Raw genomic sequence first — 144,179 nt, 5'->3', positions numbered from 1 at the left:
TTATTTTTAAACAAAATGACTGGGGACATCTACAATTTGACTGGGGACATCTACAAATGACTGGGGACATCTACAAGTAAACAAAATGACTGGGGACATCTACAAATGACTGGGGACATCTACAAATAAACCAAATTTCCCAGGTTTATCACAGAGTATGCAACAATCTTGAAGAAACAGTGTCAGTTAACAGTAAGGAAAGTCAGACCAAGGGGAGAGTTTTGAAAGGAAATATTGTTTTAAAAACTAATTGTGCCCTAGAAGAGACAGTCTCTCTAAAATGCTCTTAGATAATGGTCCCCTGCCATTTCCACTGAATTCTGTCCTCCCTAATTTGAAGTATTATAGTTTGGAAGTATCCAATAATATACCCAACATGGGCTTCAGGCCATGCATTTGATAATGACTTCAACATTCCTCTACTAGGTGCCCAATAATGAGAAGTGGACATTGCCTGTGACAAGTAATGTGCTGGAAAAAAAAAAAAAATGAGGGAGGAGAGAGGAAAAGACCTAAATCTCACAATAAATTCTAGAACATTCTCTAAGCATTTTATTCCAAAGTCTTGAACTCTGTTGCCCCGAGCATCACATGATCACCAGTACTTTGCTAAGGGTGACCTCTCCCGTAGAGAGGTAAAGGATTCAGCAAGACATGAAAATTTTAAAAATTAATAAATAAGTGATTCTCCCCTAGGAAATCAGAGTCTTGATTGGAACATTCCTTTGGCTCAGCACATAAGCACTTATCCTTTTAGCCCTAAAATGAACACCAGTGAAATTAGGAAGTGTCTGAGTTCCACAGCAGACTAAACAGGATAGGAGATTAAAAAAAAAAAATTAAAGAAGAAAACACAGAAAGCCTGAAAAAGGGAAAGAAAAATTGACATGTAATCCCTCAGGTTAGCCTAACACCTCATCATGTGAGCTACAGATAGCCATCCTGACCTTCATATGCTACACGGGACATCGAAATGAGTGAGGCAATCGATTGTGAATTCCTTCATTTTCCTTTTAAAATTATTTTTTTTAATTTTATAAAGCAAATGGAAAATGCATATTTTGATGAGGCACGGTGTTATTTTTTGAAAGTCAGCTGAAGGACGACTGGAGAGCACAGCAAAGTCTGCTAAATGCACTGAGCCCCTAGAATGTGAGTTTTGCTACTTTTTTTTCTGTGTGGGCTTTTTTTTTCGTTGTTTTGGTTTTGGTAGACTTGTTGTTTGGAGGAATGAACATCATTGTTTTATTCTGGAGGGAAGTTCTTGATGGTGTCTGATGATGTGTTTTTCCCCCCAAAAGTGACTTAGATATTAAAATTTGGTGCTTATAAGAAAGAGTTAAAAAAATAATGAATAGCAATGCTTCAATTAAAATTACAAGTGAGAAGAAAAGATTTTTCCTACACCAGTTTCCCAATTTTCCCATTTCTGCCAAGAGGACCAGTATTCTTGCTGTGAGCGAGCTCAAGGATCGACAGCATTAATCTCAACCTCCTTTCTCCCCTGAATATGTGTCCTGCTAATTTTTTTCAACCCCTTGACTGTCTCATCTCCCTTTTTCCACCCTCACGGACCTAATTCTGGACTTCATCAGCTCATGTTGCAATAAACGCAGCGGCCCCTTTACCATCACCCTTGCCTCTCAAGTATTTTCTAAACTCCTCCATCAGGTATACCTCTTATTGCCAGTTAAATCACATCCAATCCCCTCATGAAAGCTGTCCATAATTGTGCAGACACCACCTACTCATCTTGTTTTCACTGCTCTGATACACCCCGTACACTCACTGTCATGTGGTCCATCTGTTATCGGTTACACTCACTGTCATGTGGTCCATCTGTTATCAGTTACACTCACTGTCATGTGGTCCATCTGTTATCAGTTCAAGATGGCTATTGGTTCACATAGCTGGCAAATTTCTGCTCAGCCAGGACCATGGGATGGGCGTCTCTTCGTGACCACAGGCTGTTTGGGCTTCCTCACGGCATGGCAGCTGGGTTCCGAGGGTCAGCGTCCCAAGAGAACCAGGAGGAAGGTGTATCACGTTTCATGACCTAGCTTCAGAAGTCAAATAGTGTCACTTCCACTCTAGTTACGAGGCCACCCAGATTCAAGGGAAGGGAACATCGTCACCACCCCTCAGTGGAAGGAGTGTCAAGTCACACAGTAAAAAACATGCAGAACTGGAGATGCCTTTGTAGTCATTTTCGGCTACGTGCAGCATAGGAATGGGTGATTGGTTTTAGGAGAGCAATCAAGGAACACTTCCTACCCAGTGGAGCAATGCACCATAGAATCACATTCTCAGATCTTGGAGTTTTCCATCTCATCTTAGAACTGAGACAGCTCCGACAAACAAAAATTGTGACTTTCCCAAGTCATGGTTAGTGGCAGATCTGGGATCAGATTTTTATTCAGGAGGTTTCGATGGGGGTTTGAGAATGTATATGTTTAATAAACGTCCAAGATGATTCGTATAAACAGGCAAATTCGTGGAACACTGAGCTGAAACTTGCCTCTCGCTGTGTCTGCAGTTACCGAACGACACATGGGCAGTTGGTTACCAGAAATCCAGGAGGGCGTGGTTACGTAGCCTGAATATTTAAGGTCCTCTCCAAATGGAAGGCATTATTATTTGTCCACAGCCCGGGTGCACACACTAATCTCCCTGGATAATTAGGAGAATGACTCGTCAGGTTCCCATCCTGCCCGGGAGAAACGGGAATCAAGCACCAGCTTGTTGGGGGAAATTGAATCCATGCTGGTGTGCTGGCTTCCTGCCTTCTCCCCTTGGATGATTCAAGAAGAAAGTAGCCTGTTGCCACAAGCAGAGGGTTCAGGTACCAGCTGCGACTGGGAACTGGCAGCGGCAAGAGTGCCCTTCATTATGCAATTATCCATAATTAGGTGCTCATTACTATTTTATCATCGGGGAGCCAGCACCCACCTGTGCAGTGCTGTCGCGGGGACTGGCAAACAAGTGAAACAGAGCCTTGCTTTTTCTCTAAGAACGTGACATCTTAAACCAGCAGTTCCAACCTGCACAGGGGATGAGTTTGCACCGAAACGCAGACAGATGCAGGTGCATGGGGGCCAACTGTTTCAATTATGCAGATGCCATCATCCTTGCGTCGCTTCAGGTTGTGCTTGGGATAGATGGATGATATGGATTGAGGACAGACGGAAGGAGGGATGCTACTTCATCCTCAGTGAATGGAAACTAGTGTCTATTCAGTACGAGCCTCCTCAAGTTAGAAATGAGGGCTTGAGCGGTGAGACTTCTGACATTCAAACTTGCTTACTTTCTCTGTAAAAGAATTCCTCATCTATGAAGTACCTCCTGGACCCATATTCAGAGTGAGGACTCTCTCTGTCTTTATCATCCTTTTACCTCCTGGCACCCAGCACCTGGGAAATGCTGGGCATTCACCATCTATTTCAATAAGTGGGGATGTCGGGATAAACACAAATGTTAGCCACAGAAGACTTACAGGGAGGGCTGAACTTTGTTTTTGTTTTTTGCAGTACACGGGCCTTTCACTGTTGTGGCCTCTCCCGTTGCGGAGCACAGGCTCCGGATGCGCAGGCTCAGCGGCCATGGCTCATGGGCCCAGCCGCTCTGCGGCATGTGGGATCTTCCCGGACCGGGGCACGAACCCGTGTCCCCTGCATCGGCAGGCGGACTGGCAACCACTGTGCCACCAGGGAAGCCCGGGAGGGTTGAACTTTAATTCACAGAGACGATGCTTGTGATGAGCTTGTTAAATAAGAGGCCAGGATGACAAAAGTTGAATGCTTAAGCCAAGTATGGAGGGAGGGGGGCTACTTTTCATGGGTAAATAAACAAGAAAATTATGGACTCTGAATTAATAGAATCTGAATCAGTAAGGGTTTAACAGGCGAAGCGAATCAAGCACCTTCAAAATCTGTTTTCACCAAAGTGAAAACGTTTGGGTACTTGTATCCCAGAAATGACTAATGCTTTGCAGAATAATTCATTCTTCCCTGTCTGCCAGAAAAGAGAACGTATAAGAGTTAATGTACTGATTTATCTATTAAAATGCATTGTAAAGCACCACTAGTCAAAAGATTCTGGTGCTAGCACACCAACAGACACAAGTACTTTTAATTGAATACAAGTTCAGAATTAGCCTCAGCGTATGTCAGGGTTCTGGAATTAGTGATGATGACTGCACAACTGTGAATATACCAAAAAACACTTCATTTTACACTAAATATACACCTAAAATATAAATTTTGAATATGATAAGGGTGCCACTTTTTAAATACTTCAGAGATAGCACTGGTTCAAGTGAATTGATATCGAAGGAAAAGAACAGAGCATCAGTTTACGTACTACACGAAACTGATTGAAAATCTAAATACTGAAAGAAAAAATCCAGAAGTATTTCAGACAACAACCCAGGCAAACTATTTTTTATGATCTTGTTGTGGAAGGGACTTTTAAAGCTTTATAGAAGTGCTCCAAATCAAAATTGAGAAACCTGAAACATAATTTTAAACTTGCATAGTGCATAGCCAAAAACTTTTTAAATATCATGTACAAGGTCAGCGCAAAAATGTAAAGGAAAGAAAAAGTTGTAGCATGTGATGAAGGGCTAGTTTTGGCGACATTCAGAACTCACAGAAATCCATTTCTTTAAATCACCCAATGATCAGAGGTGATGTCTGTGCAGAGGTGGTGATGAAGCGGACCAACGCAGTGGGAACAGAAAAGAGCAAACAGTCCCCGAGGTGGTCAGGCTTTCACACCCCAGAGTGCTCCATTTGCTCTTTGCCATAAAAATGACAGAAGTGGGTGAAGGGTTTGCACCCCTTGTTAGCCATTAGCATTAACAACAAAGATGAAAGACCTCAAAGGCCATTTTCCTCACTGAGATCTGAACTTATCTCCCTTTGCTGAATCTTAAATTAATAGTTAAATGATGGCAAGGCCTGTACCAAGGAGGTCATGTTTCCAGCCAACATTTCCTGAAGCCATGCGATATCAGTGGTTTCCCCCCATAAATTTGGAAGCTGTAGTCTGACAAGTCTAATGGTGCGGGGGGATCCACACTCAGTCACATTATCTTAAGTTTATCTTTTAGCAGCAGATGTAGGCTGCTCGCCTACCTCTTGTAACTCCCCAACGGGATGCAATATAAGAAGAGCCCATATATGGAAGCTTTAGTGGAGAAAATCCTTTTAGTTTTTGATCTTCTCCTTTTCCAGAAATTCTGACAGTTGCTGGAAACCATTATCTACTTACCAGGGTTTAAGTGTTGCTTAGATCTCCTTGATTACTTTTAAGCTAAGATCCAGTTGAAAAGAGAGAACAAAGGAAGTTTGTTTGTTTGTTCCAAAGAAATTGGTTGGAATAGTCCTAAAAGACCCTGTGTATTCCATTTTGGTCAAGGGAAGGCCTTTAATTCCACCTCCTGCTTTTAAGTCTCAGTGTAGATAATACTTTTCTAAATAGCCTGTTTATTATGCTGCCTTTTTAATAGCATAGCAGTAGTTTCCGGAGAGCAATAGGGACTAAGAAAGAATACTAACATTTATTGAGCACCAGTTGTTTACAGGGTGCTGTGCTTTTTCATGTGTGTTGCAATTTAACTCTCTTAATAACCCAGTTTGGCAGAAATTATTCCCATTTTACAGATGAAACTATTGAGTACAAGTGCTGGCACCAGCAGCATCATTATCAACTGATCTGGAGACCCCAACTTGAGAACCATTGATTAAGTAAGACCTTGCTCAAGTCTTTGATAGCTCTGCTTAGTATACGGTCATACCTTCATGCGATCTATTCATTCAAACGTACTTATTGAGTCTCAACTCTATTTTGAGCACTGTGTTAAGTTCCAAATACAGAAGCTATCAAGAGGGCTTCCCTGGTGGCACAGTGGTTAAGAATCCGCCTACCAATGCAGGGGACACGGGTTCGTGCCCTGGTCTGGGAAGATCCCACATGCCATGGAGCAACTAAGCCCCAGCGCCACAACTACTGAGCCTGCGCTCTAGAGCCTGTGAGCCACAACTACTGAGCCTGTGAGCCACAACTACTGAAGCCCATGCATCTAGAGCCCCGTGCTCTGCAACAAGAGAAGCCACCGCAATGAGAAGCCCGCGCACCTCAACAAAGAGTAGCCCCCGCTCGCCACAACTAGAGAAAGCCCGTGTGCAGCAACGAAGACCCAATGCAGACAAAAATAAATAAAATAAAATTTAAAAAAAGTTATCAAGAGATCCATTTCTTGCTTTTACAGAGCATTTCATCTTTGGGGGAGAGACAAATATTAAACATATTTATGTGACTAAATATATCATTTTAGAATTGTTATAAATGCCATGAAGGATTGCAGAGTGCAACAAAACTCAATGAGAGAGTTTTCATCTGGGCCCCCAAGGTTAAGAAGTGGGACATGAAGAGGGATGCTAGAAATGAAAGAGATCTGGAAGAAACAGCATCCATAGAAAGAGCGCCTGTGCTAACAGAGAGGGCCAGCGTGGCTGGAGGTTATCACTAGGCAGATGCCAGGAGGTGAAGCGCGAGAGGTTAGCGGAAGCCAAATCATGGAGCGTGTCGTCGGTCATGGAAACAGTTTTGGACTTGATCCTTAAATCATTCTGGAGCTGTCGGGCATGTTTAGGCAGGGGAGTGACATAATTGCTTTGCATTATTTTAAGATCGCTTGGTTGTTAGAAAATAGAGTGGAGAGGGCCTAGGGAGGATGTAAGGAAACTATTGAGGAAGTTAGGATTGTGGCCTAGGTGAGAGATGAGATGGGGTTGGCGAGAACTCTTTGTGTGTGTGTGTGTGTGTGTGTGTGTGTGTGTGTGTGTGCACGCACGTGCACGCGCGCTCGCACGCACATGCGTTCCCAGGCTTTGGAGAAATGATAATAGAAAATCTTTTGGAGAAGACAATAGAAATCTGGAATCAATGAATCCAGATTTGAGCAGCTGGAAGGATGGGGTGTTATCTACCAAGAGGGAGGAGTCAAGGCAGCAGCAGAGTTAGAAGAGGTTTGGGGGAGGATGAGGTTGAGAGTTCAGTCCTGAGAGTGCAGAGGCAGAGATGCTTCAGTGAAGCAGGTGGCGCGTCGGCAGCCGACTATGTGATTCTGAAGTTCAGAAGACGGGTCTGGACTGGAAATACGAATTTGGGCACTGTATGCACCACTTTACATACATTGTTTCATTTAATACTCACCAGCATGTGAGGAAGGCGTGATTATTGTCATTTTATAGATTATTTAAGACTTAGCTTAAGCACTTTGCCCAGGTTCACACCAACGTAAAGTGGTAGACCTGAGATCCTGACCCACGTAGTCTGATCAGGGTCAGCTCTACTGACTGCCCAGGGGATGGGCCCTCTGTAATGGTCCATGTGGTCACTGCATGTGTCATACAGAGGCAGGTGGTCTCTGCTGTGAGGGAATCTCTGGGAGTCAAAGTCCTTGATATTATATCCTGCACAGCTTTGTTTCCCCAGGCTTGCACCTCACAGATCTTCTACTTCCCATCAGGTTACAACCCAATAAGCCCATATCGTTAAGTCACAAATGCACTGAATTCACCTAACCCACCACACACCACAGCTTAGCCTAGCCTCCCTTCAATGTGCTCAGAACACCTACATTAGCCTACAGTTGGGCAAAATCATCTAACACAAAGCGTGTTTGATAATGAAGTGTTGGATATCTCATGTAATGGATTGAATACTTTACCGAAAGTAAAAAACAGAATGGTTGTCTGGGTCCAGGATGGTTTTAAGTGTCAGTTTTTCATCCTGGTGATGGCAGGGCTGGCTGGGAGCTGTGGCTGCCCCGCCCAGCATCACCAGAGAGGGCTGTACCACGCATCACTAGCCTGGGAAAAGCTCAGAATTCAAAGCATGGCTTTCTACTGAATGAGCATCGCTTTTACACCATCTTAAAGTAGAAAATTGTAAGTTGAACCACTGCAAGTCCGGACTGTCTGTAAACACAGGCACAGGAGCCTACTTCATAGAGACCCTATATTTTTATTTAAACTATCCCTTGTTTATGCAAATCTAGATGTCCCCCCTTTTATCCTACTACTGTTGTTTGCAATGAAGCCTCTAGTAGGAGTGTTTGTAGGAGTGTACAGATCCCATTAGTATGATCAACCCCAATGAGGGAGTTACTGAGTCAAAGGATTTTCACTCAGGGAGCAGCCACACTGCTGTCCAAAAATACATACTCCCGCCAGAATTAAAAGAAAGTATCTGTTTCCCTGCATCTTTGATAACACTGGGAATTATTAAGCTTATACATTTGCACCAATCTGATAGGAAAAGTATGATGGTTCATTGTCCAATATTATTCCACTGAGTGGGCAGTGTTCTACTGATCGCTTTTTTCTATACACTGCTGCTTTTTATATCTTGCCCATTTTTCCAGAGTCATTATTCAGCTTCTGACTCACTTATAAGAGTATTTTATGCATTAAGGAAATTGGTTCTTTATCATGCATCTTTTACTTTCATATGCTTAGAAGTTTCCTGACCCGTGTATGAGGAACTTAACATGAGCTACCAAAATGTAGGGAGAGAAGGTAATTAACTTTTCACTTCTCATCACTGGTACTATAATTTTTAACGTCTGTAACTGTATTGCTGTTGTAATTTAAAAGGCCACGCCCATTTCTCTCTCTCGGGATATTTTAGACAAATGAACTGAAAACATGCATTTTTTAACCAGAGGTACAGGGGTCTCCTCTATTTTTCTTTTTTTTTCCCCATCTCTCTTCTTGTTGCTTTAAGCTCCCAAGTTGCGAGTTGAGAGCTCTTTTGAGTCCGGAGAACCAGAGTAAAATTCTTTTGTGGGCCACGCTGATGTTAATGGGTAACGTTCGGTGCAAACGCCTCCTCCGTTTCCACATCTGCAGCTTTGTACAGGCCTCACCTCCGAGATGCCTGAAAGTGTGAAGCCAGCCAAGGCGTAATGTGTATTAGCAACACAAAGAGTGCACAAGGGGAGACGCGGGGATGAGCTGTAATTTACTAAAGATTTATTAGACCTCATGAAATCTGCCCGAACCACCCATTTTTCTATCTCATCAGCCCACGTCTAAATAGGATGGCTTTGTTAGCGGGCGATGGTCATTTAGAATCATACAGCAACAAATCGCGCTGCTTAAAGAGGCGTACCGACGGGAAGCCGCACGTTGGAGAGAGTTCATGCTCAGAACAGAGAACCCCAAATCTGGAAATGAGGGGATGCTCCAGTCTCTCCAGGGACCTCCCCTTGACTTTTGTTTGTGGTCTAAGTCCTTTGGTGTGGCTTGTTTACTGCAGGATGTGAATAAAGCTCTGGGGAAGGTGAGGTGAGGTGCTTTCACAGAGCTGCCTGGGGTGTGCGAGGGTGGTTTTCAGGGTGCCGCATGTGCCGCGTTTTGGGAAAACGTTGCCCAAACCTTAAGACTCAACGGAGCACATTCGATAGTACTTTAAATCTCAGCTCAGGAGAACAAGCCCTCTCTGGGGCTACACAAACGTCAGAATAGCTTCTCCCTAATGTGAATGAAAGGTAAAAGCTATCGGGGCTTGCTTTTCATTTAGCCTCAGGCTTGCAGCTCATTAACAGATGTTAGAAAACTCTCCTGGATTTTATAACCAGGAACGTCCCTCTGGGCTGCCTTACGCTGCCGGTGCCCCGAGTCTCTGTTTGCCCATCTGTGCGGTGGCTTGATGTTGAAAGCTCAGGACAAAAGTAAGGCGTCAGGGAAAAAGGTGAAGGCTTACTGATTTCTCCCCCTGGAAAATGATCTCACTACCCTCAACTCAGCTTTGGAACTTAAAGGATGAAGGGAGGGCTCTGTCCACCTTCATAACATTCTCATCGTGCTTACTGCTGAGGTAATTTAAAAAAAACCCACATTCTCAAACTTAACAAGAAGAGGGATGAATTGTGCCTTCTGTTGGTCTTAGAAGTAGTTAAGTAGGAGTAATGGGATACAGTCAGATGAGAAAGGCCACAGCGGGAACATCCACGATCGGGCCCCTTGAAATCAACGCCAGGGCAGAAGAGAAATATATGCAGAGTGAATTGCATATCATCCAAAGGGCAATGCATTCTTGGCTTTCGATAAAGAATTTGGAGGAAGCAGGAAGACAGGCAAAACACTCTGCTTTAAGCCATGCCTGGTGGTTCTGGTGAATGTCTAGGGCCAGCAGCGAATAGCTTTACAACCACATTTATGTCCTCATCATCACGTGTTTGACTGTGGGTTATAGATGCACACCGGCCTTCATCTGTCATTGCCAAAATCTCTTCCTACACAACGGGACAGTCCTCCATGAATGCAAATTAAACCACAACTGTCTTGTCTGTAATTGTCTCAACTAGCAAAGTGCCTTCCTTTGGTGAAAAGGGCCCTCCCGAACTCCTCACTTGTCTACCCCTAAGGGCCCAGTACGTGCGCCATGCTTTATCTCCTTCTTGTGGCTTTTATCCACACAACATTAAAGGGACTCTCTCCCCCTTTATGCAGGCAAATAAAAAGTAGATTTAGAGAACAAAGATGAAAAGCACACATTCCACTAATGGCATACTTCAGAATCCAGCGGCCTGGTTGTCAGACGCTGGCCAAGTTAAAAGTTGCACTGGGTCCCCTGACCTCAGAAATTCAGATGAAAAAATGAAATCAAGCGTGTGCCCGTAAGGACTTGTAGTACATTAACATGAAGTTGTGTCACTGGCAGCTCTTGAAAAGGGATTTCCAGGCTTGCCTTTTAGCCTTGGTTAATGGGGGAAGAAGGGCACCAGAGCTACAGGCTTGCCATTTGCCCTCTTCATCTGTTTCCATTTGAAGAGTATTTTCTCTACAGCGAAAAGCAGGTACTAGCGCCTCGGCGGCACCATCACTTCTGAAAGAGGAACTCTCCCCCCACTCCCAGTCCAGCCGTCCTCAGTAGGTGTGTCCCGCAGGAAACTTCAGGGGCTCGTGCAGTTTCTCCCAAGCAAATATAACCATCACAGACAAGTCACAATTAAAATCCACTGAGCTCTCCACGTGAGAAACCTCAGAAGGGAGGGATGGAGTGCTTTCTGGAACAAGCCTAACTTCAGAAGAGTCCAGACGTGCAAGGGAGGTAGTGCGTCTGTTTCGAGGTTCTTCCTGGTGCAAAAGCTTTGCCTGGGGGGGCCCTTTGGGACCTAATCTCTGTCACAGCCTGGACTGCGCAGAAGTGGCTCCTCTGATCGTTATCAGGGAAGCCGACACACCTGGACTCAGGGGCTATGCCAACCGCAGCCTCACGCTAGCGTTACACGCAACTTCACTGCAACCATCTTCCTCATCACTGCCACATACCCTCCTCGTCTCCATAACCACAGGCCCTACATCCCCTTAAAGTGGCCACCGCCTGGCTCAAGCAGAGCCCTCTGGCCTTGGTTCCAACACGTTTACTCTTTTCTGCTCTCCTGCCTGTCACCCCTTTCCTGCCCATCCAACATGAGGCTCATTTCCAAGCCCGTCCACTCACATCATCTCATTTCCTCCCTTCCTATATTCCCTATGAGCTCAAACTACCAGTGGAACTTGACTAGTCTTGGGAGTAAACCCCTATTCAGGCATTTACTAGTCCTGCAAAGCCAAGTCCATTGGCTCTCCTGATGCCTCGTGTCTTTCCTCCAAAGTCCCAGGTGATGTAAACAGAGCCACCTGCCCGGGAGCTCGCTGTGCAGTGGGCATAGCATGGACTTCGGAGAAGAAAGCCCTCAGTTTAAATCCTAGCTCTGTCACTTAGCAGCTTCTGGGCTTTATCTTTCCCATAGGTCACCACAAGGTAGGTGAGAATGAAAAGACATAATGCAGAGGACCTGGCCTATTTCGGTAGCCGTCACCAAGGCGGTCCCCAGTCATCTTCACCACCCGGTACCCACGTGTAACCTTCTCCTGCACTGAATCAGGGCTAGTCTTCTGTGAGAGTTCGAAGGAAGGTGATGGTATGTGACTTCCGAGGGTAGTTAAGAAAGGGCATTGCAGTTTCCGCTCCACACTTTCTGCCAGGCTGCCCACCCAGGGCCCCTTAAATTCCTCCTCCTCTCCTCTCTCCCCGCTGCTCTTTGCAGAGGTCCTGGCTGCCTTGAAGCGGCAATGACACGTCCATCACCGGGAAGCCTCTCCCATCCTGAGCTGGCACCTCCTCCTTTTGTTTGCTTCCGTGCATGTTCAGGATTGATTTGACTGCAGTCCAAACAACGGGCACCGCAGTAAAAGGCAACAGACTCGAGTCACTAAGCATTTGAGCAAGCAGCGCATTATCCAAAGACTGCCCTTCCTATTTTGAGTTCAAGCTTGAAGAGCCACTTAGAAAGAGAATAAGTAGATCTCTTGACACAGTGAATGAAGTCCAAACCAAACAAATTCCTCCCTTGGTGAAGTCTGGACAGTGACACTTTTTCTTTGACTGGGGCAAATTGTGATGGACCCTTGAGACCAGCCCCACAGAAATAGCTGGTTTCCATTTCAAGTGGCCCACCTTCTCCTAAACGACACTTGTTCCATTTTTATTTACAAACTTTTATTCCTTTTGCTCCTAAGTAAAACAAAATAAAAATGCATTACCAAGAGAAAAACTCTGTTAGCACTGCTGGACTTTCATGTGTATGTCTGTCTATAAAACCATGTTTTAAGATGGATTTTGAATTTATCAAGAACCTCTTCTTTGAACATCAAATATTCATCTGCCATAGTTTAATAGCTCCTTGGTATTTATACGGGAGCTCTCTAACCTTTTAAACCAGTTCATACTGTTGGGAATGTAAATGGTTTCCAAATTTTCACCGTGCAAACCACACTACGGTGAACATTCCTAAACTAAATCTATGCTGTGTAGTGACAGTTGCAATTTCCTGAAGTAGAATCACTGGGTCAGGGAAAGGACATTTGAAAGACTTTTGGAATATCTGTCAAACTGCCCTCTGGGTAAGTTGTTGCAATTTTCACCCCACCAGTCATATATGTACTCTTTTCAGTATTACAGCATTTAAATCATTTAAATTATGTGTCAAATGACAGACTCAATGAATCCTCAGTGTTTACACAACTGTCTTTGATGATGAATGAAGAGCAGCATCTTTTCATATCTTGGTTCCCCTGTCTATGCATGCGTGTGTGTTCACTGCTTGTCTACTTATATAGACTCGTGCATTTTTTACTGGGTGATTTTTAAACTCATTTGTAAGGGGTCCTTGCACATTAATGTTAACAATATTAGCTCTACCTCTAATCCTGTTGCAAATGCATTCAATACGTCATTTGTTTTAGTTTTGTTTATGGTTACTTTGTTTAGGTGATCAAATAAATGTCTTTTTTGGTTATGAGTTCTGTCGATTGAGGGCCAAAGCCTCTGTTTCGGAGAAAGTACCAGACGGCCAAGGAAGCGATGGGCCACTTGGGGAGAGTCTCGCCGTTGACATGAGGTCCCATCACCTCTGCTCTCAGGCCTTCAGTGCAGTTGTCTCTGAACATATTGTTCTGCAAAGGGAAGGGGGTCTCTAGACAAAGTTATCCCATCCTCCCACTTTGCGCCTCCAAATTAGAAGGTCTAATTCTAACTTGGCCTCCCACCAGGATTTTCTCTACTTATTTGCCAAGGTGCTAAATTCTTTTGCATGAAGAAGAATGATCATTTGGCTTTTGTGAAGTCATTAAATCTGGTCTTATCTGTACTATGTGTTTACGGCAAACTCCTCAAAGTTTGGGGCGTGAGACATACTTCCCTACTTTCAAGGCCTATTAAGGTTTTGTGCTATTTAGCTTACCTTGGACCATTTCAGACAGGTATTAGTACTTCTGGTGTCTCCATATTTCCAGGAACATTATTTTATTTGTCATGTTACCCATTATAAATGCATTTTCCCATTGCTGTCTCCCTTTTATATGGCTAATATATGGAAGAAGTATGGACATTTTGTTTTTTCACAGGAAATCTCACTCTAACCATTTCCCAGTTGGCCCTTGGATCACCCGGGTATACAATTAAGTCATGTGAAAATAATACTTTTGTCTCCTTTTCCAATATTTATACATTTTTGTTTTCATGTGCTGAGACTGTAAGAACAATATTGAGTAATCCTTATAATAATGAAAATAATGAGACCCAAATTTTAATAGGTATGTTTCAAGTATCTCAGTGCTAAGTGAAATGCTTGTTATACATCCTCTGTGTCAACCTAAGGGAGCTACTGCTGCATTAGCAGATAGCGGGCTTCACTACTGCAATGTATTGAATTATTATCAATGTAAATTTTGCCAAATGTTTTTTAAATCATCAATAGATAATCCTAAGTATTGGGGATTTCCTCTTTTGACTTCTAAAAGATAATGCCAGTAGATCTTCTTATATTGAGCTATCTATCTCAGCATTCTTAGTCACAGTGTACTATTCTTTTAAAACACGACTGCATCTGACCTTTCAGCTGCTTTGTGAATATTTTTCACACTCTGCCACATGACAATTTGGTTATTGCAGTTTTTCATTCATTCCAAAATCGTCACCCTACCTGTAGCATGCATAAGCCTGGACTGAGGTCATCATGTCATTTAAACAAATCTCTCCGATTTTGGCAAACATTAAATTAAAACCTTCAAAACATATCTCATTAATCACAGAAAAAGCATTTGACATAATGTTTTTTTCATGATAAAAATACTAAGCAACTAGGAATAGAAAGCAATTTCTTTAACCTGATAAAGAAAATATATGAAAAACCCAGAGCTATCATCAGACTTAATGGTGAAATACTGAATATTTTCCCCTAAGATATAGAAAGGACAAAAATGTCGACTCTCACCACCTTTATTTAACATTATCCTGGATAAGCCGGCCAAGGCAATTAGGCAATAAAATGAAATAAAGGGCATCCAGATTGGAAAGGAGGAAGTAAAACTTTCTCTGCTTGCAGATGAAATGATCTTATTTATAGAAAACCCTAAGGAATCCACTAAAAACAAAACTATTAGAACTAATAAACAAGCTTAGCAAGGTTTCAAGATACAAGATCAATACATAAAAATCAATTGTATTTCTATACAGTAGCAAAGAAAAAACTTAAAATGAAATTGAGAACATTCAATTTGCAATAGCCTCAAAAAAGAATAAAATGCTTAGGAATAAATTTAACAAAAGAAGTGCAATAATTATTCTGACAACTACAAAAACATTATTGAAAAAATTAAAGACCCAGATAAATAGAAAGACATCCCATGTTCATAGATCAGAGACAATAATATTGTTTAGATGGCAGTACGCCCAAAATTGATCTGCTGATTCAAGGCAACCCCTATCAAAATTCCAGCTGGCTTTGTTGCAGAAACTGGCAAGCTGGTCCTAAAATTCATTTGGAATTCAAGGGTCCCAGAATATCCAAACCATGTTTTTTAAAAAAGCTAGAGTACTCACATTTCCCAACCTCAAAATTTACTAAAAAGATACGGTAATCAAGACAGTGTGGTACTTATGTAATGACATAAATCAATGGCATAGAAGTGAAAGTCCAGAAACACCCTCACACTTATGGTCAATTGATTTTCGACAAGAGTGCCAAGGCAATTCAACAGGAAAAGGATAGTTTTTCAACCACTGCTGCTGGGACAACTGGATAGCCACTCATAAAAGTATGAAGTTGAGGGACTTCCCTGGTGGCGCACTGGTTAGGAATCCACCTGCCAATGGGAAACGGGTTTGATCCCTGGTCCGGGAAGATCCCACATGCTGCAGAGCAGCTAACCCCGTGCACCACAACTACTGAGCCTGCGATCTAGAGCCTGTAAGCCACAACTACTGAGCCTGCGTGCCACAACTACTGAAGCCTGCCTGCATAGAGCCCATGCTCCACAACAAGAGAAGCCACCGCAGTGAGAAGCCCGCGCACCACAACGAAGAGTAGCCCCCACTCGCCGCAACTAGAGAAAGCCTGCGCACAGCAACGAAGACCCAACGCAGCCCAAAATAAATAAATTAATTTATTTTTTTTAAAAAAGTATGAAGTTGGTCCCTAACCTTATACCATATACAAAAATTAACTCAAAATGGATTAAAGACCTATATGTAAGAGCTAAGGCTATAAAACTCTTAAAAGAAACATGCATATCTGTGTGACCTTGAATTCGGCATTAGATAAGAAACTATAAGCAAAAGCAACAGAAGAAAAGTAAATTGGAGATCAAAATTGAACACTTCTGTGCTTCAAAGGACATCATCAAGAAAGTAAAACAGCCAACCCTCTGAATGGGAGAAAATATTTTCAAACCATATATGTGATAAAGAGCTTGTATCTAGAATATATAAAGAACTCCTATGACTCAATGGTAAAAAGACAACCCAGGGACTTCTCTGGTGGTCCAGTGGTTAAGACTTCGTCTTCCAATGCAGGGGGTGCGGGCTCGATCCCTGGTCAGGGAGCTAAGATCCCACATGCCTTGCGGCCAAAAAACCAAAACATAAACCAGAAGCAATATTGTAACAAATTCAATAAAGACTTTAAAAAAATGGTCCACATCAAAAAAAATTGTTTTAAAAAAAAGACAGTCCAATTTAAAAATACGAAAGGATCTGAATAGACATTTCTCCAAAAAAATATACAAATAGCCAACATACACAGGAAACATTGTTCTCTCTCTCTCTCTCTCTCACTTTCTTTGGAATTAACTGTACTGAATTTATATAGATTTTGGTCCAGGCTCTTGACAACTCCTCTAAACTTACAAAATTCTGTGCAGGTTTGACAACTGTTACTGAAATCCAGGGCTGAATATACTAAAAAGGATTGGGATCATTCCAAAGTAAGAAATCTATGAAATAGAAGCTGTAATGATTTGTCCATTTGAGGAAGAATGACTCATAGCTTACGCAATGCACTTTTAAATAATTTCTTCTTCTCTGTCCTACCAACTGGATCCATAAAACTTAGAGGAGAAGGAATAAATAGCTTCAAGTTACGTCCTATGCTGCTTTGAATTGGGGGAAGTTTAAAATTAACTTTATAACTGGAAATATTTGCCCACTCAACCTCTCTAAACATATTTAAATGTCTCCTAGGCTTTAGACGAGGCAAAAAATATTAATGCAATCGACAAAACCTTACCCGACTGAACTCGCCTTTCTTGCCTTGTCTTGATCCATGCTTTTATCCACTCTATCGCTGCAACCCAGCCCAGTGGATTCTTTTACTTGCAAAAACACGACACGTTTCTTCTAAACGTGGGATGTGTACATGCCAGTTCCTCTGCCTGGACCTCCCCGTCCTCCTCCCCAAGCCCTTTCTCTGGTAACTCCTCTTCCTTGAGGTCTGTTGAAGCAGCACTTTGCTTTAGACCAAATGTTTGTGTCCCCATAAAAATTCATACATTAAATCCTAACCCCCAATGGGATGTTAGGAGGTGGGGCCTTTGGAAGGTGATGAGGTCATGAGGGTTGAGCCCTTGTGAATGGGATTAGTGCCCTTATAAGTAGACCCCAGGGACCTCCCTCACCCCTTTCATCATGTGAGGACACAGTGAGAAGACAGTCATCTGTGAATCAGAAAGCAGGTCCTCCCCAGACACCAAATCTTCGGCGCCTTGATCAGAGGGTTCCCAGCCTCCAGCACTGTGAGAAGCAAAGTTCTGTTGTTTATAAAGCATCCAGTCCATGGGATTCTGTTACAGCAGCCTGAACGGACTAAGACATGCATTTGCACGCTGGTCTTCTCCAATGCGCCTGATATTGCCCGCTCTCCACCTTTGTATCCTCACAACATTGCACTGCTCGTGCAGGGAGCTCATCCTGCTGTAATTTATTCATGTGATTGCTGTTTAGTATCAAGATCGTATCTGATTCTGTATCCCCAATACTTAGAAAATTCCTAGGTCACGTGGTACTCAAGTATTTGTTGAAAGAAAGAAAAAAACCAGATCATTTTACAACATAAGAAACAGACTCGATCCTTTGCATTTCAAAATTTGTGGTGTCTGGAACTGTGGAGATAAAACACATTTGACTATTTTCAAATAATTCTGCTGTTCATGGTTTTATTTTGTTCTTATTGCTTTTACCTATATAAAGATAAATATCTGTCATGAGCAATATTTCCTTACATTTACAGATACCTTCATGAATATTTTGCCCATGAATCTTTTACTCATTGACCAGATATTGTGATGTCTTACTGCCCTCAATTATTATTTTTCAAATCTTCATTTGAGTTCCAGAAGGTAATAAAAGCTTCCCAGTTTTCTTTTGACCCTTGGAGTCTCAGAAATTTTTAGTCCTCTTGATTTTGCATCTTTACAAGTGCCTATTTATCCATCAAAAAAGATACACATTACTGTCTTTCATCTCAGAGACAAAACTACCTACTGGTAGAACCCAAAATAAAAGGGAAGGGACATGGAGTTACTCAGAGGAAAGTTCAGATGCAGCTGCAATATCTATAAGCCAAAAGTCAGAATCTTACAGTTGATTCTTGGAAACTCCAGTGTAACATTTAAACCCCACTTAAAATAACTACATGTAGCATTTATTTTTGTTTGGCACTCTGTGGACACTTACAGTTGGGAGTTGTCACAAGATTCTATGAAAAGATAGATAAAGAAGGTCTGTTCCTCTTTGCCAGCTCTACAGTAAGTAATAATATGCCAGCCAAAGCCACCAGACAGGAGAAAACCACACCCCATCACTCCAGGCTCATCTACCATAAATGAGAAAATACATGTGACAGCAAGTGCCTGGTGCTGGCCCAGAGTTGGCTCTCTGGGTTTACTTGTTCACCTCTTCAACTCTGGGGGGTGGGAGTTGAAGCCAATTTACCTCCTTACATAGAGCCACAGCTGGATTCTTTCCCAGGAGTTACATCTGTGCATCCTCACCTCCCCCGTGTTCTGACCCGTGTCTGCAGTCACATCATGACATGCTTTGCTTTCTCCTCATGCCCATTGGATACACTTTGGATACAACAATATCCTCCCATCAATCATCCCTAAATCAAATATTAGCCTTTAGTCTTCAAGAGGCACACTGTCCTAAGATAAACTCTGAGAGAAGGGCTTTTTAAGAGATGTGTCTGCTGAGTCGTCAGCATCAACCTTGACCTGGGTCTCGAGCTGTTCTGGCCAAATGGCAGGCAGGACCTGAGATCTGGCTATTTCAGTTCTCCCATAAAAAAAGGATAATAAAATGAATGTTTGGTGAGAAAAATGCTTTTATGGAAACTTGTGTAATTCAAACTTTTTGCTGGTGGTTTAACATCAGATTTTACAACAGGGTAGTTAAATAGTTGGCTGAATTTCCTAAAGGTCTGGGGAATTTCAAAGCAGAAAGTATACTCTTTGTAGTTTGTCAGTCCGGAGAACGAGGCAGGCAGCGGGGATACCTCCATTTCAGGTTGTCTGCTGCAGGGCTTGTGGGCTTTTTTCTCTGGATAATCCTCCCTTTTGTAATCTACTCACATTAAACAAAAGAGGAGGAACATAGCACATGGTTTGGAGGAGCTGTTGGTTCCCCAGGAGAGGTGTAAGTTAACCCTGAGTTCTCCACACCCTGGCAAGGTCATTTGTAGTCATAAATTTGAGACAAAGTCGTTGTCTGTGAACAGAATGAAGCTCATCTGGAGGCTCACACCCACAATCCTCACTGTTTGATGTAATGACCGACTGAGCTCCCTCCGACAACCGTCCCTTTATGAATGATGCTCAGATGGTCATGTCCTTGGTTCCTGCTAGGACCTCTGAGACAATGGAAAAGAGAGACTTCAAGGACGTTTTAGGCACTGCCCTCAGAAAAGGATGAGCAGAGAGCAATCCAGGTAAAGGTATGCATGAGAAAAAATGTAAAGGCCCCATCCATCCCATGCCCTAGGAAATCATCATTACCCAGAGCATCAATTCTGGATTCAAGAAAAAAATTAACAGACTAATTGTCCTTTTAAAAAATAAGATATTTTATGTATGTTACAGCATTCTACAACCAACACTTTTCATTGTCCTGTCTCTCATCTCAGTAAATTTGTGCAACTGTAGGATTACTGTTTGCAAATTTGTGGACTAGGTGATTCCAGATTAGAACACAGAGAATCGCACACCATTGTTTTTAGAGGTAATTCCACTGTCCACTCTTAGGAAAGTGGGACTTATGCTTTAACTATCTCCAAGTGAAAGGACTGATGCTTCCACATGGACCATGGATAAGCATTTGCGATATGCCTGGTTTGGTTTAGGTGTAAAGCAGGAGCCTAGGGTCCTAGGAAGAGCTGAGAAAAAGGGAAATAAGACATAGACCCCCTGAGCATTTGCATATTGCATCCTAACTGATCAAACACCAACGCTTGTCCTCATTTTTGTGTTTAGGATAGAAATCTCTGGATGAAGAGAAAACTAAGAGGATACCATTCTACTAGCCTTTTCATTTAATTATATATATTTTTTCACATTTGTAATGGCAATGTGGATAAATCACACAATTGTAATTACTACACCAAGCATATGTGCATTTTCAAGTTTTGGGTATATTTCCAAATGGTTGTACAACGATGGTGCAACTTATTCTCATCCCTGGCTGAAAAAAACTGAACTTGCTTCTCTCACCATTATAAACTTGCTTCTCTCACCACCATATATATATATATATATATATATGTATGTATATATATATATATATATGAATTTGCATTTCTTTACTAAGTAGTGAAGTTAAATGTATTAATATATTTCGTACATCTGGCCATTGTAAGTTACCTTTTTTTAATTGAACAGTACCTCCTTTGTTGTTTTATTTTTAGTGGTATAAGAAAATAAATACTTTGCATGTCATAAGAAACACGTATTTTCCCCAGTTGGGTATCAATGCTTTTAATCAGGGAGAAACATTTATGTTTTTATTTAAAAATTTAGAGTGTGAAGAGTTCTGGGTTGCTGAGAAGAGGAAAGGGGGCAGTTCAATATTTTCTGAATGTCTCTGAATACCTACATAAAAACAGGGCAGTCAGATAGCCAAAGCAAAAATCCATGGAAACCATTTCACAAAACTAAGTGACAGGGACTTCCCTGGTGGCGCAGTGGTTAAGAATCCGCCTGCCAATGCAGGGGACATGGGTTCAAGTCCTGGTCCGGGAAGATCCCACATGCCGCAGAGCAACTAAGCCCATGCGCCACAACTACTGAGCCTGCGAGCCACAACTACTGAGCCTGCATGCCACAACTACTGAAACCCGTGCGCCTAGACCCCACGCTCCGCAACAAGAAAAGCCACTGCAATGAGAAGCCCGCGCACCACAACGAAGAGTAGTCCCTGCTCGCTTCAACTAGAGAAAGCCCGCGCGCAGCAACGAAGACCCAACCCAGCCAAAAAAAAAAAACCTAAGTGACAAGTTATCCCCACAAAGACCAAAACCCGTCTAAGTACCAACCATGACAAACCTAAGACTGCACAGTACCTGGGTCCATACACGGAAGAGGAAGCATCAGGGCAGTGTCTGAGGGACTTGGGACAGGAAAGCCTGAAATATCCAAAAGAGACTGTGTGAGTCTCCTAGGGCTGCCTTATCGAAGTACCACCCACCGTGGGGCTTAAACACCAGACATCTATTTTTTCACAATTCTGGACACCAGATGTCTAAGCTGGCAGGGTTGGCTTCTTCTGAGGTCTCTCTCCTGGGCTTGTAGATGGCCATCTTTCTCCCTGTGTCCTCATGTGTTTTTCCCTCTGTGTGTGTCTGTGTCCTAATCTCCTCTTCTTATAAAGACACCAGTCAGATTGGATTGGGGCCCCACCCACATGACCTCATTTTACCTTAATGACTTCTTTAAAGGCTCTATCTCCAAATGCAGTTACATGATGAGTACTGGGGGTTAGGACTTCAACATATGAATTTTGTGGGGACACAATTCAGCCCATAACAGAAACTCCTTGGAAAGCAGGCTGGCCAATCTGAGAGCAGCCGATGAAACTGAGAGGGGCAGGTAATACCCACTACAGCAGCAGGTGAGTTCAAGGGGCCTGAGGTCAGAAGGAGCTGGAGTGGTCAGGTTGTTGTGACCCCTCAGAACCGACCTGCCAGGGCACCCTTCCAGGACAGGGCCCTGTACTGAGAAGAAACGACTAGAATTTGGATCAAAAGTGAGCAGAAAAAAGGGCAAGAGAGAAAAAGGAAAGAGAAGGTAAATAAAAGAGAGGAAGTGGAGGAGAGAGGAGACATTTCATGCCACCATGTTTTTCAACAATTTAATTAATTGTTACACAGAAACAGGAGAAAATGGAGTACTGTAAAGTTAGAAAACCTACTTGGAACCACAAGTCTTTCAAACTTTTAGATGAACTAAGTTCATCTAATGATGAACAAGAGAAAATATTTACATCAAATTCCACAAAAATGTATTCAGCTTTATTGATATGTACTTTACATACAATGAAATTCACATATTTTAAGCACACAGTCTAACCGTGTACATCTTACTGGTTCTATTTCTCTAGAGAACCCTGACTAATACAGATTTGGGTACCAAGAGTGGTTCTAGAGAAACAGAATTTTAAGGATGAGTTTCCTGAATTGTTTCTGGAGTTTCAGGAATTGGAGATCTAATCTGATTAGGTTTAAAGGCACTAACGGCTTGATTTCAAGTACTAAACAAAGCACTGGTATGTTTACAGTTCGTGGCATGATCTGACAATCAACATACATAAAATATCTCCACTGGATGCTCCCTATCAACCACTTATAAAAGGCAAGGAACTGGGTGACTGTGTATATGACACCTTCAAACATTTCTGGAAAACTAATAAATGCAATGAGATTGGCTGGTTATACCTCATGTCACTGGACACAGTGGTGAACAAAAAAAGGATGAGCTCAGGGATTGGAATCCCAGCTCAAGTGCCACATACACGACCTAAAAGCTTCCACGTGTGCCCTAAAGGGGACCCTTATCTCATTCAGCTGTGAGGCTAAGATGGCTGGAAATCAGACACACAGTCTCGACATGCAACTGGATGCATTACAAAGCAGGCTGAACTTCCAGCCTCCCACGGTATCTGCGGTGAAGGTGAGGGCGTTGACCGAGAAAACATGGAGTCCTGTAAGTTGAGATGGGGACGTACTGGAAGAGCCTGATGAGGCTGGGGGTGCTAAGCCCCGAGACGCTGATGAGCCTTTCTGCTTTGCTGGCAGAAGCAGCCTCCTCACCCCCAGTGGAAGCAGCCGCTCCACCTCTGCTGAGCGGGTTCACCCGTATTACCTGACGAAGCCATAATGACCTCCCCTACAACAGCCGCCACTCGAGACAATCCCGGTCCTCCCCAGGACCCACTCCCCCCACCCCACCCTCTTTGCTTCTAGATCCATAAGCAGACTCGAGTCCCAGCGAGCCCCTAAAGGTGAGCTCCAGAGCACAGCCCATCAGGAAGTGCGTCGCGCTCCAAGAGAACCGCTTGAGTTTGCTCATTTATACAGAAGAAATCTGGAGAACACGTGTGGGAAGGACAATGGTGAAAGGAACATCAAGTTGGATCAGGCTGAATCCATTGATACGGGCTCACTGGGCGGAGATTCTACATTTATGGCTGTAACTCCGGGAGCTACAAAAGGCTCTGTTTGGCTAGTTGGCTGAAACATGGACCAAAGCTGGCCCACAGTGACCTAATTGGAAATGCAGGCCGTGCCTTGGCTCAGTGTCGAGGAGGGGCCTCAAGCCTTAGGGAGACTGGAATGGAGAGTGGACCTGTCATTGAAGACCTACTCACCCACACTGAGAAGGTCCAGAAGACATTTTTTTTTTTTTACCAACTTTAGGAAATACATTTGTGGAGGGAGCCCCAGCATCGTCCAGAGCGGGGTGTTCGCTCTTCTCTGTAGGCCAAACCTTAGAGTCATTGCAGTCACTGAACCGGCCTCACTAAAGCCATGGGTGTGCCCTGCCCTAGCATTCTTCCTCTGCCCCAGTAAAGCTGTAGGCATACCTGCCCCCGCACCCAGCAATATTCTCCTGCCTCTCTAAAGCCACCGACGTGCTCCCCACCCCAGTACCCTCTCCCAGCCTCACTATAGCAGCAGGCACGTCCCATCCCCAGGGCTCCTCGCCTGCATCACTGAGTCCACAGGTACGCCCTGCCCTCAGCAATCTCCCGCAACCGCAATAAAGCCAGCGGGCAGGTGCAGGACACATGGGGAATCTAGAGTTAGTCTTATCCTAAAGGTTAGTTTTTATTCTCAAGGCATAGGCTTGGTGGCATTTCAGCTAGATGTCAAGGTATTAATGAATTGTTAAGAAGATCTCTCTGCTCCGTTAGCGCCATAAATCGCATACCCCTCTGGTACTGCTCTTCCCCCAGCGCTCCTTGACCTCTAGTATCTATTCTATCTTAGCCCCCAAAGCAGCTGCTATTTGTTAAGCCCTGGACAGACTCACCGTCCTATGTGCTGTATGTTCCTCAGCAGGACTCACAGGAGATCCTGCGGCACAGTCTTCCAGGGCTGAGTCTCTATAGAGCTCCACCCCCCCTCTTACTCTGTGCCCAGATCCCGTCCATTCAGCTGCTCTGAATTCTGCTGTCTTCTTCCTGAGCTCAGCAAAACTACCAGACTCTGTTCAGAGTCCAGTTCTCTGTGCTCTAGTCAGGAAAGCATCTGAAGGAAAAGAAGCTAGGCAATTAGAGGGCTCATCCTGTGGGTCTCCCTTTTCTCCGCAACTGCCTCAGTTATTTTTAGCAATTTTATAGTTGTTTACTTGTAGGAGGACTGGTCCAGTTCTAGTTACAAAATTCTGTCTGGAAGCAGAAACCATCCCATAAAAATTTATCATAAGATGAAAGATAGCCAGGAGCCTACTAATACCGTTACATCAACAATGAGAGCACGCCAAAAGACATGCCTCAAAACATATCAAAACGGTAATGGCTCATTTAAAAACAAGATAAAAGGCATTAAGTATATCATGCAAGATAAATCAGAATTAGGAATATTCAGAAATGAGGTGCCAAAACTCAGACAAGATTTATAAACCAAAAAATAAAAACTTAAAATAGAACACAGAGAGAATAAACAAACAAAAAGAGTGCCCTAAGGGAAACAGAAGGTGAAAAGAAGGGAAATTTTAATAATTAAAAACTTAATGAAAGAACAGAAATAGTAAATATTCGTAAATATAACAGGCTATTTTTCTTCTCTTGAGTTCTTTAAGATATATTTGACAGCTAATAGTAAAAATTATAACACTGTCAGGTGGAGTTTTTAATAAATGATATAATATATAAGGTGAGGAGAGCAAAGGGACCTACATGGTGGTAAAATTTCTACATGACACTTGAAGTGGTAAAATACTGATTCTAAATAAGCTGTGAAATGTATCTTTTAATCCCTAGAGCAACTGGAAAAAAGGTAGATAGTTAGATAGATAGACAGATAATAGACAGATACAGAGATGACAGATAGATGATACAGAGATATACACACACAAAAACATAAGAGGTTTTTAAAAAAAAATCCTGTAGACACAAATTTGAATTATAAATTTTAATACAAACTTATGAGGTTTTTTATGTTACATGTAATATATACATTTTTTCCCCTACTTTTGTCTACTGAAGAGATCCATGACCAGTCCAGTAAAGAGAGCATCCTTAGTGCCCAGATATGGGACTTGAATTATCATTTCCTACCAAAATAAATGTTCTGTTTTGTTTGTAGAAATGGGTAATTCTACATCTATATTGATTCCCTCTTACTCAGGGTTAATTTGAGAGGTATTTGTGGGGTTTTTCCAAGTGGTTTGAAGTTTAAAAACAAACTTATACATATTTAAAAATGCAACAGGGCTTCCCTGGTGGCACAGTGGTTGAGAGTCCGCCTGCCAATGCACGGGACACGGGTTTGTGCCCTGGTCCGGGGGGATCCCACATGCCACGGAGTGGCTGGGCCCGTGAGCCATGGCCGCTGGGCCTGCGCGTCCGGAGCCTGTGCTCCGCAACGGGAGAGGCCACAACAGTGAGAGGCCCGCGTACCGCCAAAAAAAAAAAAAAAAAAGCAACAAATATGACTTTTGAATTATATTAGACTGTCAGAAAATATGGCCTACACAAATTTCCTTCTTTGCAAATTAATAGATTCATATAGACTCAAATTTCATAACTGCTTCATTAAAAGCTAAAAAGGAACAAGCTGAGTATGGTATAAAGTTCCCTGCAATTAGAAGCTTGGTAATGGGATTTTTAAAAACTTCCAGAATGGCATCCATGTGGGGAAATAATCTGTTTATGAGATTCAAGTGGGTCATACCCCACACACATAAGTCCCCTGTACTCTCCTTTCTACCCCTGCCCAGGGGTGACACAGGCCTAAAGTGAGCCCATCAATCGTGGAACTCTTGCTGGGGGTGCTGGGAGGTACATTCTCTTTCCACGAGGATTACCAAACTGCCAACGTGTCAGCCACAGCTGCCTGTGGTCAACTTCGTGGCCATACTGTGAGGGAATGCAGTCAACACAGAGCAGGGCAGGGAGGTGGTGTAACTTCGTGGCCATACTGTGAGGGAATGCAGTCAACACAGAGCAGGGCAGGGAGGTGGTGTTCTACAGAAGTAGCTGGAGCCCTGGTTGCAGCCTTGCCTGAAGCTTGCTGCACTTCTACAGATCCGTTTCCCTGACCCAATCAATTCCCTTCTCTGCTTAAACAAGCTCGATCTGGATTTTCTCTTCAGCCCAGAAAATCGCGATCGATAGAGAAATGAATTTAGCCTCTCCCCCAAAATGAATAAATTTGTATGCTGATTTGCATGCTGAAGACACAGGTGGTGTACACAGAAGACTAAAGCTCGCCACCGGAGTGTTTCTCTCTTAGCCTGGTGAGGTGGTGCTGCCTAAGGGAGAACTCTTGCTGATTTCGGGTATTGTTAGAACATACATTTTTGACATGGCACATATTTGCAACATGAACCCAATTCACAGCAAAATCAATGGCGCCGGAACTATCATTGTCCCGATACCGCTGGACCTCAGAAATTCCACAGGGGCCCCAGTGCTTTCAGAGTGAAAACATCAATCATCCATGCAGTAACGCAGGATTAATTCCCACGTTCAAAAGCATTTGGTCCTGACAAACCGTGCGCCTTCCGAGGACGACTTCTCATTTGAAGCTCATCCTCCAGCAAGGCTTATTGAGATCAATAAATGTCCCAAAGCACTGAGGACTCACTTGTCTCTTTTATGTTTTCCTTTGCATAATGACAAAAACAAATCTAGGGGCATTTGGAGCAGTTGTCTCTACAAAGAAGCAATCTTTGGGGACCCTGTCAGCCAATGCCTTAAAGAGGTAAGATTTAAATGTCCAAAAGAGGAGATAATTTTCATTTTGAGGATAAGACACTAAAAAAGAAACCAGAGAAAGAAAACTCCATTGATTTAAAAACCCTTAAAAGAAAATTTGGGGAAGAAAGAAAATCTCAGATTATGGAATGGAAGCCCTATAACTTCTAGCAACGGGGCATGAATATATATCATTTTTCTCAAAATAATGCCCTTAAGAATTTTTATTAATATTCAGAATACAAAACCAGTCAAGCTATTTTTTCAAATGACTTCTTCTTTAACTAAGTTGACCGTTTAAGTCAACCAGGTACATACTTATTGTGTGTGTGCGTGCGCGCACGGACATGCACATGGGCACACGCTTCCACATGTTCGTAGAACAACACTCTGAAGATAGTTTGCAAAACCTTAAAAGTTTTGTGAAATCCATTTGAAACATCAAGTAAATCTTTCTTTAATTTTGGAGTCATTTAGGGACATATTTCACTTCATCCACATCAGACTTTTGATTTAACAACTACAGATGGAGAATTTTTCTACCAAAAGAAATAAAATGGATTTTAAAAAATTTTTTGCTTCTTTACTCATGGTAGTTCACCAGGACCAGGAATAAAAATATGTGCTCCTAGAAGTAAGTCTATGTGCAAGGTATTAGAAAAACATTTCCTCTTAACCTTCAGCCTCTATGCCGTCAAGTTAACCCTCTATAACAAAGTTAGAAAGGGGAAAAATTAATGGAAGTCCACAAAAATAACCTACAGCTGCAGGAAAGACTGGGTGTTTGCATAAGTTAAACCGAGTAAACCAGAATTAGATGTGTAGACACACAAATTCCTGTTCAGTTCTGCTAAAATTCTAGAGTCTGTCTATGATGATATGCAGTTAAAGTCTTTACACAGTCTAGATATTAAGCCAATGGTGAGAAGAGGGGAAAAAAGTAGTTGATTCAGACGAACTTCAGTGTTGGGAATGAACTAGTAACTGTATTTAGTCTTTTGAGGATTTACTTTTTTCAAGGACGACTTAGACTCTGAGCTCAAGCCTTTCAATTCTTCAAGGACTATCTTTCTCGCTCAAACTCCACTATTCCATGCCCTTCGTTATACAGAAAGAAGTGTCTGAACTCTTATGTAAGCTACCTTTGATAAGAAAGGACTAGAGAGCTATCACGACTTTCCCTAAATTCAGATAGAACTGGGACTAAAGGAGAGAGTATTTTTTTTGTTTGGTTCGTTGGGGTTTTTTTGCAAGGTGGTGGTGTTGTTGCTTAGGTGTCTCAGTTTTTGGGAATTCCAGACCTCTGCCTGACGCATGACTGGCGGCGAGCCTCAGAAATTTGCTCATTACGCACCATGAATAGCAGCGTCCCCTGGTTATTGCAATCAGTGTGTCCATCAGTTGGAGAACCAAGCAGATATAATGGCTGATGAATTACATTTTATGATGCAAATGGCCCTGGGAGGAATTGTGTTCCGTGTATCCCAGATCCTTTCTCCTTTTAAAAACCTCGTTTTCAATGTCTTGCATGTAACGTTTAAAAAGTTATTTTTATTGTTTTTGTTTCCTTAGAGAAAAGCCTTATTGTCGGAGTAAAGAAGCTTGCAGGACCAAATCACAAAAGAAATTTAGTGCGAAGAAGTAACAAAAGAAAATGAAGGATTTTTTTTTTTTTTTTTACGTTTACCATTGGTTTGGAGGAGAAAAAAAATACAAAAGATTTCATGAAGACTACGTGATCCAAAGAGTCTTCAAAGAGGAAAAAAAGATTCTTTGAATACAGCCCTAGTAACTAAATTAATATTTTAAAAGCATTTAATGTCTATAACCTCCAGCTATTATAAGAAACAACGTACTGTGAGCCTGTCAGGTGTGAAGGAAAACTGATGAAGTGACAATATGGGAAAGATAGAGCAGACTGACTTTCCTTTTCACGTAAAATAACACGAAGAAAAGACTTTTCCATTTTGTCGAATTTTCTCAATGTTATTGATTCTTTGATAAAAAATCTAGCTTGTTTTTTTTTTTTTTTTTCATGACACAAAATGCATGATGGCTGTGTTGTCTTACTCAGGGTCATCTCTATACATCCTCCCAGAAACCGTATACCTCTCACTGCACAATTTAGGGTGAACGCCCTGATGAGCAACAAGCATCATACATTGTCCCCAAATGCACAGATACTCAACAGGTCCTCAAAGAACTCTCTCTCTCTCTCTCTCTCTCTCTCATTCCCAGGGGATGAAAAACAGCTTCTAGAAGGTTTCTTTCTCTACCCCTCATTCTCCTGTCTTTATCATCATCTAGACGTATTTGTAAGCAGCTCCTTGTTATTAAACATCCCTTCCTCAGCCTCCTTTTCTCATTTGATAAACCATCCGTTCACCTGTTTCATGTACCTCCTCTGTCATAGAATAGGTTACACTAAAACAAAAACATATGCCCATTTGTGTTTTTACTAGAAGAGCAGCAGCTTCACCACCTGGCCCCTCTACTTTTCCAGAATTCGCTGTCCTACACTTATTTCTATCGGTTCTCTCCTTTAACCGTAGATAACAGGGTTGCTCTGTGTCGGTTGCATCTGAGATTTTCTGTGTCACTAACACATGCGCTGTCTGCCCCTTAGATTCTCCTGTCCCTCGCCTGACATATGCCTTCAATATCCAGCACCTCCCAGGATGAGCTGCACATTTTCATATCCCCTTTCACATCCTGGACATAAACGACTTAATAGAGAGCTGAGGTTGGATCATGCCAACCGCTTTTATAACTAAAACTCTCTTTCTTGATTTCACTGCCGATACTATGAGCTCATTCAATCCCAGACTCTCCATACCTTGGACTCTGTCGATAGCCTAGCCACAGGGGAACCTGACCACACCCACCCCACTTGTTAGCAAGTGGAGGAGCAACGCATGATATCTAAGAAGCTGTGAAGTCATTTGATGCCAGACGTTCCTCGGTGTCGCCAGGTTGAGGCTTTATGTGCATATCTGACCGAACTTAGAGGGCAGACCTGGCCGCCCTCGCCGGCCACCTTCTGAAGCTCTGGCCTTTCTTCTTCATCACTTTCAGTCAGTGTGCATCCAAGTTATCTTTTTTTTTTTTTTCTTTTAAAGGATTCCATTATTTACATTCTCCTTGAGCAGCTTCCATTCTTTTAGTAAGCAGACCTTACTTTTCTAGTCCTACACGTTTCAAATATTAGATAATCACAATCATGGGGTTGAATCTAAAGTGTTTTCCTCCATAAATATCTCCTCAATGGAGCATACATGTCCCAAAGGGAGATATGAAGTCTTTTACAGCTTTTTATATGCCTTCAGTCCCTAGACAGAGCTTTGTACACAGTAGACAATGACGTGTTGCCTAATTTTCAATCCAGGGCACTAGTTTCTCTTAACTATTGGTGTATTCCACCCTCAGTCCAAAGACCAAGGTCCTATTTTGTCTGAGTAAAAACAGCCACTCCCATTTGGTGAATATTGAGGCAAAACTGGCAGGTATTACTGTGGGTAATAGCGGAAACCTATGTTGTTTTAAATATAAATTGATATGGAGTCATCCTGTAGATGGACAACAGAGAAACTCATCCTGTACATGGCTAAATAATACTGGATACTCTGGATTAGATGCAGCAAAAAGTGGACATAAGTTTGAAGAGCAGAAACAGACAAGAGCAGCACTAAGGTGGGAAAAGAAGCCAAAGAAAGAGTGAGTTTTGTAAAAATCTGAGCCAGGAGGGAAAAGGACAGAAAGAGAAGAGAGGTCGGGATGAGCACTGACCTGGTGGACATCCCTGGGACCAAGGACCGCACAAGGAGAAAAGAGATCCCAGGTGAGAAAACCTGGAAGGTTAAAACAGCCAAAACGGAGCCTCAGATGGCTTCAGAGAATCTGTTTTTAAATTAAATCCAGCCTAAGTCCAGTCATAAAGTTTCCCTTTTTTTCCTCTTAAGGACCAAGAGCTGATGGGAAAAGAATAGCCAATCCAGAGGTAAAGGTATGAAGCAAGTTCTGATTGAGAAATAATCTTAGGTATCGAGTTGAGCAAAGAAAGACTAGGCATGGTACCTATCATTTTTGCACCCGGATGTGAATTATAACTTGAGTTGAGTCTCCCTAGGTATAATAAAACAGTCTCTGCTCTCTAAATGGTGAGTGCAATCAGAAATGGATGAGTAAACAGGTTTTCAAGAGTTTGAAAATCCAGACCATGATTTCACAGTCTTAAAACTCTCTTTTTTATGACTTGGACTGGCCACAAATGCTATGGAGGTCTTGCTGGCCAACATGGATGAGTCGATCATGTTAGCAATTTTTCACTCAAAAACTAATAGCAAGGCACAGGTATATCTTGATGTGTGTTGATCAGGATGGACATGAAAAAGTTAGACACATAAGTGAGCTGAAAATAACAGACCTAGGAGGTGTCCACTGGGGATCAGGCTGAGGATTTGAGGGTAAATCAAGGACACGAAGTTCAGGGGAGGATGACCCCATGAGAAAGTCTCCTGAAGTCACTATCACAAGAACTAGGTGAAATTACGGCTACAAATAAATGGCCTCTCTCCTTGACTTTATTTTGTAAGGACAAGTACTTTTCATCTGTGGCACATTTTTGAGAAGACAAACTCTGATTGTCGCCAAATACGTAGCCAAAGGGAAGTAGAAGGAGATTCACCAAAAGCATTTCTTTAGCAAACAGCATGTCTATTGTATGTGGGTCTTTTAATTGGCTGTGAACTGAATTTCACCTTCGGCATTAAGTAGAAGTGTTTTTTCACTATCCCCATTGCTTTAGTGTTTACATGACATATAACTACTGAGGTGACCTCTATTATGAAACCAGCGAAATAGCAACGTAGATTGATCCAGAGAGAAGCCAATCCCAGTGGGTAGGGGCTACGTGTTTCACAGCCTCATCATAGAGTTATCCGGATCTATGGATGGATGTGAATACGTAAGCGGGACTTCCTGGGGGGGCCTGGGATAATTCTGTTGCACTGATGTCTTCACCGCTGCCCTTGTACCTTCAAGAAGGGATTGCTGGTGTATGTTTCTTTGACTTTTGTCACCAGTATTAGGAAAGGACCACGTGGAAAGTCATATTTATGTACATCCTGTCCAAACAGAATTTCCCGTGATAGAGACTCTTAGAATCTCGGAAGAAAGCCTATTTTGGGAGATGTGAGAACTAATTACTGAAAGCAAAAGGGTTCAGTGCTCTTGAGGAGAACAGAGCTGTCACAAGTGATATAAAGCACCACCAACCCCACCCCCAGAAATGTGAAAGCTACCAAATTCTATAGTTTAAACAAAGAGAACGATTACTGTGAATGCAAGAGCTGTGGGACAGATTTCAGGGAGAGACGGCAATTGGACACATATATTTAATTCCTCCCAAGCTGGATTCTTGCTGAAATGATGAATAAGAATCATTCATGGGCTTCCCTGGTGACGCAGTGGTTGACAGTCCGCCTGCCGATGCAGGGGACGCGGGTTCGTGCCCTGGTCCGGGAAGATTCCACATGCAGCGGAGCGGCTGGGCCCGTGAGCCTCGGCCGCTGAGCCTGCGCGTCCGGAGCCTGTGCTCCGCAACGGGAGAGGCCACAACAGTGAGAGGCCCGCGTACCGCAAAAAAAAAAAAAAAAAAAAAAAAAAAGAACTTTTGTACAACAGAGGACCTTATCAAGAAAGTGAAAGACAACCTACAGAATGAGAGAAATACTTGCAATCAGATGTCTGACAAGAGTCTAGTATCCAGAATTTATATGGAACTCTTACAATTCAAGAACAAAAAGATAAGCAACCCAATTAAATAATGGACAAATGACGTGGAACAGGCATTTCTCCATAGAAAACATACAAATGACCAACAAGCACAAGAAAAGATGCTCAACACCGCTGGTCGCTAGAGAGATGCAAATCAAAACCACAGTGAGGTACCACTTGCAAACACTAGGATGTCTATAACAAAAAACAAAAAAAAACAAGTGTTGGTGAGGACGCAGACAAGTAAGACTCTCTTACAATGCTGACAGAAACATACAATGGTTCAGCCACCGCGGAAAACACGGTGCTTCCTCAAAAAGTTAAACGTAGAATTACCATATGACCTGACAATTCCACTCCTAGGTATACACCCCAAAGAACTGAAAATAGGTACTCAAAAAAATACTTGTGCAGAAATGTTGATAGCATCACTGTTTACGATAGTGAAAAACAATATCCCAAAAGTCAAAACAATCCAACAGTCAAAAGATAGAACCAACCCAAATATCCATTAGCAGATGAATAGATACACAAATTATGGAATATTATTTGGCCAAAAAAATTAATGAAATACTGATACATTCTACAACATGGATGAGTCTTGAAAACATTATGTTAAGTGAAAGAAGCCAGACACTAATGGTCACATATTATATGACTTCATTTATATGAAATATTCGTAATAGATTCATAGAAATAGACAGCAGATTGGAAACTGCCTGTATCCTGGGGTGAGGGCAGACAGTGGGGATTAACTGCGTAACGCACATGGGATTTTATTTGGGGGTGATGATAGAAACATAAAGTGGTTTCTATTTTGGAACTAGATAAGGTGGTGAGGTTAGATAGAGGCTGCACAATATTGAGAATGTACTAAATACCACCGAACTGTTCTCTTTAATCAGTTAAATGTACATTATGTGACTTTCTCCTTGATTAGAACACCTCCTTCAATCTATAATTCATATCTTCCACAAATTCTCTCAACTATCACAAATTCTCACCGTCATTATGTATCTTCAGAGGCGACTCCTACAGTCAAAGGCTGCAGAGGTTAACATGTGAGATTCACGTGAGTCCACTGAGGTTCACATACAAATGCAAATAAAATAATGCATTTGTTGAGCTAATTTTTTCCCCTCAATGGACATGTGGAAAAACACCAACGCACCCTCAGAGCTCTTTATCTGCTTTTCTCGCTCTCAGGGGAACGTTCTCATTACACTGGGTTTGAAGACAGAAAACTCATGACAGAAAGAAAAACAAGAGGCTCACTAGCACAGACTCCTTTTCTGAAATAACTCAATTCATCCCGAATTCTTAGGCCATTTCCATTCCTGTGGGGCGTGAGTGGCAGGGAAGCATTTGATCATGAAAAGATGAGAAGCATAACACAAAATATTTTTTCACAGCCAGTGATGTCATCCTTCCTTGAAATCCTGCCTCAGCAGATCAAAGATAAAAAAACGGGGGGGGGGCAGGACAAGGAGTGGGGAGACACCACGAATAAAATGCCCTCTGGAAAGACAGACGTGTCCTTTCTCCCGCCTTCCAGAGCCTTCCATGTGGAATATAAATGTTTAAGACTTTTGATAATGACGCATGTAAGGAAGAGAAAAGAGCTTTCTTCACAGTGGGGTTTCTTATCTGCGCTGACCTATCAGCTCCTTCGGATGGAGATGTGGGCCCCAATTCTCAGGATTTTAGAAAAGACTGTGTTAAGATGGGGGTGGGTGTGGGCAAGAGGAAGCTGAAATGTGTGCGAATGGTTTAACATGCAAATGCCCGCACTTTCTTTTAGGTGGAGGATCAAGGTTTGGCTATTTTCAACGTCTTTCCACTCCCCTTCTCTTCCCATCCCAGTTTAGCTTCAAGAGGCCTGTAGATGTGACAAGGGCTTTGTGTAGGGAATTCAGGCGCATGAAAGGGCCAAGGAGACCCAGTTGAGGGAACAAACTTTTGGGGGTCAGTGGGGTCAGGGTAGAATAAATGTGTGGCTTTGTTGTCATTAAGGACATGCTCTCAGCAGGGTGTCCTGAGCCGGGCACACAGCGCACAGGCCTGTTTATTCAACACTGAAATACCTACGGACGGGTCTTGGGGAGAAAAAGGAAACTTGAGCAGCAAAGGGCTGCACCTTCCAGGATCGGAACATTCTCCAGAAGCACAAAGACCTGCTTTTTTCTAATTATAGACTCACAAGAGCCTGTGCGTAACCCAAAATTAATTGATTAATTAACCAGTGCATTAAAAGAAGAGCTTCTCCTAGAATATTTTTTTTCCGCCTGTTTTTTTTTTCCTCTCTCTCTCACATTTTTTTCCCTCCACACATGGACAATCCAGGTCATTGAAAGCCTAGGATAGAAACAGTCTCTTAACAGTGTTTGAAAACAGCCTTTGTTTCCATGGAAGTGGCACAGGCCTGCTGTGGTTTCCTTCCAGAAAACATTTACCTACCTCGGAGGGGTTTTTTTGTGAGGATTAAATGGGAGAAAGTGCTTAACACAGTCTGAGCACATAGTTAGAGCTAAATAAATATTAGCTGTTGTTCGTGTGTGTGGCTCTTACGGGGCTCAGTCATGAAGAGGTCGTTGAGGAAGATGGGGAGGGTGCGGCGTCCCAGCTGAGCTGGAAATCAGATGAGCAGCGAGGAAGGGGTGGCGGTGGGCTGAGGTCACGAGGAGAATGGAATCATTTAGGCAGCGGAAAGGTAGACAGGGGGCATTTCCCAAAGCAGAGTTCAGGAGTGGCTCGAAAGATTAAAATAAGGAATAAATTTCCGTACAGAATCTCCCGTTCTGAATTTTTACAAGGTCACGTGCATCTGCCCATATCTGTCTTGGGGCAACGAGACAGATGAAATTTTGAAGAACGCTGAGTGCCAGATTATGTTTTACACGCCGTCAGAGTTTTAGGGCATCAGAGGAGAAGATGGGCCAGTCGACACACAAACACGGTTCCAAGACAAGTAAGAGCAAAGGCAGGCCATGATGTCAACGGGAGTTCCAGGAAAGGAGAAATTAGCATAGGCGACATGGTCAGGAAGTAGCAACTGAGAGAAGCTTCCTGATGGAGGTGCTCAGTGGGCAAGAAGGAGTGGAGCGATGCTGTTGGAGATTTAGCGTTGACTAGGGGTTTGAGAAGGCAAGGTTTCCGGAAGTTGAGGGAAAGAGTATATTACGGTTTGGCAAGTGAAGAGTGTGCAGGAATGAAAGTTCGCTAACCCTCGCATAAGGTGGTTGTGACGGTGGTGGTGTCATGTGTGTCCACGTGTATATGTGTTCGTCAACCAGAGAAATTAGGGTTGTGTTGGAGAAAGGGTAAACCCATGAAATTTCAAGAAAATGTATGACAGCCAAGTGGCTGCCTGGAACTGGGGGTTAGAGAAAAAGGAAGAAACAGGAAAACTCTAAGTTTTCTATCATAGGAAACTGCAGAGTAGCGGCATCATCGGAAGAAAAGTCACATTTGGGGAAAGTTCTTGTTTTGAGGATGAAGAAAATTGCAATTTAACTCATGCGGAATTAGAGGTAATAAATGCTGGATGGCTCGAACTGTGCAGAAGATGAATCTACTAAATCAGAGGAGGGAAAAAATAATCACGTTTTGGGTGATGGGTATAAAATGGACTGTTGGTAAACTTAGGAGCTCAGACTAGGTTATTAACAAGACTTCTTGGAAAAGGAAAATAAAGAGGAAGCTGCAAAACATTTCCTGTCTTGTGGGCATGGGAATACCCAAGAACAGAGTCAGAGTGTGAACACTTGGCCCTACGTCTTCGGCCAAAAGCCCACTATGTGTGTGTCACTCTGGGCTACCTTTCAATGTCCCTTCCTCTCTATGGTGGTGAGAAGAGTCCCATGCAAATGTGATAAAGAGTCATGGGAGCCATCATGGTCCAGCGTGCTGCACCTCAGGGTGGTGGGGGGGGAAGATCTTGGGGGGGATTAGAGGAGAGACTTGCACCACAGACTAAAGATGAGATTCGGAAGGGGAGAATTTGAGTTCTCTACATACAAGGGGATAAACTGGTCCTGCTCGGATATATCTCATATGATGCGCTTTTACTGACCTATTATATTTCCTGTTGACTTCGGCTATGACCACTCTAAATAATAAACTCATACACTTTTTTCTATCCACTTTGTCTCATTGGATGCCATCACTACATGGAAAAACCCCCAGTAAGGAGGGTGAGCTACTCAACCCAAAGGACCAGGCGATGAGTAGCTAGAAGTACCACAAGGAAGCCGAGTCAGAGGTCAGAACGATGTCCCCTGAGGACAGAAACTGAGTCTGATCCAGAGGGTGCTCCACAAGTGAGCCAGTGGAAATTTAAGATTGGGACGCTAGCTCTAAAGTGAGCGATATAAACAGGAAGCATGTTGCCGGGCTGCCACTTGGAGGGTGACGTGTGCAGCTGCACCAGAGGATGGCTTAGGGTATCAAGGAGGCTGAGTCAGAAGCTTGAGTCACAAACAGACTGTTTCCAATCCATAGGAAACCTGTGGGGAGTGGGCTGCATCCATGCCCTTGGCTGGCGGGGGTTGAGGGAGTGTGGGGAAGCTCGGAGGTTTAAGACAAAGGTGAGCTAGGATCTGACCCTGGGTGTGCCCCTTGTAGCCACCTCCGTCACGTATACGGGGTCAAACAAATGAGTTACCGGCATCAAGGAATCAAGAAGTCCCCCATCACCTACGTCTCTTACCTCCAACTCTCCCCCTGTAATTCCCTTGCCTTGGCCTCAATTCATTCAGCTATCTAGCAAACATTAATTGTACTCTTATGGGTCAGGAATGCAGTGCTAGAGATGCGATACAAATGAGATGCAGAACTTTGCCTACTGTCTACACATAAGTAGACAGGCAGTGTACGTGCTCTGAGTTAAAGAACCGTAGGATGCTTACGGGAGCCCCAAGAATAGGCAGCTCTGTCATAACCCACTCTCACATCCTTCCTCTCACCATTTTCATCTCTATTATCTTGGAAGCAGGGTGCTGCTGCCATGGTGGTGATGGCTGTTCTCTCTTCAGTGTGATAGGAGATCCAGGGAGTGACAGATACAGCATGTGTCCTCTTCAGAGGAAAGGTGGAGGAAAAGGACCATGGAGAGAAAAAGCCCTCGCTCTGAACGACCTCCCTCTGCTGAAAACCCACAAAGGAGAAGCAACATCACAATTCGCAGGATAACCTTCTGCTAGCAATATAGCTGCTGGGGCTCAGCAAGTCCCGGCATGGCTGCCCGGCCAAGTCCATGATTAATGATGTCACTGCCAGCAAGGTGAGCCCTCAATTGAATAAGCCTTGGCTTTTAACAAAAGCTTTGCCGAAGCAGTAGAGTGACCAGAGGGATGACCAACTGTGCAGTGTCCCAAACATCGCTAACAGGGAGAGAATCAAAAAAGAGCATCAATCCAGGGTGATGGGCAGAAGCAGAATCTGATGGGGAAGAGAAATGGCACGATCATCTGGGGATGTTACGGTCATTTCCTTCCCTGAACATGGAAAGTACATAGCTGGAGAAACTAAGGCCCAGAGGTTAAGGAACACGCTCTTGGACACAGGTACGTTGGCTGTAGAATCAGGACCGGGTCTAGGGTCATCCCTACTCTGCCACACAATCTTCATAAAACTTGACAAGGTCTTATAACCAGGCCTTTTCTAGGTCTGGAAACTTACCAGAGGTATAGGTAGCTATCCGCTTCTCCGTTCATCATTGGTTGCCGAATTTCATCAAGGAAGATTTGTTATTTTTTCAAGGGGGAGTCAAGTTCTTTCATGCTGGAGGAAGGCTGCTTCTCACCTTTATTCTTGAACCAGCTACTTGGGTATAATATTGTTGAATCATACTTCTTTCTCTTAGATTTGTAGACATTGCTCCATTTTCTTACAGTGTTGAGTGTTATTTGTGGAGAATCCTGACATCAGCCTAATGACTTTCTGATTTGCAGATGGCATAATATTTTTTCCTAGATACATCTTTTTCTAGATTGTTTTTTTCCTTTAGCATCGAGTTCTGTCAGCATAACCTGAATATGTCTACTGTTGGTTGCATATGTCAAATTTTTCCTTAAAGTGATTTCTTCGACTGCAGATTCAATTCTTTATTTCAATAAAACATCCATTTATATTGTTCTTACATATATTTTCCATTCCATTACTTCAGAAACAGCAATTATCCCTTTTCACTCATGTAAGTGGGATAGGTACTTTTCAGTTTTCAAGTACCTTCCCACCTTATCAAGGAGCTCCTTCACAGCGAGTCAAGAATTAAAACGATCTCTCTTAAGAACTCTCCAGAAGCTAGCACAAAGTGCATGGGGTGATTAACTCTGCCTGGAGTAGTCCAGGAAGCAGACTTATATTCTATATAAGAAGCAATAAGCATCAACTAGCAATGAAAGAGGCTGCTTTATCATGTGTAAACCCCTCGTCACAGGAAATAGTCAAGAATAGACAGGCTGACCACCTCTCTATGACCTTGCAGTAAGTAGCTGAACTAAGTGATTGCAATGATCCCCCCGCCCCGAGTTATCTGCAGCGAGGTGGATGGACCTAGTGTCTGTCATACAGAGTGAAGTAAGTCAGAAAGAGAAAAACAAATACCATATGCTAATACATACATATTGAATCTAAAAAAAAAAAAAATGGTTCTGAAGAACCTAGGGGCAGGACAGGAATAAAGACGCAGATGTAGAGAATGGACTTGAGGACACAGGGAGGGGGAAGGGTAAGCTGGGATGAAGTGAGAGAGTGGCATGGACATATATACATGACCAAATGTAAAACAGATAGCTAGTGGGAAGCAGCTATAGCATAGCACAGGGAGATCAGCCTGGTGCTTTGTGACCACCTAGAGGGGTGGGATAGGGAGGGTAGGAGGGAGACGCAAGAGGGAGGGGATATGGGGATATATGTGTACATATAGCTGATTCACTTTGTTATAAAGCAGCAACTAACACACCACTGTGAAGCAATTATACTCCAATAAAGATGTTGAAAAAATAAAATGATACCCCCCCCCAGCTCTGTGGCCCTATGAAGAGTAGTGTCAAGTGGGGGCCTTGTCATCAGAGTCTTTGGTCAAGGGTGGACTTCAGGGCTGGTGGGTAAGTCATCCATCTGCCTTCCTCTCTGTCAAAGGTCCCCCACCCCTGAGGACAACCTTTTATTCTGAATCTGGTGATTGATACCAGAAAAAGTCAGAGAACAGAAGGGCCAGGGCCAATGTGACAGCAGAAGCCATTTTTCAGTTACTTCTGCTAAGGACGAGGTAGTTTTACGGTGAGCCAAAAAAAAAAAAAATAGGCGATGTAAGTATGGAATGTATTCCCTTTATTTATTTCCCTCCAATGAGAATTCTAAACTGTGAGCTCCCTAAGAGCGTGAAACGGTATTGACCTTCTCTACTAATCTACTGGCAGTGTCCAGCATTGGGCTTGACACCCAGCCTAAACACCTAATATTTGCTAAATAAATAAACAAATAAAAGAAGTCATAAACTTGAACTAATGAGTTTTCAAGCTTGAAAATAAGGAAATGCGGTATCTCCTATCACCACAAGGCCTGTATCGCCAACATTTTAAGCAGCATGCAGACTTTAGTCTGGGTGACGCACGTGTTTTTGTTTGTTTAAGTGTGAGAGCAGTAATAACCCCTTAAGATTCTAGGGTTTCACAAAAGTCTATAGAAAAAGGCATTCTGAGGGTTCCACGGCTGGTGGATGAGGACGGAGCATCAGAGTATATGAGGCCCAAGTTTGAATCATGGCTTCGCCACCTCAGAGACATTGGATATGTACCTGAAATTTCTCTGAGGCTCTGTTCTCACCTGCAAAGTGCTAAACTAACACTTCATAGAACTGTTGTGAGAATAACGTAAAACCAGTTACAGGAAGCACTTAGGAGGGCCCCCAGCACAAGTTATTGGTGAACTTAGCATGCCAATTTCTGCAGCCCTCGCCGTACCCAGAGACTCCAGTTTTTTCTCTGCCCCTTGGTATGGAACGGGGAGGGGGGCAGTGATCTTGATGACTAGACATTTATGTGCAGTAGAATTTCTTCCCATTTGGCCCACGCCCGACAGCTCCCTGACACCTAGTTTAGCCACACCTGCTGTCCCATTAAGTATTAGACATGAAGCAGACAGAAAGAAAGTGCTCACTTTTCCAAATGATACAACATTAGGTTTTATTTTAAGAGGGATGAAGGAGATTTATTCAACTTGCCCTCCCAAAGGAGCTCATTTAGATCCCAATTGCATTGGCTTTACCCAGTGGGCAGACCTCATCACATACCTTGGATGCCCCAAGACGGTCCACAGTCCCATGAGACTAATTCATTAAGCTGCCTTTACTCATTCCCTTAAAGCCCGTTTCCAGATCCCAACATTTCTGAACTCTAATGTCCCCATGCATCATCCACAACTTGTCTATGCTCCCCTATGACCCTGCCCAATAGAGAGCCGTATGATGGAGTCAACTTTAATGAGGGAATCGTTGAGTCCTGAGAAAGAGGCAATGAAGGCAAGTCATCCCCAGATGGTCCAGCCCACAGCCATCCAGACCTTAGGGCTGGCGCCGACTGCAGCCTCAAGTTTGCTCAAAGAAAAGAAGCCTCCAAAGACCGTGAGGATATTTAATTCCCTCTGCGAAGAAAGTGGTTCTGGGATGCTGTCTGACAGGCTGGAGGACAGCTTCCTGCACACAACTCTGATTGGCATTTCCCTGCCGTTTCTCTTGAGTGCCTGTCACGGGTCAGAGAGTGTCCAAAAGGCTGGGGATGAAAGAGAGAACATGGCAGACAAGGTCCCTGCCTTCATGGAAAGTGAATTCTAGTGACAGGAGTGGGCGGGAGACAAAAAAAAAAGTGCAAAATTGAGAACTTTACCAAGTGGGTTATAAAGGTGATGCAAGTAATCACCACAAGGTGATGGGTTAAGAGTGGTTAGGCGACTACTTAGATCCACTGGTCCAGGATGGCTTCACGGAGAAAGAGGCGAATTTGGAGGAGAAAGACCCAGCCACGTGAGAAGGGAACTGCAGGCAAAGGGAACGGGTAATGCAACAGCCACGGCAGGGGTGGGTGTGTGGGAGAGTCACACCCAAGAGGTAAAGAGGCAAGGAAGGGGGCAGGGCAGATCGGTTCATCGCTAGTGGCCAGCTCACATAGGATTTGGTGAATCTTGGGAAGAACTGTGAATCTGCCTTTTAAAATCTTGTCTCCTGGAGGTGGCCTGGGGTAGAGAAGAGTAGAAAATGATAACCCAGAAGAAGGACAACGGCACACATGAGAATCCAGAAGGGTCGAATGTCTACGTAAACTGGAGCCAACCTAAACCCCAGGTCTGAATTTACCCCAGGTCTAAGCATGTGAGTCCTACTGTACTTTCTGAAAATCTCCCTAAATTAATCTCGTTGCCCCAGTGGCTCTCTCTTTAAGATCTGGGTTCACTCAGGTACTGGCTACAGGTGAATTTGGGATCAGAAGTGTTAAATGGAAGGTGTTGAGGGGTGCAGTCAGCAGCTGGGTTTCGATACCTGCTCTTCTCTAAACTAACTGGAGGACCACGGCCAAGCCTTTGCCTCTTCAGCATCAGTCTTCTCATCTATACGCTGACTATTGCGCTAAATAATCTTTAAGAATCTCTGCTAACAGTCTGAAGTTATATGATTCCATGGCATCTGGTGTAAGCCCTATAGACATGTTAAAGAAAGTTAAACACAAACACGTTTGATCTTTTCACATACGAGACCTTATAAATAGCTGAGAAAGCCACATGCCAGTGGCTGAATTGTTAGAGATGAACACCAAGCCAAGAGGAACAACATCTTGCATAGAATTCATTCCAGTCCTTGCGATACAGGGAAATAAATCCCTATTTTCCTCTCTCCTGAACCTCTCCCCACCTCCCACCCCGCCCCAGATCCCTGCCACTACTTGTAACTCTGGCAGGGAGGCATTCTCGTTTGCACAATGCAAGACAATTGCGAAATGAAGCGAAAATGGCTTTGCACATTCTGCTACTAATTGGCAGCTCAGAAGTAAAAGGTAATAAAACCCCAAACCCATTAGGAAAGTTTCTGCCACCATTACTGGTGGTCAGGCGCCCTCTGCTGGTGGATTCGACAGCGACCCGCCGGAGGCTGAGGGCTGTTTTCATTCTGGGACGGCTGCTTCCCACAACGACCTAGAATGCAGGTGTTTGTCTTCAGGGATTTCCTAATGCAAAACAATATTAAACTGGGCCATACCTCACTGGAGAGAAATCCTTTCATGCCTTTATAAATCCAGGAAGTTGTCTTAGGAAATCTGTAATAGAAGTGAACACAGAGCACCCCGTGCTCAGAGACAGAAAACACTGTTTTTGAAACTTCCGGATGGAATACAAACATCCATTCAAAATGAAATCTGATTAGAATTCAAGAATATTCGTTTTTCAACATTATGGACTTTGAAGTTGTACGGAAGAAAAGAGGGTTGGCATTCCTGGGATAGAAATGGAAAACGTCTTCGTGACCAAGGAACACATACACGATTAAGGAGTGACCACGTGCTTTGTGACATGGAACTGAGCCCAGAATGTGGTACTGGGTGGTGGGTAGGGTCCAGGATCTAATCAGACCTGGCTTTGAATCCCAGTTCTTCCACTCATTAAAGAAGTTACTGAAAGTCCCTGACTTTCCTTTATATGATATTCTCTTAAGTGTGTTAACACAGTGTACAGTTAAGTCCACTAAAATCAATCTCACTCCATCAGCACCAATGTACTCATTCAATAGAGGCACAGAAGAAATGTAAAAATACTACAGAGTGGATGACAGAGTTCATTCACTCACTCCCTCATTTAGATTTATCATACTGCAGTGAATACTAAAGACAGTGAATCAGACATAGACCCTGCCCTCAAGGGGAAAGAAGTCCAGGAGAAAAGATAAGATGCATAGACAAATAGCTATGGTGAGGCAGAAAGGTCCCCGTGTTGTGAGAGATACACGTGATCAATGGGAATCTCAAAAGATCAATTCTTTCCGGTTCTGAGGAACCCGGAAAGGCTTTCCTTTCAGAATTACATCATTTCTATGACTTCTGAGCTTTCCTGAGCACCAGTCCTTGACCATGTGGAAAGGTAAGACTCAGAGTGTTTTAATCATCTGTTAGCTTCGGAAGAATTAGTAATAAAGATGTATTTTAAAAATAAAGAAATGAAAAAATACGGTAATTAGGAACTTAGAGGGAGAAAACATTGTATAAGAAGAAAATATATGCATAGTACATTACTTGGCTCAGCAATGAATAATACTTACCTTTTTACAATAACATAAGTTCAAACTATGGAATTAACCAAAAAGTACGACTGAACTTTGCTGGGAGTAGACAAAGGACAATATATGTATGTAAGTGTGTAAGAGAATTGAATGATCATTTTCAACAAAAACGTTAATAGATGACGTCTACAATTATGATAGTGTGAAATGTAACGGTATAAATATAATATTTGGAAATACAGAGGTTTAGTCTAGAGGAATCAGTTAAAAGTTGAAAGCTGTTGTCGTGAGGGCAGGGCTCTGGGCAGGGATAGGATTGGGAACGGGCTACTGATTTTTATTATGACCAACACAAGCTATCTAACTTTTTAAAGCACATACATCTGTTTCATTAAGTAAGTTTTCAATGAAAAGGGGGAGGGGATGATGTCGTGGAGACATGTTTTGTCTGTTCATCTTCTTCCCACTTATTCTGGGAAGGTAAACTTTGTTTTGTCAAAACTGTTTATTCCACTTTTAAATACATGGTTCCCATGGAAGATTACATTTTCTCAGTTATCCCTTTTTCCTGGCTGTGATTGATTGGTCCAGATTTGAGAGGGAAAAAGGAGATGAGAGAGAGAGAGAGAGAGAGAGAGAGAGAGAAACAATGGCATCTGAAGACAGAGAAAGAAGACAAAGTTCTAGCAGTGGTAAATCCCTGGTTCCATGTATTTCTCAGGACCAACCTTATCCTTGCTTTTCCAGTAATTTGGTTGTAAATTTTACTTCAACTGGGAAACTTCCTACACCCTATATGAATTTTTTCACAGCTAGTTTGAGATTTCATTTTCTTTTCTACAAAGGACAGTGACCACACTCCTCATCTAAAATGGCATTTGAGCAACAGTCCCTGTGCAGTCTTCCAAAAAGTCTCGGGAGGCAACTATGTTGGCACAGTGGGTGGTTTGGGTTTTTAAATGAAGTCTTTCCCATGACTAGGAAGCAACCTCACGCTTGAGCTGGAAGGAATCCTTGAGTTACAAGGCAGCCATTAGTGGTCCAGGATCAGGGCAAACTTTGAGCAGGGTGGGGGTGGTACACAAGAGGCTCTTTTTGAGGCATCAAGAGTACAGCTGTCCCGGGGCTTCCCTGGTGGCACAGTGGTTAAGAACCCGCCTGCCGACACAGGGGACACGGGTTTGAGCCCTGGTCCGGGAAGATCCCACATGCCGCGGAGCAACTAAGCCCGTGTGCCACAACTACTGAGCCCACGCGCCACAACTACCGAAGCCTACATGCACAACTACCGAAGGCTGTGTGCCGCAACTAGAGAAAGCCTGTGGACAGCAACGAAGACCCTACGCAGCCAAAAAAAAAGAAAAAGAGTACAGCTGTCCCCACACCCAAATAGACATTTCTCCAAAGAAGACATACTGATGGCCAAGAGGCACATGAAAAGATGCTCAACATCACTAATTATTAGAGAAATGCAAATCAAAACTACAATGAGGTATCATCTCACACGGGTCAGAATGGCCTTCATCAAAAAGTCTACAAATAATAAATGCTGGAGAGAGTGTGGAGAAAAGGGAACCCTCCTACACTGTTGGGGGGAATGTAAACTGGTGCAGCCACTATGGAGAACAGTATGGAGGGCCTTAAAAAACTAAACATAGAGCTACCATATGGCCCAGCAATCCCACTCCTGGGCATATATCCAGAGAAAACCATGGTTTGAAAGGATACATGCACCCCAGTGTTCACTGCAGCAGTATTTACAATAGCCAAGATAGGAAAGCAACCTAAATGTCCATCGACAGGTGAATGGATGAAGAAGATGGGGCACATATATATACAGTGGAATATTACTCAGCCATAAAAACGAATGAAATAATGCCATTTGCAGCAACATGGATGGACCTGGAGATTATCATACTAAGTGAAGTAAATCAGAAAAAGACAAATATCATATGATATTGCCTATATGCGGAATCTTTTAAAAAATGATACAAATGAACTTATTTACAAAACAGAAACAGCCTCACAGAGACAGAAAACAAACTTATGGTTACTAAAGGGGAAAGGTGGGGGAAGGGATACATTGGGAGCTTGGGACTGACATATACACACTACTATATTTAAAATAGATAACCCACAAGGACCTACTGTATAGCACAGGGAACTCTGTTCAATATTCTGTAATAACCTAAATGGGAAAAGAATTTGAAAAAGAATAGGTATATGTATATGTATAACTGAATCACTTTGCTGTACACCTGAAACTAACACAACATTATAAATCAACTGTAATCCAATATAAAATAAATTAAAAAAATTTGAAAAGAGTACAGCTGTCCCCTTCCCCGCTTCCTCACCCCCTGTCTTTCTAAAACCTACTTGGACATTAAATCTCCAAAAGCACTGGGCAGAAAATGGTAGGGATGACTGGTTATATGCGATGTATTCTAAGAGGAAGAGTCTAGCTAGGAAAAGGACTGGAGGAGGACACAGAGACGGGAAGAGCCCGGGGCTAGAGTGGCTGCAAATTCTATTTCTTCATGAGGCTCAAAGATCAAGATAGCAGCAGAGGGAAAAGCTGTCAAATTTGTATAGTAGAGCAGAACTGGAAAAAAAGCCTGCTAGAAATTACACTTTGGGGAGTTAAAAAAAAAGGAGACATAATCGATGCTGCAAAAGGAATTAAATCCATGCAGAGGATGTAGAGGGAAGAGTCCAAAAGGAAATGATGAGAAAGGAAGTGACAGATACAGAGGACCACGAGAGACAATCAAAGGGAGAAAAGGCTGGAAGAAATGAAGCACAAGCAATTATCAAAGAAAAAATACAAATCCATCTTTAACACTCTAAAGTTTCAAAAAATCTATATATAGAATGCAAGCTTCTGTCTTGTCCTAAGCAAAACAATATGAAAATGTTCACCTAATTCCAGAGTACCCTCTAAAGTAAAAGGATTCATATACCTTGAAAGTATTTCAACAAAAAGAAAAGGTTATGTATAAAAGGAAAAAAATAACCAGGCTGGCCACTAACTTTTCATCTGCAGCATTAATGCTACAAGACAATGAAGAGGCACCTACAGAGCTCTGGGCGAAAACTATTGAGATGCAAGTTGTCTTTTATAAATGGAGACAATTTCAAGATATTTTTATTAAACAAGAGCTTGAAAAAGATCCACGGAAAACAATTACTTGAAAATTGTTTCCAACTACTGGGGGACACTAAAATATTTCAGGCTCAGAAATGGGGGCGTCATCCCTGTAAATGTGATGTGTTCAGCACTAAAAACTACGGAGAACTCTGGCCCTTTTATACCTAGCTCCCTCCAGGATAAATGTAAATCTAGTCGTAACAATGAATCTAATATCTAAACATCTGTTCCTTTAAAAATAATGTAAAATTCATGATCTCACAGAAAAAAAAAAAAAACCTGTTTAAAACATCAGCTAATATTAACAGAGGCCGAGAAATACGAGGAGAAGGAAGAAGGGAGGGCTGTGTACTCAAGAGCTGGGTACCCTCTGAGAATGTACACTCTGACTCTGAGAATGAGCTCACAGAAGGACAAAGAGGGGTTTTAAATATTAAAAGATAAACATCAAAGAAAGTAAAAAGCAAAGAAAACATGTTCCATAGGGCAAACAGGAGTAACAAATGAAACAGCACAAAACAATATTTTAAAAGTATGAAACTGTATGTCAGCACATGAGAGAGGCCCTTTGTGCCAATAAACGTTGATGTAAAGTGCCTCTCTTGAAAGGCAAAGGCTCTTGGGTTGTTTTTCCAGAATCCAGCCAATCACTGTCTGTGAGAGAATACCCCAGACAAAGGTAGGGGGGATGCTGAAGGTAAAATATTGGACAGAGGTACTCTGGGCAAATTCAAACAAAAGCAAGGAGGGCTACAAGCCGAAATATCAGACACCAACTTTCAGACAAAATCACGGAAGGGAGCAAAATCCCTTCTTTTTGATGACTGGGACCAACATTTACGAGATTAATAAAATAGCAAGACAAATTTAACAAAACTCCTATAAAATGGGCACATAATAATAGCTGGAGATATTAACATGTTTCTCTATTCATGACAGATCAACAAGCAGAAATTAAGTGCATGCACAGAAATAACAAAGTTCATTGAATAAGACACCACTGATGGCTCTTACGAATGAATAATAACAATTAACATTCAGCATTCATAAAACATAGCCTTTAAAAAAAATTAGAACATTTCAGGTCACAAAAAAGTCTCCAATTCTTAAAAAAAAAAAAAAAAAAAAAGTAGTATACAGCGTCCCCTCCTATGCCCTTTTCTGACCAGAATAAAATAAAACTAAAAATGATCAAAGTATTAAGCCATAGAAACAGAACATTTTAAAGTATTTCTCTAAATAACTTATGGGCAAAAAATAATTCATACCACAATTTGAAAATATAAATAATAAAAAGAGACTACTACATATTACCTCTCCAAGATTTTTTTTAGAATATGTCAGTTCTGATGTGTGTGTCTTCTGTAGAAAAAGATTAGCAGGAAAGACCAATGTGTTATGGGTAGTGTTTTTTCATTTGTGTATGTGAATTTGCTTACATGCATGCATTGCTTTTCTACATAGAATGGGTACTTGGTACTTTTCTACATAGAGTGGATACATATGGCCATATGTTTGCATTTTTGAAGCTGAAAAACAGTTCTGGGGGCAGGTGGCAAGCTCTTATCATCTTTAAGGCAGGAGGTAAAAGTTATCTTTAGAGAAGATACACCCTTCTAGCAGTACAGATTTGAAGCAAATACATAACCAATGTTCTCCTGGAATCAGTGAGCTAATTGCACTGAGCAATGTTGAAAGTCCTGTTCAAATAAACAAACTAAATCTTTTTTAGGAACAAGATTAACCTAGAATTGGAAATTTATTTTTCCTAAATTAGATATAAACTGCTCTGTGCCTAAAATGTCTTGTTTGTTCTTGAGAGATGGATGCATGTTCTTATTCAGACTTTTACTGGAAAACCAGGCTATAGCTGGAAGGATCAGGGTTTCTCAACCTCTGTCCTACTGACATTTGGGGCCAGATAATTCCTTACTGGGAGCAGGGATGGTGGTGTCCTATGCAGTGAGGGATGTGTAGCAGGATCCTTGGTCCTCTACCCACTAGATTCCAGATCTCCAGTTGTGACAACCGAAAATGTGCTCAGACATTGCAAATGTCCACCTCAGGGCAGGGGTCGGGGGCAAAACCAGCCCTGGTTGAGAATCACTGTGCCGTGACCTCACAGCAGTTGAACTGAAGTTGATGCTGGGTCACCTCGGTGAATACTGTCCCTGTGGGGCTGACTATACCACACTTTATGAGAACATGTTGAAGACAGAGTTGGAATTCCTTGGGGTCTGGAAACAAGACGACTTCCAGGGGATGAGGAAGGACATTTTCCCAGATATAAACTGAAGTTTGGGTGACAGTCACAGCCTGGTGTGGCTGTGCTCAGAGAGGCCAAGGAGAGCTAGGTCCCTTTCCAAACCCTAAGGAAGGGTCAACAGTGGAGGACAGTGGCCCCCATCAAAGTGGCAATCACATTACAGGCAGCAGCTACATGGGAGCCAGAGGAAGAGGATGGGCAGAGGCAGAGGTGTGAACCACCAGCCACAGGCACCGACAGCAGGTGATGAATGAGCCCACAAAGCAGTAAAGGGAATCTGGGTCGGGCACCAAGAGCGACCACTACAGTCCACCCACCCCTTCCACCACTATAGCTCTATGTGCTTCTGATTCTAAGTTCTCTCCCCCTGGATACAGCTTCTCCGGGATCCTGACTGGTCACAATTTCTGGGGACACTTACAAGAACAGCATGAATTACACCCCTGCAGCTGTAATTGATCTCAGGGCTTTAACTGATCTGATCTTCCTCTTCACTTCTCCCATCTACAGGTATAACCGGGCTGGGGGTACCAAGAGGAACCCCAACGATCACCCCCATGACTGCCTTATTTAGCAGGAATTCTACCTCCTCTTGACGATCAGGCTACACCCCTCTAATGTGTAACTGCCTTCTTTGGCTGCTGACCTACTGGTACAGAGAGCCCCCAGTGGCCATATGGCAGATGTAGCTTTAAGCTTAGTGGGACTTACTGTGTCCTTTGAAGGAAGCACCAGTCTTTCAGGAACCACGACCTTGAGACTCACCGACTCAGGAGAAGGAAGCACAAATTCTTCAGGGTCACTGGGAATAATAGTTGTAGGAGGTACTCCAACTTCCACTGCTTGCTCTTGGACCCATGTGGTCTGTCGACTGGCGACCCAGCGCCAAAGGAAACGCCCCATCCTTAGAGGGTGTCATCTCAAAACAGATGCCTCAGCTGCACTTTGAAGAGGCCATTCTACTGTCCTATCAATCTGGCAGCTTCTGGATGGTAGAGTACGTGGTAAGACCAGTGGATCTCCTGTTCATGTGCCCACTGCCATGCTTCCTCTGCCCACGCTTGGACTGACAAGATGCTATGCAAGAATGCATGCTGGAAGGTCAAGCCCTCTGTGAGCCTTGGGAGGAACAGTGCCGGCTGAGTAATGATGCAGACAGAAAAGGCAAACTGTTACCCAGAATACATGTCAATCCTAGTGAAGATGAACTGTCTTTTCCAAAGTAGAAGGGGTCCAGGGCAAATGATCAGTCAACAGCAGCTGGCTGGCCTTATTGATGGGATGGTACCATAGACTTACTCAGCTTTGGTCTCTTCTACTGGCAGATTGAACGTTCAGCAGTAGAAGTCCAATTGTTAGCGAACGCAAGTCCACGCGCCCAGCGTACAGTGAGGCCAAACAATACCAAACTGTCGGAGTTTCGAGCAGAGAAAGGTTTATTGCGGGGTCCTGCAAGGAGATGGGTGGCTCATGCCTTGAAAACCCCAAACTCTCCGAAAGGTTTCAGCAAAGCCCTTTTCTAGGAAAGGTGAGGGAGGGGCGTGGTTAGTTGCTGCAAATTTCTTGGCGGCAGATCCTTTGTTCTGGTGGTCAGGTCACGGTCTGGTCACAATGTTCTTATAAATCCCCACCAAACAAATGCTAGTCTCTGTTCTGACAAGAAAGGGCAAGGTCCCAAGGCACAACTTTCACTCTCCGAGGTCCAGGCCCCGGCTAAGAGGAGGGGGTCCCTGCGCGGGCCGGTCACCCTGTCTGGGAGTGCTCGTCCGGCACCCAGCCTGGGTCCTGCCGCCAGTGCCCAGGCCCGGCTGAAGAGGCAGCTCTCAGCTGGTGGCGCCCTCGGCCAGGTCCCCAGGCCGTGCCCAGCCGTCATCACCGAGGGAGTCTGGCGCCCAGGACCCAGCCGGCCCGCAGGCTCCTCAGGCCACCCAAACGGGGCCGGGCGGGGTCTGTGGACCGAGACCCAGGGTGACTGCCGCCACCGGTAGGTCGCCGAGGCAGGGATGGGGAGAGGTTCACCGCTGCTTCAAGCCTAGGCCTGGCCTGTGGGCAGCCATGGGAGGGCTCTGGAGCTCTGCAGGACACAGTCCCCAGCCTGTGCCCGGAGCCGGGGCGGGGGGGGGGGAACCCCAGCTCACCCACCCGCTCCAAAGCTGGAGGAGAAGACCTCGATCCACCTCTCTCCCCACACTCCACCGCGAGGACCCCTCTATGACCGACCATTGACGGAACTCCACCTCTATCCGCCTCGCTCCAGGTCTCGCGTTAAAAGGTCTCGCGCGAACAGCTGCGCGCCCGCCCCGCCCCTATTACCCAACCCGGCAAGTCTCGATCTCGGTGACCAGGAGCCAAGGTTGTGGAGTCCGCGCACAGCTTCCGTTTCGGCTGTCATGGCAACCCCATTCCTGAGCTCAGGATCTAAACAACCGAGTGGCCAAAGGCAGGAGTTGCCTGTCTTTAACTGGCTGAGTCAACACAGCCAGCTGAGCGTTTAGTGCCTCTTCCTCGGATGTTTAGTAGTAGAATAAAATAACACAAAAGCATTACACCTGGTGCCCAATCACATACATCCAACCTCATGTCTCTTCCCCAGATCTCCTTGTCTCCTCCTCCAGTCTTGCTTCTTCCAGGCGTTGACCAATCCAGCTAAACTCTTTGCCATTGACCATGCGTCCATATATAGTCCAACCACAGGCCAATGACCTCTCCACGCAGAGAGCCACCTGCAGCTCTGTCCACTGGGAGGATTTCTTCTCATTTCTGGTTTTCAGGGCCACCCCAAGGGGGCTTTAGTGCAGAACTTGAGTTCAAACCTACTGAGCTGACCTCCTTTGTATATTAAGAGCAGGAGTTTTCCTCCTCTGCCAGCTAGACACAGAGAATGATCTGTGAGGCCAAAGGTGAGGGAGAGGCATCAGTATAATAGAGGAAGGTGACAGGGTTCTGCAACCTGGGCCACCTGTGCTGTTTGAACCTGCCCCACCTCAATGCAGAAGTACCACTTCTATCTTGCAATAACCTTCCGAACCTTATGAGCTGGTTGGGTCTGAGAGCATCCCGTTTATTAATTGCAGTTCTGGCTCCACGGACAAACCTAGGTCCCGTGGATAGATGTTCTGTCTCTATCAGGGATCAGTAGCAGATCAGTTGTTGTGTGTGTGCATGTGGTTTTAGTGGTATCTAGTTGCAGACGGCCTGGCTTTGCTCAAGAACACAAGAATTCAGAGAAAACCCTATTAGTTTACTATTGGGGCTTGCTAGAGACACAAGATATTCCCAGAGGCAGGGCTGCTTACACTGCAGCCTGAATCTGCTTTGGACCCCTATCTTGCCCTGGCACCTCTGAGAACTGTCAGCCTTCACACTACTAAATAAATGGGTCAGAGCAGTATTCCCAAGGGTGCGGTATGCTGTGTCTAAAACCCGAAGAGGTTTTAGTAAACCTTCGGCTAAGCCCTGTCTGCTTTCTTCGTAGTAGGAGGTGCACGGAGCAATAATATGCCCTTTACTTTGGAAAGACGACCCAGTTTCCCCAGAACACAGAACCCCTGGATATTGAAGTGATGTATCAGGACTCTAAATCTTTGTAGGGTTTATTTCCCTCCTTCTAAGGTGCATGTATGTGCCTTACTGCTTCTTTCTCATCCGTCCAGCTTACGCGATGTTAGCAAGATGGGCTAATGTGTCTTTTACAGAATGCCCAGATGGCCCAGATCCTTTCAATAATATAGCGACAGAGAGAAAGAGAATTAACATATCTCTGGGGCAAGAGCATGAACGTCCACTGCTATTCATCCCATATGAATGCAAATTGCTTCTGTCCTCCTATTTGATGGGCATTTACCAGATCAATAGCTCCATGCCACTTACCAGAGTCCCTAATAAAGGTACCACTTTCAATACGGCAGCTGCAATTGGTTGTACTATTTGGTAAAGTTTGCAGTCATACACTGTTATTTTCCATGATTCTTTTGGTTTCTGTAGGACCACCACCCCTGCTGCCAAGTCTTTCCAGGTGAAACCCAATTCTGTGCCTGCAAGTGTCGTTCACAAGCCCTAAGGACCCTCAGCAGGGTCTTCAGATGCACTGAGAGGAAGATCCCACATTCCCAGCGATCTCTGATGAAAGGCCAGCAGAACGCTGACCCATTTCAGAGGCATGTACCTGGAGAGGTCTGATCACTCCGTGTGGAAATATTTGGCAGGCTATTTTCTGAAGACCATTGATGTAGAGAGAAATCTTTTCCTTTGCAAACAGAGAAGAACAAATATTGTCTTGGAGAAAGTTCTTTGTAGAGCCCGTGCCCCCTGTGCACAGGCTGAAGGGTACAGCAGAGCACCACGGGGACCGCATCAGCTCTTTCTTGGGCAAACAACTCAAGGTAGGGCTTGTGGCGCCAGTAAACTCCAGGTCCACCACTTGTTAGCTGTGTGACCTTGGGCAAATTATTTAACTTCTCTGTGCTTTAGTTTCATCAGCTGAAAAGTTACGGATGAGAAAAATACCTACTTCATGGGATTGCTGTAAAATTGCATAAACTAACACGTGACACGCTTGCTGGTAAGCTCCCGGTAATGATTAAGCATTTCCAGCACATTATAACCATCACTATTTTTAAGGTCGATTTGGGAGTGAAAGATATTTTCTCTAAGAAGACATGAAAAAAAGGCCTTTCTTCATAATCCTTTGTACATGAGAAGATTCCCAAAGAAGGTAGACAAAGGAGATGGGTCTGTTGGATCCAAATCATCTAGTTCAGCTCGTGACCTCTCTTTGACTTATTCATGTGAAAACCAAGTCCCTAATACTCTCAGATATTTCTGGAAGCTTGGTTATGGAATCTTATAGAAAATGAGTATCTGAGTGCTGACTATGAATTTCGATCATCTTTATTTTTGCTTGAAGTCTAAATTAAAGAAAACGAGCTTCATAGTCTCTGGGACAACGTATCCAGCACGTAAGTGGGAAGGGGATTTTGATAACTCTCACTTCAACATGTCAAGTGTTTCGGAAAGAGTGGATGTGGATACGGGTGGTCGGAAAACCATGGATCAGGAATTTGGGGGGCTCTGGGGTCTAGGCTCCAACTTAGCCACACAGAGGCTGTACGGTGTGTACACTGAATATATTGGGAAAAAAAGGGGGAGAAAACGAAGTTTGAAATACCTGGGGTGGAATCTCAGTCTCCCCACGTTTCAGCTGCACGACTTTGGAAAAGTGTTTAATAATTTTTCTGAGCTTCATGATCCTTATCTTGAAAATGAAGAAGATAAAATAATTCTCAATCTTGCCTATACGGTAGAATCACCAAGTTGTTTTTTTTTTTAATAGACATGCTGGGCCCACCCTAGACCAATTGAAATAGAATCTCTGGAGTAGGATAGAATCCCTGGAGTAGGATCTCTGGATATCAGTACTTTTTAAATTTAGATGCCCAGGGAAGGCTGAGAATCGCTGGCAGGATGATCTCTAAGTGCTGACATTGACTCACTCCAACATGGCAGACAATCCAATCATACTTATGGGGAGTTTGAAATGTATGCTGTGGGCTCCATTGCAAAAACAGGGACAAAAAACGTTCACGTTCTGAATTTGTCTTACGCCTTCAATGGCATGTTTGTGGCCCTAAGCCTTTGCAGCAGAAAGGAAAGAAAGAAAGAAGTCTTTGCAGCAGAATTCCTTTCTGGGCTGGAAGCTGGTGCAGCCAGTGCAACTTTCTTACCATCTTATCCATGGATACTTTATAGAAAGTTGCTTGTTAACATCAAAGCTGAAAATCATACTTAAAATCATATTTCAGGGCTTCCCCGGTGGCGCAGTGGTTTGAGATTCCGCCTGCCGATGCAGGGGACACGGGTTCATGCCCCGGTCCGGGAAAATCCCACATGCCGCGGAGCGGCTGGGCCCGTGAGCCATGGCCGCTGAGCCTGCGCGTCCGGAGCCTGTGCTCCGCAACGGGAGAGGCCGCAACAGGGAGAGGCCCACGTACCGCAAAAAATAAAACAAAACAAAAAAAATCATATTTCAGAATGATGATCAATCACTGCTCGTTCTCCATGATACTGGAATGTCCGGTCTTTATTTTTTTAGTTCTCCGATACCCATTTTCCTCCTAATTACTATCTGTTATTTGTCTGTGTGGCTCTTAAAAAAAACTAGAGCCATATGCTATTTAGACATCATCCTGACTTCCCACCAATCCAGTGTCTGAGTGACAACCAAAAAGACTGGGGTCAGGAGATGCCCGTCTACTCACTGCATATGGAATCGGTGCCCCACCCGGGTTAGCTGAATAGAAGATCAGGGTTTTAAGCCAAAACCACAAGCTATCACAGCCATTTAAGGCAAAGTACTGCTAATAACAGCAGAATTAGAAATCTTCATCAATTCGTTTTCTGGGGATCCTCTACTTTGTGAGTAAACTCTGTGAGTATTTTCATTGAAAAAATAATCTCAAATCACTCTTTTCTTTTTATCAAAATAAAAAGACTATAGGTTAAAAATTCGACTGTGAAGGATCATGATTTGTATGAAAGCCCCGCGGTGGTTCTGTAGTTCCAATATTTTTACTTGGATCAGTCAAGTTGCATAAGTGTTTCGGTCTTGCCTCCAGGTACTGACTTGGCCTCTCTGTACAAAAAGTTTCTTGTAAAGGGCCAAAAGGCAGGCAAAGTGCTTTAGGAAGAGAAAGCATAAGCAGAACAGAAAGTCAAAAATAGCCCAATTTAGTTAATATTTAACACTTTACATTTTCATGCAGCCAGTTGAAAATTTAGGATCCATCAGTGGTCAGGAAAACCAACAATATTTCTTTAATATTTTAGTACCTGAGACCACTTAGCAGTAAGGGAAAGGTGGCCTGTTATGAAATATGTTTAATCATGGAAGATTAGCTTTCCAAAAACGGCCACATTTTCAGTGTTAGGAAAACCAGCCACCCATCTGCTATTCACAGGGACACGAGCCAAGACCACCAGGCTCAGAATTCAGCTCTGAAGCTTACAGGGGTGATGACTCCCCGCTCCCTTTTCTTTCCTGATCTTACTTATCAGTCAAGGAGTGTCCCAGTCCCTAAAGACTGTTCCCTTCTGATGCCTGGATCTCACTCCTGGGCCCTAGTCGCTGCTGATGGAATCTCAGGAGTCCAAGGAGGAGTCCTCACCCTGCAGGTGTAGGTTCTCACCCTGCCACCCGCTCTGAACTCTCTCACACCCACATCTCCCAGCACTGGCACTCGCCCTGCTGCTTCCCAACCTTCCACCTGACGCCAAATTCCACGCCCTTGTGAACTTAGATGCTTCGGTGGATCTGAATTAGTGAGCTCTTGATTCCTCCAAAATGGTAGAGTTTAAGCCAGAAATACCAAGATTCAGAACCCATATTCAAGCTACATTGTGTCTCATCCTGTCTCCCTGGTATGTTGTTCATGAGGATTTACCAGCTGTAATATAAAAAATATATATATATATTCGGTCTTTATCCCTGATTCCTGACACAGAAACCCTTGTGATTTCCTAAGGAAATAGGAGCATCTTTTGCAATTGATAAAAAGCCCCTTTGGACCACACCTGAATTTATGCTAATGAGGTGAGTCAAGGTGGGCTCCTAGATGGCTTCAGAATGGGAGTTGGTCACTAGAGGAACCAACCACACCATTAAAGGATTAGAACTCTCAGGTCATACCTACCTCCAGGGAGGGGAGACGACTGGAGATTGAATTCAATCACCGATGGCCAGTGACTTAATCAATCATGCCTATGTGATGAAACCTCCATTAAAAAAACTGAGAAAGACAAGGTTTAGGGGAGCTTCCAGGTTGGTGAACAGGTCAAAGTGCTGGGACGACGACGTGCCCAGAGAGGGCACCATGTCCCTCCCTATAACTCACCTTTTGCATCTCTCCCATCGGGCTGTTCTTGAGTTGCATCCTTTAGAATAAACTGGTTAATTTAAGTAAAGCACTTTTCTGAGTCTACGAGTCATCCCAGCAAATTGTCGAACCTGAGGGGGGCCTGTAGGAACCCCTGATTTATAGTTGGCTGGACAGAAGTGCAGGTAGCCTGGGGACCACTTTTGTGGCAGGCAGCTGAAGTGGGGGCAGTCTTGTGGGAACCCCCCACCACCACGAGCTTGTGGGGTCCGCACTAACTCAGTGAATTGAATTGAGCTGTAGGCTGCCCAGCTGGTGTTGGAGAATTGGAGAATCCATGGTGGAACAAGGTATTTGAATTGGTTGGGAAAAAACCACACACTAACTGAGAAGGAATCCTTGTCTCTGTCTGAGAAGTCTCAGGGCTGGGAAGGTCTTTCCTACTCACTGTCTTTCGAGTCTATGTCACTGCTCAGTTAGAGAAGAGAGGGATAGGGTTGTGAACTAACAACACAAGCTATTTGGGCATTCTAAGAGAAATCACACTCAAAATTGGTTACTTGGCCAGGTCATTGACTTGGAATATCTACTTTGTGGGAAACCAGTGTAAGTACCAAGTTACTGCCACTCTGCCCACATTCTTGGTTTTTTTTCAAAGAAAAATTAGGCCTTGGAACAATGTTAGAGTGTTTGGGCTGAGGTTAACTGAGGCTTGGTTATGCCTTGGGGGCTCTGTCACTGCTTTGATGCTGTGATTCTTTCATTGATTTTAGTCCATTTGACTATTTATACGCCAGTGTCAAAGTCTTACCCAGCATAACCACAAGAAGCTGCTGACCCTCACCCACAGAGCAGACATGGGGCGGCGGGGGCGAGGGGTGCAAGTCAAGCAAGCCTTGCTAGTGTTTTTATACAGGGGAGGAAAATACAGTGACATATGGAGAATTTATTGGTCTGACCCATACATTGGACGCCCCTTTCACTTAACAATATTCCTTTGAGATTACATCACAGCAGTATATATGGATACATACCGCTTATCCTGCAGAGAGAAGGTGTGTTTGTCTAGGAATGCTGAAAATCCTGTGGTCTACAAAAGCCTACAATGCTTCCTAGTTCTTCTAATTCCCAGGGACTTCCAAACTTATGGTCCTCTTGGCTTTTAGCTCCGGACACATTCTCTGTTTCACTCCTCACCTCCAGACCCAGAATTTAGCCTCATCTTCTTTATGAGACAGAGAGAGAGAGAAAGAAAGAAAAGGAGGGGAGGGTGGGGTAGAGAATAGGGGGAGGAAGAGGAAAGGGAGGCAGGGGCAAGGGGAGAAGCAAAGCCAGTTCAAAAACGTTTTCTCAAGTTTAATATTTTACCAAAAGCATGGTGGTCATGGGAATGGTTACGTCATTGACTATATTCTTCTTCCATCTTTTTGGACCTTTTCTGTCCCCTGACCATTGCCCTCTCCCCTCCGTATTCCTCCCCAGTTGGACCTCGGAGACCATTCATATACACTGCTATGATGTAATCTCAAAGGAATATTGTTAAGTGAAAGAGATTAAAAAAGAGAAACATATGTATATTATTCTACAGTTTATCTTTTTCTTTAAAAAAAAAGGGCATTTACTTATTTTTTAAAAAAAGAACAATGGAAAGACAAGCCACAAAAAAAATTTTGTTAAATGATTACCTGTGGGAGAGGGAGAGAACAGGGTGGAAGAGGTAAGATTTATTTGAATATATCTGGTGTTTTGGATGTGACTCTAGAATAAAGTAAATATTTTACATAATTATAGGACAAAACTAAATTGAAAAGCATTCCCTAGATATCAAGAGTAAAGTGAAATAAACGAGCCTCACTCTGTATACAATTAGTGGCAGAACCACTCAGTGAGAAACTATTCTAAGTGAGTTTGACAGAGAGTAATTTGTGAAATTTTGTGTTAGATAGCCCAAGGACTAAAAGAACTGGAAAAAAAAAACCTTTTTAGGAATCAGTCAGTTGGTGGTAAAGTTAGTACTGCCATGCTGGGGCTGCCACAGTGTGGAATACATCAAATGTATGGTTGTGTTGGTGTCATTGAGAACTGACAGCATCAGTGTGATTGGAAGGATATATAAATGTGAGATTGACAAGGTTAGTAAAAACCCTGTAGTTTTGAGTCTGAATTGGAAGTATGCTTCTGAACTCATGATGTATTTTAACTTAAAGAATACATATTTTCTACCTCTGTCCACTGGAAAGGCCTAGAAACAATGGCCAACCCACAGCAATGAGCACCCAGATTGAGGTCTCTGAATAGCATTTCCACTAAATGATTCTTAGAGAAATGGCTAATTTCAGGACTGAGGCAGGAAAAATACAAGTCAGGAATAGTTGTCATTCCAGAAAGCAAGAAAATTACCCAAGACTGCTAGAGTTTGTATCACAAGGACCCAGGCTGTGGTCTAGGCTCCCAATGGCTAAAAAGAAGAGAACTTGAACATCAAAAAGAGTAATCATAATTAGGATGATCTAAAACACATCAGATATGTTTAAATTCATGAGTTTGTAACAATTCTCAAACAAGACAAAACGAATAAACAAAAATTAGCCCTACCAGGCACCTTTAGAGAATGCTACAAAACAACCTCATTATTTTTTTTAAGTAAAAAAAGGAAAGAATCAAAAAAAAAAAAAAGGAAAGAATCAAATATGTATACTATCTTTCCTATACAGTCTGTCATACCCAACAGTTACAAAGGGACTTTTTAAAAAATAGAAGTATTGTAGCTAATAAGTGAGAAATGAATGACAAATTTTGAATGTCACCAACACCCATGCCCAGTAAATTAATGGATCTAGATCAGGGGTCGGCAAATAGTTTCGGTAAAGAAACAGAAAGTAAATATTTCAGACTTTGTGGGGCATAGGGTCTCTGTCACAACTATTCAACTCTGCTGTTACAGAGCAAAAGCAACCATAGACAATACGTAAACCCATGGGTGTTCCAATAAAACTTTACCTGCAAATACAGGCAGTGGACCAGATTTGCCTCTTGGGTTTGCCAACTCTTGATCTAGTTAATGATTATCATGGCTGCTAACATCACCAAAAGAGGGACAAGACATTACCTACCTCCTGATGAAAGTATACACCACCTCCTATGGGGAGTGGAGGGGGAGCAGAGGGGGAAATCAAACCTGAATCTGACCGGCCTCTAGACCTAATTACAAAGTTACAGGGAATTTGAGTGACCCTCCCATATCACAAGGATGCAATCAGGAAAAATAAGATGGGCAGTTCTGTAGGAAAAGGACCCAGTATCCTCAACACATAACTGCAAGGGAATAAAAAGATACAGAAGAATAATTTATAGCTTAAATGAGACTTAAGGGACATAACAGCCAATTAAAATATCAATAAAGAGAATTGCCCTCAAAATTCCAAATTCTTGCCTAACGCATGTAGAGCAATTTAACTAACTTCACCACTAGTCTTGAGTTCCCACGCCCATCAGGGTTTTCCCACATAAGATTCCATCTTCTGTAGAAAGTAATTGGAAGCAATGTTTTATCCAGTTTCTCCAAGAAGTGAAAATTCTCAAGGACGCAGCAAAGAGGTAATGCCAGGTAAAGAAGGGTCAATCCTGATCCTGTTTTTTCAGTAACAGTCCCCTGTTTGTTTTTTTTAAGGCCGAGTTCTCTATTAGGAAGTACCAAAATTAGCTTTACCGTTAGAGAAAATGTGCATATTTTAACAACCTCACACTGAACTAATGAGAAGCCTGGAAATCATCTGAAGAGGCTTTATTTCGTGTACAGCACTTGGTAAATTGGTCACTTAACTATTACTTTCTCTTTGGCTTTATTTTCTCATAAAATAATCATTGCCACGTAGAATGCATAATCATTTTTATGTAAGATGTGCAATTCAGAGGACTATTAACTCCTTGGGAAGAAAGATGGCTGCTAATAAACACATTTTTTCTTGTTTAGATTTATTTGGCCACCAGAGAACCATAAAGTATCCCAATTAACTATGAATCTTAGTCTGTGGTAAACGGGAATCTCCACAGCTCTCTTCAAGCTTGAAACCTATTTTAACCCTCCGCAGGCTACAGCTAAATTCCTGTGTCGGTAATGAAAATAAATTTGCTAATTCACTCGATCAAATCTGACTGAACTTTGTTCCTGGCAGCATATACCTGAGAGCTTTAAGACGTCTGTTTCTTAGAGCTCATCACCTACAGGCGACTTTCTCCTTTTTTTGTCGGGGAACAATTATTCAGTTTTCTCCTCAAACCTTAACAGGAAGACTTCTTACAGTCCATAGTAAAATGTTGTGATACTAGAATCTAGAATAATTGCTAGAAGCCCCAGTTGGGCAAGATATTGGCTGGACATCACAACTTGATAAGAAGTTAGCAAAATAGGGACTTCCCTGGTGATCCAGTGGTTACAACGCCACGCTTCCACTGCAGGGGGCACGGGTTCGATCCCTGGTCAGGGAACTAAGATCCCACTAGCCGTGCGATGTGACAAAACAAACAAAAACCAAAAACTTAGCAAAATAAAAGAGAAATAGGTTGACATGAACTTATGCGCTTCCCTCTCAATCTATGAGAAATAGAACCAGAAAAAATTGCTGGGCTCTGACCAAACATGAACTACACTCCCCAGCTTGTCACAGATGGTGACAATTCTATCAGTCCCCAACTTTAGTCCCTTTTCCCTAATTGCTCCCTCACCAAATCAAGCTTTTGCTAATTAATTGGGCTTCCAGATATGCGTCTTCTGCAAGCCTGTGTCTGTGTATCTGCTCTTCACCTGGTGCCTCCTCAGTGCCTGTGCAATGGCTTCAAGATTCAAACTCACTAGCTCCCACATTCGGGGCAAAATAGGACCTTGGGCAGGAAGTATTGACGAGAAGACACGCATTAGTCAGTATTTAATCTCCAGTGTTGGTGCTGAGTCTTTTTTTTTTGTTTTTTAATTTTTATTGGAGAATAGCTGATTTACAATGGTGTGTTAGTTTCGGGTGTACGGGTGTGACAGTATGTAAAGTGCTTTCCTGAGTTCTTCAAGTTGTTCTAGAGAATTATCAAAACTGAAAAGGGGGTGTGGAAACCCTCTGAATTTATAGCCAGTTGGTCAGAAGTACCAGTGACAACCTGGGGCCTGTGACTGGAATGTCAAGTGGGGACAGTCTTGCAGGATGGAGCCCTGAACTTGTAGTCACTGATGTTAACTCTGGGTCGATAATGTCAGGATTGAATTGAACTGGAGGACACCCAGCTGCTGGAGGAGAGTTGGAGGAGGTTGTTGGAAAAGACACATGGCATTTGGTGTCATACGTTTTGTGAGTAAAACAAGTTCATTTCCACCCCATAGAGTTATTATGAAAATGCAGTTAGATGATACCCATGAAATGCTTAGAGCAGAGCTTGGGTCTTGGTAATTACTCCATAAGTGGTTATTATTATTATTGCTGTTGCTATTGTTGCTATGATTCTTATTGAATAAGGTGGGCTTTGTACTGTGAAGATCAAAGAACCTGACCTGAACATAGAGGTGGATACTTAGCCCCCCATAGCACTAAGATATTTTTTTAGGGCTTTAGAGTCTTGTTTGACCATTTGTTTATACATATTGGACTCAGACGTTTTCTAAGTCACATGCTTGATTTTTATTAAAAATATTATTAAGCCATGCTCTAAGACAGTGGTCCAAAAAATTAAATAAACTGTTTTTAAGCTGGAACCCCTAGAATTACATTTTTGTTCACAAATCATGAAATGTACCATGTCAACTGCAATAGTAAATAGTACCAATTCCCTTATAAATTATTTAAATGCAAGGTAAAGAGAAGTTCGACTTGTTTTCCTCTCTCATCAAAATGGGTTGCCTGGCATTCCCTCGGAGGGGAGCACACTCCATCTGGACAGCACTACTGGAAGGGCTTGGACCACACAACAGCTCTCCATACAGAGCCGTGGCTGGGGAGGGGCGGCGTCCTGGATGAGCCTGAACTGGGGGTCAGAGGCCAACAGCGATGGATGGTCTGAACACCGACAGCTCTCAGCCGTCGGTTTGAATTGGTTGATTTGATGGGAAGAGGTGATGTGCAAGGAGGAATGTTGCACTTGGTTGCTCGGGAGGAAGAGAGGAAAACAGAGAAGACAGGGTGTGATGTGTGTACCAAGACGACCCCGAGGAGCAGCTCCCGTGCCCACAGAGAGAGGGCCCGCAGTCGGGAACCGAGGGAGGTTTCCATGACAACTTGGGAGGCATAAGACACTGCTGAATGCTGGGGACTTTCTCTGTCTATGAACCTGCTGCTTGGGCATCTCGGAAGAACACAGGGAATTCTCTGGTTGATCAACGTCTGGCAGCTTTGGGAACCTGGGGAGACAGCCCCCAAAGGAGGCTCGGTATTCTTGCCGCGAGCACCAGGTACCCACCAAGGGGCTCCAGGGGAATTTACTTCTACAAATGGGCTGGAACAGGAAGACTGCTTGTGAATAAATTCCCGACATGCCCCTAAAGCATTCCCAAAATAACCTGATTGCGGGGAGGGGGTAGAATTCCCATGTTGAGTAAATGAAACGCAATGAGCCAGTTAGAGTGCCACAGTCACTGGGATCCCAGTATCTCCTTTTTTTTGCCATTTTTTTCTATGCATTTATTATTTTTTTAATTAATTTTTATTGGAGTAGAGTTGATTTACAATGTTGTGTTAGTTTCAGTGTACAGCAAAGTGAATCAGTTATATATATACATACACCCACTCTTTTTATATTCTTTTCCCATATAGCCCATTACAGAGTAGTGAGCAGAGTTCCCTGTGCTATACAGGAGGTTCTTATTAGTTACCTATTTTATATGTAGTAGTATGTATATTTTAACTCAGTATCTCCTTGATGGTCTATCCCTGTTCCCTGGCACGGGTGCTAGGGCCAGGTCCACAGGATGCAGTGGCCAGTTTATGGGCTGGATGAACACGAAGGAAGCATCTGGACACAGAGGGCCATGGAGACAGTAACTACTCTCAAACCCTCTGGTTTGCAAAGGGCAAGTTCAAGTTCCACAAGGCAACACACTCAAAAGTACCACTTCCTCTACTAAGAAAATCATCACAGGGAGTTTTGTATACAGCCACACCGGAGGTCACAAACTGGCCAGAGGTAAGCTGAGTTTGGCCGACATAGCGTTTCAAAAATTTGAACAGGAATATCTTTAACTAGGGAATGTGCTCTGTCCTTCACCACAACCCAAGCCTCTCCTCCTTCTCTCAACGTCAGCCAGTTTCTCTTCGGAAAGAGATTTGCCTGCTTCCCAAAGTCACTAGAACTTTCTGCACCTGCTTCTTCCTAGTTCCCGTTTCACCCTCAGAAGAATGGAAACATCTCGGTCCGAAGGAAGGTCCACGCAACCCAATTAGGGGAAAAAGCAGCAGCCCGAGGATGTGAAGGTGTCCACTTAAAGTGTCAGTCCTCCTTTCTGGAACAAGTCACTCGGAATCTCTGGGTCTCAGTTTATTGAAGCATAGAGTGGGACGATCGGACTAGCCATTTTCTTTTCCCCCCAAAGCTCTCCTTTTTCTCCTAATGTGCTCTGATCTCAGATTTCTTAATGGCAGGTCAGTGGGCTGAAGGGCAAAATGAGAACAGGTTCTACCAGGAACCGGGACCCCCTGGGTTGCAGTTTCTGCTACAATGTGGCCTTGGGAAAAACACTTTGCCTCTTCAAATCATAAGAAAAATTGGGGGGGTGTCCTGTTGATGATCTTCAAAGACCCTTGCCACTCTATTCTTCAGTGATTCCATTTTTCTGCATACGAAGAACACATTCTGCTAGTGAGGATCATTGTGCGTGAAGAGAATTAACTGTTCCATGACTCTGGTCTGGAATTTATTCTGCTTACAGATTTTGAAATGCTTCAGCCGGATTTATGCTCTTTTCTTCTGGCTCAAGGCTCTGTATGAGAAGCAGTTGCCTTCGGGACCTGGCACAATCTATCCAGCATGTCTGGCAAAGTGCTGGCATTCAGGATCCTCCACAAAGTTAGGGTAGGATTCTTCCTTGAACTGGGAGCTGTAATGGCCCAATAAAAAATGGCAACATCATAGGGGGTGTTCTCTAGAGCGAGCAACACAGGCAAACTTTCACCTCTGTCAATGAGCTGTCCCCAGAAAGACCCTGCGACGAGGGGCCGTTAGCCCGCAGGACGCTGACCACCGCACCCTGTGAGACTGCCACCTCAGACCACCCACAGAGAGTACCGATCTCCTTCTCGCCCATCAAAACATCTGGTCCCCAAGGAAGCTCGGTACAATTTCTGAAGCCCTATTATGACAACACAATGTATGAGAGCTATGCCGTACCATGAGCCCGGAACCCTGATCCCACAGTGAAAGTCATAAAAGAGCATACATTTCCCCCTCACACGGGAAATGATGGTTGGATTAGAGGTTTATTGTCGGGACAAAGTGGCTGTTACCAAGGTTATAGCATGGCACCTTCTGACACACACACACAAGCCTCCAACTCTGTTGTCATAAAAGGATGCTGCATCCCCCAAAGCACACTTCCCTGTGTTTTTTGAAGGAGGGAATGTCTGGGGTCCTCTCCCCGGTGTCTCTAATGTAATGGACCCTACCCTCCTTCCCACTTAGCAAGTGCTACACAGAGAAACTCAGGCCATCCAGGAAATAAGACAACGTGTGTCAATGAAGCTTAGGGGATACAATGGTGTGTGTGTGTGTGTGTGTGTGTGTGTGTGTGTGTGACTACCAAGCCTTTTCTGGTAGTTTTCTCCAAGGGAAGACAGTGGGGGAGGGGAGACTTAATTTCCTGCTGCACTGTCTGCACATCACCTACCACTAAATAGTTTAGCAGGCTGCTTCAGGCGTCCTGGGTCAAGGAGGAAGTCTTCAGTTTATGGAGATCTGGGGCTGTAAGTACCAGTTATGCCATAGCTTGATAATCATGGTGGAGGTGGGACGAAGAATAAGAAAATAGGAAAAGAAAAGAGGAATAAGAACAGCAGAGGTGGATTCTGAATTCCCAACCGTCACTGTTAGGCTTTGGGAGACATGTTTAAGGGTGGAAAGAGAGACTTTCCAAAGAGTCAAGGTTGAGGAACAGCCTTCAGGCAGGTGATACAGTTTCTAGGGTCTGGAGTTGTGGCAGGAGGGACCAACATGTGCCGCCCGGGTGATCATTGTATTGTTCAAAACAGAGGGCAAACCCAAGCTCTGGGCAGCATTCAACAGCTATCTGCTGAGCGCGTGCAATGCGCCAGACCCCGCTCTGGACTCTGGGAATGAAGAAGTGAGTGAGATGAGCCATGTCCCTGCTCTCGAGGACTTTGCATTCCACTGGGGAACAGAGACAAATTAGCCCAAGACAAATGAGTGCACAAGATTGTTTCAAACATCAGTGTGTGCTATGAAGACATCAGAATAAAGTAACATGATGGAGAATGACTGTAGGAGACAGAGAGGCTGCTATCCTGAGTAATGATGCCACTTAGCAACGAGGTAACCTTGACAAATTACTTAACTATGTGAGTCTATGTCCCCGTCTGTAAAATTATGTTAATTAATCATATGTGTCTCAAAGGATGGATACAAAAGATTAACTAAGGTAATACACATGCACAGCACAATTGCCTGACCAAGCTTCTTCAGCCTGTGCTCTTGCAGCTGCAGACACGCCTGACAGCAACCATGTGAGTGACCTGAAGCCAGGACTGTCCATCTGAATCCTGCTTAGGTTCCTGACCCACAGAAACCATGAGAGATAATAAGACAATCATTGTTTTAAGCCACTAAGTCTTTACGTAATTTCTTGTGCAGCAATAGGTAATTAGGAGAAATCCTTTTACATAGAAAGAAAGAAGCTTCCTTTCATTATTTTCCCCTAGAAGAGAAAAACTCTTGCAGAAGGGTTTGATGTCAGCAAAGCCTGTTCTAAAATGTAGTGTATTCATAGAAAATGTGAGGTTCAGTAAGGCCAACAGATCAGGAAAACCCTGCCGTTGAAAAGAGGATTTGTTACTCACAGTTTCCAAGAGGAGGGGACCCTCAGGGAGGGCCACACGGCGACGCACCAAAGCTGGTCAGGAGTCGGAGGGAAGAAGGCTGTCGGCACGAGCCTTGATGTGGTTTCTATGGGAACGAACAGCTGAGGCAGGGTAAGCAGATTTTGGACTGGCTAGTTTGAATGGCTTCAATGGACTCTGGGGCACAGGGGCTGTCCCTAGTTGTCTGGTACCTGGCCCTGGGATGATTAGGGTAGAGGAATAGTAGGCTGAATACGAGACCCCTGTAAAGGAGGTGCTTGGCGTGTGGGTCCTGGATTGCTTGGGTTGCATCTGAAAAGCGCGTGAGCCGTTTACTCTCTCTAGTTGTTGGCTAACCCCGGGACAGGCAGCGCTTCCAGGGTCAGCAAGACCCCAGGTGTCAAAGTATCAGAATACAGATAGTGAAAGACGTGGCTAATACAGAGCTTTCTTCCCACTACAGAAGACAATGTCTGAGTCTCACATCCCCGAGCCCCCTTGTGGCTGGCGTGTGGGTTTAGGATCCATTTGTCACCTCTGGGACCGGATAGGAAAATCTGCTAGGAAAAGGAGGGAGCTTTGGTTATGAGAAGGAGTTTTTGCTCTGATAAAAGAGAGAGAGACTTGCTTGTGGAGATGGCCTCCCCCGCCTCCCCACTTTGAACATTGTCCTACCAGGACTCCGGATTTGGAGCTGACACATGTGTGGATGACCAAGAGAGAAGACAGGGAATCACAGAGAAAGCAACCTGGGTTGTTTTGCATCATGACAAAATCACTTGCTTCTAATTCCTAGATGCCCCTTCTAATCGCCATGCTTGGAAGGCAACGTTCGGTTACCTTGCCGAAATAATACAAAGTCGCTTGAGATCTCAGGGTTGAGAACTGCCAATTTGCAAAGCATGAGGTAGAGCTTGGTCACGTGGGGGCTTACCTAAGTAGGGAGAAGAGAGACAGATGAGGCACAAAAGTAAGTACTGGGAGCGCCGAAGACAAGGGTCCGCTTCAAGACGCGAAGGCGGGGCCGCCTGGTGTTCGCTGCGCTGGGACACATGGAAACCGTGAGGAGGTGTTTCATGTGGTCCATGGGTGCATTTCACACAGCTTAGTGGGAACACAGAGGATTCATGTGGGCCTGCTTCAGATGGTTCCGGCAGCATCCGCCAGAGGATTGGGGAGGAGTTGGGGTAACATGAAATAAGAACAAAAAGAAGGAAGATGATTAATGTGTCATTTTAATTGCTGAAATAAGGATGTGGGATGTATGATTTCAGTCTACTGAAAAGAGGTAGGATACATGTTGTCTCAACCCTCTAGGCTTTGCTGAGCGTGTTTTTTTAATAGAACATCTCCAATCACTTGGACGTATTGAAAACTGGTGTTTTATCTTAAGTGAAATATTGTTATCTTAAGTCTGCAATCTGTTGGCCAGTGGGGGGGTGGGGGGGTGGGGGGGGAAGGTCATAAAAGAAGGGAAATAAAAGCAGAATTGGTAAAAATCCAGGGCGCTTAGGATGCCTTTGACTGGATCGTTATCAGAATTCTTCAGAAGTCTGTTGATTATCTTCAGGGGAAGTGGTTGGGTGGTGCGATGTCTCTCCCCCCCATGCTGGAGGGTTCCCTTCCCATCTGTGCTGTTACAGCTGTTTGGTTATTTCACTCATTTCTGTGTCTGTCCCGCTCTCTCTCTCTCTCTCTGTACGTTGGTCTCATGCACCCTTCATTCCACACACTTACTGCTGCTATTGCTGCCCACAGGTGCTGGCGATATAGAAGCAGATAAAACAGGCATTGTCCCCAGCATGAAACTATGTTTTGGGTCCCAAGTGACCAGCTGTTTATCGCTGCTGTGTCGATAAACTCAAAGGCTATCATAATCGCGATCGCCAGTTCTAATTGCTTTGGCAGTGTTCATGCAGCCCCAGCTCCCTACCCCTCTCTCTTCGGTAGGTACCAGATTTTCCATTTCTACTTTGGCTCAGGAGTCCTTGGAACAGAGGGGCTCAGATGAGACTGGAGCTCCATTGTATCCTATACCCATAAAGCAAGCAAATATAATCGAGAGAACACTTTGAATTTAAGTTCCCTCCTCCCATTATACACTGTATTTCCCTGCAGTCATTTTTCCATGTGGCCTAGTAATTGGGGTTGGGTAACTACCAGCTCAAGAATGTGTCATAGACCCCCCATGGAGAGGTAAAGAACGTCCTCGGAAGGAGCAGGGATGGGGACTATAGTAAGGGGGACGAAGATGTGAGATGCCCGTGCTTTTGGTCTCCTTCCGTCCTGGGATGAAACCTGAGGGGAGAGGCAGGAAATGTGGATGAAATAGCCCAATAAGCAGTGTGAGTAAAAGGTACTGAGGGCAGAGCCAGGGGGCAGTCAGAGACCTCCCCCCCCACCCCCGACCCCAGGAGGAACCACACACACTGCTACATGCCACATCCTACAGTGTGGCCAGACAGTGGCTAAAAGGAGGCGAGTGTGGAGCGTAGAAGAGACACAGCCGAGGTGGTACTCACTACATCTCTACAGACCCATCAGGAGTTATCCAGAAGCTCCTCTATGCAGCTGGAGGGGAACAGAATACGCCACCCCAAATTATGCCTCTTTGACATAAGGCTTATTTGGAGCTGATTGTTTTTAAGAAACAGCAGATACAAAAGCAGCTCTGAAAACAGAGTAGAAGTTACCCTTTTGTAAGGGAAATTTACATTTATAAAGGAACTCTCTGTTGGAAAGTGTGTCTCCCTCTCTACTCCAGGAAGAGAAGTTTGACCTAAATCACAAGAAACTCTTATCAATGGAACAGACAAGGCTTCAATCTTTTTAACAAGCTAAGCCTTGTGTCTTCCCTGATAATTCACCCCCATCTAAACACCTACTGCCCCCATGCTCTCCAACATCCTGACCAGAAAACTGCTCAGGAACCCACTTTAGCCCAGCAGCTAGGAAAGAAAATCACTATGATTGCACCTTCAGAACTGAATTGTCTTTGCTCTTACGAAATGTGACGGTTGATTTTACATGTCAACTTGACTGGGCTTAGGGAGACCCACAGAGCTGATAAAATACTATTTCTGTGCGGGTGTTTGCAAAGAGATTAGCATTTGAATCAGTAGACTGAGGAAGGAGGAGGTGCTTATCAATGCAATCGGTATCCTCCAATCCATTAAGGGCTTGAATAGAACAAAAAGGCGGAAGAAGGGCAAACTTGCTCTCGCTTGGGTCGGGGCATCCATGTTCTCCTGCCCTCAGACATCGGTGTTCCTGCTTCTCAGACCTTCAGACTCAAACTGGGACTTACACCATCGGCTCGCTCTGTTCTCAAGTCTCTGGACTCAGACTTAATTAGGCCACCGCTTTCCTGGCCTCCAGCTTTCAGGTGGTACATCCTGGAACTTCTCTGCCTCTGTAATAATCACGTGAGTCAGTTCCTATAGTAAAGCTCTCCTCTTCTGTGTACCTGTCTATTGGTTCTTTTTCTCCGGAGAACCCTGTTACAAAAAGTGTTTTGTGTTCGTTCACTAGCAACTTTCCGACCAAGCACGTTAAACCGAGTGAGGGCGAGGGAGGCTAAGGATGGGAAAATCGCACATTTCATTTGTCTAGACCTGTAATTTGGCATGTCTCTATTTAAACTGAAGAATAACTGAGTCACTTAAAATTAATGAGGAAAGAAGGCCTTTGGGAGCCTGATGATAAAGATGTTCACAGTTTTCTGGATGTCCAGGAAGGAATGGTTTACTCTGGAAGGATTAATTAGGAAAGTCTGTGTTAATTTCAGGCTTCCTTAGAAACCCCAGGGGTGAAGTGCTCCAGTGAGTGAAGTCAGTAGAAAATGAACCCATTGGTGGAGGGAATGAGCGCTACAGAGGAATGCAGTTAACGTTTCCTAAGGGCAACAGAAAGAGAAAATTTCAAACAGGAGGCAATTTGATAGAAGGTGAAGCCAGCTGCAATGGGTGACATTTTTCTCTCTAATATGAATAAACTATTGTGTCCTTGAAGGCAGAAGTTGAGGATTCATTTCAAAGATGATACCCTGATTGTTTAAAAATATACAAAGCATCGAGCGCTGCCCCGGATCTGTCAACGTGGGTCTGCCATCCAAACAAAATAAAATGACTTTCTACATATACGATGGGAAGAATGAGTTAACCATTTAGATGATGGCTTCGATTTTGTGTTGTCACTGAGAGTATGGTTAAATATGAAGGCAATGGAGCCAATTGTTCATCAGTTAACCTGGTCTGATCAATTCAAACAGGTGAAATAACCACGTGGTCATTAGCTACGTGGTTTACTTGTCACCTTAATATCCAGCTGGATCAATGTTTATTAATCCAATTCATTGCTCAGGACTCTACAAATAAATGATGAAATGGGCACCCCATCTCTCTCTGTACTCCAATTTTTTCATCTCCATAAAAGACTGTGAGTCTAACAAAATCCATAGAGTTGTAGTATATATATAAGGCATATTTGGTAAAAATTTTTACCTCATTTGCCAGGATTGTGGTGTCAAGTAATTCACCATAATTGTTAACTTTAGCCCCTAAAAAATATTTTCAAGGTTAGGACTATCCATTAGGCAAAGAAAAAATAATTTATCTAATGAGGCTTTACTTGTGAGAAAGAAAAAAGCTGTCTGTGGCGTCTGGGGTCAGGCTGGACTCTCCAGGTATTGGTGTTGTTAAGAATTGCCCCAGCAACAAGAAAGAACCCAACTAATTTGTCTGCAATATGTTTCTGATGGGTAATTCAGTACTCTCTCCACTGTCATTCAGTTGGTCGACTTTGTTAGGTTATGAGGTCCATTTGATCAGCATTACTGGATATATTGCATAAAGCTAAATTTCAGAGAGTCACATGTTGAGGGGTTTCATTCATATTCTAAACATATGATTTATTCGTTGTTCAACAAAATTTTTGGTTGCCTCCTATATTTTTTTTATTCCCTCCTAAACTTTTTGACCTCCTGTACACTTATTCAAGAAATATTAAAGAGATAGCAGTCTGGAAGGGAGCTCAGATGTGTACATAAAGAATGATGCTAAATAAAAATTTCAAGAATTTAGCCAGTATCTTTAAATGGTACATTCTAAGCAGAGTGGGGGTCGGGGGCAGGTAGGAAAGGAAAGGTTACCTCTAGCTGTGAAAATACGGGAAACCTCAAATGGAAGAGATGGTAAGGGTTTGGATACTAAGAAGAGGAAAGAGTGGTTCAGCTGGGGAAAAACGTGAGTAGATGCACATTGTTCTAAAACACAGTAGTATTGGCTGTCAGTCTATAAACATGTCGGAAACAGGAAATGGTGGAATAGAGTCTGCCATTCACACACCCTGACCCCCTGCCCTCCGTTACCTGGTGAATTTGCAGATATTTTGTTTCACCAAATAATATTCCTAATCAATACATTGCCCTTTCCTAAAATCCTAGGGAATAGTTGAAATACTTACCTCGGGATTGTTATGAATTTTAACTTATGTACAGTGTCAACACCCTTAAGTAATCCAATTATAGAAATACTGAGAATTCAATTACAGAATATTGCCCAACCTCAACCTCAAGAAAAAGGAAAGAAATCCCCACTCACCTCACGTAGGACCCCTTCCCTGGGGGGAATGGAGGACCCTTGAGGACCAGAGGTGCCCTAGTTTCCTTGATGAGTCATCCATCTTTCCCAGAATGATGCGTGAATTCTACACCCTGACGGGGCTCACGTGGGCGCTTCCTCTAAGCCAGGTGCCTCCCCTCTTCCCAGAGTGAACCTACCGGGGGGACAGCCTCGGGCTCTGCCCACCTCAGTGGTCCCCAGCATGCGCCTCTCAGAAGCCTGCCTGCCCGGCCACTTCTTTTCAAGCCCCCCTTTTCACCCAGTTACAAACTGCTGGTTCCTCTTCAGTCTCAGTGAGAGGAACAAGAGTAGCCATTGCCTTCTTGTGTTTCCTGGAACTTGAGGCTGACCTGTTTTCTCCCTGGGGTTACGTCTGCCATAGGTCACGACCATCTTCCTCGGTTGACTTTGATCTTCTAATGCGCCTCTTATCTTGGCCTCAGCTCTCTCTCCATGGCCTTTGCAACAGTCCAGTATGATGATCAATACAAAGCAGCTTTCATTTCTAGTTCTTCTCTGTTTCCTCCTCAATCTTAGCGTTTACACTGGGAGCCCACCAAGCCCCTTCCCCACCTTACAAGGGAAACGTGAAGGGGGAGGGATTTTCTACAGATTGGAAATGTGCAGGGTAGCTCTGCAGGGTCCAGCCCAGCCTCCTTGTTCGGGGATCCTCTGTAAATGTTCATCAGATAAGGTCTCTGCAATGGAGCTTCTCCTTCTGACTCTTTGGTCCATTTTCCCCAACTAGCTGAGCAATTACACGTGAGCCTTCTTACTTTTACAGTTCTGTCCATTTTTTGAAAAATTTATTTTATTGAAGTATAGTTGATATACAGTGTTGTATGAATTCCTGCTATACAGCAAAGTGACTCAGTTATACATATATATACATTCCTTTTCATATTCTTTTCCATTATGGTTTATCACAGGATATTGAATATAGTTCCCTGTGCTCTACAATAGGACCTTGTTGTATACCTCCATTTTATTAAATTAGAAGAAATGTGTGAACTTTTGCACAGATCATAGGCCTGTACCAAATTTAGGGGGGAGGAAAGATTTTAAAACCTTTAGAGGTTCAGAAGCATAATTTTCCACTTAACTGGAGTTGGTCTCTTTGGAGCACAGACAATAAGGAGAGTGGGGAGGAGAGGATTGGGATTATTTCTCCTAAATTGTTTCTAGGTTAGCATCTAGACTTTGCAGACATACATTGAGATTGTTACATCTAGTTCTTTCTTTCCCTTTCTGGTTTTATAAGATAAAGCACATAAGCATTTAAAATAGTGTCTGAGGCAGACGTAGAGAATGGACTTGAGGACACGGGGAGGGGGAAGGGTAAGCTGGGACGAAGTGAGAGAGTGGCATGGGCATATATACACTACCAGATATAAAATAGCTAGTGGGAAGCAGCCGCATAGCACAGGGAGATCAGCCTGGTGCTTTGTGACCACCTAGAGGGGTGGGATAGAGAGGGTGGGAGGGAGACGCAAGAGGGAGGGGATATGGGGATATATGTATACGCATAGCTGATTCACTTTGATATAAAGAAGAAACTAACACACTATTGTAGAGCAATTGTACTCCAATAAAGATGTTAAAAATAAATAAATAAAAATAAAATAAAATAGTGTCTGACATGCACTCAGTGGGCAACAAATGTTAGCTATTAAGGCATTTTGCGATGCTGCTTAGATGGTGAAGCAGGGATGACAAGGCTTAAGAAAGACCCCTTTCTTGTGTTTGCGTTGTCTCTAGAAGAAATTAAACATGGTCCCGAGTCTACTCAGCAAGCAAGAGGGTCATCACCGGGAGGGCAGCGTCTATTGGCTCAGGCTCGGGAAGCCACGAGGTCCCCTCCCCTGGGGTAGGACTCCTCCTTCTCTGAAGTATGAAAGGACCCGTGATTCAGAGCTGCAACACTCCATGGTCAATGGTGAGGAAACTGGGACAAAGACCAGAAATTTTTTTTTTTTTTTCGGTACGCGGGCCTCTCACTGTTGTGGCCTCACCCGTTGCGGACGCGCAGGCTCAGCGGCCATGGTTCACGGGCCCAGCCACTCCGCGGCATGTGGGATCTTCCCAGACCGGGGCACGAACCCGTGTCCCCTGCATCGGCAGGCGGACTCTCAACCACTGCGCCACCAGGGAAGCCCAAGACCAGAAATTTTAATACCAGAGCTTCAAGAGCTGTCGATGCCCATCCTGTGAACTCCTGGCCAGCGGCAGTCTAACCACAAAAGAAAGCGCTCAAAACCCTACTTTTTGGTCTGACACTGCCCATCCTCTGGACAATGGAGAGCTGCCTCATTGAATAATCCAAAGAAAATACTGTTAGCTAATGTTCAGTGTGTTCTTGTCAGCAGGATTATTTGCTCCCATCTTTTATGGAGGAATTGGTCACTTGACTGCATTTCTTTTTGGTTTTTTTTAAATTAACTTTTATTGGAGTATAGTTGATTGATGCATTTCTTATTTTAGAAGCCTCTTGTCCCCATCACCCCATCGTCTCTCTGGCCTTAGTTAGAGGAAAGAGGTACCTGTGGACATGTGTCCCAGAGGCCAGTGAAGCAGGCAGAGGCCATTGGAAGCACTGGGCCAGACACTGGAATTCACATGGCTAAAAATTAAATCAGTGGTAATATACTATCTGTCTAAGATCACACTCATTTCCATTTTCTTTCTTTTTTGCGGCTCTAAAGATGGAGTACCATGCGCTAAAGGCAGTGCAGGTAGATTCTGCTCATTCGCTCTGGTGCAGAATGGCTCTGTGCTCCCAGGGACCCCAGGTAACCCGCTGGATCCTTCCAAGAGTAACCTGTGGTCCCAGACCACGGTGTGCGCACCTCCCAGAAGACAAGAATTTCCCTTAGGTCTCGAGTGTTAACAGGAGAGGCCACAGGAGGCAGGTAGAAGCTTCTTTTCCCATATTCACACCTAAGGGATCCCCAGAAAGAGGACTTAGTGTTCCCTGAAATTCTAGCAACAGCAAACAGGATCAGGGCGAAAGGGTTACGGTCCCTTTTGCCAGGCTCTTTTGGTCCTTGGCCACTGTGAATTTCTAAAATGCTGCATTTCTAGCCGTGGCCCAGAGCATTTTTAGCTCCGTTTCACAATTTCTTTAAAAAAAAAAAATAAAACAAAAACCTACTCTTATGCCCCCACCCCCACCCCTTCCCTTTGGGCTCAAGACTCTTTCCCCACCCCCCCCACCCCCCGTGGAGGCTGTTGCACTGAGATAAGGCTGTGGTATTTTCCCCATCATCCCCCAATCATACATTATCATAAGAAAGTGCCAGGCATCCATCAACCCACAGCCCCTGATTTATGCTCAAAGTTGGGATTATCTCTTCTGCTCCAAATCCCTTCAAACGGCCAACCTGATCAAAGAGAATCACATCCACCAGATAAAATTCGAATATAGCTCCGTGCCATAGAATGACAGGCAGTTATTTTTTTTAAATCTCCAAACGGCTTCAACCTCCTCATTTTGTCAGGAATTGTTCTTTATCCACAGCGCAGAACCCACTGAGCAACCCGATTGTCATTCTTGCATCTTTCCCGCTGGGTTCTGCGTAGGGAGCCATGTATGGAGTTTGCTCCTGGGGGCGGCGTCTTTGTCCTGCAGCAATGGCCTGCCTGCAGCCTGCGGTGACAAACTCTAGCTCAGCCCAGGTAGATGCGAAACATTACAGTCCAAGGGTGAGTCTTCCTTTACAACCAGTGGCTAACTGTGACAGGGTGTCACCAGGAGAAAGTCAAGATTGAAAAGCAGCATCTTCAACACTGGGGGCCGTCTAGGTGACGAAATTCAAGTGAATACCCTCTAAAGCCCATCGTTCAGTTCACTCACTCAGCAAATATTTACTGAATGTCTTATATGCTCAAGGCTCTGGTGAACCAAAGAAATATATCATCAAGGAGCTTAGTATCTAAGAAGAAAAGATGTACCCGAGAATTAAATAAAAACTTAGCAGATGGGACTTCCCTGGTGGCACAGTGGTTAAGAATCTGCCTGCCAATGCAGGGGACACAGATTCCAGCCCTGGTTCCGGGAAGATCCCACCTTCCACGGAGCAACTAAGCCCGTGCGCCACAACTACTGAGCCTGCTTTCTAGAGCCCACGAGCCGCAACTACTGAGCCTGTGTGCCTAGAGCCCGTGCTCCGCAACAAGAGAAGGCACTGCAGTGAGAAGGCCGCGCACCGCAACAAAGAGTAGCCCCCGCTCACCTCAACTAGAGAAAGCCTGCATGCAGCAACGAAGACCCAACACAGCCAAAAATAAATAAATAAATAAACAAACAAATGTTTATTAAAAAAAAAAACTTAGCAGAGATTTCCAGTCCTAGAAGGGAATCTGAGCCCAAAGAATTCAACTACTCCCTCCACCCATTCCCAGTTCCTCTTGAGTTGACCAAAGACTCTAGCCTAGACGTTAGGGAAAAATGCACAGCGCTACTGGAAACTAAGGGAGCATTGTATCCACTGCCAGAAACGTTGTGGAATTTCTGGAAAATATAAAGCAGGTTCATGCTAGTGGAGGTGAGAGCTTATTCACATGTAGATCACCAGCCTCAGAGGGAAAATGCACTAAAAGAGAAGAGGAAACCGCACTATTTTGAAGCAGCAGGAACTGAACGCAAATGTTAGCCGCAGAGAAACTGGCTGGAGGTGTCGAGGAATGCAGGCTCCTCTGACGCCTCTGCAAGCACGCTGCCATCAGATGACTGTGTGGGGCTGGGATCCCAGCTCAGGGATTTGGCTGCTGGAGGCACGGTGGTTTACAAAGTAAAGAAAGGGCACTGGGGAGTCGGGCTCCCTCCCTCCACCCCACCCCCGGCCGCCAGCCGCTACAGCTAATGATGAAGAGGCGGCATTTTCTACTCTGGCTGTTTCCAGAGGCAGCTTCCTGTTTCCTGTTTTCCATCTATAATCTGACGAAGTAAACCTGGAGAAAATCCACTTACCTTACCCCCATTTCTCTGGACTTGGGGATCTGAACAGCAGCCCAAACACACTTCTTCACTTCTTCCATCCCCTGATACGTAAGAGGTCTTGGGTTGCCTGGAGGAAAATTACCAGGTGACAAGAGACACACAGCGGGATGTCAAAAGCTGGGCCTGGTCGTGAGCTGAAGGCGTGGGATCTAGTGCTTCCTTTGAATAGACTTCCTAAAAGAAATCCAGGGCTTCCCTGGTGGCTCAGTGGTTGAGAATCCGCCTGCCAATGCAGGGGACACGGGTTCGAGCCCTGGTCCAGGAAGATCCCACATGCCGCGGAGCAACTAAGTCCGTGCACTACAACTACTGAGCCTGCGCTCTAGAGCCCATGAGCCACAACTACTGAGCCCGTGAGCCACAACTACTGAAGCCCACACACCTAGAGCCTGTGCTCCACAACAAGAGAAGCCACCGCAATGAGAAGCCCACGCACCGCAACAAAGAGTAGCCCCCGCTCACCACAACTAGAGAGAGCCCGCACGCAGCAACAAAGACCCAACGCAGCCAAAAAAGAAAAAAGAAATCCAGTAAAACTTGACAATTAAAAAAAAAAAAGTAAACTCCCGATAGGATTTCAGGAGAAATTATATCTCTGAAAGAGAAGTAAGAGTCCATCTTATCTCATCTCATTCTACATCACATCTTCCATCCTGGAGACAATAGAATGTTACTTATTCTTGACACTGATACAAAAATATAAGTTCGTTGTGTTTGGAAGCTTTTTTTCAAGTGGAGGAGTGATAAGATCTAGGGAGTATTAACTCTCTGGCTTCTGTGCAGGGAATGGGACATTCTGGAGATGATTGACATAGTTCAGGAGAGACTCATGGGCCAGCAGTGGAGGTGGTGAGAGGTCGCCAGATGTGTGATATACTCTTAAGACAAAGCTGACAGAATTTGCCAGTGGGTGGGATGCTGAGTCTATAAGAAGAAAGATGTCAAGGATGCCTCTAAGCTTCGGGGTCTGAGCCGCTGAAAGACTCATGCCGCCATTTTTAAGATCCTGAGGACCAGGAAAGTAATAGGTGGCGTGTATTCAAGTTGCTTTTGGTTTCATTTGAGGAGGAAGAGAGGTAGGCAGAAATCAAAAGCAAAGTTTTAGGCATGTAAAATTTGAGATGTCTATGATTCATCCGAACAGAAATGTCCAAGAGACCACTGGATATGCCAAGTTCAAGTTGAGAGAAGAAGTTAAGATTGAGATATAAATTTAGGAGTTATCAGCCTATAGACGGAAAACCATGGGAATGGGTAAAGGCGCCCAGGAATGGGTGAGATAAGAGAAGAGGTCCAAGGGCAAAGCCCTGGAGAACTACCCCATGTAGATAGGGAAGAGGAGGTGGCACCATAGGAAGAGACCAAAAGGAAGGGTTCCAGGAGCCTCTGGTGTGTGTCCTGGGAGCAAAGTGAAGGAAGGAATGATCTCACAGGAGGGAGTGGATAACTACAGCAAATGCTGCTGATACATTTAGTAAGATGAAGACAGAAAAATGACCGCTGAATTTGGCGACATGAAGGTCATTGGTGACTTGACAAAAGAAATTGTCAGTGAAGTGGTCTGATTGGAGTGGGTCTGAAGAGAGGCTGTGGATACAGCACCTACAGAAAACTCCCCCGGAGTAGTTCTGCTGTAGGGGCTTGTAGAGACACGGGACAGTAACTGAAGAAAGCTACGTGGTCCAGGGAAGCTTTTATAAGAGAGGAGATGTAGCATCGGAGGAAACACTGATGCCTGAGGAAGGAAACATGAAACAGTCATGTTGGAGGTTGGGAGCTAGAACGGGCTAAGGGCACGTAGGGCCATCTACCCACTTGACACTTATGGTTACGCATTAAGATGAAAAGAGTCAGCATTACTCCCCACTCGTCACCATCCTTGCAGGTCTGCGAAGGGACAGGCTTGACATCACGTCATAACCAAGGGGAGAGGTTAACAGGCTTATCCAAGTCCCGCGTGTAGTTGGTAGCAGAACCTGGGTTTTCTAATTCCTATTAGGTTATGCTTTGCATAAATAGTTAAAAGCCATAGCAATGCTGTCCACGTACTCCTTCCATTTTTGTTTCATTTCTTTTACTGCTTTAATCCTACCCAATTTTCTTACCCAGAGAGTAGACTGATGGTTCAGAGTAACAGTCCTCTCTGTACCACAACCACTATTTCCAACTTTCTTTGGGGTTACTCTGTGCAGGGCAACTGTAATATGTAGCACAAGCAAGAAGAGTCTAGGCATCATTTATATCATGACTCTAAATTCCAAGTTCCAAATCACTGGCTTTAAATAAACTGTTGGCATTAAATTGGTGGATAAGGAATCATCTCCATATATGGAAATCCAGTTAAGCCCGAGTGCCCAGTACATCATGGGTCTGGCTCCCAGGGTATCATCTTCATCCATTCCAACTGGTTCGTCTCTTTCCACATCTCCAAATTGTCTAGACTTAGCCTCCGACCCAGACATGCTGTGTAAGATTCTTCTGTATGATTCCTTCAGGAAAAAAAAAAAAAAAAACCCTTACTAACTGGTGCTGAACAGACAATATTCACCCGAAAGTCATTAGTCATATTTGCACTGAACTTTCTTCTTTAGTTTGAAAGAACTTCTCATTTGTTTTTTTTTCCCCCTATGGCTTAAATGCAAAAAAAAAAAAAAAAAAAAAAAAAGACAACAACTGCACATCCCTGTGTGTACCTTTTGCATCATGAAGAATGTCAGTTTAGGTTCTTCTTTATGATGAGGATGCTGTGAAGTACTAGACTTGATCTTTTAGTTATTGCAAAAACATGGGCTTCAGGGTAAACAGACAGGATAAATGACAGGCTTCCAAATAAAAACGTGCAGGATAACTCATAGGCTTTCGGATAAAATGTAGAGGACATCTCACGAATAGGAGTTCACTCCATCCCCCAGGATGTGCCTACGAGTGTTTTCAGAATTTTTCTTTCAGCAGCAAGAGCCCCTATAAAATTAAACTTTACACAGATCCTCAGTATATTAAATAGAGAAAGGCAGTATTTACCATCAGCTATTTGTAAGTTCAAAAGTACACCACAAACTAATGATAAAGGAGGCAATTTTGATAAATAGGAATACCTCAAATCAGAGCTGAGGGTCAAGAGTTGCAGTCAGGTATCAGCTTTAGCAACCGATTTGTTCTCCATGATTTGGTTGGTTGTGCAGAAAACCCAAAATTCCACAAGTAAATCGCTGTAAATGATAGATTTGTTTGTTGTTTGCTTTTGACATCTTGGGTCAACAATCTCAAGACAGTGTTCAGGGAAACTGTCCCCAAGGCTGCATGAGGGGCAGCAGAAAGTTGAATCACTAACAAGATCTAAAATTTTTTTAACTCAGAAAGTTGGATGACAAGCACCCAAAACCTACCCCCAGAAAACCAATCATACGGTTTTATCATCATAGCACCTGTTATCTCACAGTTCATCAGAGCAACGTGATTAAAACAGGCAGGTGTCCCATGCGTGGTGCAGACATGCATTGTCTTTTGCAATCTCGCCTGAGTGGGTACGTGTGGGTTTGACTCGTTTCCAGTTCCAAGACTCGAGGTATTTTATCAAAGACATGACGTATCTTATCAAAGACATATCTATAGCATGTTCACAAGTACGCAGAACAATGGTAGGAGGGGCCTCAGGCAGAGTCACGAGAGACAAAAATAATGCACTGATCTCCATGTTGTTGGATTTGACATAAGATAGTTTTGAGCTGGTGAATGGCTTTTTTCCAATTAATTTGAAATAGTTCAATCATTGAAAAATGAAACTCAAATCATACACTTACACAGGTGCCCTAAAGCCCAGTTGGAAGGACCCTCCGGTAGGAGGGTTTTGGCGGTAGAGTTGACACGCCAAGGCCAGGCTCACCTCAGGTGCTGTCAGGCCAGGTGCTGTCTGGCCTCTGAGTGGCTGCTTTACGTACCTCCCACCTGTGTGCTCTGTCTGAGCTGTGCACCTGTGAATGAGAGCAAATCCAAGTTCACCAGAAACAGGAGGGAGGAGAAACACCCTGGACTTGCCAACTCCGAAGTGTTCCCATTCACAGGAAAATGAGAAGTCTTAGGTCAGACGCACAGAGAAACGTGCATCGAGAATTGAGGTGGCTTTTCCAAAAGGTCTGACTTTCAGGATGGGGCCTTATGTGCATTTGATAGCATTGGCACTGCCCAGTGAGTCACAAGCTTTCCTACAACCAGGAGGAGCGTCTCAGTTCTGACTCCCAATCTAATGCTAACACAATAATTTTGGAGAGGTAGGCTGCCTGGAGTTTGAGTCTGTAACTCTTCCTTTGGCAAATCTAAACACCCTACTGTTTCAGTTAGAGTTTCCCTAAGAGCAAACCCTGAGACAAGGTAGTTTGTATGGGACGTGATCCAGGAAGCAAGAAGAAAGGAGGAAGAAGAGTAACTCAAAGAAGGAGGAAAAAAACTATATAGCACCAGAAAGACATTCTGAGATGCCTACAGGGCGCTTCTAGAATGGCCCACCAACAATGCAATTCTGGAGCCTTTATCCACCAGCTCCAGCCCCCATAGGTGGAGGGTTGCCTCAAGGGTTGTTTGCTTAGGTGCATTGTGGCTGCCCCTGACCAGGCCCACCAGGTTCCCATGCATCAGAGAAGCCTCCAGGGAAGAGAGGGAAAGGCCCTTCCCATCGCACATGAGAGAGGTCAGCCTGAGCTTGCCCAGCATTCCCGATGCTGCAGCTGGGCTGAAATCAGAGCTGAGCCCAGGAGTTGTGCTGGGGGCACCAGACGTGCTTGCTATATCACCCACCTCCACATGGTGCTGGAGACGACCATGAACAGACTAGCTGGGCTCACCCACTGTGTGCCAACCACTCATCACCAAGTCTTTGCTGGTTCTTGACAGAGGCACTCATTCATTCATGCATCCATTCGCTCATGCATCCATTCACTCATGCATCCATTCATTCATTCACGCATCCTTTCATTCATCCATGCATCCATTCATTCATCCATGCATCCATTCACTCATGCATCCATTCGCTCATGCATCCATTCGCTCATGCATCCATTCACTCATGCATCCATTCATTCATTCACGCATCCTTTCATTCATCCATGCATCCATTCACTCATGCATCCATTCGCTCATGCATCCATTCATTCAGTGCCTGGCACTGTTCCAGGCACTAAGGACACAGCTGTGAATGAAACACAAATCCCTGTTGTCATGGAAGAAGACAAAGAAATGAACAAATGAAATATACAGTTTGTCATATAATGATAAGTGCTAGGGAGAGAGATAAAACAAAGAGGGGGTCAGGGCATGCTCAAAGGGTGCCCCGGGAAGGTGGGAAGATGGTATTCCATCAAGCTCTAATCTATTTAAGCTGGTAAATTACCCCCATCTGGCCACCTCTCACAAAACCAATCAACAAGTTTATAGAAAAGTATAACTCTTTCTGGGTTGTCTCATTTAAAGAATGTCTCATATTCAGGCAGATTCTGCCCACGGGAACTGACAACCACCGTGTGACCCTAAGGTACAGATTCTCCAAGGAGAGGCATGAGGGCCGGTGCAGCCCCACATCTTCAGGCACCAGAGCCTTTTCTGCAGTTTTCAAATCAAGGATTTCAGCTTCGCGCATGGTTTTCTGGTGTCAAAGGCCACCCTGCAAAGAATAAAGATGTCACACATTAATCAGTTACCAGTAAACACTGGGCTTTCACGCTGTGCTCAGGCCCAGCCTGGTCACCGGTCTCATGAAAGTCGTGATTCAGTTGGGATTTCAGTCATGACCACCACTCCCAAAACAACAGTAAGTGATGCAAAAGAGAGCACAGTGCTTTTTTTATCTGGCGCCAGTGAAACGTAGGTGCTAAACATTTCGAAGAAAGGCAGATGATATGACTGTTGGCTTGAAACCTCGAGAGCTTCCTGGGTGAAATCCGAGACTGGTCCCTGTACACAAAGGACAAGGAGAGAGAAGAAAGGCAAAGCACACTCCAGGATGGTAGGTGGCAGGATTAATAAGCAGGGGAACTTAGATACCAGGCTTGTGTTTAAATCTGAAAGTTTATACAGAGGCGTTAGCTGGGTTCAGTCACGTACACAGTGCAGATGGTTTTAAGCACACCCTGCTCTCTCAAGGCTGCGTCCTTGAAAACAGCTCCCACCATGGGAACCACGGGCTGAACGCACATTCCGAGGATGGGGGAGGGGTGAGGAGACTCCGATGGCCGGGGTCCAGCCCAAGGCCTACCAGCAGTCACATCCTCTCAGTGACCTCCTCCAGCAATGACAAAGATTCCTCCCTAGAGCTGAGAAGGATCTTAAAGAATAAGTACATTTTAGCCGCGGAGGTTGCTGATGTCGTATTCTGCTGTGCAGAGCAGTGAATTGGGCCTGGCATAGATGGAAGGCAGGGGGATGGCCACCCGATGGAGATGGTTCCTACTGGGGAAAGTGGCATACTCTGGACAGGGTTGTGTTGTGATAGGTCTTGAGAAGACATCCAATATTTGTTCGCCAAACTCGTGCACCACCCGGCGTGCACCAGGCTCTGGGCTGGGACGTGGGGAAATACATGTAGCCAAGGAGTAGGGGCTGAGAGAGGCAGGTAGGTGGAGGACCGAGAGGGCAACCCCCCAGTCTTCTGCCGGGGCCTTCCACTGGCAAATCCACCCAAGGGCCGCCCAAGGAAATTAAGATGATACAGCCAGTGAGGGGAAAGCTCCAGGGTGCAGAACAGGGCAAAGGATGGAGATTAGCACTGAGGGAGCAAACAGAGAATCAGGAATACACCACGCCCCTAGACAAGGTTTTCACGCCTGCCCGCTTCACCTCGAAGCGCCACATGAATGGGACCGTCACTTTGGAAATCAGTTCGGTTTCCTATAAATGTAAACACAAATTTCCCACGTGACCCACTGGTCCTAGTCCCAAGTATTGGGTTGGCCAAATATTTACTCAAGAAAGGTGGCAGGGCTTGCCTGGTGGCACAGTGGTTGAGAGTCTGCCTGCCGATGCAGGGGACGCGGGTTCGTGCCCCGGTCTGGGAAGATCCCACATGCCGCAGAGTGGCTGGGCCCGTGAGCCATGGCCACTGAGCCTGCGCGTCCGGAGCCTGTGCTCCGCAACGGGAGAGGCCACAACAGTGAGAGGCTCGCGTACCACAAAAAAAAAAAAGAAAGGTGGCAACATATGTTCACGCAAAACCTGCATGTGACCATTTAGAGTGACTTTCTTCAGAATCCTGCCAAACTGGTAACTACCCAAATCCAAACAATGGCATTCCACGAGCAGTAAAAAGGAATGAGGTACTGATACATGTAAAATACAGATGAATTTCAAATGCACTGTGTTCAGTGGAAAAAAAGCCGGACTCAAAAAGCTATACACTTGCATGATTCCGTTTTTTTGACATTCTGGAAAAGGCAGAACTCTAAGGACAGAAATCAGATCGCGGATTGGCAGAGTCTGGGGTGGGGAGAGGGGCTGACTACAAAGGGGCCCAAAGGAATTTGGGGGGTGATGGAACTGTGCTATATATCGATTGTGGTGGTGACAATATATGTTTGTCAGAACTTACAGAACTCTATGCTGAAAGGGGTGACTCTTACCATATATAAGTAATATCTCAATAAACCTGACTTGACAACTAGTTATGCCACCTCACTCTTTTTTTTTTAAGTTTTATTGGAGTACAGTTGATGTACAATGTTGTGTTAGTTTCAGGTGTACAGCAAAGTGATTCAGTTATACATATACATATATCCACTCTTTTTTCAGGTTCTTTCCCCATATAGGCCATTACAGAGTATTGAGTAGAGTTCCCTGTGCTATACAGTAGTCCCTATTAGTTATCTATTTTATATATAGTAGTATGTATGTGTCGATCCCAATCTCCCAGTTTATCCCTCCCCACCCCTTATCCCCTGGTAACCATAAGTTTGTTTTCTACATCTGTGACTGTACTTCTGTTTTGTAAATAAGTTCATTTGTACCCTTTTTTTAGATTCCACGTATAAGCCATATCATATAATACTTGTCTTCCTGTGTCTGACTTACTTCGCTCAGTATGACAATCTCTAGGTCCATCCATGTTGCTGCAAAGGGCATTATTTCATTCTTTTAGATGATGGTTTTAACTTGTATATCACTGATAAAACAGAATACACCTTGGGAGAAGTGCTTTCAGGGCTCACCATCGTGTTGTATAAACCCACCTGCATCACTAATTTCATCTCTGTCTTTCCTCCTTGTGTTCAAGGGGAAGAAGTGACTTCCTGTTGCTGAGAGAGGCAAATGCTTCCTCCTCCAGTTAGACCTCCTTGCGCGGCAGCTGAATCTCTCCCCTCTATCAGATCCCTCCATATACAAACACTGCTCTCCCCAGACGCCACAACCCGCTCCAATTTGTGCTCCACCCCTATGTTCTTGCACCACAAACAAGATACTGTAAGTGGTTCTCTACCCAAACTTTCTCTAAACCCTCACTTCTAATCCACCCTTTAAAATAATTCTGAAAAAATTCAAATGTAAAGAAAATGATACATCAGAATAAAATAAACCATGTTTTCAATACCCAGATAGGACACATGTTAACACTTAACTGTATTTGCTCAAGATCTGCATCTTTTCTTTAAGAAAGAAAACATTACCTATATAATTGAATCTCCCTTTGGACTCCACCCCAAGCCTATTATTCCTCATTCCCCAGAGGTGACCTCTATTCTGAATCTGATATGTATCGTTCCCTCTATGGCTTTATATTTTACTGTATCTGCATGTGTCCGTCAATGATACATTGTATTATATAGCGTAGATTTAAATTTTATACAACTGATATCTCACCATATGTGTCTTTGTCATTTATATGTTCAGTTGCTTCTGGCATCCCATTTAGTTCCTTTGTTTTATTTTTTTCATACCGGAATATGTTCTTTCATAATTCTTTCAAAAAGAGTGGGGATAAACTTTCTAACTTCTTGCATGTCATAAAAAAATCTATATCGTCTACACACTTACGTTACAGTCTTTCTGGATACAGCATATATTTTCAAGTTAATTTCCTCAGGTGATTAGATGTATGGCTCAAGTGTCTCTCTACATCTGGTGCAGCCAATGACTCTCATAATCTGATTCAAGTTCCATTAGAATAGGACGCTTCTCTCCTCCCCCACCCATACACAATGGCGTGTTTTGTGTGTTTGTCTCTTTTTCTCAGGTTTAGAGATTTTTCTCTTTGTCCTCGGCGTTCTGAAATTCCCCAGGTACAGGTGAGAGTCCTTATTCATGCTAACCCCTTCTTTAAATTTGAAGACCTGCCTTTCTTTCATTTGGGAAAATTATACCCTATTATTGCTTAAGAATTTCATCCCCTGCATTTTCACTATTTCTTCCTTCTGAAACTCCTGTTAGATTGACATTGGACTTTCTGAATCCATCTTTTTTTTTTTTTTTTTTTACTTGTACTTTTCTCCTAGATATTTCATCTTTTGGCCTTGTATTCTGAGACTATTCTCCCCCTGCCCTTCTCCCTCCCCCCACCCCTTCCTCACCACTATCCTTGTGTCTGTGCCTTACATGTTCCAAGTACCTTACTGGTACCAACTCCTTTAGCTGAGGAAGAAGAGCTGAGAGGATACACCCTGCAGGACATTGAAGCTACATTAAGGACTTTTGTTCTCATCCCAAGAATAAAAGGAAGTCATTAAAGTTATAAATGTTAACAGTAAAATGGCTAGATGTGAAGATTAAAGGAACACTCTGATCCTACTGCCGAGAGTGGGAAGAAGTTGGGTGACAGTAGAAGCAGGTAGACCAGTTACAAGGCTACGTCAAGGCTGAGATCTTTATTCCTGACTTTAATGGAAACACCTAGTGTGACAAAACCAAGTGTCATGGTGGTTGGCTGTTTCAGATAATTCTGCTAATTCTATGAATGCGGGACGCACGTTACTAGATTCCTCAGAGCCCTTTGTTTTTTGTTTTGTTTTGGGGTTTTTTGTTTTTTGTTTTTTTTTCTGGCTGCACCCGCGCAGCATATGGGATCTTCTTAGCTCCCTGACCAGGGATCAAACCCTCACCCCCTGCATTGGAAGCATGGAGTCTTACCCACTGGACCACCAGGGAAGTCCCCAGAGCCCTTTGATTTAAAGTCAAGAATGTAAATTAATTCTATAAAATGTCTTTTGAAATTTATTGAAATGAAATTTTTCTCTTTCAGTGATTTACATGTTAAAATCTATTTCTTGTAAATCTAGAGAAAAACCTACCTGGTCAAGTGGTATATTTTATTTACTGATATGAGAGCATTTTTTTTCTATTCATATTAATAAGAAAGGCTGATAAACAGTTTTCTTTTGAAAGATACTCTCTCTCCAGTTTCACATTTACGGTTATCTTAACTATTTGAAAGCGGATTAGGTAACTTTCCTTTTTTCTCTCTGCCCAGAAGTGATTTAAACAGTAAAGATGTTTTGTAGTCTTGGAAAGAGCTTATCCATAAAACTTCCTAGGCCTAGATACTTTGTGGAGAAATGGTTCTTTGACAACTTTTCAGATTTTTCTCTTCATTATTTATCTAATTTTTCTTAGGGAAGTTTTATATTCTTTGTAAGTTGCCCATTTCATCCAGGTTTTAAAGACTATTAACATGGACTGGAATGTAAACTTCTCTCATTTCTCGGTCTCTGTACATATGTAAATTTCTTCGCCCACCCTTATTTTGTTCTTTTCTTCAGAGAAATGTCCTTCTCATTAGTGTTTTCAAAGAAATCAGTTCTTATTATTATCAACTGTGGGGTTTTTTTTGTCTTGAGTGTAGTAATTTCTGCTTACCTTCCTCTAATTTTCTCATTTATTTTGTTATTTTCTACCTCCTTGAGTTGAATATTTAATTACATTCATTCTCCTTATCTAAATAATTCTTTTAAACTCTGCATTTTCTTCTGATTACAGCCTTGACCACACACACATTTTGATATACAATGTATTTAATAGCCTCTTAAAGTCCAAAAGTGCTTACTGTTTCTTTTGTGGGGTTGTTTTTTTTAATGGTGGAAAATATCAATTTTATGACTGATTTATTTCTTGATTTGTAATCCCCACACTTTTGATACAGACTTAAAATATCATATAAGGCCCTTAGCTTGTCTGCCTTGAGAGTGAAGGAGACAATACCTTTCTTCTTCTTTCCTTCACCTACGTCACATCATGCAGCTCACATCTCAGTGTCCACTTCACAAGGTATTGGTTAGGAATCATCCTACCCTCATCTTCCCAGCTCAGAGGTAAAGCATTCCCTGTAGAATGATACCCAGAAACACACCTTTTTTCTCATCAGTTGCTCTTAAAATGTGCTGAAACCCATGGTTAAAATAGGTACTTTTTTTTTAGGTTTCAATACTCAATATTCTAAGAATGAAGTGACATTAGAGAAGTAATTGCTATAGTGCAAGATGTTGAAAAGGTGAATAATAAAAATCAGATGGATTTCTTGGAAAGGAAACCAGTCTACAGTGCAAACACAAGACCTGGGTGGAGACACAGAACCGGGGGAAGAAATTAAAGCACATGAGAGTTAAGGGTAATGGTCATAACAGCTTCAGAAAATGAGACTGAAGGAGCAAAAGGCATGGGAGTCCAGCAAGGCAGAATGACCCTAAGGACAGAATTTCACATTGTGAGAGGCCCATTAAAAGTCTGAAACTATTAAAAGAATTGGGATGGCACGATGTGTCCAATTAAATATGTTTGTTTTTCGATGTGTTTTCTCATATTTTTATTATCACTTGGAAGCCTTAGGCTTTATTATGCTTCCCTTGCATAATGGATGAACCTGGAATCTATAAAAGTAAAAGTTTCTCAAAAGAACAAGGTAGCGACCAGGTAATGGAATAGGTATCCTTGTCCCTGAGCCAGAGCACACTGTCCCTTGGATGGAACGTCTTTTACTTTGCACCTCTGTGGTAGCTCTCTTCAAGATGCCTCCATCCACCCATCCCATTCCTGTACATGCATGCTGCTTCTTCAATCAAGAGGTGGATTCCAATTCCATTCTCCTTGAAACTTGGTTGGCCTTAGTGACTTGCTTAACGAATAGAATACAGCAGAAGTGACGCTACTTCTATGACTCCCCAGGCTAAGTCATAAGAAGCCTTGCAGTTTCCACTATGTTTTCTCTTTTTGGGGTGGGGGGAGGAAATCTCTTTTTTGGTCCACTTTTGGTCTCTTGGATTGCTCATTCTCAGAATCCATCCACAGTGCTGTAAGACTCCGGTGCGACATGGAAAAGCCACGTGTAGGTGTGTCTCAGCTGAGTTCCCAGCTGGCTTCAACTGTCAGCTTTTGAGTGAGGCTTCTTAGCCACTCAATGCAACTGGACCTTTAGTTGACTGCAGCCTCCTCTGATATCTGTCTGCAGTTATCTGAGTCCCCAAACCCACAAGAACCATGAGAAATAATAACACACTGTTATGCACCACAAAGTTTTGGAGAGGTTTTTTAAACAGCAATAGATAACTAGAATAATCTTCTATGTTTCAATAACCCAAATATATGCCCTTCTGAGGATTACATGCCTACTTTACTATATTTAGATTCCTTTTCCAGGTTAAAGTCAAACCATGCTTACCAGAAGCAAGTATACCTTTGATCCATTATTATGTTATTTCTTGGTCAAAGAGCAATGACATTTCCAGCTTCTTATTGAGACACCTCATTTTTGTCCCCATTAATCACCTAATGGTAATTACGGTAAATCTCCAGACTTTGAACTTAATAATCTGCTAAGTTTATTCAACTCAACAGATATTTATCAACTCCCTTTTATGTATTGTGATAAAGACTGTGGGGGTGACAGAATACATGGGTTTCTGCCGTCAAGAATCCTTTAGTTGAAGAGCTAACTAAAATATAAAGACATCATAACTCAAGGAAGAATGTGATGTTTCCCCCCACAATAATCACAAATAAAGATACACTCGGGTTCAGAAGAAGGTATCATTCAGGAGACAGTGTAGGGCAGGAGAAAGCAGAGGCAGAGCTACTTTGAATGCTGGATCTGCCACTAACACGGACAAGTTACTTAAACTTCTGCCTTTATAATATAAGGATAAACACACTTCATTAACCAACACTTCTGTTAATAAGTAGTTTTTAGCAACTACTTTACAAGATTATGAGAACTGAATAAAATGAGGAAAAGAAACTACTGGTTTATTGATGGTAGCTAGTGTCATTTTCATCATCATCACTGTCATTCATCATTTAATTAGTAGGATCAGAAAAGACTTACTGGAGATAACAGCATTTGAGCTGGGACTTAAGAAAATAATGTTCTTACCCAACACCATGGACAAAAATTAACTTAAAAGGGATCAAAAGCCTAAACATAAGGCTAAAACTATAACTCCTTTAGAAGAAAGCATAGGTGTAAATATTTATGACTTTGGACTTGGCAATGAATTCTTAGATATGACACCGAAAGCACAGGCAACAAAAGGAAAAATAGATACATATATTGAATTTCTTCAAAATTCAAAACTTTTGTGCTTCAAAAGACACTATTAAGAAAGTGGAAATAAAAACCCAAATAATGGGAGAAAATATTTGCAAATCACACCTATGACAATGGACTTGTATCTAGAATATATTTTTAAAAAATTCTTACTACTCAATAATAAAAAGATAAATAAACCAATTAAAAATAGGCAAAGAATCTGAATAGGCAACCCTCCAAAGAAGATATACAAATAATCAACAAGCATGTGAAAAGATAGTCAACGTCATTAGTCTTCAGGGAAATGTAAGTCAAAACCACAGTGCGATACTACTTCAGCCACACCAGGACAACTGTGATCAAAATGTCATATAATAGCAAGTTTTGGTGAGGATGTAAAGAAATTAGAACCCTCAGACTGCTGGTAGGAATGTACAATGTTGCAGACATTTTGGAAAAGAGACTGTCAGGTTCTCAAATGATTAAACAGAGTTACCATATGACTCAACAATCTCACTCTTAGGGATATACCCCCCAAAATTGAAAATCTATTCAAATAGATACTTGTACATGAAGGTTCATAGAGGCACCATTCACAATAGCCAAAAGGTGGAAATAAGGAAAATGTGCATCGACTGATGAATGGATAAGCAAAATTGTATGGATATACAATAATATTGTATGGAAAATTGTATGGATAAGGAAAATTGTATGGATACACAATAATATTCCATCATATATCCATACAACGGAATATTATTCAGTCACCAAAAGGAATGAAGTACTGATACAGGCTAAAATATGGATGAACCTTAAAAACGTTATGCTAAATAAAAGAAGCCAAAGACCACATATTATGTAATTCTTTTCATATGAAACGTCCAGAATAGACACTTCTATAGACACAGATTAGTGGTTGCCTATAACTAGGGGAATGGGAAGTTGGGTGATAACTAAAGAGTACAGGGTTTCTTTTCAAGGTGATTGAAAATGTTCTATAATTGATTATAGAGATGGTTGCACAACTCTGAATATACCTAAAAACACTGAATTTTATACTTTAGATGAGTGAATCATATTGTATGTGATTTACATCTCAATAAGACTGTAACCAAAAAATCGATATTCACTATCTCAACACTCGGGAGTGAAAAGCAGTGAGAGGAGATAGAACCCAGAGGTCCAGGCAGAGAACAGCATGAGTAATGTTGCAGAGGTGGGATGCCACCAAAGCATAAGATGTGTGTAGGTGATAGAGTTGGAGAGTAGCCTCAGGGGAGGCAATATGGTGGAGGCTACGGGGGCCAAACTGTCATTAAAGACTGCGCCTACAATTGGTCCAGCAAAAATAGGCCAGGGACATGAGCTAGTGTAGTGACAATGGAAAGAGGAGACACATCCAAGAAATACTATGGTGGTTGAATTAATGGGACATTAGTTTTGCCCGTTGAATGGGGGCTTAAGTGTACGAGGGACTCAAGTATGACTATAGAGTTTTGAGTCAGAGAATAGAAAAAAGGATGTTTAGCTGCTAGAAATCAAAAGTCAGGGAAAGGAGCTGATTGGGCAGAGCCAGATGGAGAAAGTACAGAGTCATGGGCAAAGGCAGAACCCTGGAAAACACTTACCTTTCCTATCTGTGAAATGGGCCAAATGATGATGACCTCTTTCTAGTAGGGTTTTAGATTTATTGCTGTTATTGGTTTTGTGGGTGGTTTGGGGGTGGATGGGGATGAGAGAGACTGACATTTATTGAGTGTTTACTATGCATCAGTCACTCTGCACAGTTTTTTGAATATATATCATCTTAGTTTCTCACAACAACCCCATAAAGGACATATTACTCTCATTATCTTCAGGGTTTGAAACCAGATCTATCTGGTTAATGATGATGTCTACTTCCCGTAGTCGTAAACCATAAATGAGGCAGCGTGTCTGAGAGCCTAACCCCGGGTCTGGCACTCAGAGGCGATCAACAAATATTCACGGTCTTCCCCCAGACCTGCAGCCACCTGCCCTCCATGGCTGCTGACCACGTCTCAAAGCCAGGATTTGAATTTATGGTCCAGCCTCTCCCTCCCTCACCCAAGTTCTTTGGCATAGTGCAGTTAAAGTTCCATCCCTCTGCCCCGGGTCCCTTCCATATGTGAAATGACTCACTCCCCCTCTACATCTGTATTCCCCCTGCTTCTCTCCTCCAACCCACCCCTCCTCCCGGCCCCCATCCCACCGATATCCCTTCGGGCATTGCTGAACCAGTGGGGCTTGAATAACGATGAACGTGTGTTGGATTTGGGGCTAAGGTTAGATGCTTGTTGGGAATTTGATGGAGGTCACACACCCATCTCATGTATAACTGACGTCACTAGGATCGAGACTGCTGAAAACAAACACCATGCTCCTGCTCTATCCTCTCCAACGAATCTCAATCACAAGAGAAGAAAGTTGCAGAAGGCTCACCTCTGTGAACTCTTCCGGACGCGCAGGCTCAGCGGCCATGGCTCACGGGCCCAGCCGCTCCGCGGCACGTGGGATCTTCCCGGACCGGGGCACGAACCCGTGTCCCCTGCATCGGCAGGCGGACTCCCAACCGCTGCGCCGCCAGGGAAGCCTTCTGTGAACTTTTATAACAGCAAATTGTAGCTCATCAGAGCCAATTCTTCAAGCCATTTGGTTTAATCTAAACCAGAGTTTCTCATCTCTCCTTTTACGATCCCATTTCAGGGCTCTGTGAAGTGGTTGGACAACGTGTCCATATGTTATTATTCTGATGAAGACAATCAGAGCCTAGTGGTTAGGAATGACCTTATCATCCATCCTGGCCTTATCATCCATTAAAGGAAAATCTCATTAACCAAAAGGCCTATGTTTTGTTTCTGAATTCCAGAGATAAAAACCCAAAGGAGCTGAGAGACGTGAACTAAAAAATTCAGTTGCCTTGGAATTTTGAAAACAAATTCTATCTCATCGGTAGCGTCTTTAATTAAGCACTCGTATGGAGTTGGAAGCAAAATATTCAGTCCTAGATGGGTTATCTGAGCATGTTTCTCTCTTTGCGATTGTAATTCTCATGGTTGAACACGAGATTTAGAATTCCCGGAAAACCAGAGTAGCTTTAATCAGCTTTTTAACTAGTGTTCAGAAATCATTAGGCCTCCTAAGTGGTATTCAATGACCACATTTGAATGGGGCTCTCTGAGGAAACCATGACCTAGAACCCTTCATATACCTAATTGTACCCAGTTTAAGGTTGCCCATAAAAGAAAAAAATGTGTAAACAATTTAAAGAACGTGGTTAGACTAGAAGACGGGTAGATGAGTTATAGAATCATTGTAAGGAATTTTGCAACGCTAATTTCCAAGACCGGGACATGAAGACAAGGGATATGGATTTTGCAGCAAGGAAACCTCCTATGTGGAGACAAATTCTCAGAGCAAAGCCACATGCACCATGCACTTCTGTGACCTCTAGTTCTCTCCCAGCTAAAATAAAGAGACATTTGGGCAAAGGAAAGTTACGTGGAAAATCATTTGAGTATCCATCCATTATTTTGTTTTGCTTGTCGTCTTAATGGAGAATGTGTTGGATCTGAATCAGCATTTCTCAAAGGGAGTTCTGCAGAGCATCAGTATAGAGTGGTAATCCACGGAGGAAAGAGTTTGGGGACAACCCACACTCATGCCTATTATATAAGATCCAGACGAAAGAGAGGTGCCGCTGAAAAGGGATGTCAGAGGATCAAGACGGACCACGCTGTCAGCCCCAGGAAGTTCTCTGACCCTGACCCTCAGGGAGGTGGGTACCTGAGTTTTCCGTCCAACGTGCTCTGCAGAGCTGAAGCAAGTGGACACAAGTCAGCAGGACAGCCCGTATCTCAAGGAGGTTCTGCTTTATGAAACTCTCCAGACAGTAAACTCGGTTGTTGGGGGCTGATTGCAGTGCTTTGCTCATCCCGCAAATTAGGCGGCCTGAACTCCTGCCTAAGACCTGGGAATGCTGAAGACCCCTTCCCGGGAGATTTGACTCAGGAATGCTGGGGTGAGACCCAAGAGTCAGCTTTGCCCCATCGGGGAACTGAATATGCCCCCAGGATGGAGCTGTGTCCACACCCCGTGGTCAGCTACGTGGATTCCAGAAGGATGGTCTCTAACCAGCCACCAGTACCTCTTGATAGTATGATCCACGTCTCTCCCTTCAGTGAAAGACTGACCTCAGGTATGGAGGAATTTAATATATTCTGGAAGAACTATAGACTTTGTCTTTTTTGGGTTTTTTGGCTCCGAGTAATTCCTGTAAGTAAGGTATGCAAATATTACATTTTCCTGTGGCTCGCCCTGTACGTTTTAACTCCCAGCATCTCTCGGCAGCCCTCATTTAACATTCGGATGACAATACGTTTCTCAATACTTAGAAATAAGTCGTCTACGGCCATGACATCGATAAATTATAGCTGCTAATAGTGTGCGATGTAGATTTTTCAAGCTCTCAGCAAACATCAGAGTTTTCCGTTGCCAGAAACTGGGTGGAATGAAACGTGAAAAGGAGCCTTCTGATCCAACACGTGATGGAGGACCGGCGAGAGGGTTGGATTTACGAACTGTGAGCCGTCATCCCTGGATGCCTGCGTGGCTACAAGTGAGGTCATCAGGAAGCAGGTGTGTGGCTTCTAACAGGTGTTTCCAAAGGAGTCTTTCAGTCCTGGCTCTGCTGCTCTCTGGGGCACAAGGACGTCAGATGGTGTCAAATCAACACAAATGTTCTCCTGAAGGGAACTGCGAAGTCTGAAAATGATCACCATGTGATTGGAAAAGTTGTTTCAGAAAACTGTCATGAATTTCAGTGCAGGCAAAGTCTGAAGTCTGAGAATTGTATGGAAATCGGGAGCGTTCTTTAGACTCCAAAGATGAAATTCCTAAAATACATGCTTTTGCTGGTCTTGCCTTCTCTAGAATTCAGAGGTGAATGCGGGAAAGGATGGAAAAGCTCAACGGAATGGGTGTGCCACCCAAGAGAGCCACGGCACGCATGTGGCTCTGTCCGCCTGGCCTGTGGCTGACTCACCAGCTCTCTCCCAGTCTCAGTCTGTGGGGCTTATGGGGCGGAGCCTACATTGCAGCTCCAGGCTTGGACATGTACCTGCTACCCAACCAGAATCCCCGAGTCGTCTACAGAGTCCCCAGAGAAGGTGTGCTCTTCTTATCAGGGTGGTGAGCCACTTGGAAGGGAAGCTCTATTTACCTGGGCCTTTTTGGGTACCAGGTGACGAAGGGCAACCTGAGGTCAAAGGCAACACCAAGCACAGTAGAGCTGACAGCAGCCCAGTCCTGAAAGCTCAGTTTGAGTTCCTGGTCCTTGCCATGCCTGAAGATTCAGCCCTGATTTAATTTACATGAGCCCATGTATTCCCTTCTTTCCATATGGCATCGGTTGTGAACACAAGATGCAGACTTCACCAGACAAAAATGTCATGGTAACTCGTTAAAAATAGCACATCCATGGGTTGTAGAAAGAAGCTGGGGAATCTAGGATGGAAACCTGGCTTTTTGACATCTGTGGCACACTTGGAAAATTATATTTTGAATGCATCAGGTTTTCTCATTTATCAAATCAGAGGATGGACCAAGGTCGATTCTCAGTACTTCAACCCCGTTATCTTATTACGAACTCGATGATTTTATAACCCCATTATCTTATTACGAACTCGATGATTTTATAACCTAACACCATCTTTAAATTCATGCAAATGTAATTTCTTTACGTCTAACTGCCTGATTCTATTAGCCACTCTGAATGTCTTCACCTACAGAAGAAGGAATAAAAAATTTGACCTCATAAGTGTTAGCAGGCATCACTTTTTATCTATGATTAATTCTGTTTCCTGATGGTCGATAGGAGAAAGACAAGTATGATTACAATGAAACCCATCACTGGAAATTAGTCATATTGTCAAAAAGCAAGAGGAGGGGCTTCCCTGGTGGCGCAGTGGTTGAGAGTCCGCCTGCCGATGCCGGGGACACGGGTTCGTGTCCCGGTCCGGGAGGGTCCCGCGTGCCGCGGAGCGGCTGGGCCCGTGAGCCATGGCCACTGAGCCTGTGCGTCCGGAGCCTGTGCTCCGCAACGGGAGAGGCCACAGCAGTGAGAGGCCCGTGTACTGCAAAAAAAAAAAAAAGCAAGAGGAGTATATTTGGAGACATTTACTGGGCTTCCTTCCTCTGCACCTACATCTAGATCTTCTCTCTCAGAACCTAGGCTTCCATCTCAGCCTGTCCTTCATGTGCCTTGGAGCCAAGCTGGGACAAGAATTCTCTGCAAATACAATAGTTCTAGGGAACTTTCCTGGCTGCCTCTCACTTGGCTTCTGTGTTCATAGCAGAAAGATACCTTGTCTGCCCACGGTTCTCAAAGGATTAACGTCTGCATGTTTCTCCAACTACTGTCTCAAACCCTAGAATCCTGGAAGTATTACTGGATTAGTTGCAGCTAAAAGTCTCCAAATTAATTCAGTTACCCTAATAGGTTCATATGTAATTTGTGAAACGAAGACGCCCTGACATCAAATCCCTTGTAATCAGACATCCAGAGAGACAGAGCCTGGCTTTTGTTTTGATAGCAATCAGGCTGTGCTCAGTTCCCCTCCACACGCTCAGAGGAGGAACTCGTGGAGCCTGTAGACGAGCCATCCATGTGCACTCACTTTTTTCCACCTATAAATCAGAGATGATGACATTTGCCAAGTCTCTGCTTTAAGCCCCGAAGGAGGTAGAGTTGAGGGTCAGAGAGGAAACTGCTGTACGAATGCAATACATCGACTTGGGAGCCTTTGTTTTGGGGAAGAAAAAGAGGGTTCATTCAATTGTGTACTAAGTGTTTTCTTTCTCCTCCATGTTGGTCGTTGGAAGTGTTGGTAGTTGCTAAGCCAACTTTGGCTGCTCCGAAAAAGGCACTGGGAACCTAAGGTCCGGATGGGGTCATGTCTGATGACCGAATGCAGCAAAGACACTCAAGGTCAGGGTATTTATTCCTCTAGATCCTCCTTGTCAGGCTGTGGTTTGGCAATGGCCATGTGCCTCTACTTATGGCCATGTATCCTATGGACTGGCCCCCTTCCCACTGCAACAGCTCCCCAACTTTTCCCCTTTGAGCCTGGGGGTGTTAATGGCTTTCTGCCCATCAGAGTCCCTGACACATTGCTCTCCTTGGATGGTTCACTGTGCTCACACAGACCCTTCATTAAACTCTTTCTGGACGTTTGGACCCCCACGTGAACACAGTTAATGACACATAATCATTTGCGATACATGCTAAGGTGCAAGAAGTCAAAGAGTTATCAATGGTACTTTCCCTACTATCAAAACAAGTCATGAATGTATCTCTTCTGTATCTGTAGTCAAGGTTATCAAAGATGGTTTTTCTCTACCCCACGTGGTTCCATTCCCAACACATCTGTGAGCACATGTGCACATACCTGCACATTTCTCATTGAGAGCTGATTCTGGGGCTCTGCTCACCTCTTCTGCTCCCAAAACCCCACTAACATCAAAGAGCAAAGGTTCTGTCTACTCCTAATCTTCCCAAACTTTACTTTAGGTATTTCTGAGGACCCACCCAAGGTGCGCCATGCTCCATCCTTTGCTGAAAAGACCAAGCCTAAAGGTCTCAAGACCCAAAGGACCCAAGGCAGCAGACACTGCTGTGCCAGGGAGCATGAAAGTGCAGTGTTGGGACGAGCAGGGAGGAAGCTGAGGCAGGAGCTAGAGATCGGTTAAAATGAGGTCAGTGGCTAGAGGAAGGGGCTCTAGCACTGTTGCCTCTAAGGGTCTTAGAATGGCATCTCGGCGTCTTGGAGCAGACGAAAGGGTGAAGACAGTGACTTAGTATACAATGCAGTGTCCAGGTAGACCTGCTGTTGGAGTTCAGGAAATCAGAAGCCATGGTCTGCAAAGAATAGAATAAGAAGGGGCGAGGGAAAGTGCCTGCAGAGACGTATCAGAATGAGGATACAGGATTTTGCTGCACATTGGAGTCATCCCAGATTTTAAAATACCGATACCTGGGTCTTATCCCTCCTATCCCCAATTTTTAATTTCATTTGTCTAGAAATGTAGCTTTGGGCATCTGGAGTGTTCAAATCTTTCCCCAGACGATTCCAATACGCAGCCAAAGTTGACAATCGCTGCATTAGAAAATGTCAGCCAGAATTCTTTGGACTTGGGGTATTCAGGGTTTCTTAGCCATGTTTGAGTACACGTGAATGAGAACAGATACTACCATTAACCCTGGAGCAGGACATAGTGGCAAAGGGATCAGACTGAGGCTGTACCACAGAGGAGATACAAAAGTAATATCTGAAGAACATCTGGTGATGCTCTATCCAACTGGCCAGATCGTTGGGTTGGGTTTGTTTGTTTGTTTGTTTGTTTGTTTTGAGCAGTGGTCCTCAAACTCTAGCAGCGTCAAAATCATTGGAGTCTAGAGCTCGTTAAAACACAGAATGTTGGTGCCAACCCCAGGAGTTTCTGATTCCGGAGGTTTGGTGGGGCCCTAGAATTTGCATTTCTGACACATTTTTACCAGATGATGCTAATGCCGTTGGTCCAGGGACTGCACTTGGAGAAGCATTGCTCTAGAGAAAGTTCCTCTCCATTCATCTCTTAGTCTCCCTTGTTTTATGCGATAGAGTGGTTTCTTTACAGTCCCACGGGGAGCCTTCCCACTCTGCGACCACACACAGGGAAACATCAATCATCCCAAGCCAGAAAAGGCAGCAAAATGTTACTTATTCCCCACCAGGTGCTTGCAACTTACCCTCATTGGGAACGCAGGTTTTAGCTGCTGTCATGACAAACCTTGGAACCTCTGCAGCAAGGAACGCCCATTTGTCAGCAAGAGCATTTCCTTCTATGATCACAAATGGTTTCCAGTCGTGGAGAAAACCCAGGAGACGTGTGAAAAGAGAACTTGCCAAGTCTATGGCTGTAGTCTCAGTTCATCCCCAAAATCAAATTGAAAAGAAAACGAGAGGAATAATTTGGCTTCTCTCTACCCATGCTTGTACTGCTCTCTTGGGAATAAACAGATTTTTTTCTATATTTCCAATTTTCAATATTTGCAAAGAAATTCTCCCTTGAGACGTAAGTGGGGTCTCCAGAGAGGTTTCAAGCACTTTTATTAATATCTGAGGAGTCCTTTTTTTTCTTCTTTTCTCACAAACACAAACATCTCGTCATTCATTTTTAATTATTGTCTTTTCTTTTTTAGGTTGAAACATATTTTGGAAATGGAAAACTCAGTGTTGCCAAGTTTCTCCAGCCTCAGAGGAAAGAAAACGTAACAGCTGACACAAAGATCTGAACTCTGATGGATTCTTTGAAAGTCACCTCTTTGTGAAGGCTCGGCTGAGGCACTCCGATACCTCAGTCCAGGCGAGGACCAAAGTCTTCTGTCTGTGTGTGTCCCGCATCCACGCTGAAGCTGTGGGACCAGAGGGGTCTGAGTCTCAAAGTTGTGTCTTGCAAATGGCATCCCTGATTCCCTGGATATTCTGATCCCTGCAACATATGCAGACATGCCTAGGCTGCCCAGAGCAGAGATAAGGGACACGGGACCACAGAGGACAGGTCCCTAGCACCACTTAAACTGACACCAGTAGGCATGATGAACTAGCCTGGTGTACCCTGAAATCTACTGCATGGGACACTAATTCCACGAAGTAGTCATGGACGCACAATTTGGGGAAACACTGAGTTAAAGAAAGTCATTCGTATCAATTTCTTTATACCAGGACTTCTGAGAACTCAATATACTATATGCATGGTGAATTTTCAAGAAGAGGTTTTATGGGACCATAGGAAACGTATTAGATCATAGGGAAAACGTAGGGGAGCTTCTCTCGGGACATTCCTGAGGAATGGCTTTGGGAAACGATACTTAGAAAATGTCTAGTCTCTTCTCATATAAATTCTCCCTTCCAAGCCTCAGGTCTCTACTGTGTGGGAATGAGTCTTAACTAACCGACAAGACTCAGAAGTGAGGTTTGGGCTTCCCTGGTGGCACAGCGGTTGAGAGTCCGCCTGCCAATGCAGGGGACACGGGTTCGTGCCCCGGTCCGGGAAGATCCCACATGCCGCGGAGCGGCTGGACCCGTGAGCCATGGCTGCTGAGCCTGTGCGTCCGGAGCCTGTGCTCCGCAATGGGAGAGGTCACAACAGTGAGAGGCCCGCGTACTGCCAAAAAAAAAGAAGTGAGGTTTGAGCCATCCATGCACCTATGACCTAAGAAGCAAACTTCTGTGAAGCCTTTGAATGTTCCTGCGGCTTCCCCTGCATCACCCCTCTGGAGTAAGAAAGCAATTCTGGTGCAAAAGGAAAACCAAGAGAGGACTCTAAAATACTAAGTTTCAACTTTTATAGGCATACTGTAGACATTTTCCTTCACTACTTTACATATAAAATATTTGGGTTCGAATATTCTTGCCAACAGAGGTCTGCTTTGTCTAGAGATCCTTTGAAGAGGCCAAGGCATCTTGGTGGAAATCCCTTTTTCCTAAAGAACACCAGCCATTAAATATTGTAAGTGGAACCTCAAACAGTAAGCCCAGAACCGGAAATGGTGTAACCTCTTCTACCATGTCTCTGTCTTGCTTCTTATGCTACGATACATGATTTACTTTGACATACGACCAAATCCATCAGCATTCAATGTTTTGGCTACGAGGGATGCTGTGTTCTAACACTGTAAATGTTTTAAGTTCCCAATGTATTATATGTTACATTGATTATATATTACCACGTATTGTATGATTTAATTACATCATTTGATAGTCACACTAGTGATATACTGATGAAGTAAACATTGTCAATATTCCCCTTTTATAGGTGAGAAGACCAAATCTGAATGGAGTTAGCTAATTAACCTTGGTCACACAATTAGTTACCACCAGAGCCAAGATTTGAGCCAAAACCTTCTAAAACCAAAGCCTCTGTTCTTCTCCAACACCTCAAGTTACCTTCCATAACTATTGGAATAAGACTGAGGAAGAAGAAAAAGTGAATGTTTAAGATAATTTCTTATAAAAAAAAAAAAAGAACCTCAAAATTCTTGTAAAGTAACGCATGATTAAAAACTGGAAAGGGATGGATTCCCCTAACACCAAAACATGCAGTTGACACAGAAGAACAGATGAAAACGATCTAGAGTTTTCATAATCTGCAAATAATCACATCTCACTGATAATAGATTTTACAGCAAATAAATAGATAGCTCTATAGATAAAAGCTCACAGACCATGGAGGCTACAACTCCTCAAAAATACATTTTTAAAGATGCGCTCCAAACTCTCCAAACCAAGGGACTGCAGAGGCTCTTCAGCGTTGTTTATTTCTGGGCCACCAAATTGATAAAAAAAAAAGAGAGAGAGAGAGAAAGAGAACTTTCCAGTTGGGAAAATGCAGTTAATCTTCAAGTGTGATTTGTAAAACTCAATTATACCAATTAACTTCATTATTCTATTTGGAAGATTTCTCTCTCTCTCTCTCTCTCTCTCTCTCTCTCTCTCTCTATATATATATATATATATATATATTCCAACCTTCTTTTAAGTTTTAAATCTGAGCCATTTTTCCTGCTTTATTTCTTGTTAAGATTGCAATAACTTGTCATTGGTGTGCAGACACTTTCTTAACTATTCCTGTGTTACAAATAAAAGAACCAGTATCGCTCGCAGGTCATCTCTAGGGTCCTGCAAAGCCAAGCACTATAAAATGGTTAGACATTAAGGTGCGGAGAAAACCCCATAAAACGATACATAAAAACGTGTCTTGCTTTGCCATTTATGTGGAAAGATGTTGCAGTTCTTTCAAGCCAAAGACTATTTTAGCATTAAAGTTTCAATCAGAACAGGAATGGGGATAGGTTTCATTCTTTCCTTTTGACCCTCAACTGCCGTAGTAAAAATCATGTGCCGTGTTGGCTTCCCCACTGGCCCTTTGATACGTCTCTCCCTCCTCTCTCTCTCTCACGCACACACACTGCAAGCGAAATCTGCGTCTTCTAGCTCAGAAAAACTTTGCTAAATCAGACCTCTAACTCTTGCAGGAATAACTTTGCTTTGATTGTTTAGGCAGATTTGTAATTGGAGAAAGAAAGCTTGAGAAATGCAGTTCTGTTCATACTCATTGGAAGAGTTGTTCGTTTAACCATGCAAGGGAGTTGATCCTTTTTGAAAGGACTGCTTTTCACAATTCGTGCAATCAGTCTGGCCAGGGGTATGACCTGAGCTCCACAGGGCAGCCATCGGTATGACCACCAAAAGAACAGTAAGCATGGCATAACACGGAGTAAGACATCAAATTCCAGGCATCAGAGTTTTAATCTCACCATCGTTAAGGATAATGGTGTCATAGGAAGTCAGATAGGTCATCCAGGAAAAGCAAAGAACATCAGAGGTGAGCTCTGGTTCGAGGGCAGAGGACGTCTATTTTCTGTCAGAGTTTATACCACATTTCCTCTTGGTTATGGATACAGATGGTGATAACAGCCAGAAAGAGGGCAATGATTTGCTGGTTGCTGTAGCAGATGGTCTCAGTGAACTTCTGCCCGTATTCCCTTAGCTCTTACTATCTCTGCACGCACCAGTCTGACGGCCTCCAGCTATAAACAACTATGACTGTTTGACCGAAGGCTCTCTCTAGGTATCTGAACCTTCCTGGAAAGCTGATGGTTATGGGGAGTTACCATCACTTCCAGGAACCCCCAAACAATAACTAATTGGAGTTAGTAAGGACCTTGGGTGGAATCTTCTACACTGTGTCCCGGAGTTCCCAGTGGGGGTGAGTCTCAGGTGTGCTAGTGGTAACTACTCAGCAGGACACCCTTTATTTTGATTCCTGTTCTTCCTTGCTCATGTCTCTACCTTTCACTGAGGTTTCTTGGAATCACCTCCCAAATAAACTTTTGTACTTGAACCCTGTATCCCCAGAAACCCAGCCAAAGACAGGTGCCCACGCTGATAGAGAAAAGGTAAACATCAGAAATTCTAGATTCATCACAAGAAACTCATGTTGCCCCACTGCCAAAGACCCTATCTTTACGGCCCAAACTTGTCAGGACAGATGCCGTGAAACATATGAAGTTCTGCAGGAACTAAGTTCTATTCTGTGGAATCCCAAGACCAGTTTTCTGAGCCATGGCCCATCCAGGGAATCAGATGGAAAGCAGATCTCTCTGTCCTTTAGGAAAAACCTAAATGACATTAGTCATGGAAGTCAGCCAAGGTGTGGCAAGTGACCAAGATGGCTGGCCAGGAAGACATCATTTATGCCAGGTAAATGTTTTGACTGTGGGATCTGTGAAGGGTCCTACCTGGGGAAGTGTGGAGTGCATTCAAGAATGAAAACTGTCGAGTATTCAGAAGGGGGGGTGTGGCTGGTGGAGCTCTGAGCAGTGATCTCTGTGAGTCCAGATTCAGGAGCCAGAGCTTCTCATCCTACATCTGGTTTGCTTCTCAATCTGAATAAAACCAGCCGTGGGTAGCTCGACAAGATAAGTGCCTAGAAGACTCAGGATCAGGACACGAATCGAGGTCAATAGTTTCAGAGGAAATTCTGTGGAGACCTTCAGAAAGAAAGAAAAAAAAAACAAACATGGTCTAACAGTAAGTGAATGGCTGGGGCTGGGTGGAACACCAGCGAACAGAAACCCATGGGAACAGTGATGTCTTGACACGTGATGGAGGAAGGTGGAGGATGAGATCCCATGGGAACGTCTTGGGGATGTTTACGTGGCTTCAGAAACTTCTTGGAAGTTGGTGAAATCTAAAGAAGAATCGATGTAGCAAGAAAAATGAATGAGGGAGAAATTGGTAAACAAGAGCTCGCAAAGTAAACCAAGAACCAGACCCTTGAAGGACTTGTAAGCCACGGTGAGGAGTTTTGATGTCATCCTACTTGCAATGGGCTGCCCTGGGAGGATTTTAAGTAGGAGGACAATAGGCTCCGATTTGAATTTTAGGAGATCACTTTGGTTGCCAGCAAGAGAATGGGATCATATTTACTGACTACAGTAGAAACTATGCTTTCTCTATGCTTATTTCACACAATCCTCACCACATCTCTATGAAGCAGCTCTTTTTATTATCCCTGTGGCTCAGAGAGGATGTGTTAGCCCCAGGTCACCTCTGGCAGGTGATGGAGGTAGTATTCGAATCCAGCTATAGCTAATCTCAAAGACTGAGCTCTAAATAAACCTCAGCATACACTTGAGAACCTCTATGTAAATTCTCTGTCCCAACTCATTACCCAATGCTTGTTGATGTTCTCTTGGGTCCAGTAATTTGTATCACAGAATCATTACCTGGTCAATGGCCACCCAGTGTGAATTTGGGGTTTTAATGACACGGGGCTTTGTTTGGGAGTCCCTTTTGCCTGGGGTTGCAGGTGTGCCTTCTTCTACCCATGAATCTATTGTACCTGTTTATAAGTTATGCTACATTCTCAGTGTTTTGTGGGCAGGTTGCAGGGACAGCAGGATATCACCTGTGGCCAATGTAACTTGGGGTCCTTGAGTTTCTAGAAGCTCTTTCAGTAGACTCAGGCTGGTGCTGGGTTTTTGACTGGGACCTTATCGATGTCCTTGTAAAACCCTATAAGGGTCTTCAGCGGATACTTGTCTGCACAAATCCTTGTTTGTGTAAACGTGGACGATTAAAGTGCATCTTGGGACGTCTATTCCTGCCCCCTGCAGCTTTGCTTTTTCTCATCTATCACTGACTAGGAGGGATCAACTCTGTCAGATCTCTAGAAGAAGAGAGGTCGCGTGTTTTACATTACAGGAACATAGTCTCATTTTGAATTTACAGAAACATTCCTGTTACCTCGTACCACCTGGAAACAAACCAACCCAGCTCCAAGCTCCGGCCGTTACAAGTCCCTGCAAATCCCCACCGCATCCCAGCTGCCCTCACTCACTGTCTTGTTTACTTAATAATCCCAAATTCTTTGCAAGTTTTCTTATCTGAGGTAATCAAGACAACTTGAGATGGCTTCCTGGCTTACAGGGATTCCCCCACCCCTGTGGTGAATGGCTCTTCCTCCCATGTTCATTCGTCTTCTTGTAAAAGGTAATAAACCCGTGACCCAACCCTGGTCCCCTGCCCCAGTTCAAAGACTGAATGGGTGATTCAAGCCTGGCCAATTAGTGTTCTTCTTAGGACTTTTTTTTCCTAACTAAACTAGAAGAAAAAAAGCTTTTTCCCTTCTCCAGGCATGGAAGTGTTAGGATATGCATCCGGATCTGCTGGGGGCCACCTTACCCACCACGCAGTTGTGTGGCATTCTAACAAAGTAGCCACAGCAGAGGGAAGCAGAGAAGTGAAACTGACAGGTTCCAGATGGTCCCAAGTCCTTGCTCAGAGTGGTTACTACCTCTCTTCTGCGTTTGTTCACATGAGCCACTAAATTTCTCTTCCCTCTTTATTTTTTTTAATTTTTTTTTGCGGTACGCGAGCCTCTCACTGTTGTGGCCTCTCCCGTTGCGGAGCACAGGCTCCGGACGCTCAGGCTCAGCGGCCATGGCTCACGGGCCCAGCCGCTCCGCGGCACGTGGGATCTTCCCGGACCGGGGCACGAACCCGTGTCCCCTGCATCGGCAGGCGGACTCTCAACCGCTGCGCCACCAGGGAAGCCCTCTCTTCCCTCTTTAAACGGCTCTTGATCCAAACTAGAGCCAACCTTTTGTGGAATAACAAAGAAATAAATTAAAGAGCAAGTGGAAAGCAACATCTCTATATGATGAGACAACATAATCATAAGAGTAACAATTTACGATCTGACGCCGAGGGAGAGAACAGGAGAGCTGAAGGGCAGACACACAGTGTGTACTCGACAGGACAGTCCTGGGTGTTTACAACACCCATCCTGAGTCTTGGCCAAAAATTTTATGTTCCATAGACTGTTTAAGTCAAGGATAATCTATCTTAGAAATATTTAAATCCAAATGGAGATTTTTTTTAAGCTCAGTTGTTTGAAGGACTGAACGTGGTTATTAAGAACCACAGGCTGAATTCCAGATAAAGTATCTTGAAAAGGGTCGACCAGATCCAATTTACAATTTCTTCCCACACTGTGAAATTATTTTCTCCAACAGATATCAGCTTCTATTCCACAGGCAAATGCTTGGATGAACGTAGGTTTACCTTCTTTCCTTTCAGGTTTTGTCTTCTTGTTTGATTCCTTTTTGGTGTCATTGTTTGGGCTATCTGTGCCCCACTTGCCCTAGCTTCAGGGCTAGGCTGTATCCCTGTCCCCAGAAAGGAGGGTTTTACAGAAGGCGCTTAGGTTCAAAATGCAGGGACTCTACTTTCTAGCAGTTTCTGTCCTGTACTTTCCCTGGAGCCAAGATCCCAGCTTGTATTAGGAACGGGAGATGCAGATTCGTGAGTTAACAGGCCCTCCTGTGAGTCACGATTCTAACCGACGCTCCATCCTCCTAGGATGGAGGCTGCGCCATGCTCTTGACAGTTTGCCGCAGGGAAGGAGTCCCTTTGGCAAATTCCAGTTCACCAGCCAACTCCATGGCTCTCCACTGATCACCTTCCTCAGATGGTTTCCTCTCCACCTGCCAGACCACCCTAGACAAACTTGCTGGAATCTGCTCATCACGCACCCTCTCCCACTATGCTGAGACCCCTACTCCCGCCTGCCAAGTGTCTTTCCCTATGACCTGCCCCCTCTCCACTCTGCTAACTCCTGTCTAACCCATCTCGGTCCACACCGCAGGTTCCCCCTACAGCAGCTAATATTCCCCTGGCTTTATGTATTTTGTCCTCTCGACCTCATCCTCCGAGTTTTTCAGAACTGTGCCACTATGTACCATCCCCCTGATCCCAAGACAGGTATTTCTAATCTATACCCAGCTTCTTGTCTCCATTTATATTGGGTATTATATACCCTTTTTTAATAGTATAATTTCCTGAGTATATGATTCTCATACACTTTGGCAGGTGAATCTTCAAGGTTTTTTTTCCCCCTAATTCTTCTAAACTTTTTATGGATTTTTCCAATAACTTGTAATTCGTATTGTATTATATCTATCAACCCCTATGTCATCACTTCTTAAGATCTTTTTATAAAGTCTACCCTGTACTTGTGTTTTTTGAGTAATCTCTCTGTATATAACTTTCCTTTTCCCCCCCTTTTAAATGTTCTGATTTTTCAGCATTCTTCCATTCTCGCCACATCGTTCATTTCATAATTCCACCTCCTAGGCAAAGGAGGACTCCTACCCTTCAGCATTTCCTTTTAGGTTGATATCATTTAAATTTTCTGAGAATCTAAAAATGCACTGAAGATCTTGCCCTTTTCTTTCTAATCAAGCCATAATCTAATAAAATACCAAGTAGTTACGCATTTATCATTTATCATTTAAATTTGATATCATTTAAATTTTCTGAGAATTTCATTGATATCATTTAAATATCATTGATATCATTTTAAATTTTCTGAGAATTTAAAAATGCACTGAAGATCTTGCCCTTTTCTTTCTAATCAAGCCATAATCTAATAAAATACCAAGTAGTTACGCATTTATCATTTATAGCTGCCCTAACTCCGGTGGTAGGAATGTGAACTAACTCTCCACTACCAAATCCTTGTTATTTCATAAGATATTAGAAATAGTCTTCACCAGGGAGACCACCTAACTGACATCCAGAAAGGCAGCAGAATTTCTTGACTCAATTTGTCTGATACTTTCAAAATCCTCCATGTATTCATTCTCCCCTCTCTCATTTTAATTTTCCACTTATTTTCACACATATGAAAAGTAAAACCTTTCTGCATATCAGATGCTGCCTGCTCCTGAGTTTCCTGTTATCGTACGTACTCCATCCAGTGACTGGAGACCACGTTCCTTGTCTCTCTGCCCCGCTACCCTACTCAGCCTCACCGTTCCGTCCCGCGGAATCATCCCTAAGGAGTTTCAGTTCACTTTCCAATAACAGTGTCTGTTCTGAAGCACACAGTGCAAGTTTTTAAATTCTAAATACATCTTTGTATTGTATGACTACAAAGAAAAAGTCGTTTTCCTTAAGGGAAACAGGAAAGAAAACAAGTTGAAAAGATGAACGGCAATAGAAAAATCATCAAAGACTGGGAAGCGATCATTGATTTAAAAAATTCCAGTGGACCATAAACGTATGAAAAATGTTCATTCTCAGATTCAAAAATGAAAATTAAAATCACAAGATGCCCCTTGCATCTATTAGATTGGCAAAATTAAATACATTCTCAATCTCAGAATTAAGGAAACTTTCTAGGAAATTGCATTCTCCTTGCTAGAAAAAAAGGTGAATTAAAACACTCTCTCTAGGGCTTCCCTGGTGGCACAGTGGTTGAGAGTCCGCCTGCCGATGCAGGGGACACGGGTTCGTGCCCCGGTCCGCGAAGATCCCATATGCCGCGGAGCGACTGGGCCCGTGAGCCATGGCCGCTGAGCCTGCGCGTCCGGAGCCTGTGGTCCGCAACGGGAGAGGCCACAACAGTGAGAAACACTCTCTCTAGAAGCCAGCCCAACAAATGTACCAAAACTCTTAAATTATGAGTCAAATCTATGCAAAATTTTCTAAAAACTTAATTTCTTTGTTAAAGGAAATAAATAGTAACACGAGTAAATTTTTATCCATCTGTATTGTTATACCAACATTATTTAGAATAGTATAAAAAGGGAAACAGACAAAATATCTATCAACTCGGTATTGGCTATTTCAGTTTTAACACGTCCACGTGATGGAAGCCGTGATGCCATTAGAAATCCCATCTTTACAGTACGTTGCTAAGTGAATAAATCAAGTATGAAAATAATATGGATGGTTTAATTATAATTATTTTTAACCACTTTTAGACAATTGTACCCATGCCTAAGACAGAATACCGAAAGATAACAAAATAAAAAGTGGATATTTCTGGGTGATCAGATTTGGAGAGAATTCATTTTCTCTTATATGGTTTTCTATGTTTTCCAAATTACTTATAATAAATAAACCTAACTCTTTTTTGTACTTTATTTTTGTTTGTTTGTTCTTATATATTTATTATTTTATTGAAGTATATTTGTTTTACAATGTTGTGTTAGTTCCGGGTGTACAGCAGAGTGATTCACTTCCACATATATATATTCTTTACATATTCTTTTCCCTTGTAGGTTATTACAAAATATTGAGTATAGTTCCCTGTGCTGAACAGTAGGCCCTTGTTGTTTATCTGTTTTACATATAGTAGTTTGTATCTGCTAATCCCACACTCCTAATTTATCCCTCCCAAACTTAACCCTTTTAAGATCAATATTTCATTGAAAATATCCTATTATTCAACATCAATACCCATCTGTTTCCTCGTTTCCTCTAATTTCACCTTATTTTAACCGAACAGCAATAACTATGAGGGGAAAAAAAACATACCATTTTTTTGGTTTTGTTGTTAATATTCCACGATGACTGTTTTTTGTTCCATCAGTGATTGAAATAGACTCAGCACCATGCCAGTTACAAGAACCAACAATGACGATAGCAAAGGATCACAAGGGTCTTTACTGGGTTCAAAGGGGTGTGTGTGTGTGTGTGTGTGTGTGTGTGTGTGTGTGTGTGTAATTCTCATACAACAGCTCTATGAACTAAATCTTAATATCATTCTCCCTTCTAGGGACAAGGAAACTGAGAAATTAGGTAACTGACCCAAAGTCACACAGCTAGTGCTTGTCAAGTACAGTTAGTCTGTTCCAGACACTATACCCAAAGCCACCATTTGATACCATTTCTATAGCAAAGAGTATTGTGTGGTTCTTGTTTTCCACTGCTCTCCACTGAAGCACCCAACCGAGGTATGGGTTAAGTAAGAGTTAATCCATAAGCTGGGGCTAGCCTGGGTCCTGAACCGCCATTTGTAATATTATTTCTATGGGAAAAAAAAAGGCCTGGTGCATTCCAAATGACTGACTTACAAATGAAATTTCTGAATCGTCTATTTGCAAGTCGGGGGTTGCCTATCTATCTCACAAGGAAATCATTTCCAGGGGAAAAGACATGTGTTTCCATCCAAAATCAATGTCTGGAAATTATTTGGCCTTTGAATAAACTCAGGCCGTCCATCTCTGGCCAGGAATTTACTGTGAGGTCTCTTCATCAAGTACTTACAATGTGAATACAGAGTTTTCAGAAGGCTGACAGCGAGTCACAGACGTGGTTCTGGAAGCCTTAGCGTTTTCACGTGGGCACACACGTGCTTCTAGAAGAGAGTCCCCCTTGGCTGCCTGGCTCCTTGAAGAAGAGGCAAAAAAGCACGAATGCTGGGCTTCCCTGGTGGTGCAGCGGTTGAGGGTCCGCCTGCCGATGCAGGGGACGCGGGTTCGTGCCCCGGTCCAGGAAGATCCCACATGCCGCGGAGCGGCTGGGCCCATGAGCCATGGCTGCTGAGCCTGCGCGTCCAGAGCCTGTGCTCCGCAACGGGAGAGGCCACAACAGTAAGAGGCCCGCGTACCACAAAAAAAAAAAAAAAAAAAAAAGAATGCCCTTGGTGTCAAGACCCATGGAAGGGAGAAGAAGGAAGCAGGATTGGGCAGAGGGCAGCAATGAGCTGCCAGGAAGACCAAATGACAACTCGGTGTATTCTACGGGCTTCTGGGGAGCTATCGTGTAACCTGAGCGTTGTCCTAGTGACGTTGAGATAACCAGGCCTCTGGACCCCGCATCCATGAGCCATTGGCTGTGAGGCTCCCCAGGAAGGGGCATGTATTTGCGCAAGGAGAGCTTTCTGCAGCTGAGACATCCTGGAGGGGCCAACAGCTGGGGGCTGTGTGCTGACAACCTGCCCAGCAGCTGCAGCCAGGAGTCCTTTATTGACGTGGGATCTGGGAGCACGCGGTGCAGTCACCACTGTGCGTCACACAAGGCATGAGTCTGCATATCTGTTGGTGACTTCAAAGCAGAGAGGGGGCAGGGAGTGAGAAAGGAAGAATGGAGAGAGAGAGGGAGAGAGAATGCGAATAACTGCTGAGTGGAAGAATAGATGGATGGATATACACACATAAGTCATCTTTGCACAGATCCTACTGGGAAAAAATTGAGAAAAAAAAAAAATCTGAAGTTAGCCATGTGGGCAAATTCCAGATCGGCCACTTCCGATGACTTTAACCAAGTCACTAAGCATCTCTGTTACTGCTCTGCCGTCCCCACCTGATTAAAGCAAATGTGCTCCAAGCATGTCTGTCCCTAATATTTGTGTGACCTGGAGAAGGATACAAATGGGGGTCCCCACCCCACGTGTGTGAGTCAGCACCTCAACGCACACAACCAAGTCCTGCCCACACGCCTTCTCCAACTCTCTCATTAGCAGCAGCCCTGTGGACACCCATGGGCCTCGAGGGGAGTCCTGTGGTGTGGGCCACCCTCGGGTGAATAGACCCAGAACAGGGGCCCTGGGTACCAGATCCGTGGAAAAGCTCCCTTCTGGGAGATGCTGGGGCTCCTGAGCTGGCAAAGGGTAAGCTCCTGCCAGGCTCCGCCCCTAGAGACTGTTCCCGCATGATCCTAGATGTGTGTGTGAAATCAGATGCCTGCCCTCAAGCTGATGCTTTTCTATAAGCAGGGGATCCTCCATCACTTTCAGTCTGGGTGCTATCAGCTGCCACTGAGTTGAGCCCTGGGGCGGGTGCGTCTGAGTTGAGGAGACTTCAGGAGCCATTTCTCAGATCCTTACATTCTGATGGGTCTCAGGGTGTGAGCTCCATTGGTTTTCAAAGTTAGATGTTTGGGAGGCTTGTCTCTCGAGTGTACGTCTTAAAGTCGGGATGTCTGACATGGGGTTGGAAGCCTTCGCTGTTCAGGGAGAAGCTCTGGGTTTTGAATTCCCTCTCAGTTGGGGGACGCTGTGCTGTGGGTGGGGTTTAGGGTGAGGTTGTTCCAGCCTCTCCCACCCACTCTGATGAGGTCTTCTTCTTGTTTGCCTGATTTGTCGTCGTCACTCAGCCAGCTCTTAGGTTTTCTGAAGTGGAAATTGTTCCACAGGTGGCTGTAGACTCAGTGTGTCCATGGAAGGGGGTGAGTTCAGCATCTTTCTACATCACCACCTTGCCCAGATACTATGCCTCATGTCACGGCTGCTGCTTCATGTCCAGCCTCAATACCACCCAGGATCCTCTGTGACCAAACCTAACCTTACAGTTCAGTAGAAGGAAGTCTCACGAGGATCCCACCAGGCCAAGATCAAGGTGGCAGCAGGGTCCATTACTTCCTGGAAGCTCTCCTTACCTCTTCCAGCTTTTGGGGACTACCTGCTTCCTCAGCTGGTCCCCTCCCTCCATCCTCAAATCCACGGTGTCAGGACGTGCAAAGCCTCTTCATGCTGCCTTTATGTGAAGGGACTGGACCAGAACACCCATCCTGGTCCTACCGACAGAGAAGTGGGCTTTTGGGGGTCAGTTCTATGCAGCTGTCCATAGCCTGAGCCAGGGAGAGACATGGATAGAAGCCAAAAGAGAGAGATTGAAGAAACAAAACCCTTCCCGTACATCCGGCAGAGGAAAAGCAGCCCCACTTCCTACTTGGACCACCCACCATCCTAGAGAGTTCTACCAGTGAAGATAAAAGATAGTCTCCGTCTGAGGCCCCAGTTGTTTTGTTTCTAATGAGCGTCTAGTGTGAAGAAAAGATACTGTCACCTCCAGCTGTTCGGCAACCGATGGCCTCAGTTAAATGGAAACAGAAAAAAATATTAGAAAAGCATTGGGGAAAGTAAAGAAAAAAGAAATAGCGCTTCTAGTTCAACACCTCACCGAGTCCACAACTCCCTCTGGTGCCTCAAGCTTCAAATCCATGGTTGTGACTATTTACAATAACCAAGACAAGGAAGCAACCTAAATGTCCATCGACAGATGCCTGGATAAAGAGGATGTGGCGCACACACACACACACACACACACACACACACACACACACCATGGAATACTACTCAGCCATAAAAAAGAATGAAATAATGCCATTTGCAGCAACAGGGATGGACCTAGAGATTATCATACTAAGTGAAGTCATTCAGAAAGAGAAAGACAAATACCATAGGCTACCACTTCTATGTGGAATCTAAAATGCGATACAAATGAACTTATTTACAAAACGGAAACAGACTCACAGACATAGAAAACAAACTTACAGTGACCAAAGGGGAAAAGGGGTGGGGGAGGGATAAATTAGTAGCTTGGGATTAATAGATACAAACTACTGTATATAAAATAAACAATAAGGATCTACTGTAGAGCACAGGGAACCATATTGAATATCTTGTAATAACCTATAAGGGAAAAGAATCTGAAACTATATATATATATATATATATATATATATATATATATATAGTAAATCAACTATACTACACATTGCATACTTCATTGTAAATGATTGTAAATTTACGTTTACAATGTAAATAAAACATTGTAAATCAACTATACTTCAATTTTTTTTAAGTTCATTTCTGATTTATTATATTTTTTTCAACAGTTCTTAGCAGGCTAAAAAGAGATTTGATTACTTGACAGACGTAGGTTACAAGTAAAGAATCTCTAACTTACAGAACATGCTATGTTCCTAGAATTCTGAGAAAAGCTTGATTAAAACGGTGGCACAGGAGGGAGCATTTCCACCTAATGGCGCTACCTGCGGACGTTCTGCAGGTCATTTTGACCTCATCGTGTGCAAACTGGAAGTCCCCAGTCTGCCCCCAGTAACTCCCCCCGCCCCACGGCCACTCTCAGGGGGTGACTCAGCGGCCTGAGCCTGCCCCCCAGGAGCAACCCAGACACTCCCCTGCCCCTCGCTGCAGGTGTCACACCCGACAACCCACACGACCCGGAGAGTCAGCCTCGTCGCTGTCTGCCGTCTGCCACCTTTCCCCATCACCGCGGCACCTCCTCGTTCCGGCCACCGTGATGTCTCCCCGGAGAGACTCCAGCCCCCACGCCCGCTCTGGCTCTACCTCCAGCCGGGCCCATTTGCCACTCTGCAGCCGGAGTGATCGTCGCAACCAGAAAATCCAATCATGTTACTTTCCTGCCTAGAAGCTTTTCCAGGGACGTCCCTGGCAGTCCAGGGGTTAAGACTCCGCACTCCCAATGCAGGGGGTGCGGGTTCGAGCCCTGGTCTGGGAACCAGATCCCACCTGCCTCTCGGCACAGCCAAGAAAGAAAAAATAAAGAAAAAAAATTAAAAAATTTTAAAAACCTTTGCTGAGCTCCCCACTGCCCTCAGGATGAAGTTCCAACTCCTCAGCAGGACATAAAAAGACCTTCCATTTTTGCCTCCTATTTACTACTGTGGCTTAAAAAAAAATACATCCCACACACATATTTATTTATATACTATATTCCACATACAAGTATAATATATACATGAGTGTGTATATATACAATGTATAGTCCGCACACATCACGTGTACACATACACACGCATCTGTGTACAGAATATTCCCACATACAGCTACGTACAAAGAAAGTACAAAACAGACACCAGTGCACGATGCCTTAGATTTAACCAACATTACCATTTTGTCCTATTTATTTCTGTAATTTTGGATACTATTTGAAAGAAATAAAATATGGCAAATATACTTGAAAACCCTACACCCCAGCCCCAAATCCTACCCCTTCCTAACCCAGACTTTGCCAGGTAGAATCTAGCTTTACTTTTTCCCACCAGCCAAGTCCATCAGCGCAGCATCCTTCAGTGAATGGTCTGTCCTTTCCACACATATTTGCAGAAATTCTCTTCTGCCTGTCTCTGTCCTGTATCAGCTGATTCTCACCCCTCAATTCTGTAATTCTGATCCACTTGTCTGTCTATCTGTCTCTCTCTCTCTCACACACACAGAGTTTTCATTGCTATCAATTTAAAACATTTTGAGAAAAAAAAATACTTGCCACTTACCGACCCCACGTGCCTGTGTCACGTAGCTCTGAGTGAAAACAAATTCCAGCAAAAAGAGGATGAGAAATAACAGTGCTTCAGGGAAATATGTTGATCTTGTCAAACATAATTTTGGTGTGTCCTCAGCTACATGTCCCCAAAACATTTAAGAAAGCGTCATCTTTGGAAGCGATCCGGTGAAAATGATGAGGAAACCAATATATATCTCCAAATCAGCTTTATTTTCTTTTGATTAGAAGGAAAAAAAAATACATTAAACCTAAGGTCAGCCCTTATTAAGAGGAAAGAAGCAGAAAGCACTAATGGTTAGGTGCAAGTGCCCCAAATATTCTTAACTTTCACAGCCAGGTCCTTTTTCTTAATGTTTTCTCAATTTTTTTGATGTTTCCTCCTGTTGAGGCAGTTTTCTTTTAGTTATTCTTATACAGTAACTTTAAGAAACTGTCTCCATGAGGGTCCCGCTGCCTGTGGCTTTGTTTCCCGGGATGCTATGCCCCTGGCAGCTGCATCCCAAAAGACATCACTGACCCCCCCCCCGCCCCGCCCCTCCCCGGTCTGCCCTGTGTCCCTGTATCCCATAGACTAAATACTCAAATTCTCCTCTGGGGGTAAGTTTTCTTTCATTTTTAATTTTTTCAATCTCTTCATCCATCTGTATTCCTTTTAGCCATCAAGTCAAAGTGAGATTGACAGCTGCTGATCGTTGTTACAGCTGCTGCTGGGCACCGGTTACCTTAGCAATGGAGAGAAAACAAACATGGGAATTCCAAGCAGCCATGCGGACACCCCTCACCTCTAAGCTTCTGAAAATTTGAGGGGTAAAGGAATCGCAAGCCCTCCCCACATCTGTCTGGCTGACATCGTGGCTGCATTAACAAGATGCAGAGGAAGGTAACGGAGACAGTAGCTGGGGTGAAACAGAAGTCGATTGTTACCAACCGTTGAGGGTGGAAAGCTCTGCCCTTCTTTTAAGCACTTTGATTTATAGCTTGTGATCTTATGTGCAAGGGCACCCATAACCCCAAGTGTTTTGTGTCCTGACCTGTGACAATGTCTATTAACCCTAATCAATCTCCCATTACGCAGAGGTGTCTGGAATTTAGCAAGCCAAGGGGTGCCGAGGTCTTGCGGGGCAGGAACTAACCATTGTCTTCCGCCATCAGCAGGGTTTTTGCACAAGCAAAATTATCATTTCAATGAATGCAGTGGGGGAGGGGCTTCCATCCTTTAATGAGAAAATGGAGGATTGTTTTCATTTTTAATTGCTGGGGCTAATTAAGGCCTGGGGCTCTTGTGCGGACCGGGACCCTTGTGGGTGTGCGTTCCCAGACACCTCTGCAGAGCCTCACCCCAGCTATGGGTAAGCCGCCTGCCCCTGCCCTTACAACTTCCTGCTGTAATTAGTAAGGGCTTCTATTCACGTTAAGTACTTTATTACAGAAGCTAATTATGGAGTCTATAGCTGGTTCGCTGTGCCTTAGGAGGGATTTCCTTGTGCTTTGTGAGGGGAATTCTGAGGGTGGCTGTGGTTTCAAACTTCGAAGGAAAAGGTAGGAACTGGCGCATCGCACGGATGGTCAAGTGTTAATCTATCCGTGGAAAATGGAAATATTTTAAATCCACACCAGGAAAACCAAGCGAACAAAGCTCCTTTTCAATTGAGATTTGGATTGGGGGTTAGAGAGGTGACACGCACTATCGTCTACCAGCACCTACAAACTGTTACAGCAAAAGAGCCATCTTGGATCCCCGCACAGAACCCGGGGTGAGGAATCTGGGCTTCGTCTAATATATTAGCCCAGGGTGAAATCACGTGGTAAAAGGGTTTCAGTAGTAACTACATATTTTATCCTGCAATAGTCTGTTCATTCCTGTTTTCTCAGAATCACCAAGGTATTTGGAGAAAAGACAGATAGCGAAGAAGAATGAAACTGGGAAAGATTGGGAATCTGTAATACCGTGTAGTTGTTTTTTATGTCATTCATCTTAAAGCCCTTTTGATAAAGAGAATTAAGAAAAGGCTTGTTCTTTCTTTATTAGATATGTCTTTATAATTCTATATGGATTCCTGATATTTCTAGAGAGATAGAGCTATCTATACAGACATCTATAAAATATAGATAGATGAAAGATAGAGATAGATGGATAGATAGATATTAGGTTTTTGTCTGTTTGTTTGGGTTTTGTGGAATGTGTGTGTGTGTGTATAAGATTTAGGAATTGGAAGATTCCACCCCTTCTCTTTGCAAATGAAGAAATTGAAGTTCAAGGATGGCAAGTCTTGTGATCAAGGGAATTCACTCCAGTGGTGATCAATCCCAAGCTTCCAGCAAGCCTGCTGAGTGCAGCATTGATCAGTTCACTTGAGTTTCATGACTGTTTAAATACCTCAACCGACTCTAAGATTGTGTACAAAACTGTCATGATCCTACAAACCATTTTGCAATTTTAGTTGTAGTCAGGTCCACCCAGCGCAAATCAAACCACTGTCAAGGCTGTCGCTTCTCTTTCCCAGTCTGGGAATTCCATGCTGAGAGGGGTTACCTGCCTGAGGGGTTTGTATCTTCACCTGGCTCAAGGCTCCAACCTCCCATAAATACTCCTGCAAACTAGTTTGCCAGGTTGTATGAGAGAGGACAGTCTTTAAAAATCAAAAATAGAGGTTTCGGTACATCTCTGCAAAATGGGGACAAAGCACTAATCAATAAATCTAGCCTCCCAGCTGACCTGGATATTGGAAATGACACATGCAAACACCTTCACTGAAAAATGGATAAAACTAAGAGAAGTTACTGTCAGATTTAGTGTAGAGTGGGTCTGGTTTAAGGAAGCACATTTCATTGAGTCACCATCCCCACTTCCCATCAAAAACTAGAGTGGCCTTGGAAGTGGAGAAGACCCTGACAAACTTTGCTAACCCTTTCTTCCTTGGAGGGGGAAGGGCAGACAGTGGGACCTCAACACGCAGGGTGCAGGCCGGGCCCCCAACCCCACGCAGCCTAACTCACCCCGGGCACGTGCATTAGTTTCAGCCAGCACAGACAGCGAGATGTCCTCTTGCACGAGGGCGAGTTTCCCAGCTGTGACTCCCTAAACCCCATCTCTCAACATCCACTCACACCCCCAAGCTACCAAATTCCTAATAAAAATGCATACTCATGTCCATTTTCTGTTCTCCCCTCATATAGAACTGCAGAATTTGACCAGGAACCCCCATCTATTTTTGACAGAATATTATCATTTTTATGGTTTAAACAAGCACAGAACTTCCTCTAAAAGAATTGGCCTAAAGGAGAAATAAGTCCCAGCATCTAAAATGATACTGCTATGCAAAGAAAGCACCCCTTCTGAAAAACTAGAGAAAACACCTCTCTATGAAATGCATTTGCCACAAGAAATAACAAGTTTTTAGAAAACGGGTGATCCATGGACTTAAATTTCAAGTGGGTATTGCATTTATTAATCCCATTAAGCAGTTCTGAGAAGAAAATCATCTCTGAGCAAGAGAGATGGGCATTGAAAAACGTAAGTTGCTAAACTTTCGGTTACCGAAGGGGAAAGCAGGGTGGCAGGGAGGGATAAATTAGGAGTTTGGGAGTAACATATGCACACTACTATATATAAAATAGATAACCAACAAAGACCTACTATATAGCACAGGGAATTACACTCAATATTTTGCAATAACCTATAAGGGAAAAGCGTCTGAAAAAAATATTTATATTATATGTATATGTACACACTCACACAACTGAATCACTGCTGTACACTGGAAACTAACACAACATTGTAAATCAACTATACTTCAATTAAAAAAATAAATATATCAAAAAATAAATTTTAAAATACATAAATTGTGAAGCTTAAATGTATGTAAAATCTGTTGAGGAAAAAGAGGTGCGTTCACAAAAAGTCATTTAAAAATCAATATACCTGATTACATTAAAATGTAAACGTTTCTGCCTCAAGAAATGAAAAGGTGCTTTTAGTTAAGAGATTGAGTCACAATATATAAATACACCTTATAGGACACTAAAAAGACATTTATTCTAGTATGAATATAGGCCATGGATGTAAACAAAATTACATAAGAATTAGAAAAGACCGCTAAACAGATGCCAGAAAAAGAAAAAAAAAAAAAGAAAACCCCGAGAGTAAAGAAGGAATGCAAATTGTAAAACAAATTTCCTTTTTCTAATTTTCACATGGCAAAGATTTTTTGTCTTTTGCTCTTGTTGTTGTGTTCACATGATTCCTTGATGAGAGGAAGAGAGAATTCTTTTGCTCATATGCTGCTTGTACAATGGTCAGTAACGTAATTTTTCTGATGTTTAGTTTGGCAAAGTGTGCTTTGAAAGCCTGAAAAATGTTTATATTCTTCAACCCAGTAATAATAATTTTGTATTTTTATAGTGAAGAAATCATCAGAGCTGCACACCAAGATGTGTATGGTTCTTGGTATAATTTATGATACAAAAAATAAGAAAGAATCTACATGTTCCTTAGAAGCTTGGTTAAACACAATTGAATATGTACAGGCATTAAAAAAACATATCTGAAGAATTTTTATGAATTTTTAAGGAATGGGAAAATGCCAAGGATAACTTATGTAAAAGCTTAGCTTATATAGAGCAAGACACAATTGTGTATAGATAAAGGAAAGATGAAACGCATTTACAAAGGGAAGGAAAGGCCAAATGCTACAATGTTAACCATGTGTATCTCTGGGTTGTCATACTATGGAGTATTATTATTATTATCCAAATGTTCTGCAATAAACATTTATTACTAGTGTAATCAGAAAAAAATTCTTTTTAAAAATCCTCGTAAGTCAACTATACTTCAAAATAAAAAAAGGAAAAAATAAAATACAAAACAAAACAAAATAAAATCCTCATTCAACCTCTTCCTTCCACCTGGGAATGATTTGTGATTCTTTCCCTAGTAATACTGGCTTAGAAAAATAAAACATTCACACCTCAATTATTTTGCTATTCCTGTCTCCAGCCAGATCAAACCTGACCTCAAATCGACAATGAACTTGTAGGAATCAAATATCACCAACATCCCTTGCCAGGGGGCCAGAGCTTTTTAAAAGAATTTCTCAGACACTGAAAAAGAAGTCCGTTCCTTTGGGAAGGCTTTGGGGGAGTGTCCAGGTGCAGCAATCACCCCAGGAATGGATGGTTGGTTAGAACAGGTGCACCAAGAGCAACTGATGCTGTGATGGGGATGAGAACGAGGTTATAAAAGATGGCTATGGGCTTCCCTGGTGGTGCAGTGGTTGAGAGTCCGCCAGCCGACGCAGGGGACGCGGGTTCGTGCCCCGGTCCGGGAAGATCCCACATGCCGCAGAGCAGCTGGGCTCGTGAGCCATGGCCGCTGAGCCTGCGCGTCCGGAGCCTGTGCTCCGCGATGGGAGAGGCCACAACAGTGAGAGGCCCGCGTACAGCAAAAAAAAAAAAACAAAAAAAAAAGGTGGCTATGTTTGCCTACAGCCTCCATGTCAATACAGGCAGGACTTTCCAACAGAGGTTAGTATAAGTGAAGGAAAGGAATTACCATCACTCATGGACCGTTTTTTAACAGATAGCCATTTTATACTTTTGAAAACGCAAGTCGTATTTGGACATTTCCTTTCTGAATGGAAGATAACAGAAGGGCAGATGGGTCCAAGTGGATGTTCAAGGACAATGTGTCACAACATAGTCTTCAACCACTTGCTAGGTGTGTTTAGTGACAGGTCCCCCAGCAACAAATCAGGATGAGAAATGGCATCTATTAGTGGACTTGTTGAGCATCCCTGGTCTCTGTGGATGAGAGCCGAGTATCTGCCTTTCGCTGCAAACATTAAATCATTCTCCCCAGAAAGTTACTGGGCAGGCGTCACACAACACTAGAAAAATCTCAACAGTGATTGCTTTATTTTGGAGATGACATTGAGAACACCAGAAGGTCTGGTTAGAAACACATGGAGATATATTTTTGTGAGTTTTAAGCCTCAGGAATGATTTACAGCGCAACTCCTGAGACAAAGTCATAATTCACCATCGACCCATGGGGCTGTGTCTAGGTTCTGAAGCCTTGAGAATACAAGATTCATCTTTTATTATGTCTGTGGTCGTGAAAGTGAATGCTGAAAGTTAGCGATCGGTAGGAACTCTGTCATGCTAACGTATACTCTTGCCGGTTTCAAAATTAATACTCCTTCACCTGTGTGCCCACAGGTTCCTGGATTCACCTATCTTGACTTCTTTGTACCACGCATCACATTGAGTTGAAAACATAATTTTGTACTGGATGAAAAAGACGAATGTGGTCCTTCAGTAATTAACTGAGTGCCACTGATCCTTCTAACAGAGGGAAGCATGTCCCATCGATAAACTAAGCTCACGGGCAATCAGTAACCCACAGAGTTAGTCATGCTGAGATGATATTTGACTACGACTGAGAAATCTCCACTTCAGACAAAGGCAAATGCATTTATCACTCGTCAGTGCTCCGGTCTCCACACCCTTGCTATCTCAGGGCACATGTGTTTACTATTACCTACTAGATCTGTCTCTTAAAGTATGGTTGTGCTGCCTGGCCATTTCATTTATCCAGTAGTCCTTGGATTGATCAGTTTTTCCGGATGAAAAAAATATATGTACCATGTTGGTCACAGAGGTTTCACAAATCTATTTCACAAATATAATCGTCAGATGATGATTTCCTCCAAATCTCTACAAGTTCCCTATCACCCTTATTTCAATAAAGGTGGCACAGGGACCGCATGGCTTGGGCAGTTCCCACCATCCCACCCCCCGGCCCCCACTCCCAGTAATATTCCAGAAGCTATATCCCTTCACTTACAGGTTATCACTGATTTTTTTTTTAAGTGTGCATTTCTAGCTCTGATTGTTGGATTGCATTAGAATCTCGATCCACATAAATGGGAAAAAGCCAACCGGTAATTATGAAAACAGTATTGCCTACAAAGAGCACTGCTATGCTGCATTTTGAGATTACTTGGGTCACATGAAAGAATTCTTTCTCCTACCAAGTCTAGATTTCAAATTTCTTCTCAGATAAGGGCTCTCGCTTTTCTTTTTAACCCTTGATTTTTTTTAACCCTACATTTACAGTTTGAGGTTCCAAATATGCCTGCCCACAGCTCAGAATGGAATCTCTTAGCCCTGGTCCCAGTAGATCTCTGCTTGCATTTTAGGGTTTTAATGCTGGGTTCTCATCCAGTGTCAAAACTGTGTGATCCCCACTGGGCTGAAGAGAGTGGTATATGGAGGTGGTCTTGTCAATGCAGAGGGGAACATCTGGAAGGGTAGGATATAAATCAAACTATTACCAGCAGTGAACACTGAGGAGTGGGGCTGGGAGAGAGTGGTGTGAAAAGAGGAATAAACGCACCTTTTACTCTGTGTTTACTGTGTTCCAATTCGTTCCTAGATCTTTCCAAAGCCCCTTGCCACGTGCTGGGAGAGAATGCAGGGGCACCTGCTCTCGGGGAGCTTACCTTCTAGGGGGAAAGCCTAATTTGTAAACATATAAACAGAGAAATAAATTCAATAAATACACATTGGTAATAGCACAGTGAGGAAAATAAACAGTCCACGGACGTCGGCTTTGGAGACAAGAATGACCTCTCCGGAGCCGACCACATACATCCTCTGGGACACGTAGACAGTTTGAATTGTATTCAGAGAACACGTATCTCCTTTAAAGAAATGCTTTTGAAGCAAACAAAAGCAGAGCAAGCCTGGCAGCCCTCAGCGGGATGTTGGACTTGAAGCCTTGGTATTTGCCCTTCTCTCCCTCAGCAGTGGATTTGGCTGGGCTGGGTCGGGGGGAAGGAGCATTGAGGCTGGACAGGGGCCTCTCGGAAGCAGAAGCAGATCCTTGTCAAAGGCTTAGACCACAAAACAGGAGACAGGGGGCCTCCGTTCATTTTCTGCAATGCAAAGAGAGGCTTCAGCGGGGGATGGTACTGTGACTTCCTCCAGCTCAAGCGGCTGCCAGGGCCATCCATCTGTGCATTCCTGTAACCCTGCTGCTTCTGATGCAGTAGGTGCTTAATAAATGTTGCCTCAAAGAAACGGGAATAGTCGTCGGACTTTCTGACCTATTTAGTGATGTGAAGACGGGGTCCACTGTGTACACCGACCTCAATTGGGAAGGAAAATTCTTTCATCCATTTTTGCACAGAATTCCTGAGCACCTGGGGTTCTATAATCCTCCAACTGCTTATAACCCTCCTCCCCATAAATGTCCTTGAGCCACCAAATATCTGGACCAATTTCCTGTTCATCCATTCGTTGAGTGCAACATAACTAAATGGGGAAACCAAAAGCCAGTCTCATTGGAGGAGACTGGAAGGGCACCGGGGCTGGAATGAGACACTGGCCCCCGGGGGAAAGCTTGGCACTCCAGCTTGGCATGACCTGATTCCCCACTGGGCTCAGAAGACTGGTGCAAACTTAATCATCTCTGCTCCGCAACACCTCCCCCAAGTGAAGGCAGAAGTGCCCCGGCCCCCGGCATCTCCCAAAAGGAACCCTGGGCGGTCAGAGGCAAGCAGAGTGAGAAGGTCTGCATCTCACGCAAGGGAGAGTCTAACCCAGTTGAGACCCACGGAGTCAGCCAGCAGCCGCCACCCATGTGGTGCAATGAATGCGACTGGAAAATAAAGGAAATGTCCCATTCTTTCCACCGAAGTTGACTGTAAAATTCCAAAGGCAAGTCAACTCTTCTAACAAGCGGAAGAGAGTTAGACTTTGCTCCACCGTCCCTGCATGCTCGGCTGGTCTTTATGTTACCGTGTGAAGTTCTGTCCTGTGTGAATTTATGCAAGTTACTAAAACACTTGGAGCACCAGATTCATCCTTGGGAAAACAGAAGAAAAATGGCCCAGCCCTCTCTGTCTCGTTGGGAGAGCCCCAGTCTTCAGGTGACAAATGACAAGTAGGTTCCTAGAATCCGCAGAGTGGGGCTCAACCCAGGTGTATCTCTCAAGCAGAAAAGAGGTCTTGATTTACGTAAAAAGAGAGCAGCAAGGCCTCCCTTGCTCCTTAGGGAATGAGGTCAGCCGCAGGTAGCCCCCCGTTTTGTGCACATGGGAAAAGTACACTGAGTTCACAAATGTTTGTTAGGACCTACTGATCCTGCTTTGGGCCTAGAGATGATCATACTAAGTGAAGTAAGTCAGACAGAGAAAGACAAATACCATACGATATCACTTATATGTGGAATCTACAAAAAAGATACAAATGAGCTCATTCACCAAACAGAAACAGACTCACAGACATAGAAAACAAATTTACGGTTACCAAAGGGGAAGGAGGGGAGATAAATTAGGAATTTGGGAGTAACACACACACGCACTACTATATATAAAATAGATAAACAACAAGGACCTATTGTGTACCATAGGGAACGATACTGAATATTTTGTAATAACCTAGATGGGAAAAGAATCTGAAAAAAATGTATATATGAATCATTTTGCTGTACACGTGAAACTAACACAACACTGTAAATCAACTAGCCTCCAATAAAAAATAAATACATTTTAAGGGGTGAATTGCAATCAGGAAGGGAAAAAAATCCAAAACACGTGAAGGGAACGAGCATCTCCATCTGGTGACAATTTAGAACATAGTAAGAGTCCTGACTGACAGTATAAGAAGGAAGCAAAGGATGTGAGGAAACCCTGAAATGTCAAGCCTGGATGACTCAACGTGGTCACCCCACTGGGCAGCAATTAGGGCAACGCAGAGGGGGAGCCACCTCTGAAATAAGGACATGCCTGCCACCACATCAAAGACAAGGAGGGGACCTTGCATTTCCACGCAGACTGTGAAGTCAGAGGCCATCGCGTGCTAAGCAGTCACTGCGTGTTAAATGGTAGACAGCACGCACGTGCAGACAGTCCCGTCTGATAAGAGAAAGCACAGACTCCGAAAAGAGAGTGATTGCAAAGCATCGTGAAAGCAGGTGCCCCCTGGTGGTCGCATTCTCCACTACAACATAAGCTCCAGGAGGGCAGGACCTGGGTCCCCTCACCGCTGCATCACCGATGCCCGGACCAGTCCTGGCACCAAGACAGTGCTCCATGTGCCACTGCAAGTGGGCTGGACACAGAAGAGCCCGGGGTAACTGGGCAAGGGGAGTGAACGGAGCATGGCTTTCTGGAGGGAAGGGATGGAGGGTCAGCTCATACAGGGAGACATGAAGAGGGACAGGGAGGGAGAAAGGAAGGATAAGCTCCAGGTAAAGCCAATCACCCAGGAGAAGGACCAGAAGATGACAGGGAACAGCAAGAAGAGGAAAGGAAGAGAGGCTGGGGCCCACCTGCCGGGGGCAGACGGACTTACAGGCACCCAAGTCAAGGTCTTTTTCGTAGTATTACTCAGAAAAGCTATCGTCCTTTTGAGGAGGTGTATAATTTAGCTTAAAATCTCCCCAAAGATTCCAGTGCGGAGAGAAAGCCTGTGTTTGCTGAGTGTGAAACGGTTCAGCATCTCATCAAGTGCTCGGTGATCACCCTATGAGCGGACGACTTGCTTTCTCATTGTAATAAACCTTGACTGAGAGAAAGACTCCTGAGATTCAGAGGCGTGAGACCTCAGGAAAGTCCCTTGACCCCTGTTTTCCACCAAAGACCCTTATGCAAAGAGAAGAGAACGTGGGATCAGACCATCCTTAAGGCTCCTTCCAGCGCTGCTCAGGAACCCTAAATGGGAAGATCTAGAATTGCCCTTTGTCCCCTGTTTAGCCGATCCAGCTTCCGTGCTCAAAGCAGAGAGCAAAACCCAGCATCTAGGAGGTCCTGGGAGGAAAAGCTCGGACTGCCGTTCTTCCTCCAGTGTTATGCTTGGCAAAGAAGTTTTGTGAAAATGATACCATTGATTTTCCCTATTTATTTTTTTCTCAAAGACTTTCATATCAAACAGAACAAAAGAAATGAACTCACCACCGTTTGTTAAGGTAGTTCCAATGCAGATTATCTATGGGTGCCTCAACTTTAAGGACCAGATGTAAATACAAGTCTATTGTGTGTAAAAACTAAGTCAGTGACCAGCGCGCGTATCAAAATCCCGTGCCTGTTACACCAATCTGCTTCCAAACACACCTTGAATGTGTGCAGCAGATAGAGGATGAATTTCTTCAGCGTACTGGGAACGGTTGCTATTTTCTAATTCAGACCTAGAAAATGATCCCCCAAGTGCCCCTTTGGGAAGAGACAGAAGATAAACACAAAAACTTCCGTGGAGCCCGGTCATCACAGCCGGAAAGTCAGAAAGGGCTGAGGCATGACCCTGTCCCCAGAAGCCTCATTGTGGATGTGCAGACAGGAGAGCCGAGAATTCCAGTGGGAGGGACCCAAATGGACCTGTGGAGATTGTACGAGGCCATGAAAATGCAGCACAAGGCGAGACTAGATGGTACCAAACACCGGGATAAAACACTGGTGATGCAACCTTTTCAGCGATGGTAACTCATTTCTGCTAACGCAACCAATGAATGGCTACTCTGGTGCCGAAAAAAATGTCACTTAATTGCATGAAAAAAACGGTTCGATTTAAAAAGTGAGGGCAAAGAAATACTGTTTAGCAGCATGTTAAATATTTGCAGATAAATGAGAGGGAGCTGTGGGCAACCTGCATCAAGTCACTGTTATTTCCAATGCTTCTGGCAATGGCTTCACTAGGGTGGCCTTAACGTTCTCTGGTCTCATGGAAAACTTTCCTTTTTAGTCGATCCTTACCGGGATTTCCTGTAATCCTAATACAAGCCCCTAGCAATCCCATTGTACCATTCCTCCTATGGGAGATAGATTTTATTCTTCTTGTGTCTTCTTATCAGTTGCTTCTGATAAGAAAACTGAATCTTAAGAGAAAAAAAAATGCAATTCAGAAGAGCCTGGGAAGTGAGAGTATTACAGAAATCATCTCAACCGGTTTCAAATTGGAGGTGCTTTTGAGCGAAAGCGCTAACTCAGTCAGGAGGTTAGGAGGTGGAAATATGATTCATGTAAGGCTACCGCATAGAATTTAAAGAGAAGAACCTTAAAAGAGAGGCGCTGAGGGGAGCCTTGGAGTGCATTTCTGTGAAATCTGGTGCGATGGAGTTGGGGATATTCAGGAAGAGGTGGGAAGACGATCAATTTATATGCATTTATAAGATGCCATTTAGGGTACAGTTGAGGTGGGAGAAACTGTAGTGTAATAAGGTCAATTCAAACCTGAATACAATTTAAAGGGAAAACAGCCCAAGACGATGACAACTGGGTCTCAAATAAGATTTACATTCAGAGCAGATATGCTTGATAGCCATCTGTTAAGAATGATGAGAAGCTAATGTTTTCTTTCTTTTTGTCCAAGTGACCAAGGTCCGACATGCACTGGTGGAAGCCGATAGCACCCCCAGATGCAGAGCTTACGGGGGAACCCTCTGCAGACACCCCTCTGTTCTTGGAGAGTAGGATTTGGAGGGCGGAGCGCGCCTTAACGATCACTTGCTACCAAGCTCTCTCCTCTGCGAAGGGAGGCCCTTAGCAGGAAGGTCTTGGAATTTGGGGGTTCCCCAGTTCCCCTGACCATGCTGGCACTGAGGGTCTCGCCTTCCTGTGAACTTGACCCTCGTGTTATTAAAACCCTTTCTATTCATTCACTCATCAGCTATGTATTGAATGTCTTACCGTGCTTACAAGGCATTGGAGGTAAAACAAGGCACCGCTCCTGACCTCCTGCCTCTTGGGATCAGTGGGGAAGATGGACATTTGTTAATTCATAAAAATGTAAAGACGCAACTATGATCAAAGTCCCCGAAGTAAAGAACTTGGTGCTGGAATTCGGTCTAAAAGAAGGACCTGCCTCAGTCAGCGGTATCAGGAATTCAGCCGAGTGGTCTGAAAGATGAGTAAGATTAACCAGGTGAAGAGCAGAGGGTTGGACACGCCAGGAAGAAGGAACAGCATGTGCAAAGGCTCAGAGGTAGGAGGAAGCATGCCAAATGGTAAGGACTAAAAAGAAGCCCGTGTGACCAGAAGAGAAAGTAGAAGGGGATTCTGGAAACCTAGGTGGGACCATGGCAGCCTAGAACTAAGGTAGCAAGCAGCAATGGATTTGAAGAAAAGAGGGGAATTGGAGAGAAAATGGAAGGGATTTGATGATAGATTAGTCCGGGCATCGGTTGAGAGAGAAGAAGAGAAATCAAAAATGACTCCTATGTTTTCAAATTGAATCCTTGAGCGGTAACATATATTGATTTGGGAAAGCCGCGTGGCTGTGTGTTGTGTTGGGCGGGGGAGGGTTTTTTCCGGGAGGAGGAAGATCAGGAATATTGCTTTCACCATGCTAAGTTCAGGTGTTCTCTGTGACACCCTAATGAATGAGTCAGGAAGTAGAAGCAGATTTGGACTCAGAAGAAAGGCCTGGGCTTTAGAGGAAGATTTGAGAACAACCAATATGAAGATGGTACTTAAATAGGGAAGAATTGAGATGCTCACCTAAGTTCAACATCTAAGCCTCAAGGAACCTCAACACTTAGAAGTCTGATAAAGAAGGAGAAACAAGCATAAGGGACTTAAAAAAAAAAAAAAAAAAGAACCAGCTCAGAGAAGATCTTTGAATCACAGCAGCCAAGAATACAAATGTTCCAAGAAGGATGTAGCCATCATCAATGCCAAATGCATCTAAGAACATTTTTTGATTTGATTTGTTTGATAAGGACAAAGTGATATCCACTGGTTCAGGAAGCGTGAGGTCCCTGGGGCACTTGGCAAGGTGTTTCAGATGTATGTTAGGGGCAAAATCTCTAATGTGGAGAGTTGAAGGATAAATATGGTGGGGTAGGGGGTGATAGCATAGAGACAGCCTGTGTGAGACAACCCTTTGGGGGATGTTTGGCTGCTACGGGAAGAGAGAGGATTTGGACTCAAGGAAAGTTTGGGGTTTGTTTATTTTTAATGAGTTATACTTACTGTTTGTTTTTATCAGTGGTGTGTTGGTAAATGTTTAACCACTGGCTCTCTGGGGGGAAAGCCCTGATTTATAGCATCAGCCAATCTCTGCAGTGTAAATACTCTCACAGGGGTTGATTTCCAGCTACCGATGTGATATCGCTGGATGTAAAGTTGGAAAGAGATGCTTGGAATTGGTTTTTACAAGCTAGTGACATCTGGTTCCAGCACAGCCCTGCTCTTAAATGTTTGCATTTTTAAAACATCTAGTTCAGAGCAAAGGATTCACAGTGCAGGATATGGAGGCCAAACCAAAGGAACAAAATCCTCGCAAATGAGAGAGAGAAAGGGACTGGAGAACAAGAGGGAAGAGGGAAGCTGGCCTTTGCCAAGAGGAGGAATATTCCTCCAATGTAAAAGGAGTTAAGGAGGAAAAGGGTGTAAATGGAGATGCCGAGGGAATTCTCGTCTGGCCTTTCTCTAGGTACTAGGTGCCAGGAAACTTTAAGTGCTTTACATACATTATCTGATTTAATTCTCACAGTCACCAGAGGACAGAGATTTTATGAGGAGCCCTTTTCACAGATCAGGAGACTGAGGCTTGCAGATGAATGGTAACTTGGTAAAAGTCAGCCAATCAGTAAGATTAGAATCCAGTCGACCCTAGCACAGAACCCATGCTCCTGCCCACAGGGCTGCCTCTCTGCACTGCTTCATAGGCCGGAGCTGCTGCAGCTATTTTGTCACTAGGAGGAGAGAGCCTGCCTGGGAAAAAAAAATCAACCAAGCCAAAGCCAACAAACAAGAAAGAGAAATCAAGTCCTGATCATTTCATTTGAACCTGTAGATCAAACCATGCATCGAGCTAAAACTACCTCTGGCTAAGAGATGTATGCCAGTAAATTCTCTCTCTCTCTCTCTCCTCTCTCTCAGCTTCTGCGAATTTGATCTTCCCATTACTTGCAACAGAAGAAAACAAATACAGTAAAGAAATACAAATATTTCAGACTAGAACTTTAGAAATTCTAAATACAGAATACATTGCAGTGTTAGGAATCAATATCGTATGGATCAATACCAGTGTACAGCTCATCCACGTGTGTGGATTACAGCTGTTACATGTACAACTCATGTGTGTGAGTTTGGTGTTTTCAACATTTTCTAAGTTATGCTAGAATCAACGGACCATTTTTAAAAAGAACAAAAATATTATAAATAGCAATCAACCAGTACAAGCAACCAGTCTGCATCAGTGAAACTTCATTTCCTGTACCCTAGAAGTGCTCCTTTGTTTTGGTAAAGGACATCCCGCAACCTGATATGTGAGGCAGCATGATCCCTTCACGCTTGTAAAGTACAGCAAAGATCACAATTCCTGAATAGAACATAATGCTTCTAAAGAGAGATGACCTCCTGGAAAGAACCCTGAGACGGTAATGCCCTCACAGAAATATGAGAGCCTAGACTTCACTGTTGTTACAAAAAGACTCTTACCTCGACATTATATGGGATCCCTGACTGGGGTACCAAGGCTCTGTTTAGCAAAAGTGAAAACAAAAGAGTAACAAAATGAATCACTGAGACGCAAATCTCTCTCTTGTAAGCCAAGGTCTAGTTTTGCTAGTAATCCAGCTCTTGTTCTGAATTGTTGACTAACCGGTCTCACAGCCTTTCTACCCTCCCCCTATCCGAACCCTCCAGGCTTCGCCCTAACTCGATTGCCCTGAGACCTGAGACGGACGTGAACACTACAGGAGGGACCAGGACAGGCCGCTGGTAAAGAAACCCCAACCCCTGGTCCCATTTGGCCCTGGGTCTTATTGTCCTGCAGAGCCTGAGCGGGGGGTGGGAATTGATGTTCTGGGGCAGGGGAATTATGCCCGCGGGAATGATAGCAATTATGCTAATTGAGGAGACCTCTTTGTTGTGAGATTTCCAGAGCAGGAAGCAGCTTGTGTTAGAGACTGACAGTAGAAGTCCTAAAAATAGCACGCCCCCCAGGTGTGCCCCAGGGGGTGACGACAGAGATAGCTGGGAGGTTAATCTGGGAAGAAAGCAAATATGCTGGAACCAGAGGTGAACAAGCAGTAACAGAAGGTCTAAGATTGTGAACCTCGTGAATCAGAGAGCGGAGCGGGGAGGGTTGTCCCGGGCTGGGGGTGGGGGAGGGAGGCCGTGTTGGAGGCGAGGGGGCGGGGCAAGAAGGCAACACACTGCAAAAAAGCATCCTTTCTGGAAACTTATGCGTTAAAAAAAAGTCAAGCCCATAACTAATTTTAAACAGCAAAGAAAATAAAGACTGCACAGTTGCTGATCAGAAACGAGGTCAGTCAGTCGAGGTGGGCGGTGGTGGGCTGGTGGAGGGGCAGATGCGCATGCGTGCTGCATCTCCAGGCAGGCGTTGGACCCGCAAGGACAAAGGTTTGAGCAGATGCTGCCTCTGGGAGAAGCTGCGGCCCCGGAGGAATGAAGCGCCCCCTCTCAGCGGCAACTCAAAGGCCCCATCCGGGCACCCAGGAAAGTGCCTTTAAACCTGGGAACACAGAGCGTGCTGAAACGTTTCCCCTCACTTAGGCGGAGGGAAGAAAACCACTTATTTCTCTAAACTTTATCCTTTTGCTGCAAAAGATCAACGTAAAACCAGAGGAAAGAGACTACTGGTTTACCCAAATTAACCTTTAGTTGAAAGGACATCTCTTCCTGACCCAGAAAATGAGTAATCACCTTTTTTTTTTTTTTAAATTTCCAAAACCAACCCTTCTCTCTGTGCAGGAACTTCTCCCTCTGTTTCCAAATTTATTTTTTTGTTTTCTGGTTTTTGTTTTTCCCCTAAAAGGAAAACAAACAAAAATCCTCTTTGCGTGAACTTAAATGCCACCTCCAGCCTCAACTCCAGTTTTCTGCCTCTTTTCACAGCTAAGGGTCTGCAACAAACAGGCCATACGCACTCCCACCACTTCCTTACCAGCTCTTCAGCCTTAACCCTGAGAATCATGACTCACATCCTCACCTCTCCACCGACACTGCTCTGGGGGACCTCTGCTCCCCTCAGCAACTGAACTCAATGTCTTTCCTCAGGTCCCCATCACTCCTGGTCATTCTGTGACAATCAGAAGTGTTGTCTCAGAACTGTCTTTCCTTGCCTCGGTGATCCCTTAGCGGTGTGGTTCTCTAACCACTGAGATACCCTGCTGTAGTGCTTCTCACTCAGTATCAGAATTCCCTGGGCGCCTATGAAAGGCAGATTGCTGGGCCCCAAACCCAGAGCTTTTGACTCAGTAGATGTGGGCGGGACCTGGAATTTACATGTCGAACAAGCTTCCAGGTGATGCTGGTGTAGGCGGTCCAGGGACCACTCTTCAAGAACCACTGCTCCAATAGGTGTCAACCCAGGCTTGTCTTTAAAATTGCACAGGGCTGAGGCACTTTTAAAGGTACGATGCCTGGCCCCGACCCTGGACCAATATAGTGAGAGTATCTGGGTGAGGGTCTGGGCTGTCTCTGTGAGTCTGACATGCATGACTCTGTGATTGACAGTCTCTACACTTACTTCCTGTCCCAGTTTTACTTTGTCATGTCAACCTCCATGGTGACCATGTGTCAGGTTCCGTCCCTTAGATCTTAGCCCTTCAAGTTTGGTATTCTCTCCCTGCACGCGGGTGGGAAATTAGGAGGCCTGACCTGACGCAGTGGCTCTGGGGAAAGAGACAAGGTCAGCTTTGAGAGATATTTGGGATCTAGAAATGACTCTTCTTAATGACCAATTAAATGTGGAGGCTGGAGGAGACAAACAATTCATTTATTTAGTAGTAAGTATAGAAATAATATTTGCAGCCCTTTTCACATACTGGGAAGACCACAGCCAACATCCCACCCCAATAGTTTTACAGAAATATTACGCCAAAACTTGTGTCCACCAGATGGAAAATACTCATCTACTCAGGAATCAGAACGCATAATGCCCCTTGGCATCTTGCCCAAAAGGTAATTAGGCCTATGTGGAAACAAAGTTTTGTTTTTGTTTGTTTGTTTAGCATTCTTGGAGGTTTCTTTTCTTTTTTCTCCTGATAAATCCAAACATCAGAACTAATACCACACTTGCTGTTCGCTTTTTGAAGTCTGTTTTCTTTCTCTCCCCACACATTCACACAGAGCTTTTGTCTTCCTTTTCTTTTACTATTTTTTCCCTCTTTGCCTTCAAAGTAGTCATGTGTTCCAGGAATGCAAGATGGAGCAATGTTAAAACATTTATCTATAAAATTCATTACAACAACAAATTAAATATGGAGGCAGTGAAAAGGCATTTGATAAATTTCAGTAACCACAACTATTGCTGAAATAAACAGAAATGCCTCAAGCATGATAATGACTATTATCAACGTCTAAGATCAAACATAATATTAAATGTAAAATAGTAAGCAATCTCATTAAAGCCAGAGAGAAAAAAAAGGCTGCCTTCAAGCATCATTTGTATGCAACATTGTTTTGGAGGTTCTAGCTAATGCAATAATAAAAGAAAAGAAAATGAGTGGTATAAATTTGGAAATGAAAAGAGTAAACTATCTTTATTTATAGATTATATAACCATATGCCTAGAACACTCAAGAAAATATAGTCTTTTTTTTTTAGAAATGATTAGCATTAAAGGGCAAAGTTGGCTTTTTTTTAAAAAAAAAAAGATTAATAAATACACAGAAATGCAAAAATTGCCTTTATACCACCAGGAGTCATTTAGAATGAAAAGAGAGTTTTTAAAATTCCATTAATGATCACATGAGAAACTTTAACTTGCTAAGGGATCTACGTGAAGAATAGAAAAAGGTCTATGTGAAGACTACGATGAAAAACGTAAGGTCTAAATCAATGGATAGAAAAGCAACATCCCAACAAAGTCAATCCTTCTCAATACAAATTAAATTAACTTCCCATAAATATCATAAAGGGCTCTTTAACGGAGACGGGCAACATGATTTTCAATTTTACGTTAAAAATTCATGTGTGAATTCATTGCTAAGAAAATGTAGAAAAATAAAGAGGAGGCACAGAGTATATGTGAACTGGTGCAATCAGTATAGCTGGGCACTGGTACGGGACTGGTCAGAGGCAGCAGTGGAAAAGAGTCCAGAAATAAATCCAAGTATATATAGGAACTTAATATATGATGAAAGTGGTATTTAATTCAGGCATGAAAAAAATCATTTATTTTATAAATGAGACTGGAATAACTGGCTGTTCATCTGGAGTAAAACAATTTTAGTTCCTTACTTCGGGCCATAGACAAAAATAAACTTCACATGGATTAAAGATCTAATGACAAAAAAGAAGAGGAATAGTGATTACTGGGAGAAAATTCAGGAGAAGATTATCTCGACATTGAGTGAGAAAGTTCTTACTAAGCGAAAAAGAAACTCACAAGCCATTAAAAGGCTAAATACATTGTATTCCAAAAATCAACAATGTCTAGGGAGGGATAGATTGGGAGTTTAGGATTGACATGTACACACTGCTATGTTTAAGATAAAATGCTTGTCCGTGAAAAAAAAAATCAACAATGTGTAAATGGCAAAAGACACCATTAAAAAAAGTCAAGGGGCCTATAGATTGGGAAAAATATGAGCTGAGAGTCAAGAGTTAATATTCCTGTTGTACAAAGAAAGAGAAAAGAATTTTTTACAATCAAATAACCGACAGACAAATGGGCGTGGAATAATAAACAGGAAATATACTCAAGGGAAAATGCAAAGGGCCGATAAACAGATGAAAAGAGAATCAGACTCACTAGCAGCACAGGCGGACACAAATTAAAGGGCAAATAGGATGCCTTTCTCCACCTTTTTTATTAGAAAAAAAATGAATGCTAGCGAGGAGGTGAAGAAGGAGGAGGACGGTGACGACATAGCTTACTGTGCTTACAAGGGTCCAGCCGCTGTTCTGAGCACTTCACATATAATAGCTCATTTGATTCTATCAGCGGCCCATGAGGTTGGCACTATTACTATCCCCATGGTATAGATGAGAAGACGATACACAATACTCATAAAACAATACTTATCCTTACCACATTGAGTTCTCTGATAATTACTATTCTATCCTGTTACTTTACTTAAAAATCGCTGGTCAGGACCCAGTAACTTAATTTTATGATACACAAATGCTTAAGCCCACAGTTTGAAAAACACTGATCTAGAGAGATGTTCATAAAATAGTAAATTAGAGTAACAAGTTTCTGAGTAATGTGCGTACTGAAATCTCATTTATGGAAGAAAAAAAGGAAAGGAAGGAAGGGAGGGAGGGAGGGAGGGAGGAAGGAAGGGAGGGAGGGAGGAAGGGAAGAAGGGAGGGAGGAAGGAAAGAAGGGAGGGAGGAAGGAAAGAAGGAAGGAAGGGGGAAGGAGGGAGGGAGGGAGAGGAAGCTGCATCGTGTATATGAGTACAGACTCTGTAGTAATGGGTATGTGTATTCAGGCAGAAAAAGGAAGGCGTCACACCTTTCATCATATCATCATTCATATCGGTTACCTCAGGGGGTTGGACAAGGTAGAAGAAAGATTTCTCAGCTTTTCCTTGTACATCTCTGTTTTGTTTTCAAGCTGCAAGAAAGAATCCTTTGCTTTGGGGGTTTTTAAAGAACAATTCAGGGCTTCCCTGGTGGCGCAGTGGTTGAGAGTCCGCCTGCCGATGCAGGGGACACGGGTTCGTGCCCCGGTCCGGGAAGATCCCACATGCTGCGGAGCGGCTGGGCCCGTGAGCCATGGCCGCTGAGCCTGCGCGTCCGGAGCCTGTGCTCCGCAACGGGAGAGGCCACAGCAGTGAGAGGCGCGCGTACTGCAAAAAAAAAAAAAAAGAAAAAGAACAATTCAACAAAACTGGGACAAAAGAGTGTTGCAATCTGTAAAATTTTGTGCTCTGGGATAAAACCTAAGTTTTTAAACTTTATTGCATCTCATGCTTCAATGGCCCCCATTCAGCATTTGGTTCCCATTTACTAAAAGAACAAATCTTGCAATTCCACCTATAAAACTTACTGGGGGAGGGATAACCCTGATTACGGTGTCTTCTTATCAAGCGAGAAGGGTAAGTTCTTATTCTAACCTGCAGTAATAATGCAACTGAATGAAAGGGAAAGGATCTCCGTGGAAAAATACCCAAGGAGGCTTATAGGAGAGAGGTCTAATTCCACTTGAATGAAGTCTCATTCATTCATTCAGCATGTACCTGATTTGATTTGTTTTACATCAATTTTACATACCAAAACTGCCACCTCTCTGTCTAAGTACTTTGTACCTTACATGAAATAGCCCATTTAATTGCTGGGGGTTTGCCCTATAAACCAGAAGGTTTAGTATGTCCTTTAGACCCTCCTCTAACTGAATTGTTCAAGATTCTGGAGGCTTATTCAGTTCAAACATCAAATAAGCCTGGTTCCTTCTTCCAAAGTCTAAGAGAAAAAAAAAAAAATTAGAATTTTCTATCAACTTCCGTGGTGGTTGTTAGTGCTCTGTGCCAACTCCATCTTCTGGGCTCACACTAGGACTGTACTACCCTGCACACTTGGGGTTAGATGCAGCTACAGGTCTGGCTTTGACAAATGAAAGGAGTGAAGAAGCAATGGCTCATGTTAAGATCCAGTGTGTGAATTTGCCTCACCCTTTTCTGCCTCTGTAACGAGGGAAGTAATCCCCATCAGCCTGTCCTCATGATGGTCATACAGGGGGTGAGAAATAACCTGGAGTTGTATTATGCTGATGAAACTTCAGGACTGCTTGTTACCACAGCATAACTTATCCTATCCTGACTGATACACTCCATGAGCACAGAAGTCTTAATTGCAAACTCCTGACATGCATTACTAGTAAGACCTGTACCTTGACACCAAGGGGATGTTTGTCCATGGCTGTGGTGCTGTCTCTATTCTCTGGGAACCTGCCAGAGCCCAGTGGGCTTCGTGACTATAATATGTTTAGTTACACTCAAATTCTGAGCCATTGTTTTCACTGAAGGATTGGGGGGGGTGACAAGGAATTGAGAATAAAGAAGGGATCAGTGATGTTTGTGTACAAAGGGAAGGAAGGAAGTCAACAGCCAGAAAGGTAATGAATACTTAAACATTTTTTCTGGGAATTCCCTGGCGGTCCAGTGGTTAGGACTCTGTGCTTTCACTGCCGAGGGCGCGGTTTCAATGCCTGGTTGGGAGAGTAAGATCCTGCAAGTCGTGCAGCCAAAAAAAAAAAAGCAACAAAATTTTTTTCTGCCCATTTGGAAAAAGGCCCAACTTCCTGTAATCTGAACAATGAACAGAGTCTAAGAAGGCAAATCCTCGTGCTCTTGAAGTCATCACCACCTTCCCTTCTGGAACGGCCAGTCCAAGACGATATTCACTGTAGATTCAAAAGGACCCAGAAATCTGCTCAGAAGGTGGTAGGGTTGATGAGCTGTAGAGTGTGGATTCTCTGTGATTTCTGTGCCGAATTAGGAGCCGAATTGAGATGCTCTCACCCTAATTTGAAGTGGTCTTTTGAAATCAGAACTTCTGGCAAAAAGAAAAAATAAAACCACAAATTATACTCAAGGCAAAATATACTGTAGAGGTATCCCAGATCCTTTAGGTCCATGAAAATAATCGCAGTTCCTAGAGAAACGGCTCATCTGTACTAGAAGTACATGTACCCCCATGACACTGTCATGAGAGGCCCAGGGCTGCTGGGATAGAAATACTTCTCGTGGGGAAGGGCTCTGGAGTAGACTTCACTATTTGGATCACGTGTGCACACAAAGTTGCCAGATATTACAGCCTGTATGCCATGCCATGGTTCTATGTAAGGAAAAATCGATATGAATCAGACTGTTTACCCATCCCTTTATTCACGTGTTCCATAGACTCTCCCAGGTACAGTGCAGAGCACCAGAGATATCCATATTTAAAAATAACAGTGACACAATTAAAAGGCAGTCTTTGCCTTTCCGATTGTAACGAGAGAAATAATAACCTAATAATATAGAGTAAATATATTCTAATAACAGACCTATGAAAAACCTGCTATGGTCAGATGGAGAAGAGAAGGAAAAACTGACATCTGGGTTCACAGAGCTGGTAAGAACCAGGGATGAATGCCACTTACCTGAACTGGGACACAAGAGACTTAAAGCACGGGGTCCCATCTGTTAGCGACTAACGCATGATGTTGGAGAAATTAGGTGCAGCCTGTAGAGTTCTAGGGTTGTCATGATACATGTGTTTGTGCAGATGTATTTATGTGTTTTAACTATCAATGCATTTGCTAGGCAGAAAAGATTTGCACCCAGAGCAAAGGTAAAAGACCTCTGAGAGAAGAAAACACACACAGGCTCTCTTTATCTTTCCGTCCACGTTTCCAAATAACAGTGCAATTTCCCTGTCCTGTCTAATTAAGTTGATCTTAAACAGACCGTGATTTCGAGGAAAAAAAGAAAACCAAGTCTTTCTAACAGTTTCAAATCATTTATCTTGATTAAAAAGACAGTCTTTAGTCCAAACAAGCCTGTCTTATTGAAACCTGCATGAAGAGTAGGCCTTCCTCCTCAGGAATAGATGATCTGTACTTTCTATGATTCTTGGCGAGATTGGAGTTAAAAGGATATCTTGGAAGCGCACACAGAGATCAGGACATGGTCCTATCTCTGTGTTAAAAGGAAACCAAAACCAACCAGCCCAGCAAAGAAAACTTCATGACCCTACAGACCCTCTACTTATCGCACTCTTTCCTTCCCTTTATCCTTGAAAGTCATGCTGGCTTCTTTCTTCCCACCTCATTCTTGTACCTGCAGCCCACCTGCAGTCAGACGCCACCCTGCCCCTCCTCCCAAGCTGCATCTTCCCAGGTCAAGCATCTCTTCTTGTTGCCAATTCCGGAAATGCTCTCTGACCTCATTCTAGGTGCATAAGTTCCAGAGTTGGACACTGTTCTCTCTTCCCTGGGCTCTGGGACACCCCTCCCTCTGGGTCTTGCTCCTTTGAGAACATGACCTGTTTCTCATGCCCCTGGAACTCTGCAGAGGATTTTACGTACGTCCTTATTGGCATATCACAACATCCCTATGTTATGATTGTCCTTTTACAGAGGAGAAAACAGGTTCAAGGTCACAAAGCTGGACCTTGGCCATATTCATTGGACTGCTTCCTAAGGCCATGCTCGTTTTTGTTTGTTTGTTTTTGTTTGTTTTTTTTGCGGTACACGGGCCTCTCACTGCTGTGGCCTCTCCCGTTGCGGAGCACAGGCTCCGGACGCGCAGGCTCAGCGGCCATGGCTCACGGGCCCAGCCGCTCCGCGGCATGTGGGATCTTCCCGGACCGGGGCACGAACCTGTGTCCCCTGCATCAGCAGGCGGACTCTCAACCACTGCGCCACAAGGGAAGCCCAGGCCATGCTCTTTGCTGCTATAAACGGTGAGGACAGGAAGAGCCAGCCCTCACTGACCTCAGCTGATAGTTGTCTTTATTTTGAATTCTGCCATTTGAATGAAAAAGATACCTTTAGCAGGACATAGAATTCCTGCCAGTGCATCCTATGCGGCAGGTACCAGAAAAGCTTTGCATAAGCTCTCCCTCAGGTAATCAGCAAAACAAGCCATGAGACCGTTACTATCATTATCCCTGTTTTACCGTTAAGGAAACAATGGTCGAAAGAGTGTGCCCCAAACCACAGAACTTGTTCGTGGCAAACTCCTCCTCGGGTAAGAGGGACTCCAAAGCAAGTGCTCAGAACAGACGCTCTTCTCCCCAGCACCCCTGAGGGTGCCTCCCCCATGTCCTCCTGGGCCCTCCCCCATCCAATTCTCTCCCCCTCCCTCTGTCTCCTGGCTGCACGCTCTGTCCAAGAAAACCTCAACCACACGTACGAAGTCACCCCTGCCCTGCCAACCCTACGTCTGCATCTCCAGCCTCTTCTAGGTCCAAAACCATCCATCTATCTCACCACGACAGTCTCCATTTTCAGATTCCAAAGTCATCTCAACCAAAGGGGGGAAAAAGTCAAAAGAAAAAAACAAACAGAAACGGGATCATCTTGCCATCAAAACGTCAAAGCCTCCCTCCTGCCCCTGCTTCCCCGGTGAGGGCATCCCCATGTGTACCATCAATCTGGCAAGAAATATGAGTCATCCTTACCCCCATCTCGTCTTCTCACCAAGGTGGTCCCCAGGTTCTCTCAGCTCCATCTTCCCGTAAGTGGCATCAGCCCCTCTCCTCCTGACTCACCTTGCTCCCACCTGCATCCACCCTCATCTTATCCTTCCAGGATTTCTTCAATGACCTCTAGACAGTTCTCCCTGTGGCCGACATGGCCCGTCTCTGACATGGACACCTCCAATGCTGCAGAGCATTCTTTCTAAACTTTTCTTGTCATCTCATGGACTCCCACAGATTTGTCTACCCCCCCCCACACACACACACATTTGTCACACTTGTGGATCCAGTTCCAGCTCCCCTCCCAAGCTCTACGCTGAAATTTCCAACTACCTACAGGACATCCTACGTAGATGTCCCGCTCGGGACAGACATCTCAAAACAGGAGTCAGCAGGTGACTTCTCCCTATGCAGACATTCCCTACAGGAGTCTCTTCCTCTTTTATAGCCCATCTCAGTTGGTGGTACCACATCGTCCCAGTGTCACAGGCTCAACACCTTGTCAGCATCTTAGACTAAATCCTTGTCCGTCGTTACTATTTCTAAAGCATCTCTCTTCCGTGTCCTTGTCACCTCCGCTGCCAACGCCCAAGTTCACTGACAGGTCTCATCCCCCTTCAATGTATCCTCTGCCCAATGGCAAGGATAATCCTTCTAAAGTATACATTTTACCATGCATCTTCCCATCTCAAAATCTTTAATGGTTTCCCCTTGGTATAACACAGATGCACAATGTAAATATTAAGAGAAGATTGTTGAAAGTTGAGGAGAGATGAAAATGGGGCAGAACTACTCAGGAGAGGCTGCCCGGAAGGTGAACTTGGAGTCAGATTTGGTGGAGAAGGAAGCAGAGACGTTGTCGAGAACAGAATGAACGGGCATTCCTTTCTTATCCGAACACTTCAGAAATTAACGGCATTTAAATGAGAAAAATGGTATTTGTCAGACTTCCTGCTTCAGAAGACTAACATAATAGTAATGATTTTTGACAGTCTAAGTATTCCCACTGAAAAAATTGAGGAACGAAGCAGAAAAAAACTGTTAGACTTTTGTTGTCAGCATTTCTATGCTGTTGCAATACCCTTGCATTGATGATTCCAAGGGAAATGGAAGTGTGGACAGTTTTGCTACCGAGAAACAGGCCAAATATTTAGCACTTGAATGGAAGAGTTCCTTTTGACAGTTGCAGACTTAGAACATATTTGAGTATTTGTTGCAGGAACACGTTTGGAGATGTTGCCAGGCAGAATCAGGATCCCCCCAGGATCAAGGTGGCAAAGAACTATTTCAAATGTTTTGTAAGTCAGTGAAGTAGACCCCAATCAATTGGCAAAAATCCTTGGACTTGTTTTATTTCAATTCCTGTATTTTTGTGGGGCATATATAAGGGAACGATCTGGTTTTTGAAACTGTCCATACAAAAGTAATGTAACACCCAGCTCAGCCTAATGTTACATCAACGTCTAAAGTAATTAGTACAGAGAATATAAATTAGATGTTTTTTTCCCAACACTCAAGGGACTATCTGAAATGCAGAACAAGTGTTATTATCAGACTTATATCAATACATTAAAACTTTAGGACATTTAAGCAACAATCTCATTCCTTCCCACGACTACCAAATGCACAATCTTTGGAAATGTTATAAAAATAAATAAAAATAACAGAAGTAAAAGTTATTTTTTTAAAAGCATCTGATTATATGAAGGTGACCCATTCAATCATCTTAGGAGACAAATTGATAACCAAGGTTTTTTTTCTCAATTAATTGATGGAGACCCAACTGCTCACATCATCAGGAAGTCCAGGGTCACCTCCTTGAGGTCTCCTTCCCCCCCACACACACCCCCTCATGTATTGTCCAAATCCCCAGGCAGAGAGAGAAATGGGAAGTGTGACCAGTCCCCTAAGAGGACCCAGGCTGGGTTTGCCATTGTTCTCATTGCTGCCACTCAACCTGGTCCCTTAAGCCTTGTTCTGCCCCAAGGAAGCATCCTGCCCTTGGCCACGGCCCTCAACCACCTGGTTCCCTGTCCCGAGATTCCCAGGCTGGGCCTTGGGACCAACTTGCTCAACCACGTGGGGTCACTGGCTATTGAGAGGGGTCACAGCATCTTCAAGGACACTGTCTGCTTCTACTCAGGCCCAGGGGGACTGGAGGCATCTTTTGATAAGCAGGTCATCGCAATGCCCCCAAGTCCTGCTGCCTAAGTCAATGGAGGCTTTGAAAACTCCTGGAAGGACAGATGTCAAAACGCATATGTTGTTATGTCCACCTGGTGAATCTGGACTGATCTTCATTGTTCTTTTAGT

This window comes from Lagenorhynchus albirostris, chromosome 20 (assembly GCF_949774975.1).
Source record: "Lagenorhynchus albirostris chromosome 20, mLagAlb1.1, whole genome shotgun sequence".
Lineage (NCBI taxonomy): Eukaryota > Metazoa > Chordata > Mammalia > Artiodactyla > Delphinidae > Lagenorhynchus > Lagenorhynchus albirostris.
Note: the sequence above shows the minus strand (reverse complement) of the source record.